Below are 144179 nucleotides of genomic sequence, written 5' to 3'. Positions count from 1 at the left end.
CTGACGATTGCCCTTGAAAAGTGTCAGCTCGAAAAGCTTTGGGTTTTAATATATTTTATTATGAATATATTATTAAAATGTATATAAAAATATATTCATAAACCTCTTCATCCGATTCTAATGAGACGCAGTGGCACATGGAGTCATTATGTACATGTAGAAAACAGGAGCGACAAACGGCGACTTTTTCCGATGGTTATGACAACCTACGGCTAACAGCAACTAAAATAATTTCGAGTATATAATAAGTGGAAGGTAATGCTGAAGTAACCAAGTACTCCGGCAGGGTCATATGTCGTATGCCGTTAAAAGGGGTGTGCATTAAACTGGGAATGAAGTGTAATTGATGTATAGATTTACAGTACTTCGGCAGGTCCTAATATTGTAAGATAAAAATAGCCATAATTGCAAATTATTAGCAACTTCTGGTGAAGGTATACTGCACCACCGCAACGAATCGTAATGGATTGAAGATTTATAGCGGAGCGCATTAATCTTTGGAGTAGGTTTAAAATGTCCGGCCTGTAAATCATTGTACATAATGTAATAAGAGTCACATGAATTGATTGTATCATTGGATTGAATATTCTGACATTGCAACTTCAGTTGGTTTGTTACAAGACATACAATGTACATTGTACAGCATGCATATTAAAAAACTATTTCTCCACTTCTCTGAAGTACTCCATTCATTAATGAATTGTTTGAAGCTGGCCCAGAATGATTATATTATTCCCCACGATAGTTGAACTAAAACCCCAATCACACAGTGGATGCCACGAGTTGATCATTGTGTTTCGCGACGTGAATGGAGCAGTGGACGGTCATAATATACACAGGAGATGTAGCCTATGATCTACCAGGGCCGTAACTGCCGCACCCAAACCCCAAATTGGGGGAGCTCGAAGGGGCTCAAGATTATTTCGTTGGTTGTTTGTTGGAGGATATTTATTCAACCTAAAAATTTTCGTTGCGCTTTGCGGGATTTCATGTTCCGAGAAGTCTAGATTTAATTATCATCAGTAAATTAGGAGTAAAATGCGCATATGTTGGAGAAATAGGCATATCGGCGCCGTCGATTAACACGCATTTAACGGGATTATGACTCTTAAATAAGAGGTGGGCCACAGCACATTTTCTAACTGGAAAATGGGCCACGGCCAAGAAAGGGCTGAGAACCCCTGATTTAGACCGTATGTCATTCAGTTGGTTGATTATTCTGGTGTAGGGTGTTTCTACAGTAGCATGTGTTTCCTGATTTACTTGTATTTCAACATTTTCATTCTTTCTGGCATAGTATATTCCACTTTTAGTTGATAAAAGCCTAGTAAACCGTTCGTATATCAGTGGGTTTTCCTTGGAAGGACAGCGGGGCCTGATATGGGAATATGAAGTACTTTACGGGCCCGGATTTCTGAATGGATACATTTATCGTGTCTTTCTTTACCTATACATTACCTACTCCTTTTTTACTTTACCTATACCTTTACCTATGCGTTAAATGCTAACTACAACTTCAGAAACAGCATTCAATAAATCGAATTCAAGTTGTCAATAAGCCCCTTAACTCTGTCTGCACGCCAAATGCAGTAGGAACCTTTATAGTAGGAACTCGAGAATAACTTATTATTCACTGCAGTTTGACGCAGTGAGCAACTAGTGAGGGAATACGGCAGACTGTGGCCGCGGAATGCATCATCATGCAAGTGCGGAAACTGTGTGCGGTCCCTGTAAAATCCTGTTGCGGGCCGCATTATGCTCGACTCCTAAGCTACAGGAACTACAACTCCCCTCGACATGATCGCAGAAATACGTCAAACCACAAAAACGGCACTGCGCGACGTTACCTTACAAGTTATGAAGCTAGTTACCGAGTATAAAAAGATTGACGTACCGTTGTAGTACTGATTGGGGACCGACGCTAAAAATCCACCCTGTTCGTTACAATAAGACTCCGAATCGCGCCACGTTCTCCTCATGGACGTGTCGGTCCAGCCAACTGCCAAGAAACACTTGCTTCCATACAACATCCAGCCCTGGTATTACGTCAAAAGTCACGTTAACGTGGCAGGGAAATTGATCAATTGGCGCAGAAGATTGGGAAATTGCCGCAATTTTAGCTACGTTGATTCCATATAAATATACATCGATAAAATCGAAAAGCATCCGACAGATCAATTTGAGAGAGATTTTATTGATTCGTCAACGATCATAACAAACAAACCTGAGGACCAGTGTTTAAAATAATAATACCAAAAACAAAAAGACGTGAACAATAATATTGGTGGGCAGGATATCAGTATAACGGTACAGACTGGTGCCTGCCATGCGATCCCAAGATCTTCATGTCAAGCCAGAACACAGGAGATTGTAAGCAAATATGGACACAACTACAACCTCGCATCAACTAGTTACGATAGCATATAAACACATTTGATGACTTGATGCCACCTAGCTCATAACTTCAAAAATGCAACGGCAAATTGAGAATCCATGTATTTTCTTATGAGCGCTTCTCTTACGAGTACTTCAGAGGACATTCTAGCAATCGGAAAATGTCTTACGTTAGGACATCCCCCGGGAACTGGCGGGGTCGGATCTACCGGGCCGGGGGGCGATCCTATCAGTTTCTTGCAGATGTACCCGTGAGTTCGTCCGCAGTTATCATCATTCCACAAACCTGTGGGATGGCAAAAACGCAGCGTGAAACATCTGTACCAACATCGTTTTTGCAGAATCAAGAAAACTGTAGAACTGAGAAAATTTGATTCTGACATTCTGACAAAATATATCTACTAGACAAGTATCTTTGTTGATTACAACCTATCTTTTAATCCACGGACGCGCTTATGATATATATATATATTATATCATATCATAAACGTTGGTATGTATGTACACTGTATAGACTTACTGTATAAAATATGTAATGCTAACGATGAATATTCTCCTATACCCATGCAGTGGTATTCTTATTTTTTCATAAGTATATTCTGTCCAATCTAGTATTATGGCAAATTTCTGGTTAGATTCCGTTACCGCAGACGTGCTACAATTCCTGAAATTACGTCTGATCCATTTTTACTCATATCCTAAACGAAATATTAGATTGTGTTCTTGGAATATTTAGTCAAAATGGTTGCTCTATATGTGTATGTGTATATTCATGGGTTTAATACATATGTGTATGTAATTGGCTACGGTTTGTATCTGTCTGTCTATCTATCTTGGGATAAATCACCATTGGACTACACCTTTCATGCGATACAAATTAGATCTTACCCAAAAGATTATTCATTTGCACGCACGACTCCTGTCCGTTATAATCGTTGGGTTCACCAAGATACCAATTGGTGAATATCAGCACAGTTCCGTCGACCCACTCATAATAGCCGTTGAGTCCATTTTGTACGAGACCAATCCAGAATGACGCTTGGTCAATCTTCGAGGTCTAATAGCAAACGAATTGTGCTTTGCATTTGAAAGTTGCAATCCAACAAGGGCGACTCGACCACACAATCAAAAATAAAATAATGAGGGTAGCCCGGGCTGTGGAATCGGAGTTTCGTTGAATTTACTCTCGCTAAAGTCAGAATCTGGAAAACGCACACTGGTTGGAGTCAAATTTGATAAAATGCTCCGACATGACCGGACAAAATGTTCTATGTTACGAAAAATCGGTGCAGTTACAGAGCTGATGAAGTTTTTCACGTAGGAGGTCTTTCACAAGCTCAATTTAGTTATGGCAGCCCATTTTACATTTTCAAAATAAAATAAAATAGGTCGATATGCTTCATAAGAATGATAACCGCAAACGTAACAAGCGTATAATTGTCACATAGATTTACACTGACATTGAAATTCTATGAAGGCAATATTCGGAGTCTAAATAGGTACCGGTATATTGAAAATGTCTGGAGTGAGCCGGTGGCCAAGTGTATCAACTCCACAGCCGTGAGGAAGGCAACTCCAATAACAAAAAGCAATGATTGATTTTCAACATATATATTCTGAGGTAATATATTTTACTTTTCTGAAATTTCACTGAACTGTCAATTTTTTCTGAACGTAAGTAGAAAATCCATCAACTGAACATACACAGCTCATTCTAACAAATTAACTCACCAATCCGATCAAAAAGGCCTGCTCGTCTTGAGAATGTATCGACAGCAGATCGCCGCCTAATTCTTTACACTTCTGACTGGCGGTGTAATAGCCAACCAATTCCGTAGAGAAAGAGTAGCAGTATTTCTGTTGGCCTCCTGGCGTGTAAGCAAACCATTGCGAGTCAGTTCCACATTCGTAAGCTTTTATCAAAACATCAGGTCATGAAAATTATTGAAAATCATAATTTAAGTGCTTACCTGGTTGGGGAGCTGGTGGCGTCACCGGTGGTAACAGAGTGGTTCCTGTTGGAGGAGAAAATATTTTTTAATCTATTCATCTCTGCCTCTGTCCGAATCAGCAGCTAACGCCTGACAATGTGAGCTCATTCAAGGCAAAGCTTTTAAAAAGCCTATATATTCCTGAAAATATTTGCTTCCTTGCCGGGTTGATACTGTGCGGAGCCTCCATATTTTCAAGTCCAAGAGGACGTGAGCAGAGAATATCTTGATCGACTGCCTTTAATTATCCGAAATACACAGTTGGGCACATTGACTATATTCATCTGGAGATATCCAGTCTCCAAATGCTTGATCATGTCCCCTCTCATTCTGTATTGTGGGTATTCCTTTTCAAGTAATTAATGGATGTTTGAACACATAATAAGCATGACTTTTAGTGCAAGTCTAATTAATGTCAGCCCAACGGATCATGTCAATCGATATATACTCATGAACGAACGTGCCGGGCTGAGAAAACAATTGCGACAGTCAGAATTACTCAAATAGAACTCGCCTCGTAATATTTTACAAATCCAATTCTGGACGGAATCACAGTTCATATCGTTCCAGCCAGCGCTGCCATCCGGGAAATTCGCTTCCGCGCAATTCTCCAAGCCGTTGTGGTTGTTAGGCTCACTCGTTTTCTGCAGAGCATAAAATGGCATGAGACACGATCGCAATAGATCGAGACATACAAACTTCACTCTCCCCTGATGTGGAAAAATCTAATCTCAAGCACGGGATTCCACGTTTACCATGCAGTAGGCTACAGCAATATTGGAATAGTTTTGAAAAATTTGAAATATCATTTCAATCCACTGCTTCTATTAGAAAGAACAATAACACTTGGAGAGCCCAATTTAAAACTCATGAGTTTCAAAATTATAAATGCAAAGAAAAACAGAATAATTATGCCTGGAAAACAGCAAGACTGGGGTTGTTGCCAGATTAAATTAAAATAATTGGCATAGAAAACCTGGTAGGAGCATTTAAAATAAACAAACGCAAACTTCATAACGGTAAATTAGCAATTGTTGAATGAAATTGATTCGCCGAATAACAGAGACCAGTTATACATGAAACAAAAGTCCGAGGTTGTATAGGTCAGGCAATTCGATGTTGTATTCAGCTTTAAGCCGACCGAAATGTCTCACCCAGTTTGTATATGTAAGAGGAGACCCGTCCGACCAGCTATATGTGCTACCGTCCACACCCTTCAAGCCAATCCAGAAGTAGTCGTTTCCGCTTGTGTGCCTGAAAAATCGTCGCAAGAATGAGATGCTACGATATTCCGTTGCGGCATTCGGGTACTCACTTCACTTTTGAAGCAATGATCTCTTCCTCCTGATAGCTGTGCATGCTTGCTAATTCTGCGCCTTGCGATTTGCAGTATATGTCAGCGTCGGCCCAACTGAGCCGAGAGGTAGCAGGCACTTCGTTAATCTATAACGAAAATTACGACGTGGTGTTAGCCATAATTTTATAGTTTTGACTCGAGTCCAGTCGATTCATTTTCAATTCACTACCGATTCAAGTCCGAGTCCAAGTCAGCGAGCAAAGGGTCGAGTCCGAGTCAGTTAATTACTTTACTGCCTTTGAGAAATAGCGTATGTACCTGATAGCAATAGCTTGACTTCGTCTCTCCGTCCCAACCATACGGACAGTCGCCATTCGGCGAGGCTGTTGTAGGTAGCGGGGCATTCGTGTAGCCGACACGGGGCTTTTCGCAAATCCTTTCGAAAAGATTAAGCTCGGTAGATGATTATAGAAAAAGCGTCCGTTCATTCATTACTTGTGAATAACTGCAAAGCAGCTTAAATATTAAGAGAGCAGGCCTTACACTTCAAGTTTTCGATGGTCATGATCGCAACAACATAATCAACCTCCACACCGAACAAATATCATTACCGATTTTGGAAGATGCAGATAATAATGAGACATAAAAAATTCCAACAACCTTTATTACATAGCACCATTGAAAAGACGGATTGGGATCAGACATGGGGTGATTACTTCATGAATGTAATCGATTGCGATTACGATTACTTCAGAATGACGCGATTACGATTACCGCAAAATCAGGAAGTAGTCGATTACGATTACATTGGAAAAGTAATCACGATTACTCACGATTACATTTATTTTGCATTTTAGAAGTTATGTTGGAAGACAATATTTGGATTGCGCTGAAAAGGCCTAATGAGATAACAAACTTCCTTTAAAAAAGATGCGTCATTTGCTTGTTACGTCATCATATACCCATTGCCTCTTTTTATACAGGACGATTTATCGCACCCAACAATTTGCATTCTTGCCAGGTCCATGACTGCCGCACCCCAAATTTCCCAATAGGGTGGGGAGCGAGCTCGAAGGGGACTCAAGAGTATTTCGTAAACCAACATAAATTATAGAGTATTCTCGAGAGATTTAATTAAATTGGAAATCCTCTCTAGATAAGCTTGATTTTGAAATGCATACCTCTCCCCCTCAACAAAAAAAGCATACATAATTTACAGTAGGCTTGTATTTAAAACAAATGGTTGTTTAAAACATATTGTTTAAAACATGTTTTAAACAGTGTTTTAAACAAAGGCTTAAAAACAAAAACTTTTTTAAAGTTGTAAAATTATGCCATAATTGTGTAAATGTTTTCCACAATTACCACCCGATTTAGCCGACGTACATCGATATGGGATGGTTGGAACCCCTCAAAATAGTCGGTTCAACAGTTATAGTACAGATATTTTGTCAAAGGAGCTATATTTACCCTATATTTTCAATTGTCAATGTCAATCCACATTCGTGACGTCATGGCTTAAAAAAAAAAAACATGTTTTAAACAAGGGCCTTGTTGTAAACATGGTCGCTTTAAATTTAGTTTTGTTTTGTTTGTTTGTTTTGGGGTATTCATGGTGTTTGTCGACTACTATGGTCATTTACACCAGGCCGATATTATTCTTATTTTCCGTAACTGCCGACTTAGAGCACGGCCCACTTCTAGGCTTTTTGTAAGACACCGCTGACGCGGATGAGGTAGCGAGGAGGAGCCTAGGTAAACCTCCAACACTTAGGTGTCGGAATTCGGAAGTCAACCTCGGTCGGACTCGAACCCGCACCCATTGGTGTTGCAGCCGCGGATTATACCACTGCGCTATCACGCCACCCTATTTTTGTTTTAAATGCAACCCTAATTTATAGCAATAGGCATATAGGTTCCAGTCAATACCGTGCCTCGACACACCAAAAGACATATGCAATTTCGACCAACACTCGACTTCACGAAGTGTGCTACTAAAGAAAGACCTTGGCCGAAACTTGGGGTATGTGTCCATTGTCAATAGCCGCGCTGGGTGGGCGTGACTAATGGTCCGGTCCTTCCAATCCGAGCCAACAATGCAAATGCCACCCGGACACCCACAGAGCATTAAAGACATGATAATTTGTGTGTGCGTCTCACGAAAGCTTTTCTTTTAGTCTGCTACGTTAGGGATACAACAATATCTTTTGATTATATAACAGACCGGAAGTCACGAATTACCAACATACACTAAGTTATTATAACAAGATAAAATACGTTATAATTATGAATTACGTGCCCCCAGCTCTACAGGTAAATCTGACCATCGGTGGCAGAGAGAGAGACCGAGGATTAAAAATTAATAATAATGTAATGCGATTACCAATATTATTGACGAAATTCAGTCTTCAACTTGAAATTATCACCCTATGGGGCCAAAGACCAACGTTTGGACTGGGGGACGAATAGCTGTTTTGGTCCTGATTCTAGCTACAACTCACGCTAACATGATATATAAGCCCATGGCTATGGCGGCAGGTCCCAATGTTGAGTAAAGAATTATGAAATAGCGATTGGCGCATGTTTCAAGTAGAGTCATATGAGCAGAACATAAAATTCTTCCTTCAACTTAATATAGATAATGTACTGCAAGCTGCCGCTACGAGAAACGGCAAAAACGGTTCGGTTATGATATATATCAGCAGCTGTTGATTTATATTGCGTCGTTGTGGAAACCGTAATGTTTTATTTAACGAGTACAAAATTTCAAATCTCTGTCCGGTGTACGTTCGTACTACATAGGCCTACTGCTCGCCAAGCAGCAACGGTCAAACTGCGTTTGCATAACCAAACATCAATACACAAGTTACTAGGTAGAGTGGTGATTAATTATCCTGCTGCGGGGTACTGGCGTGTGGAACGTGTTGATAACCTGATATACAGCCAGCGGGTGTTCTTACAATCACACGAATGTACGTCACGTACATAGAATATCTATTTACAGTGGATACTTCTTACACAATGACTAGCAAAGCTAATAGGCTACTTCTAACATAATAATGAGCAATGACATTTAAAAATCAGACGTTTGAACCTTGTATAATACATCTTCCTTGCTCACGAATGTTCAGTTTATGTCATATTCCTTGTACAAATAAAAGTAATCGTTCTTTCACAAAGAAATCGATCAGAAATGGGAAGTAGTCGATTACGATTACTTCGGAATTTTTCCGAATGTAATCGATTGCGATTACGATTACTTGAAAATGCTGTAATCGTCGTAATCGATTACGATTACTAATCGCGATTACCCCATGTCTGATTGGGATTATATTATTCTAATCCGGGCAGATTAATCAAACTAGCGAAAAACAGTCGGAAGCCTGAAGAATTTTAATCTTGATTTGCAAATTAAAATGACCCGGGTACGAAAGAATTCACACACATACTTGTAAGCATCAGATCCACAGGCAACTGGCTGCCCTTGCGACCACAGTCCTGTGACACTGTCCATTCTGAAACAACCTACTTGACTGTCGGACCATCCGTTGCACAAGACAAAATGGTTGTTGAAGACGGGTTCGGCGGAGCACCAAGGTCCTGTCACAAGGCAGTTTTGAATGAGAAAAGCTAGATGCGGTCTATTCTATGCGTACGGAAGCGGACTACTCAAATTAGCTCTAATTCGGCGACTTAGACTTTGGCCAGCAATGCATATAATTGCAACAGCCGTAAAAGCCTGTAAACACTCTGACAATATCGATTGGTCCAAAATAATGAGTCATTCCCATTAGCACAGTGTCAAAATAGAGAGTATAATAATAGCGAGGCATCCAGAATAGGTTTCATTAGCATAGACTGCTGAGGATCTAAAAGTGGCTGACTTCACTCCTTGGAGACAACGTTAATTCTAGGGTAAAAAATATTGAGCTTGATAAGGGGTTATGAGACAAAATAGTTTGAAAACCACAAGACTAGAAGTTAGATTGTGATTAGGGTTAGTTAAGGGTATAGTTAAAAGAGTGGTCTGGATAGGTTAGGGATGGATAGTGACAGTTGTATGCTTCGACACCTTCTACCTTGATTGACTCGCTACGACGACAGTCCCTATATGGAATTACTGCAACATACAAAGCATTAGTAAAACCGAAGCTGTCACATAACCTACCAAATCGATCATAAATTCTTCCTTCTTCAATGCAACTGTAATATTCGATTCCGTTGTAAAGGAAAGGGAATGAGCAAGTGTGTTGGATGTCTGTGAAAAGAGATTTTAATACCACCATTATCAGCCACGTTCTTCAGCCAGCTATAGAGAATGTCTCACTCGGCTGATTTTGATCCCATGCCGTAAACGTAACAGGTTCGCCGGTAGACCACTTGTAGTCCAGTGCGTCGCTGTTGGGGTTGATGTAAGCCCCGAGTCCGATCCAGAATTTCTCGTCGTCCGAAGAGTGGGTGGCTTCCGCAATTTGACTCAGTAAAAACATCTGCTCGTAGATCGTGTTGATTGCGGCCAGGTGACCACCGACTCCCCTGTAAAAATGACCAAAGACATCAGAAGCATATATATGGCAAGGGCATACAGAAGAAAGTTTTCCATAAAATTTGTTTCGAAGGGGTTGCCTTGCTCATGTTTGCAAATACTCCATACAATACCAAATCATTAATCGGAAAATTCAATGGTGTGATCGACTGGCATTTCAGCAAGCAACCCAATGCAAAACGATATTCAAACTTCAGCAGGTGACTTTATAAACACAAAACTTCTCCCAAGCGTAATCATAACCACAAAATTAACATTTCTAAAACGGAATAGTTCCTTGTACACCGAGCGGTTCCTTGTTAACCTCGCGGCATCCTCTGTCAGGGGAAAATGGTTGGCAGCACCCTAACACTACAGGCACACTGAATGCAAGATTCAGGAATATGATGACTGAAAATGGTCATCAGCCTGCATTCTACCACAGATTATGATAGTGGTGACTGAATGTCATTACTTTAGACCAAGTATAATAGAGGCGCTTCGCTCTAAATCAGGGGTGGGCAAACTTTTGAGCTCGCGGGCCGCATTCAACATCTAAATCCATTCGCGGGCCGCACTATATAAAATTTGGATTTGGAGACAATATATGTGCTTATTTGAAACAAACCAAACATTTTTTGGTGATATCGTACACGCGTCAGAAACATAACGGCGAGATTTCATAGGCTGGTCGGCCTCAGTAACCCATTTGTCAAAACTATAGTGATGAAAGTTGGTTGTCCCGATTCTTAGACCAGGATTGAAATTTAAATCCGCGAGCAGCGATCTGTTCATAGATTTACTAATTCCACTTTTGGTTCATTCCAGGACACACAATGCTGACAGCATCATGACCATGTTAGCTTCAAACACACTTTTACTATGTGTAGATAAAATATAAATATCTCAATTCTACAGACAATACAGAGAACGGATCTACCTAAGAGGCGCGTCAATCGTGTTTTATATGCACATCATTAAAATAATTAAAACTGGAGTGGCCAATCTGAAATCCCACTCGTGATCCGAATCATGTCAATAGGATTTCTTTGATGTTGAGCAGTTGAAACCTTTGAGACTGCGTGGGCCAGAAATTAAACATAGAAAATAATATACAGGAAGTATTTACCTCAGAACAGTGGTCCCCATACTTTTTTAGATTCGCCCCCTCCCCCCTTATAATTGGGAAATATTTCACGTCCCCCATATTGTCATATCACAAGACGCAATCAGGATGCTAGCAAACCTAACGGATAGTTTGATGGTATGATGGCATGGAAATTTACGACTGTGGATGAGAGATTTTCAAATATGAAATTCATACTAAATACAGAGGAATAACTACGAAGTGTATTTTTTCAGCTGGGCTGAGCAGAGCGCCCCCTTCAGATGCTTTCACGCCTCCAAGGGGGCACGCCTCTCGGTTTGAGCACCACTGTCTTAGAATTATCATAGTGAGATATACTAAGTAGAAAGTTTAATCGATTTTTAGTACGCATTTTATCAATATTTTCAATAAGTTTCTTTAGACTCTCGCGGGCCGCACAGAACGGTGTTGCGGGCCGCATGCGGCCCGCGGGCCGTAGTTTGCCCACCCCTGCTCTAAATACTTGTGGCCTCAAATTCAAGTTGAAGGTGTGAAACGTCATGAAACATTACCTCACATTTGCACGTTTTAGAAGTGATCAAGCAGGAGATTTCAGATACAGATATCAGCTGATATTTTTGAAGGAACTGTGTCTTATGAACAACGGTGGTCTTGTGGTACCGTAATAGTTAAGAAGCAATGACATGTGACCTCAATGATGAAGATTGAGGGAATACAATCGGATCACTTGTGAAAACATTTTAAAATACAGCGATTTTCTGATAAAATGGCTATTGACAAAAAAAATTCCCACTTCAAATTTTTTTTGAGACCATGTCATTTTTAAAGTGCACTGCTCCTTCAATATTGCAGCCTCATTGCCAGTGAGGACCTCTGTTGTAGTCATCAGCTTCCTAAATGCTACACATAAATAGATTTTCCTTATTCTTGTAATATCTTGGCGCCAAACCTCTTCACCTCATTTTCTCATGGCACCCCTCAGCAGTGCAATCGGCACCACGGTTGAGAACCACTGCCCAAACCCAACCCTGAAGCGAACTTTAACCCACATTCGTGAGTGGGTTCAAGCTCATATGTCCACGGAATAGCTAGCTGGCAAGCCATGAAATGAAGGTTTGACTCACAAAAACTAGCTACATCGCGCAATGTCGCTGAAACGTTGAGGTAATACAATTGTTGTGTCAGGTTTGCATACAAATTCACTTCGATAAGACATGAACGACGGATTCCATTGCGTTCAGACGAAAGCCATTGCAAACCAACATGCGAACCTTGATAACAGTTCACCAGTTCTCTATTATTATCTCATACTATTGTGACGTTTTGTCTAAGTAAGCGAAAACGAGAATGTAGGCGATAAAATACCCAAAATACAAGATGACGCACAATTTATCAGACAAACTCCTACTTGCAATAATCTTCAGCGTTGATCCAAACCACTCTCGTCAAATCGATGAAATAGCAAGACCCTTCGAAAGCGATCCAGCCCGTCTCGCATCCTTCGATAACCTCCTGTTCTTGATTTACCGGATATTTATCCATCTTACACACAAGGTTTACGAGAGTCGAGCAAGGTTGGTCATTCCATCGACCGCTGAAACGTGAAATAACACATAATAGATGAGTAGAAGATTGCTTTAGTTAAGCACAATATTGTGCAGTAGCACCGTGAAATGGGTTCCCAATTTAGCTTATAGCCTGGCATGCTTGAGGTAATAAGTTCAAATGGGTCAAGGGAAGTGGTGAGAAAGGCACTAAAACAAGTATATGACGACTCAAACAGATTTAAACAGAATCTGTTTCATTCAAAATCGAGCCGTAAGAAATATATGTGGCATAGATTCTAGGTCATCTGCTACTCCTGGTTATTCAACTCTTAGGATACTTAAACTACCCGATTTGTATAATTACGAAGTAGCAAACCTGATGCATAAATTTACAAACGGCAATATATCCCATACTTTAATACCTTGTTTGAGCAATCTTGTACTGTGCATGGATATTCTACTAGATCATCAGAATCTGGAAATCTGTATGTTCACCGCATGAACTTTGGACTCACCCAACAGTCTATTGAATATGTGGACCCAATTATTTGGAATAGCGTACCCGACAATTTCAAAAAACTGCCTCACCACGAATTCAAGAGCCAATACCTGGATATCCTTTTTGCATATTACAATAAGAACTGAGAGTCTGTACCCGATAATTTATATATGATATATCTATTTATTGTTTTCATACGTTACCATGGCTACCGTCTTTGCTACATATTTGTGTTTATTATTTTCTTCTATGTTGCAGACTGTCCACTGTTATAAAAAACCTATTATATGTTGCTGAACACCAGTCTGTCACTGCACTAATATGCAGAAGCTATGAGTTTAAAGCACCATGTACATTGATAAAAGTCCGTATTACATTAAGGTCACACCATACCCTGATATCCATGTGTTTAGTTGGGTACGATAAAATATTTCAACTTTGACTGAATATTACAGTTGCATACGGCAGACATAACTTACGTTGCCTTATATAATTCTACACATCTTTCGTCTTGCCCATTTGGTTCATATACGTCCCACGCAGTGAAAGTCACTTCGGTGCCATCAGACCATTTGTAGTAATTTTGCTCCTCGAGATCACTCATTCCGATCCAAGCTTCACTGATAGTATCTAAGCAAGTCAGTTGGTGAAGTTTTCAGTTGCAGTTTGTCGCTTGGGGAAAAAAGGAGCCCATGCAGGGCTGAGCAGGAATATTCAAAATCATTTTAATGACAACAAAACATGCCAAGTCCTATCTAACTATTTCAGGGATTAAAGAGGACGAACAGCATAATCCAGGGATGGAATCGGTCACCGAAATCCAGCGCAGTGAACTATCAGCTTCATCTGCATGACTCGGCCATGAGAACAGGAATTCCAGGCATAGGCCAACAATAACTAAAATTAATCTGCCATACTAATACCCAATTCCCACCAATTCATATTCATTAAAAGCCTAACTATGTAACGTAAACGAGTGATGCTGATTAGTTATATACATTTTACGGTTGATATGCGAACGTAACTCACATTGATAGAACAATAAGGTTGACACAAAGTCCTGTTCCGCCTGACTGCCAATACTGGCAAGATCACCTCCCTGGGTTTGACAGAATGCCCTGGAATCCGCCCAGTTCAAATTGTTGGAGTGTCGTGGGGTGTAGTAGCACCAGTCAAGCCAACCGTGCCAGCCATTCGGACATCCAAGGTGGTCCCCTGATGGAAGCAGTGATAAATGGATTAAGGATATCTATGAAGAATAAAAACGAATAAAAGTTACAAATATTGAGATGTTTTGGAGCTGTTAAGAATCAAAAACCTTATAGTGATCAAGATAATTACACCAGCTGGTTTGTCTTGGACAAACTGAAGGAATAAGTTGGTCGGCAAATAAATTTTAAGTACCGTGCGTCATAAGAGAGGACCAATTTCACCTTCGGAGTGTCATAGCAGTATCAAGAATTGGTGAAGACGCGTTGATGGAATGAGTGAACAACAATATTCATTATTTCTTCTCCAAGTGTAGCAGACAAAAAAAGTCCTGTTTTGCATACAGTATGGCAATACAGTGATGGTCCTCTTGATGGTGACATATTTTCTATTGAGATGCCCTATACAACCTTGTCTCTTAGTGAAACACTCATACAAGTTCGCAACTTGTATGCGCTACCAAGGTGCCACATTAGACACATTGCGAGCGAAACATACCATCTTTCCCAGTAAGACACAGGAGAGTATACTGCACATTGCCAACATTTCATATTCGCTTTTTTCAGCATGATTCAATTTAACTGTGTAGTTAGTAGCGGGATCTGCAGTCCAGAGTGCGTCTTGGTCCGGTTCGGCATTTTTAGTTGCGCCGGACTTGTAGTCGGTGACACAGTTCAAGTAGTATAGTCGAAGTCGCACCAGAGTAGCAGTGACGATTTAATAAAAGCAGATTTCCGTGTACGGATGATTATTCAGAGTTTTATTGGACTGGATTCGTGAAGAAAGCTAGCACGGAATAACTATTGTTTTCTAGAATGCAGACCGGGATTCTGACATATTGGGAAATTTACCGATCAGCACTTTGCCTAGCAAGTGACTGCGCACTGCGCAGCTGTGAACAAGGCATCAAAAACATATCACCTGGCTTGCGAGCCACAAACAGAAAAACTGGATGCAAATTCCAAAGGACACCAAGGAAGTTATCGATCAGAGTACCAAATTGTTAATTATAGATCTTGATAACAATGTCAGCGGGATTTGGTTAAATATGCATGGTAGCACTGACTCCATATTGTCATAATCTCAAATAAACAGTCTTCTTGCGCCCCTAGGTCAAGTACTTCTGTAATCGAGCAAACACAACTACCGTACCTTGAAAAATGAACGAATTTTCCGAGCTGTCATAATCTTGCGACGACACGCCATGACCATATGACCCTGTGTAACTTTGTTTGCCAGTGGTCTTTTTCACATCTACGGTGCCGCCGTGGTCCGCTAGAAAACAGCACGCGAAGTCCACACCAGTTGGTTAAAAAAAATCGCAAATAAATACCTAGTATTCTCCCATCGTGAACAGCGGCTGCGCAAATTGACGAGGCTTCTGCGTACACTCCAGTTCCGTAAACAGAGGCAGTTGTGACATCACACCCGGCAGGGCAGTCGACTGTGAAACTGTCCGGTCTGGCAACTGCCGTATCACTGCATGTCACCAGATCTGCAGAAAAATAGAAATGGTCCACTAGCGGCTTGATGATTATCCCCTGGCAAGTGTCAGCCAGAAATATCCAGGTTTTATTCAATATCAATATATTATTCAATTGTACATTGCAATTCTGTAGCTCCAAGAAGATCTTCAAAACTAGAAATATTTCAACACGTTTTACTTCAGCCCTGAATAATATAGTTATTTACCGCTGTCGCTGAGCAACATCAAGTACTCGAATGATCCAAATCAAGTGTTAGGCTTCCAGTACTGTCGTTATAAATGTCATAACAGTATGAATGATTTGGAAAGTTCAATTGTGTACTTTCATGTGATCATGTGGAAAATGTTGCCAATTATATCACAAGATATTTAGGAATTTTCGATACAGCATTTGCACAAAGCGCAATGCAACTCGTAATACAATCACTACTTCACAAAAATTACGTTTCGGATGCTACTATGAGAACGAACGAGGTTTTTAAGCTAGTACAGCAGAAAAAAGTATCAAAACTATAATTTTCATCGATTTATATACTACTTAATGACCTTTCAGTACTCGAATCATTGAGCCCCGCCCTATATTTCGCTAACAACCAAGAATAAGTGATAATACGAAGTACCAACCTTCGTTGTTGCAGCCGATAACGTCAAACCGAAGGGCGATGCTGCTATACCAAGCTTGTGGCGAAATTCGTACAAATCGGGTCGTGATAGGTTCTCGTAAAAATCCTTCGCTGATTGACCTTTGATTCCTATTGGCCGGGAACAACTGCAAAAGAACCAATGGAAGCAGTCACAGCGAGTCGCTTATTCTTCAGGTATTTCCAGATTATTGTCGTAATTTTGTCACCGACAATTTGGATTCCTGTAAATGTCACCACGACTATAGACTTGACCTAGGCAATAGTGTTCACTATTTGAATTGCACAGCACATGAATAAAAATACGGTAGTCATTATTGGCACGCAACGGGTAGCCTATGAACTGAGTGAAAACTGATTCGATTGACAGGTCATTAAAGTGACAACTTACAACGGTGTTCCTTAGAGCGACAAATAGTTCACATTCAGTTTCATTTCGGTGACATTTCATTCAAATGACATTGCTGATGATGGTCAATTGACTGACAAAACATTTGAGTTAAGGTTTGCCGATTTACATGCGAACGACAGTTCATCATCATCATTTCATCATTGGTTTATTAGCAATTTTATCAGTTCAATACACCACAAAAAATGCGATACAATGAAAAGACAGGAAGATGTCGAAGCGACAAGGAGTAGTCTATGGAATCTGACACCCACCTTGGCCTAGGCGATGTAAAGAGGAGGCATGCACACTGAATGAAAGTAAAGAAGATGGTATAGAAAAAGAAAGCGACAAGAAATAGGGCGGCATGTCATGGGAAGCGAGTTCATTTGAGTGTATATCCTAATCACAGCACTGACAACACTACCTTGAATGATTAGAAACACGCCAACCTAAACCGTACCTGAGAATTCCCGTCGGTGTTGAGATATGTCGTGAACGTTGCCCCATTATCGCTGAATTGCATGTAATATTCAGTAACGTATTGTTGGGCACTCGGATTTCCCTGTGTCAAGATCCCCGCGATCTAGACAAAGAATTCGGAAGTCAAATGAACCAGGTCAAATTATAACGGGCGTATCGCACCTTCATCGGCTGGCCGAGATCCAGCTGAATCCATTGGTTTTTATCGTTGGTAGCTGGCTTCCAACATCCTGATGCGCCTGCTGTTATATAAACACAGATGTGATATTGTTGAGCTGTTTGCCCTAGTTCTCCAATGAAAGTTGTCCACAGAATAACCACTAGAAAAAGTAATGCAATAAACCAAAACCTACTCCGTGGTTTTAACCTTTTACCTACCTGGCGAGCCCTTACACTAATCGACAAGCCTGTGGTGAGCCCAAAATTTTTAGAGTTATGAAAAAAACTACCACATCTAATATCATAACTATAAAATAATAGTACATAAAATGAACTGTGCATCAACAACGTCAGCAACAACCATTAAAACGTGATTTTCTCATAAAACAGAAGATGTTATAACGAATATTTACTGCAAATGTGTGTGGATTCTGCTGTGTGAGTCGGGCGTGTGTCTTGACCTCCACCAAACCCGTGGGGTTAGTTAAAAAATCAGGTTAAGAACCGCTGGTCTATGTTGATAGTACCAACCATCAAACCCACAGAGAACACAAAATTACACTTACAGTCTGCAAGTCTAGCGTAACTAATCCTAATTTTGAGTTACTTGATTCAGTATAATCCAATTTGCTCAGCTCAGGCCCCGAACCAGACATAGATGACGACGCAGCGTACGACGTGTCCGGCACCACGGGGTAAGTTCCGTCATTCTGAACCACCAACGAGTCTGCGCATCTGGAAAAAAACATCCAAAAAATATTCGATCAATGACAGTGACATCATTATAAATTTCTGTGACTAGACTCACTGTGGCTTGCATCCCACGACTTCAAATCTGAGCGCACACCCCAATCGACAAGACTCGGTGTAAATGCGAATTCCTGTAGCCATGACCGGACGCTCAAATATGTTGGTGACTTGCGTGTTTTGATCGTGGTTGGCATCGAAAATCTGCAAGATGAAAGTAAAATTCAGGTTCGCGATCATTCGCATACTGATTGGGGCGGGACAAAACCGAGTACCTGAGAGACTCGATTCCGAATCGAGTATTAGGTTTAGAGTCGATTCGAATAACACTTGTTATTAAATCATAACTGCATGACTGACTAGGTAAGTTCAAATATGTAACTTTTATGTGATCAATAGGTTGGTTTTTTTTTTATATGCCAAAATAAGTCTCAATTTTGTCAAAATTGTAGTGTTGGGTCAAAAAATTGACAAAATTGTTTACAAATTCGAAATACTGGAATTCTTCATCCGTCCAGATTTCGGTAAAACAAAGTTTTTTCATGAAAAATTTGTCGGTTTTTAATTCAAAAAAGTTTTTTCAGGTCAAACTACTTCGCAAGGTCAGACAGTTCCAACAAAAAATGAAGATAAGTAGCGCATTTCCAACATTATGTGCGGGAACATATTTTACATGCATGAGGACAAAATTTCGTCAAAATTACATTTTTCAAGGTCGAAAATGTCAAAATTTGATTTTTTGGGTAAAAATCTTCCGTTTTTTAGGTAAAAAAATCGACCTAGTGATCACAAATAAACCAATCCCAGTTATAATACTTGAAGAGAATTTGGTGTTTTCGCTGATTATCAATCACTGCTTCATAGAAATGCCGCTTCCATCCAAGTGTGCTACGTGTTTTTGGATGCCGGTATGGTTTTAAGGCTTCTGTGGTGACAAAAAAGTATTGAAGCTATAATTCTAGTTGATGAAATGTGGCAAAGAGAGTTATATTTCATCACTTGAAAAAGTCACATCGCACTACTCTACTCGATTCTAGATAATCAATACTCGATTTAGATTTGAGTACCATGCTCGAATCATCGTGCTCAGCCCTACTCTCAATTTGTCGTAGTCATCTCACCTTTTTGTTTCCCAACGAGTCACGAACCCATTCCCAGACGTCTTCCTCTTTGTGAGTCTTGTACTGTACCGAGATCGTTTTTGTCCACCTGTTTTGATTCACGGGCTGGCTGAGTCCATTTAGACCCTGACAGAAACTGAGTTTTAAAGTGTACCTACGAACGATTGATCAGCAATCAGTGGTACCTGCGTTATGACACCACGGACTTCGTAAAATTCTTCCAGATCCACTTGGATCCACTGAGGTTCCTGTTTCTGTGCATCATCGTCCACGATCCAGCCACCTTTTCCAGGGCCAAGATTGACAAGCTGGCTGAAGTGTGAATACACCGTAATGACTCGAAGTGAAAGGGCCAAGGCTCGTGAATGTTTACTTCAAGCCTATCGCCAAAATCATTGTGATACATAGTTCATTCTGCAATCGTCACTAATACCAGGCTTGTACCCAGTCAAGAGAAAAGGGGGGGTTGATACGTATACAAGTTTACTAAGGTAGTATCCAGACTGGAAACAGTGGTGGTTTGCAGCAATAAGTTGTGTGTGACAGAAGGGTTTCTTGCATAGAATAATGAAGTACAGGTAATTAAATGGAAATTTGCGTGTGACGTTGCCACCAATTTCGCTCTGGGGTTGCATCAATTCATTCGGATCAAGTAGTTGCGTTACAGCCGATAATCAGATTTCAGCTTCCTCGTGATATACGTCAGAATAGGCTACATTTTTGCATGCTACGATAAAAATAAGAGAAAGAAAGATGTCATTTCTTTTACAAGTAAGATTACTACAGAGCGGGAGGCGGCAATCACTCTATTTCGTGTAGCAATGAATATGCAAACCAAAGCGGGATATCGCGCACCACTGTAGATCAATTCTGGATATTTGGCAGCCTGACAGGAGTCACAAGTGAGAAAATCCACTGCAACATGTCCTAATTTCTTACAACTAATTCATCCAGAAGAACGATGAGTTACATGAGAGAATGTATCACATTTTCAGTCGAAACAGAACAATGTGTTGTGCTACGATTTGCTGAACTACAAATGAGCGAAGAAATCTTGGAGATTGAATCGTCATTACAAAAGGAAATGGTTTCTATTTCGAAATGGAAGTTTCGACAAAAACCCCCTCCAATACATAAACACATTAATACAATCAATATCAACATCAATAGATCCCTAATCCTTCGAATAACCAGGTCCAAGGAATCCACGTACACATCTACCCATGTGCCTGTAAATTCAACAATAAAATACCTTTTTACAATGTAAAGCAATGGAAAGGAATCATTTCCATATGAAAATCCCTCAAATATAATCACCAACAATCTCTCACGTAGATTGATTTAGTTGGTTAAGAGCATTCTCTATTTATTCACAGGCTATGGTCTGAGCACTGTTCCTTGACATCTTAAATTGAATGGCGAAACAAGTTGAGAATGTGTAGTACATCGCGCTACTCACATGTATTGATCGTAGGTGTTCAACCGGCCTCTGTCCGGTCCTGAGGCGCTATCCATCTGTGACGAAGCAGTCAGCTGCCTGTTGCCGATAGCTCCACCTTTTTCTACACCGAGATGACGATAGCAACAATCAACCCCATTACAGTCACTAGTAGGCGCAGGTGTAGAGCTGATGCAAAGCAAAGGAAAAGACAAGGTCATCCCACAGGTAGTTATTTAGCAAATGCCTATAAGCAATATTGATGATGTCAACGGAACTGCGCTGCTATCCTATTAAAGCAAAATGATACAATAAAAACATTTACATTATTTACCTGGATAAATTCGTCAAACTTTGTAGGGTACTGGTTTACACATGTAAAATCAAAGTATCCACATCAAATCAGTTTCAATTGACATTAAAGTTAGATGCTGGTGTAGGCTTGGTGCTATTGATTCGGGAAGTGATATGGCGTTTTATTTCATACATTACGCAGATGAAAGAGTGCTAGCTTACTAGTCCTCGTCTACTTTCTCGCAAATGTATCCCCGGTAGTCGGTACACTTCAAATCGTTCCATCTGCCACCGTAAACTTGCATTTCAACACAGTCCTCGTTGTTCACGTTATTAGGTTCGCCTGGAAATTAGAATAGATTCAGCGCTTCGAAGCACCACATATAATGACGTGCATTATACTAAAGTAACAACCATAACTGAAGTTGCGGGCTGCATGTTGATGAATCAATACTAGCTTGAGTCTGAGACTACCAAATTACGGTATGTCATGTCAAAGTTACCTGCACTTCATGCAGACTAGCATCTGGTCCTTTTCATTGAAAGTTCATTTGTATGCTACGTTTTGGAATTTCTTGCACATCTCATTTGATTAACATCTACTTACTACAGGAGGCCCCTAGGCGGAGATGGGCGTTTGAATGAAGAACTTTGTCAAGTGGTTTGACTTGCACTTTAAAAGCATTGCAGTTCTCTGACACTTTGAATTCTATACTAAGATGGTAATAGACGATCATAAATCTGAATAAGTAACTCAATCTTTGTATTCTAAGACCTGGCTCTACAAATTGCGAGTCTTTATGGACACTAGCAACAATATCACCACACAAAATCAATCCAAAATTATCTCCAAGCCAATTGATACTTTCAAAATACGAAGTATTAAAAGGAAGTAGTTGTGCCTAAAAACGGTCAAGTAGCTAGAAGTACTGTGTTACCATATCATCATTTTGCTTACCAGGATTCCAGTTGATGTAGTTAAATGGCGAACCGTCAGACCACCTCCATCCTCCATCCGTAATATCAACCACAGGCGCGCTGATCAGCCCGCTTTTCGAGTCTTCAGCGCCAATCCATAAAGCGATCTGTTTCGTGGCTAACGCAGCGTTCACTTCGAAAAAATATCAACATATTTCAACCGCCGATGAGAGATTCATGAAGCCATTTTGTTACATTCAAGGAAAGATTGCTCGCTCGGTGAGTTAACGCTGGCCAAGTCACCGCCTTCCTTCATACAGTCCAACCTTGCTTCTTGCCAAGTTCTGTAACAACACATACTGGTATGAATATCGGAAAAAAACGCAAAACTTATCTCGCTCGATTATACCTTGAATAGTCCTGCACGATTTTATAACACTTGTTAGTCCCAGGGTAGTGAAAGTATCCGTCGGTGCCACACTGAATAGTGTTCGCGTCGGCTGTAAAGTTGACAGCATAATTAGACCCAGACAGATATCGGAATCTTGAGCCGTTACCGAAGTAAGAGACTTTTCGCAATAAAGCCGATATTTTCTGCTAATATTAGAATGTGACATTTTACAATAGGGATTTTAAACCTATGGATCATGACGCTGCTTTCAGCAGGCAATAGTCTTTGTATGGTATACAGTGATATCACATCAGATATCATGTTAAGAACACAAGGGTTCGACAGGTTAATAGCGTACAAGCTCTACCTAATCATTTTGCTTACAATTGTAGCAGTTCTGGTTCTGCTATAAACCTTGATATTTGTTGAGAAGGTGAGCAATTGGTGACGTAAAGTTTCAGATGTTTAACAGTTTCGTATGTTTGTCAGATGTGGATGATGAGATTAGAGATTAACTAAAAGTGCATGTAGACACCCTACAGACTAAATTTAATTCCTTTCTCAATTGTGAGGAGATAATTGACCTTGGAAATGATTCAGGCCTTGCGTTATTTCAAGATGTGTCTGACACTGCATTTTGCATCCAAGCGTCTTCATTATACCCGCATATCAGCAAAAATTGTCATATTGTTATATGAAAAATGTATTATTTCACCCCAACATGGTTGTGGAAGTCAGGATTCTCATCCCTGTTTAACATAAATTTCAAACTACACAACATACTTGATATTAGCTGACATAAGCTGCTCAATCTTGTGGACAAAATCCAGCCAACAACCTTCTCATTTGTTCGAATGAATTTTCATTTGATCATTCTGTTGAAACTTGGTGTTTTTCATTGAACGTTAATGGGCCAATATGATATATTTCACTGATTTAGTGGATTGTGAGGATGAGTAGAAGAGTTGAAAATCATTGTAATGAGAACTTATATATTAGCAATGGTAATTTGAAAAACATATACCGGATAAACCTTTTTTTTATTTACAATCAAACCCCAACAGCCGTATATTGTAGTTCAATAAACACAACTATTTATCATTTTCAGCAAGAAGTGAGCTCCATGTCCTTATAAATCAATCCAGCAGTAGCGAAGGATCTGTCACTTTGGAATATTTGCAGGAGTGATGACGTCATTGGAAAGGTTTATAAATATCGACCTGAGTAGTTTGATGCTTGTATTTCTACGGATACGTATATCGGTCTTGTATTTAATTTGATATACGATAAATGACTTACGTGGTAGAGTAGGCACTGGCTGAGGTTCGGCAAGATGTACTGAAAAAGAATTCAGGTTCAGCATACGGTTATGAGCCGCAAGATATTGAAATCAAGATTTGATTACACCATGCAAGTTCCAGATGGTTATGCTGAGTGCAGTGTGTGGGTGTCATGTGGAGTTTGGGGCTACGTTTCATGCTGTAATGGATTCGAAATACAACAAAATTGGACGTCTATTGTGAAAAATATTTCGAGCTGCCCCACTGAGAACGATCATGACCATGACCATACAAAATCTGTTATATGCATCAGTTCATTCACTATAAGGATATTGATTTAGTTATTCCATATTCACAAGTCACAATCAACCAAGCATAATTGTTTTTTACAATTTCTTCATCAAATTCCAATTGTCGGCCGATCAATAAAGGCAAAATTAATTTATCTTGATTTGAAATTTCAAGGAATTCGATTAAAGTATTAATGTCACAGGATCAAGCACGCGGATTCTACACGCTGCGGAATTGTTTCTGTGCAGCCCAGTACCGGCGTTCTTTTGGCAGGCGAATCGAATTGTTTCTGAACAAGGGCGATCGTTCCACTGGCCCCACGCATTATCGGTATCAACTCCAATGATCCGCACACAATCTCCGTCCTGATCTGGCTGGGGCACGTTAGCGACTTTCCAATTAGTAAAGTTCTGGAAAGTATGCGAGTATGCGAGGTACGTGTCGCGGGGATCGGCGTTTGTGATTAACCAGCATTATCCGTTTCCATATTACATATTTACTGTGATGCCTGATATGCATCTATTTGCTCTTCTTGTCCACGGAAGAGACATTAGCTTAACATGTGGTCATTTTCGTGGAACAATGACATATAATTCAATATTGAATTCGTTTCAGTGCCATGAAAGCATTTATTCATGCCATTGCCATTACACCAATCTTTCAGACAGTCTTGTCCTCTCCTAAGACACACTTATCCCAAAAAGAATTTGAAATATGTATGATTTCCTATTTTACATATGAGGTGAATATTTACTAACATTGATAGAAAGCAGTATATATTACATGTCAGAGCCAGTCCGTTACCCACTCACTATTTAAGCTGGCTGGATAATGAGAACATGAAGAGAGAGAGAGTGAGAGAAAGAGACGATATTCTTTTTCATCTGCACCATCGTGATGCTTTGACGACGGAGATATGATACGGCCTTTATAGTAAGGTCATCTGGTCTGCACCCCCATTTTTCTCCTCCATGCTATCCGTGATTGCTGAGCGCCTAGCAGGATAGCCGCGGACACCAGTTTTCGAGTCTTTGGTCTGACCCAGCCGGGGATCGAACCCACGACCTACTGATCAAGAAGCCGGTGGCATCACCATTACACTATCTCCCTAAACTCATATCATCCCTAAAAATATGAAAGACGACTAACCAAGCAATCTGATTAGTAATATCTTCAAAACAGCTTTTCAATTGATTCCTCCCATTTTTGGCTTCCTTATCAAGTCAATTACTGGTACTTAATGGAGAGATATAGTATTATTTCATACAGTGACTTTTGTGAGGTAGTGGGTGATCGCAGAAGGCTTCAAACGATCAATTACAATTCATGACCAATTAAAGCGAGTTAATTTCTACTCTACGTCAGTCAAAGAACGCTACCATGGCATGCAATAATGCAGGATTATGCAGCACACATGATTAGAACAGGTGACTCTACAGATGATGAGGTATGTTAGTAGGCACCGGCATCGGTTTTGCACACGTAAGTTCGGTCGCCACGTGTGCAAGCTTCGTCATTCCATCCCGCATTCTCGTTAGCCCACGAATGGACACAGTTTTCATCAGGACTGGCATTATTAGGCTCTCCTTGTTGCCAGTTAGAGAAATTCTTGCGCAACAAAAGAACTCTGCATTAGTTACCAGCTACCAGTAGCCAAATGATCGTCGTAATTTAGCGGATTATCAAGTAACCATTTGTCTGTTTTTAGTATAATATAGCATATTTTAGGTAAAGAAATTGTACTCTCTGAAGTTCCGATTAGTTCCAGAGTTATGATAGTCGCAACTCGTCCATTCGATAATAACCCTGGAGTCAGTATTCAGATCTAAGTACCCCGAATACATAAACCACTTACAAAGGGTGTGTTGTCTGTCCATTTATAAGTTCCTTCTAGTTGTTTGTCATTCAAACCGATCCAAGTCTGCCCCAATAAATGTGCTGTGAAATAGAAATGTAACTAAGTAAAACCTGTGGTGGTCGCCTCCAGACTATCACACGATGACAAGGAATAGGTTGATGAATATAGCACGTAGGCAATTGTGAAAGTGCGCTCCACTCACCAGCAATGAAGGACTGTTGATCTGAATTATGAATGCTTGCGAGATGACCGCCCAGCCTCACACACTCTGCCTCAGCTTCCTCCCATTGCATGGTCTGACTCCCAAACAGGTAGCAGTATGGGGGATGCAATCTCCAATCGCCAATAACGGCAGTATCAGCATTGTCAGTATCAATATTGCCATCACATTTCCAGTAAATCTCTGTGTACAGTCGGCACAATGCATGAAAATGAAAAATCCACGACATGGATTGACATATGGTGCACAATAGGAGTAACGCACAATACCCTAATTTTTTATCTCATCGGAAATCTTGCCCCGGCTGCCACTAGTAAAATAAAAACCCTTTGCCAGGGATGTCAAACTCAAAGTACGTCGTGGGCCAGATTCAAACTTTCAAATCGCTCACGGCCCGCAGCACCATCAGTCAACTGATTCCATGTTGCACCACGTCCTTGCTTTTTACTTTCTTATTTCACTTTCTTTACTTTCTCATCAAGCATTATATATGTCATAGATATTACATTGTATCACGGATCATAGGGGGTTTATTTGTTGCAAGTAGCGACTCTTTTATTCGCGAACAATGAAGTTGATAAAAATACGATGATCAGCGGTAACACCCATAAAAGTTGGCATATTTTAGGGTTACCATATTTTGGAAATCTGAAGAGGACACTTATTCGAAATTTTTAGACTTGCAATACCGGAGGAAAATCCTGAAAAAATGGTAAATTTTTCCCACCGAGTGGTTGATTGACAAAAAAAAAGTCAGCTTTCCGGTTCAATTCCCGAAATAGCCGCCGGAGCGTTACTTCAGTGCTGATTTACTGTATCTCAGTCGAATTTGGCCCGATATTTAGCCTACCAAAATTCTCAAAAAAGAGGACTTTTGGGCGTCCACCGAGGACACTTTCAAAAAAGTCAAAAAAGAGGACAAATCCACTTAAAAGAGGAAGTGTGGTAACCCTAGCATATTTCCATGCTACCTTGCTTTAGTCGTAATCTGGCGTTCACCTTGTGTAAGCGTTGTGAGGAATAAAAGAGGTTTAACCGTATCCGCAGACGTTGGAATGAGGTTTATAGAATTAATGGCCTTTGATCGATCAGCATTCTGCCATCGGCAAACATCTGTTGGATAATCCGATTTGTGCGAATAATTATCGAGACGACCGATTTCGAATCGTAGGGCGAGGCCGTTCACAATTCCATTTGTGTGCCTTGGAATCAACTTTTATCAAAATACACCAACCAAAACTCTGTCAACAAAAGGAGTTCGTGTACCACCTAAAAATAGTACATTGAACGCTCTCTCATTCGAAATTTCATGCTGGTGACGTCATATTTTGTGATACGATTGTTGATATACGATGTTCTTTCCAATTCTCTACTAGTTGCTGACGATTACCCCTGACGAGTGTCAGCCGAAAATATTCGGGTTCATTTCAATATGAATATACTATTTAATTGTATATTGAAGTTCTGTACCTCCAAGAAGCTCTTTATTATTATAAATCACGATTCAGGTTTCTCTGCATTCCGGGGACCTCTAGAGTCGGAAGAGACACACCAGTGTGACCACAGATATTTGAAATATATTTTTGTGTAACTAAACTGCATGTAGCGGTTTTGCAGTTTGCACTTCTGTGAATAATTACGTTTTGGACAGTTTTCCCTAAAACCATCAACTCGGTGTTCGTGCACTTTTTTGCATTCTCGAAATTGGGTGTCAATGTCGCCGGCTTGTTCCTAGTGGTAACTAGAGTGAAACTACAATGCCGCAGTCGAGTGGTTACAATGCGGCCTTTGAACATACTAGACATTTGCTGTCTTGAGGGACTATTTAACGGAAGTATTTACTTCGAAACATCTCAACATTTTTTACAAACGTGCGGGAAGAAATCGTGTGGCGTGCCGAATGCGGCTCGCATACTGTATGTTTGACACCCCTGTAATATGCCACCAAAACTGTCTAAATATCCAAAAATATTCACATTAATCTTTTGCATGGACCTAAATTGCTAAGAAACACTACCTAGTTTCGTGACAAGGCCTAAGTTACTCGAGCGTTCAAGTATATTGGCCCTATTTCATACCACTACATGGATTTAATGAATATCATTGGGAAGCTATGGTTTCCATAGCAGAGTGACAAATAGTGCGATTTGTAGGGTACACTTTCACGTAGAAGAACTATATACAAACCATCCGGCACTTCAATATCAGAGATCGGCGTTCCTTCGGTAACCTCGCAAACGAAAGCCTGTGGCGAGTAGCAGGTGAGAAGTTCCCAATTCGATAAAGCTAAATAAAACAGCTCTCTTTAAATGACTATAACAGTCATTATTGTAGAAATGAAAATATATTGGTAAGACGACATGGTAGATATGTATATTGTACATATATAAAGAGGTGTTAAAGTAGTCAGCATTGCTACTCAAGTACAAATTAGTAACGACGTAGATTCCACTCAATTACAAGTGACAGCACTATTTAAGAAACGTTAGAAATGCTGCAAGTAGACGTAGAAAATGAGGAATAGTAATCAAGTACGTAATTTCGAAAGAATGTTTGGTCGATGGGTCGCATACATTTAGCAGATAATCGGGGGAAGGGGTGACGACTTTAGAAATTACAGGATGCGTCTATCCTCTAATGATGTAGATCTGGTGGAGGATATCATGATCAAAACATCTCATCGACAACAAGATTTTGCGTAAATCACGAAAAAATGTTCTGCTTCTCAAGGTGCTAAATAAATTCTTCTTGAAATTACTACTCACCGTAGGAACCGAAATATAAACTTATTAATAGCAGAAGAGCCCGCAAAATTGTAGCCTACTTTATAACATTCACTCCAATGACTTTATGGCCAATCTGGACAATAGTGAGTCGGTATATGAATCATTCTTAAAAATAATAGTCACATCTGACCAGGATGCATCAGTTTATTATATTTTTATCATTTCAAAACACAACAAAACTGTGATATCATGAAAACTCCACACCACAAGCTTTTGTCAGTGGTTCTAGAACAAAAACTCCATAATGACCGGTGGCACACTACCATGAAACTAGAGGACAAAACTAGAATTTGAGCATAGTCTCGTTGACATGTCAATGTAAACATGACTTTCTTACACTTTCCGAGGTAAAACTGAGCGCAATCATCTTGGTCTTCTCGAGGGATGTGTGCTCCATCCCATTGTGTATAAGTAATGGCGCTTTGATCTGTCCACGTCAGCTGTTGGTCATGGCCGATATCTGAACACAGGAGATATCTGACAGAGATCGGATGATCATGTTTTCCGGTCTATAGATGTTAGTTATAAATATAATGGACTGAATTCATCATCAAAACACAGTTAGCAACTGAAAAGTACAAGTAGTGTGATACTTGAATCAAATTTTATGTAATCATGTATGCAGTATGTAGGCTTCTTTATTGTACCTTGTGGCTAACCGATCGCATCCTTATGATGTGAAGAGAATATTATCAGCTAATGTAGCATGTATCATTGTAGCAAGCAAGTAAAAAACATTTAACTACCGGTATCATCTTTCTAAAGCTACAATCTCCAGTACTGAAAAAATAATATGGTCAAGGAATACCATGAATTTTGAAGCGACTATTGCTGAATTGCAAATCTATTTACTTCTTTGGCCAGAACAAAAAACACATTTTGGGGGTAGGCTGACTGTTTTTGTTACATATATTTGAATAGATTATGCATTTTAAGATACAGTATTGTTGCTTTCAGCTGTTGAAAAGGGGGGCTTGCTGTTTTACAATAAAGAATTTACATACACCGCCTAAAATTTGCTGTTTTTGGTTTGTTTTGTCAATTTTCAATTTATTTTTCATCATGTACAGACACTAAAAAGACTTTGCTTTTTTATCAATTACCTGTAATTGTTGTACAGACTTACATTACATTCAAAGCTGTAGATACCAGTAAGTAAAAACCATTTTCCACCGACTTGCATTGTCCAAAATAACTTACCAGAAATACCAAGCCACAATTGCAAAACTCCTTCTTTATATAACTCTGTTCCGAATGAGGAGATAAAATGCTGTTCGTCGTCACTGAATACATGAGTCATATTATAAATAAGGTTTAATATGAAGCACTACAAAATAAATGCTTTCAACTTCAAAAATGATTAAAAGACCCAAAAAATAAATAAAATATGCTATCAACATTCTAGTCTCATGGACAAAGACTATAGTTTGTCATACACACCAGTAGTTATCGGAAAATTCATCTTACTTCTGTATTTTCAGCATTCGCGAATTTTGGGCCGTACAATACTTGTATGCTTGCGTCCATGAGAGGAAGAAGTTTTCATTCAAAATAAATTCATAGCACTTCCCGTGGCCATAGATCCAACCGGCAGGACACACAGCTGAACAAAATCAGTCAATACTTGATTGCGTTCACATACTTGTAATAAAAATAATCACATAACACTTTGTCGGACTAGGGGTGCTATCACAGTGCTTGAAAAAAAAGCCATTGAAAACACCATATACTCCTATGTTAATTTTTGTCAGTGCCTTCAGGTGCTTGGGCGACAGTCATGCCAAGGAACTGGAAAGGTATCGAGTCAGGATCACCATTTCTCCTCTCCATGCTATCCCGGAATGCCAGCTGCCTAGTGGGTTAGCCGGATATACCGGTTTTACAGTCTTATTTAGCCTGACTTCGTCACGGCTCGTAACCACAATCCACCAATGAAGAAGTCGAATACTCTACCACAAGGCTTTCTCATCCATCGTCGAACAGCATGGAAACTTTATTCAAAATATTATTCGTTGTCTCCTAATGATTGCCAATAGCACATCACAATATATACCGTATATTGTATGGGCAAAGACACCTTGGAACTACCGAGCAAACACAAGCAATACCATGCTGTGATTTATCTGCAGCCTTCAATCATTAAAGCAGCCAGTGTGGATTCAAACAATAACAACATAGGAATACTTGTGAACACATGACAGAACTGTACGACTCACCTCTCAAGCCTTTGCGGCAAATAAATGGCTTTTGGTCAGTACACTCTGCATTATTCCACTGTCCATCGGTAGCAACAGTTGACTGGACACAGCTTTTACCAGGAGCTCTGTAAATATGACAATGGTTTCGATGATCGGGAATGATTCTCTTATAGGATTGTTTTTAATATTAGGTGCATGCAACGAGGTTCCATATATAGGCCTTCCAATTATTCAATATATATCATACAGGAGCAGCATTTCTACAGTGCTAACAATTCATTTTTCAATTTTAATCGTAAAACATTCATTCGATTTTTTCAAAAGACGCCAACCAAATTGAATAGCCTATAATGGCATTTCATACTTATTATGAAATGATATTCAGACTTACACAGCTGTAGGCTCGTTTGACGCCCAATTAGTATAGGTAAGCACGTCGTGTCCATTGCTCCAGCGTAAAGTTCCTGGCGTATCCTATTGATGATATGAACCGTAATGACGGGCTATTGACTCATGACGAGTTGGATTTAGAGGATTAATAGTTTAATATGTTCCGCATCGTATCATGAAATATCTTCACATTTCAAGACGATATGGGAAAAGTTCAGAATATATTACAGCAACGCTACCTTCACCTCTAAATATGCTGTCTGGATAGAGGTACCAGAAAGACACAATAAGTGGTCAACTTTTTCAAATATATTTTTCAAAAATTTTCAAAGAAATATGGCGGCTAACAGGCGTTTACAGACACTGCATAGTCCAGTAAAATATACAGAATTAGATCAAGTTTTGACAAAGGTTATAAACTGTTTAGACAAGAGTCATCATGTGTAGGGATTTTACTGACAACTTGATAGATCTGAATTCGATCAAACGATTGGCCTTTGAGTTGAATATCAGAGTAACCACAAAAATAAACTCCTTTTTTACATTTCATTCAATTCGTAATAAGCAGAAGTTGTGGCAAAGACAAAAGAAATATCATAATATACAAGGCATGTTACCATCTTTTAATTTTATTTTTTTTCCCTTTTACCTAACATTTGTTGCAGTCATACTGTATATAGAGATAAGTATACCTGTTTGATGCGGGTGTAATCAGACTAATTGACCTCCAAGGTCATATCGATCATTCCTATCAGATACCGAATACTGTGCATGCGTATTTTCTGTACCATTATTGCTGTCTGTTTGTTATGTATTTCAGTTGGATGAAAATAAATACTCTCTCTCTCTCTCTATTACTAAACATGATCAGAAGGTGGGGCATTATAATTATAGTCGCACAGCTACTTACAACATCAGATAGACCAATCCATATATCTTTGTTCACTTTCAATCTCATGTCATTGATAACGGTTTGCTCTTCGACAGACGTAATCGCTGTAAGTTCGGAATTCCATAGATCTTCACAAGTTTTTTCAGCCTAAAAGGTGAAATAGTGTATGGTTAATAACCCAATATGAATTTCAATTATTGATATTTTGGGTTAACATAAATTACACTGGTGAACACATATTTTTAGGCAGACAAAGTAAGAGTGGTTTTGGGGGTTCTGAAGGGCACTGATTCGGAGTATGACCTTAGTTTTTTCAAATTGGCTCTATTTTTAGAGATATTCCATGGGACTCTTTTGACTAAAATCTCATATTTTCGCGGTACGGGCTCAATAAAAATCGGCTCAGTTGTACTATAAAGTTCAGAAATTCAATCTACTTGTTATTTTGACACGCTGAAGACTGTTTTAAATCAAAATACATCAACAGAATTATGTTTCAGAGCATTAGATTTATCATAATTGGAGACTTTCACGGATACCATGTACATAACGAAATACTCAAATAACATTGCATTAATTGAATCAGTTTTATGTCAAACCCTATTTCAAATTCAAAATAATCAGTTGGAATTTAATAATAAAAACTTATATTGTTTCTTGTACTATTTTCGGTTGTAAGCAATTTAGTGCAGTTTTTTAAAAGGTTCCAGCAATAATATGCCATAATATGTTCGACGCATGTGCACTGATATCTTTCTTTTGTTGTTTTGATGTATTGGTGGAACCGTTCCTCTTTCTATTCCCTCTAATCAACAATATTATCAGAAAATATATCAGGATGATTGAACAGGAAGTGAGATTTAATGCTCATGTTTGCTCAAAGTTTTCCATATGCAGATACAAACTCTTGGATCAACTGTTTGTAGTTGCGTGCTTTGTGATCTTTCGAAAAGTTTTATTCCCTACATCCTAGAAAGGATTCCATGCAGTGAGCACCTTTCTTAATAAGAAATTGTAATCCTTAGTCTGTATTCGAATCTGAGATCCATCAAAGACTCCAGATTTAAGCTTCTTATTTGATATGGATACTAGCTATACCCAATTTGTTGGCTTTACGGAAAATTATCCATTTACAAGTGAAAAGAGATGAGTTGCATATGAGTATTTTAGTTAGGCGTTCCAAGGACAAACTTGTTAGCTTTATACTACTCTTTGATCTTGGTAGAATGACCAATTGGTGCAGTAGAAAATATATTTCCATTGTGCAGAAGTACAATTTTTAGGCTTGACAAACTGGTTTTTTAACAAACAAAGTTCTCGCATCAGGTCACGTTTTATTGATGGAATAACTGAGAAAGACATGAGTGTTCATAATAATCAATCATCTATTTATGCGCAGTATAAAAGTAGAAAAATATAGGATTTACTTCTTACCAAGTGAAATATTCAAGGATAAATACAGTGACTTTAAGCTTTTTTTGGGGTTTAAATATCTTCTTTTCAATAGCCAATCTGGCAGAACTCATGCGATATTCGTAATCAGCAGCCTTGAAAACACCAGAAACGGCTCCTAGATGTTCTGCCAAAAAATTTTTTCTTCATTTTGTTGACCAGTGTTATTAGTTGTAAGTCCATTGTCAATACCGTGATGACTAGGGCAAGTTTTAGTTGCAGTTAAATCCGTGGAAAGTTGCAACAGACCACATTTTGCTCGGTTGACTAAAAAAAAAGGGGGGGGGCAATTTTCCGGCTCAGCTCTCGAAATACCCGTAAAAGCGTTACTTCGATGCCAATTTACGGTGTTTCGGTCGAATTTGGCCGTGTATTTCACCAAAATCGAAAATACTTTCATTGAAAATCGAAAAAGTTGCAAAATGTTGCAAAAAGTTGCATGAAAAAAAAATGGACAAAACTTGCAAAAAGTTGCACCATAAGATTCCTTCAAACAGCTTAAAACAGCATTCTACATATCTTACGAGTATTTAGGAAGCTGCCGGAAGCTGTAAAAAAAGTTGCAAAAACTTGCCCTAGTGATGACTTTTATCTGGTCATGTCGGGGTCAAAGTTTATATAGCAGCGGTCGGGAACATTTTTTGTCTGAAGAGTCATATTGGCCCTAATTTTTCAATTTCAACTCCCAAAGAGCCATACATGCTAATCAATTGTTCCGTCAAAACGAAAAATTTGTGACGTCATCATAGCACTAATTCGAATTCACTACATGGGATTCGTCATGTGCGCCACATTTTCTCTGTAAAACTCGTACTTATCACCAATGTTCCCTCTAATTTTTGACGAGTCTGCGCACACTCACCAACTCAGTGCGCAGACCCATGGACAACAGTGCGTAACGACTAAAAAAAGGTCATCACTTAGGATTTTTTGTGTGCAACTTAGATTTTCTGTGCGCAGAGACCGTCTCAGCACTGCGAGTGCGCATATATGCAAGATATAGGTTCGCGACCACTGTTATATAGGAACCACAGGTGGCCCATGACATCCCAAAAGGTCATGACATGGCGAGGATCAAAATTAAGGGGGCTAAATTTGTTCAATAATGAAGTGATGCCATGAATACCTATTGCAACCTAGTGAAAACAAATGACGTCACAACATCTAATTGAAAAATTTGCAGCCTCTGTATCCGGTCAACATTATTTGCCACAGTAATGTATTTCTGCCTCATGTATAAACAGGATAACAAAGCTTTCAAACGAGGGAGTAGGTTTGTCAAGTCAAAAATCATCAAAACATCTTCCGATGATGTCCCGAAATTCTTCCTCAAGCCTTCAATAAAGTCAGACACCAAATGACGTGGAGCAGTGGCCGCCAACCTGTGCTCTGCGAGGAGTTGATTCATTTTGTTAATAGTCCGCGCAAGTCTGTATACTTTTACAAGACAAGCAAAGGTTCAAAAGTATTGTGTTCAAGATCACTGATAATTTATTCATATCAGTTAATCTCTTTAACCAAAACGGGTATGTTACTGCTTGGCTGGATACCCTTTAGTGACCTGATATTGTAGAGAAGCCCATGGTGAAGATGTACGAGCAGTCCAGCGCACCACTATCATAAATGCTTTACTTACCGTTTGCCAGTTGTACTCGGATTCCACCAGTTTGTAACAATAAGATCCATGCTTCTCAAAACCAGCCGATTCATCGCAGTCAGCAATATCCCCATCCGATTTTTCACATATGTAAGCCCTGTATATGGCAAGTTGCTAATTTCTAAACGCTCCCAAAACGAATTAGCAGGACAAAGAGACACCTTGATTTGCCGCATTGGTTGTCATCCCACGAGCCTCGTGAATTTGGATTTGTAGACTCGTCATTGATTGCTATGCAGTCTTCCTGAACAGATGCATCCCCCGTGTCAGCTCCATTGTCCGGTTGTCCTAATTTCCATAGCCTGGCAACGATGAAGAGGCAGTGAGTCATGCGGAATCTCAATATGATAGACAATACACTCATTTTTAGTACACCTGAAGCTTTTAGGATGATACTTTCCATGGGGCGGCTCATGGGTAAATTTAACATTACGAATTTTGACATAATCATCAATAAGCTTTTACAATAAAAAATAACTTTTGCTATTATCTGTCAGCCTGTTGTGTCTGTATGGTGTTTTACATTTTTACTCCGAAGTGCTTGAAAAGTTTGGGTTATTATAGGATCTATATATTTATTATTTGTTCATGAAATGTGTAACTATTATTAAAACACTATGTTTGTAGTAAATCTTTTCAACAAAATTTTCATGATGATTGTCATTGATTGAATTTCCATTGATGATTGAGGATTTAGGAAAAATATTTCGTTGTAATGGGATAATTTGTTGAATGAATATTTGACTTATAACTTCCCATAATTAATTTATTTAATAATCAACCAAGGTAATTTTATGCCAGCTGGCCGAGAACTCTTCAAGATGTACACTAGTAGAGGGAGAAATTTAAGCCAGCAGACCGATATTATGTCACAATCGTCACACATTGAATCCCGTATAAAATCAAAGAAATACAGATAGTCAAAAAATTCAAGATCAACTTACGGTACTGTCGTGTCGAATAGGGTCCCATCTGTCCATTCAAATGATTGTTCATACCGAACATCAGTTCCACCCACCCAAAATTTATCTCCTGTACCTTCGATGAATGTGCTGTAAATGTAGTCCTGAAATGTACGATTGTCCAAAGTTGATTTGAAAACTACATAAAAAAGACAGTCAATTTACTCTCTCGGCTGCATCCTCAAGGCTCACAAGATCACCGCCCAGTTGAAGGCAGTATGACCGTGCCATAGTAAATGAAACCCGCGTATTGAAGACAGAGTAGCAACGGGCATTTCTTTCCGTCCAGCCGGCTGGACATGATGCGAGGCAATAGGCTGAATGCATCGCAGATGTTATTCAGGTCAGTTTTAAAACACAGAGTTACATGATTGATGTGTTGGCGTAGGGATCATGCGGGTGAGGTCCATTGTGATGCAAATGGAGAACGAGTCAACTGAACTATCGAATGGTTACACTCGATACTTGAACAGTATGTAATAGCAGTACTTAAGAGTCACGGATTTTTTTGAAGACATGACTCCGGTCGCAATTTTTCATTTTTTTTCAATGGAAAAGGACTCGACTAGAGTGAAGTAGTCATCGTCAGTACTCAAGTAGAAGTACTGTTGTAAATTTCTACCCAAGTAGAAATAGGAATTCAAAAGTAGGTCCTAATGAAGTAAGTATTCTAGGCCTGGGAAGTAGTGCAAGTAGGCAAAATCTACTTGAAGTACTTCAAAAAGTAGAAGTACTTTGTTACAGACCACCTCTGTACTACGACTCAAGGAATTCTCAGACTCCGACTTGTCTTGTATCAGGACCCATACTTGAAAAGTAGGCCCAGAACATGTCATTTCTATGTTTGAATAAGCATGTCAAGAGTAGGCCTACATCATGGTAGCAATGAGTAGGGCTACATTAGGGTTGCAACCAAGTCACAAGGTTCCGAGTCAGAAGTCTTTCTCACTTTTATAGTTTTGACTCGAGTCAAGTCGAGATATTTTCAATTCACCACCGAGTCAAGTCGGTGAGCAGAGGGTCGAGTACGAGTCATAGTGTTATGACTCGAGTTCGAGTCCAAATCATTGCGTTGACAGTTCAGTTTCGAGTTAAAGTCTTGTTAAACCCACTTTTCACAACTCTGCTTGGCGATATCAAATGGTTCGCATTCATATTAGCCTATACAAATTTTCATCACTTTTAGCAGTTTCTGGTCGCATTTTTAAATTCAAGTACTAATAGACAAAATACTTTACTATTTTTCGAAATTACAATGATGTATCGGTCATGACCGTCTGAGTCTCGAGTCATATGACTTGGTCCGATTCATGTGTAATGACACAGATTAACTCAAATCGAGTCGAGTTATTTTCCATATTTTGAGAAAATGACTAGAGTCAAGTCGGGTTACCAAAAAACCGCGACTCGAGTTGAATCATATAAATGAAGCGTCATGATCTTCTGATTCATTACTATCACCGTTGCCACGTTAATAATTTCTTGCATCACTAGTCACTGCTTTCATAGTGGTATGACAATATATGTACATTGTACACATTGTACAATGTACGTACAGTGATGAGACACTGGACGATCGAATGAATCTCTAATCATGGCTGGTGAGGTGCCTTACATAACATCCGACCAATGTTTCGTCAACGGAATTAAAGAATATAACAGTTATGATCACAGTGTCCTACAATGGTGTGGACACAAGCAAATCTCACGGCACACTGCGATTGGTCTATGTCACACTTTGCATTTGGATAAAGGCAAATTGACGGTAAATTTTGACTGGCTTGCCGAGCGCAAGATTTGATAAAATTTGCATCAATCGTAAGCTACCAAGGTACTGATTACGAAAATATAAATATTATTGTTGTGTTGTTCCTGGAACCCCAAAAATCATCCTTTCATTTTGCATTGTAACTGAGTTTTTCATGGTGACGCAGCAATACAGTCTGGAATAAGCAGCCACAGCTCGGAGCAAGCGTGCGCGCCGCGCAGCGCAGTGATAGTGTGAATGCTAAATCGCTTGCGCCACAATCGCCTATACGCTTGCCGTTTGCGTATAGATAACTAAGGTAACCGGTTACCTTAGTTATCCATAGTTTGCGCTGCTTCTCACTTGCTTACAGATGACATTGCTGCGTCACAATACCAAACTTAGTTACGATCGAAATTCGAGGCTGATTTTTAGTATTTCTAGGACCACTAGCACAATAAAATTTATATTATCGTAATCAGTACCTTGGTAGCTTTCGATTGATACCAATTTTATCAAATTTCAAGCCGTGCGAGTCTGGCAAGGAAGTGGTTACGATAAGCGCCCAGCACGCAGGCGAACCGTGTTCGATTCCCGTCGGAGGTTCATCTGGGCTGCTCTTCCCATGCCGTTGCCGTTGCGACAAAAAAAGCCCAGAGAAAGACCCGACGAAAGAAAGCACTCACAATGAATGGAAAAGAACTAGTAGAAAGGGTCGCGGCTTCAAACAGATCAACATCGAAAAAGAACTGTGACATCGGGCACTCTAGGCCGGGGTGGATGTTAGAGCTTAGAGCAGTGCTTTTCAACCTGTGTGACGGTTCGCACTGGTGCGAACGCAAAAAATTGCGGTGCGAATGACGGAGGTGGTGCGAACGGTGCGAACGAAAAATCCGGATGAGTGCGAACGAAAATCGTGACTGATAATTCGTTCATTTTTCTGACGTGGAATATTTCAAATAAATCTAATGGGAAATTCAAGAGCAGTGCAACTTTTGTAGTTGCGACGCATTTGTAACTTGTTTAACTTACGACACACCACTAATCGTAGGTCTCACAAACCGTAGTGAATTAATATTTTGGACTATAATTATTACGTAACCAAAAGCCTAGTTTGGAAGCTAGTTTAGCGGCAGACATACAGTATATCAGCCCGTCTGAGCCTGTGACAGGCTGGAAAAATGACGTTAAACTAACTTTCTGCTTTCTTTCGCTAGCTGTAATAGCTGTTCGATTAGCGCGAGGCACGTGGATAGAATACCATCATTATAGATTCACATTTGCAAGTTCACATTTGCAAGTGTAACGCAAATTTCAACCCCTTCATGGGGTTATTGAAGTATGGACCGCAAAGGGTACAAGTTTAGGTCAACATGGTGCCAAAGCTATCTTTAATATGTATATGTAATATTTGTTGAAATCATTGCAAAAAATCCTGCGATAGTTTATACATATCCACGGTCACTGTGTTGGGTGATGTAGCCAATAAGCGAGACACGCAGAAAGATGACTTGATCATGAGAATCTTCCGACCTTTGCTTTAAATTCATGATAAGATCTGTCCGAATGGTTTTCCTAGAAAACACGGACGAAGACCGTTGGGATGAACTATAGAGTAGGGGTGTGCAATGAGAGGTTTCCAGCATATGAGACTTTATTCAATACCAGGACAACCCCTTCTGCGTCGGGGCGCCTGAAGACGCAAAGTTTTGGTCATCAAACCGCTGATAAAATGCGGTGCCAAAACATGAGCGGTAACAAAACCTTCTACAAAATGACCGACGCTGGATAACCAAACCTTTCGATATGGTTATGCTCCGTTGTCGGCACGGAATAGTCCCGTTCTTGCAAGCATAGACAGTAGTAGGCTACAAATGCGACACGCAGAGGAATTTATTGATCCTAATTTGAAATCACGTGCGTCAGACATGTTTTGAGAGCTGTAATGGGTATCATTTTGGCGTGTGCGTTCTGTATGTCATACTTTACATGCCCGCAATATCGTAGCATACAACTGTAATATTAAAAATGAATTCCTTTTCATGGGTGAGGCTCGGGTTGCGAGATGCCACTAAAAATCAGATTTTGGTGGCAGTCTAAAAAGCTGCTTGGAGGTTATGAAACTGTTATGAATTCTCAAGTAAGATTGATCTAAAGAGCCGAACACACAGTTTCGTGAGTCTATTCGCTCATATTTACTCGCACAGAAGAGATTTTAAGACCTCGCCATCCAAGCACTAGTGGACGTTCTTGTACAAAACTCAACAACTTGTTTGGTTTAAGTGTGAAGTAGTTGAAATCAAATCGAGCGAAAAAAGTAGCCATTTCAATGAGACAATTGATAGCTTAAGCTACATAGTAGCCAATTTGTTGGACATCTGAACAAAATGCTGTTAAGTATCTTCATCTTTTTGTATAACAATTTTCGGTTAGTGCGAATGAAATTTATTTTACAGAAAAAGTGCGAATGGAGCTCAAAAAGGTTGAAAAGCACTGGCTTAGAGTAAAGGATCGCTACTGATGCGTGTCGTTCTACATCCTCCTATCTGTTCATGACATCGCATTGTGTCTTATCGCACTGTACATTGTGTGTGACTTGTTCAGATAAAAATATAACCCAACCATGTTATGTTATGTTATGTTATGTTATAGCAAGTATTGACCACAGACCAAGACCATTGAAGGAGAGTTCATCTCTGTCTGCACATGCACGGAATGATGGTGATCCCAAGCTATCGTTGGGTTATCGAGCCAGCTCCGCAATTTCCTCTACGCTCAATCTCAGTTTGTTGAGCGCATAATAGCGGGGAAGTCATGGATACTATAAGATTTACAGGCTTTACAGACGCAGAAACTGTGGCCGGAATTCCAGCCACGCGACCGTTTTAGCCATCATTGGCTGCAGGCGGCCCTGTCAGTAGTCGAAATGTGACTGTTGTGGTGGTACGTCGTAGCCTAAGTAACGTGTCAAAATTTTCAAAATCTATAATGATAAATATTACTCGCTGTTACAGTTTTACCTGTTTGACACACGGTCGCTGTCTAGTCATATAACGGCTTATAGTCTTGAGGTAAATCGTAAGTATCATCAGTGAAGTGAGCAATGTCTTATAAAGTTCTTCTGGAAGTAAGTTTAATACCTTGACATGTATTTCATTGCGAAATTTTCAGAATACACGTGTATATTATGAAAATGGATTCACAGTGCTAACGTATGTCGTTTTAGAACCCAGTCGATGCATCCTACGCGCACCCGTGCCACCGTATGAGTGCATTCTTAGGCTTGCGCAAAATGCGCAATTGTCAGCTTCTAAACGACCGACAGTTATTTTTCCGAAGTGGTCCTTACCGTTTAGCAGTGTGAGTACAATAAATACATTAAAGCAGCAATTCCGTAACTCCATGTTAATCCATATAATATTATATTCGCCTAAATCTGAAATGAGGAAAATGTAAGTACTACCGTTCAAATAAAAATCCTACTCCGTAGAATCTTGCATTTCTGACCCCAACTATCGAAAACAGGGTTGAATGTTCATCAAATGTCATTTGGAAAGCGAAGAGAAGTCCATATAGCTAATGTTTTGTCTAATAATAGTAGGTAAATATCGATAAGTCATATTTTTATAAATGATGTGACACTCAAAATTCAACATCTTTTTACTGTACACTTTATCTGTACGAGTGAAATAGAAAAGTCATGGATGTCCACCACGTTTTTTTTCACAGGTCCGATCTGACCGAATAGTAATTCTATCTCAAGTCTGTGTCTTCGAAAATATACGCTTGTGTCTTAGTGGATGTTCTATAGCTATACTACGACAGTATCATATCCATTGCCAGAAGAAGAGAAATTTTCAAATGCCTGGTTGTGGTGACATCTCACAACGTACAATCCTTCCATCGAGCCCATTTTTCGTCCAATGAAACATACCTTATATCCGTCAATTGAGGGTTTCGGGGTCAAGGTACAGCAGAGCATAAGCTTACATAATGATGCTTGAAGAATAACTATTATGCGATGTCGCGGAAAGTTATCTAATTGAGCAAGCAAACATATTCAGCCAGCGGATCCTTCGACGCGCAGAAAAACAAATATTAATTGCTCGTTACTCATTAGGAGGTAATGATAATGTGATTATGTAATTACGCGTAGATCATCCCCATGCAGTGAGTGCATCAATGTGCTCGTTACGCTGTGAGTAAACACCAAATACCGAGCATAAAGTGTGTTTGATCATTATTTATTCGTAACTAAGCGGTAGGCTAATCGGCCATCAGAAATGCCTGAATTATGTCCGTACATTGGTCAAACCACTACGACACAATCAATGAACCGAACATTCGTACGAATTAATCGTACTTAGTAGCTTAATTTCAATAGGCAAGAGAGCAATCACACAATAACTTTTGGTCTTTCGCAGCAAGAACTATGGTTAACGGAGTCAAGTCTTCTGCCTCCTCTTCTTCGACGTGGCAGAGAAATAGTTAGACCACTTCCGGAGCTCTGACATGCTCGCAGTACCGTACTGGGCCTTCCAGTTGAGGTATTGGGAAAGTATATGCAACTTTCGCAAATGTTCAGCTTCGTCATGGGAAGCACTTTCGCGACAACCACGGCTGATGACGTTCGGAGCTGAACAAAGTTTGGTTGGATTGATTATGTGAATCCTGAAAAGGTTATAATAGATTTAGACATTTTCCATGAGTGCTAGCAAACATTCTCATTACTAACTACTCACCACACTTATTTAGAATTATACGATCAAATCACCGCGAAGCGCCTATGTATTATCCGATACAATTTATTCCTATCAGTCATCGTCTTATCAACAACGGGCCTTGTGATACGAGAGTGCCAAATCGTCACATTTTCAGGAGGGGCACTGGGGTGAAAATGTCTAGGACCACTATCCAATAGCAAAGCTATAAATTTCATCAGATGATGTCGTCGAATACTTATGCCCTTGAAAATACATATCTCCTGCATGCGAATGTAGCAACACAAACTCAGCTCTCTGCATCGTCCGCATATGTCAGATTCCCGTTTTTTGCGGTCCATGAGAGCGTCCATTTGTAACGCAAACCGCAGGCCGTGGGGTCGGACTCAAGCTTCATGTTGTGTGTTTTACGTAGGGGATTGGGATATGCGTCGTCTCTAGGACTAGTAACTTGAATATCCGAGGTTCATGAATGTCCTATTCCGGTCTCACCGATGCCTACCGCTGGGGCGCTACTACACGGCGTGTGTCCGAATCTTGTAGGCTTTGTCAAAGTTTGAAATTTCTTCGGAGTTTCATCAGGCCACGTATAGGAATTTCGTTGTATAGAATCTTTTCCGTAACGGATATTGGGCTGTCTCGTTCTCCCTGAATAGAAAAAATCAACAAATTCGAAAGACAGCAGTATAAGTCCGTATTTTTATTGATCTTTTCAGCTTCGTTCGAATGATTCAGGTTGTTGAAATCGATCAAAATATGCAATTACGCAAGTGATAAAACCAATTAGATAAATAGGACACATGACTCAGCAACCTTTCTAATTATAAACTATCACTTAGTTAGGGTAGGTGCTATGTAGCGGAAGCGTACGATGAATAATAGCTAGTCGATCACATGTCGATACGCATACGCTTACCTGCTCGACAAGACGGAATCAGACTGGTTTGGATGCTTTCAGAGTTATGATTGCAAACAAAATTAGTTCGACCTAAAGAATAGAATTATGAGTAAACGACGTACGTACAAACATTCTCTTTTATTAACATGATTTTAATAGTGCAACCAAACAAGGACATGTCAAGTATATGCATGTGGGCTTTATATTATGGGGAAGGGAGCCACACCATGGCATTTTGCTAAAAAAAGATGCTAGGGTAAAAAAGGTCCTGTTCCATTGCAAGACTATCATTTGCATCACATGATACGGTCGAATTATATTGATGTTGAACATTTATATACCCAGTGGAATGTAGCAGCATGAATCCATGAATCTCTGAATCTATGCCCCTTCCGCCCCGCAGAGCTGGTCGGTTTTTAACTTTTCACAGTCCATGAGAGCCTGTTAGTGACTGCTTTTAGATACTACTGAGGCCAAGCTTCTACTTCGCGTAGATCATTATGAAGAAAAAAAAACAAAAATTTACTTACATATGTGTGGAATTGTTTTTTCACACCGAATTGCTGGTATCATTGGATTTACGTCCCATATTCCAAATACCTGTAAGTTTGATGATGACACATCGGCGAAATAAGCAATTAATTATTCATACATAAATTTCATAAACTGAATGAATGGAAATCATGCCGATCCAGCAGTCACACTCACGTTACTAAATCTATTATAAGGACTTTGATAGACCAAACCGGCTGGCTGGGGATTTTGACGCCGCGTTGGTGAATGGAGAAATCTGTTTTGGTTTTCTTCCGCTGTAATTCGATGTTGGTCCTTGAAGTGCCTCGCGGCGCCGCTTCTCATTCCATAGTCACCGAGAGTTGTGGTCCTTGGTATCTTACTACGTTTAGTGAAAACGTTCGCCATTGACCGCGATCTATAACTGTGCGTCCCAGCGATGCTGCTAGCGTTATCTCCCCTATGAGGGCATAAAATGTATTCACTATTTTTGAACGTTGCGCGTTATTGAGAATTTTCAGCGTTAATTCAATCTGTGACATCATAATGAAAAACCAAGCGGTGGAGAAATGCATTCCCGGCAATCAGACTTCATATTTCACGTTCTCTTGATCGGTTGAAGCGTAGATCCGTTATTGTAGGAATACTCCATATTTTCGATTTGCAATCACATTCCAATACATATAAGAGCAATTTTCCCTTGTTCTTGGATAGCGCTATTTAACAAGTACAACGTTAACCAAAATGAGGGATGAACATGTGACAATAATATTACAATGGTAATAAAATGGTATGATGTATAATGAGTTACCATATTTTGGACATGTGAATAGAGGACACTTTTTCAAAATATTCAGACTTATAATACTGGAGTAAAATCCGGAAAAATGGTAAAAAAAGGTAATTTTTCCGACTCGACTTCAATAATATATAGAGGAGATGTGGTACCGATGGATCAAAAATTGCAAAATGATCTCTGGCCCTCAAATCTTCAGCCGAGAATAACAGATCTTTTGCTGTCTCAACACTTTGATACAAGTTCTACCGATCACGGACATTTACATGGATATCCTCCTTTTCAAAAATAGTGATAAAAGTTTCAAATTTGTTGCTCGAACGTATCATCGGTCCCCACCCGGTGGGTCCAATGGCACACGACCATGGTATCTATGAGACTTACGCTCAAAACTCAAATTTTTCTACTTGTTTTGTTGTGTAGGCCTACTGTAATCTAAGCTACAGCAAACCAATGAAGAATGTTTCGTCGCCACCTTAAAGAATAAAATAGATTATATCAGCTCAATTGTTGGGATAAAATCACGTTTTGATTTCAGTCGAAACTTACAACATTAATGCCTCATTGCCTCATACATATTACCGGCAAATCGACATTTTTTACTTTCAAATACCACGTAATAGCGATAAAACACCACAGGTGTGACTATGATTTACATCCTCCATGTAGGCGTGTTTCTGCTGTCAAGTGATTAGTTGGTCCAACTATTTTGCTTGCTTTGGCTATATGGTACCATAGGCTCCCCACCCTATAAATATTGTAATTGAATTGAAAATTGTCCACTTGAGGATGGTATTGATTAAAAAAATATGTGCCATTATATACCCTGATACAAGCCCTATACTCCACCTCAAAAATTATTGCGGGTTTGTTAGTCTGGAAGGTGATATGGAAAAATGTATATATCGATCGAAATTTATTTCACACCCCCTAAAACGTAAATCATTTGTCACAGACACAGACCCCATAACTCACGCAGGTCGATTTTTTTTTGCATGTGAGAAAAGATTCTCTCAGCATGCCATTGTAGACAAAGTCGCGTATACTCTAATCGTGGGATTATCACAGAGAAATTTACAAGTATTTTCGGTCCCAGTGTCTCATCGGTACAGCATCTCCACTACTTATGTTGAAGTCTGCGTTGGTTGACTAAAATACGGGTCAACTTCCCGGCTCGACTCCCGAAATACCCGCCGGAACGGTACTTGAGTACTGATTTCCTATATATCAGTCGAATTTTAACCTATATTTACCGAAAATTTTCAAAAAAGAGGACATTTGGGCGTCCTCCGAGGACGAGGACATTATCAAAAAAGAGGACAAACCCTCTTAAAAGAGGACGTAAGGTAACCCTATCAAAACATCTTTGGTTGAGATTTATTGCATTTCAACTGCGCATGGCGCTGGCAGCATAAAAATCAATACTAAACGAGCATGCACTTGGACAATCTCAATAATTTTACCTGCTTTGTTACCAAAGTTTGCTCGAAGTATCCAACTTTCTGTTTGAGAATATTTATTGACTCCCTGCTGTGAGCTTGACCCGCAATCACACAGCATCAAGAGCGAAATACGTTACATGTAGGTAGTCAGCGTATGATGCTTATTCAAGCAATCAATGAAATTGATATGGTTGTCTGATGTAAAAAAAAATCTAGTAAGCGTACGGGGTCCATCTCGCTTTCATATGTTTATTGTCTAAAAAAAATCCGTGCGATCGGGTTGTTGGCTACTGCTGTATAGATCGCTATTGGGGTAAAACCCGTATTACACTCTGCTCAACATCAACGTAGCAACACTCAGACGCCGAATACATTGCCCGGTCTGGCCTGGACCGTTAAGGCGTAAGCTTATATTCCCTCGCAAGTCCTCGTCGAAATTGTTGGCAAAGCGACGGAAGATATTGATTTTATGGGATTATTATATCATTTGATTGCTCCAGTTGATACATTTGGCGACGTTTAAAAAGTCAGTATGTACCTCAGCATTGTGGCATTATGTGACCCGAGTCGTCGCTAGGTATCGTGCACATTAATATATATCACTTCACTGAAATGTAGGGTTGGAATTAGCAATATGACGTCATGAGGTTCACGTTCGCGTTAACCTTCACACAGAACCTTTCAAAAAGGTTCGCGTTCACACGAACCTGAACCTTCGAGGAGGTTCACACTTCACACTAGTGCGGAGCGGATCGACAAATTCTCTGGTCCGGCTCCGATCCGGTTTGCCAATTCTCTGGTCCGTCCGTAACAGGAAAAAGTACTGATCCGGCCAAAAATGAAAATGTCCTGCCGGAAATCCGGCCCAACACGGTATGGTGGACCCGTGAATTTAAAAATATGGCTTGTTTCTTTTTGCACTGGCTTGGCGGTTACTTGCGTGTTGTTGGTTGGTAGTTATTTTGTTCACGTGCTGCGAACGGCCTTCCCGGATACTACGCACTTCTTCGAATGGCGGCCACGGCAAGGAACGCGCACGCGTACGACTCGCGAGGCAATCCACGTAGGTATTCTTGCCTACGCAGACGACCTAGCCCTGCTTGCCCCGAACACCGCATCGGCACAGCGTCTCGTTAACCAGCTAGAGGCCGCCGCCGCTCTTGTTGACCTCCAGATCAACGCTTAAGAAGACTGAGGTTCTGGCCATACCAGCTCTACCGGCGAACGCGACACCAATTCAACTGGGAGATATCGATCTCAAGTAGGCTATGTAACGAGTTTTGTATACCTCGGTATTGACGTCGCTGACTCTGGAAAAGCGCTCAAGGCGAGGCGAGCAAAGGCCTGGGGCGCAGCAAGACGGCTACATAGCCTCTTCCACTCAAGTGCCTCAACCCAGCTCAAGACCGGCATCTTCCGTGCCACTGTCGAGCAGGTTCTTCTCTACGGAATAGAAGCACTCACGCTGACAGAAAAGCTGACTAAGACACTCAACGCCAACTACGATGCACTCCTCCGCTACGCACTCGGCATCCACCACCCGGAGCACATATCCACCAATGCTCTGCGCAAACTCACAAAAACAGTCCCATGCCGTTTGCTGGCTGCTGAACGACGCTTACGCTTAATTGGTCATCTAGTGCGGCATCAAGACGATCAACCAGCCGCCGCCATCATCAACCACATTCCGACGGAGCCATGGCGCAGAGGTGGCTGGAATAGAACCACATGGCGCTCAACAATAGAGACCGAGCTAGCGCAACGCGGGCTATCGCTCGAAGACGCCCACGATGGAGGCGCTTAATAAGGGCCGAAAACTCATTATCTTGATGTTCGTTTGTTTCCTGTTTTCTTTTGCCCTTTTATTTAATTGAAAGACGATATATATATATATTTTGTTCATACGTCATGCTTGTCCATAAAGATTCTGGCATTATCAAAAAAGTACTGATCCGGCTCCGGCCGTATCAGAAAAAGTACTGATGCGGCTCCGACCAAAATCGAAAAAATCCGGCTCCGGTCCATGCTCCGCACTAGTCCACACCATCCCTACCGTCCATTATCCTAGCTGTAATCGAGGACAATTTCAATTTCCTTAACAAGGAGGATGTATGGTAACCCGAGGTAATCTAATTCTAATCTATGAAATGTTCTATGCTCTAATTTTAACCATTACCTAATTTTTTTTGTTTTCCTGAGAATGTTAAAGAACTGTACAGTGCGAATCGAGCCAAGCTCAGTGTACAGATATTTTCAATTCTCAGGAGGATGAACTTTGACTCGAGATGAACTGAACTCGATCTTATTGTATTTCCTTTCAATGAGGATTTTCAATTTGATTGATGCCAGGATTTTGCAAATTCAGTGAATAAATTCTGTCCCCATAATTCTAATCCTATTCTAGTTAGTAAAAGTTCAAAATTTTCTAGCTGTCAAGTCCAACTGCTGGTCCCGCAATCTACCGAGCACACTATTTCCAGAAAAAACTTTCATTCCAAGATTATCATCAGCTACAACGACAACAACAGAAAAGCATAGAAACTTCATTCAAAGATAAAATATAAACAGGTCCTCTTTGTCCCCGTCGGCGCGACCGCGCGGCTCAAAGTCGAGGACGGCACGCGTGCCAAGTTGCGGTTTGCAGTCGGGTTCGAGACACGCGACCGAGTTCAAGGCACGAGCGGCGGACGGAGCCGGCGCGAGTTGATCTCCTCCAGGTCCTCGATAACCTGCGTCAGTTTCTGTTCGCCTTTGCGCGACATCGCGTGCTGCAATGTGAAAACGCCACGACTGAACGGGCGGCTCGATATCGACCAGACTTGGACAACGAGAGAATTTTCACCTGATTAGAATAGAATTATAGCTACGCATGTTTTTTTCTAAATTAGCCTAGAATTAGAATTGTAGCTACACAACTTTTGCTAAATCAGATAAGAATTAGAGTTATAGCCACATACTTTTTCTAAATTAGACTACATTAGAATTATAGCTGCATACTTTTTCCAAATTAGATTAGAATTAGAGTTATGCTTACACACCTTTTTTCTAAATTATACGAGAATTAGAATTATAGCTACACAGTTTTTTTTCCAAATTAGATTAGAATGGAAAGTACTGAACGCGCCAAAACTTGGCTATTGATTGAAGTTCAGTTCATATTCATGATCAGTCTGCACAGCTAGCTTGGCGCGTTTCGCCTTAGACAATTCTCCTGTAGCATTTTCAATAAAACCAGAAATTGGATTAGAATTAAAATTAGAGCATAGAAACATTTCATAAATTAGATTATTATTAGAATTAGACCAAAGAAACAATTCACGAATTAGTTCAGAATTAGATTACAGACATTTCCCTCCCATTAGACAACTGGGATTATCTATAGTGGTCCAAGCCTATATAGAACTAGTGGAGCACTTTTAATAACGGGCAAGCCAGCAACTGTCATCCGTAATTGTGACACAGGCGGTCAATGTATTCAGTATTGTAACTCAAGTAGAAGCTGTAGAAGTAACGCCGTAAATTTACACTCAATTACAAGTAGCATTTTCCAAGACCTGTCACAACCACCGCAAACGGAAATAGAATATGCAAATTATGAGGGTGCCCGAGAAAGTAGTTTTTAAAGCGGATTTTGTCAAAACCGTCACACGTAAGTTCAATAGTAAATCAAAGGGGAATGCTTTTGAAATACGAAGATGCATCTTTGCGACTAACATGAAATCATCAACGACACTTCGAGCAGGTGCAGTGTCAGAAACTTTATATTCAGCACTGTGACGCAGTGGAGAGTTCACCTCGTCGTGATGAGAATTTCACTGGTCAACGTGATGCAAACCTATCCAGAACTGCTATCTACCGTACGAACCTCAACGTGTGAAAGGTTAAGTAGGTTTGCTACAAAAACTGTAAAATAGAATTGGGAAAAGAACTACGTTACTGACCACTACTGCCAACACCACAAACGTAACTCACCGTTAGATTCATGAACGATAAAAACTTTTTCAGCATAGTAATCATGGGAGCGAAGTCGCCGTCGCCCGGCAAACACGATTTGATCGTGATGACATTGCGCGGATTTCCGTGGATCAGACATCCCAGCACCAGAGATGTGTACGACGCGATTATCGACGCTTCCATGTGATCGTTCGCCTTTTCCAGAGCTGAATAGTATATATTGATATTGAAACAACCAGAATATTTTCGGTTGACACTCGTCAGGCGCAATCGCCAGCAGATAGTGGAGAATCGGGAAGAACGTTGCATATCAACTATCGGATCACCGAACACGGCATGACATTTCAAATAACGCCGTAGTGGAGGTATGCGACAAAAAATATTCAAGCTCGTAAAATTCCGCGAAGGAGAATGTTCATAAACTGAAATCAAGTGTTTTGGCACAAAAGACAAGCACGATGAGGTATTTGCCACCTGCCAGAGTGAGATATAGGCTGCCTAGGCGGACTCGAACAGAGGTCGGGCCCAATCACAAAATTTTGAAAGAAGCTACAGGCAGGATATGACATGTCTGGGACTATTTGAAACTATCAATCTCACACGAAATCAAAATGGTCTCCCTGGGGGTACTACAATTCAATATCGGAATAAACATTCCAAACGTAGTGATTCTTGTAAAGTAAAGTCATCTTACCTTCGTTCATTTCCTTTCTCTGCTCCGGCGTGAGTTTGGCCTCGATATTCTTGGGGTCGGTCAGCGAGTGATGTGACGACTGGCTGCTTGGGAGGTCTTCGTCGTCTCCGTTCTTCGACTGAACAGAGACCCATTCCATTCCCTCCTCACTTTCGACCCAGTACCCCTCGTCATCGTTGGCCATGCTGCCCGGTAGGGAGCTAAAAGACAGTGGTAATGTGTTAAATGACATATTGCAACATGAAATTGAATAGTATATTCATATTGAAATGTTTCCATAAGATTCCCCCTGACGAGTGTCACTCGAAAATATTTGGGTTCATTTCAATATGAATGACATATTCCAACTATAGCTTAACAGGGATATGCAGTATCTCTCAATTCCGAGAAAAATGACAAGTAGCCTACTCCTGTTGGGATAAAAGCGATAGTTTTTTACTCACCTAGAGTATAGTGTAAATGAAGAGCTTTATATGGGATATATTTTCACGCTATTACCTACTTTTTATTAACTAGAAATTCTATGTTGAATATGTTGGTATAATCAACGATACCAATCAAAATTAAAAAGCTCAATATTCTGATATCGGTCAAGCTGCAATTCCAACTTGATAACCACACAATGCGAATCAGGTGTCCCTAACTCAAAATAGGTAGCGGGCCACTTTCTGAACTTGACAGACGCCGCGGGCTACAAGATTTGACACCTAATATTCTGTACCTGATTAGCATCTTAGCGAAGGTGAAAAGGCACTAAATCAATATATGTTTCTGTTGTTGCTGCGTGGTAGACATTGTTCAAATCCAACCAATAAGTGTTGTGGTTATACCATGATATTTGTTCTGTAGTAGGCATAGGCGCCGAACCTGGGTATGCAAGGCATGCCACGCATACCTAGACATTTTTATAGGTATGCGGCATACCTAGAATTCGGTTTGGCATGTATCGGCATAAACCCCGATAGTGTTATTTTGAACAAATCGCAATTCATTTATGTTTACGACATTACCTGCTGCCGCTAATGTGAGCGAGGTAACCCGTTGCGCGCGGCCAATTAGCGAGATTCGTCTGAGCACAACGTAACGCGACGCAATCTCCCGCTGATATGATCGCGAAATTATGTCATTGATTGACGTGCGCTCGGCAATCGTCGCTTGGGACGCTTGCCCGATTTATCGCGTCTCCAACAAGCCTGCACTATTGCATCTGCATTGGCGCGCACGATATCATCGCTTGTTTACACAATAGCATCTGTAACAGGCCTGGTACGAAAGATATCATCGCTGGCCAACTATCGCGTCTCGAGCCTAGCATGCGTTGGCTCCGATCTCTTGATGGCTTGGAGACAATGCCGTTAGGTGTATGCTGATTAGCGATAGTAATTAACGAGTGACATCACCAAACTGAATGACATTGAATGTCCGCGGACATGTGCGATTGTGCGATGTGCGTGCGCCGTACATGCGTAATTTAATTCTGCCAATACTTGAACATAACCATCAGAAGATGTGTGTTAAGCCTCGAGTTGTAAAAGACGAGAAAGATTGGAACAACCTGAAATCAGTGCCATTATAGAACAGATTCCATAACAACTCGGACATTTTGCCTTGCGCAAATCGTCGCCGAGGTTACGTAATACGCGTTGACAAGCGGCGAATTTAATTGCTCGCAAGCGATCAGGGACTCGCTAATTGACAGCACTTCCGGACTCGTTGACAAGCTTATCATATGCGCAAGTTCGTTACCACGAAGAGATTGTGTACCGGCATTTACGCATGCACTTTACCATAATGAATTGATGCTATATTAACCCTAATTATCATACCATCACATTATGACGTCATTCCTTTGCGACGTCATCAAACCCGCATACCTAAGGAAAATTAGCGTTCGGCGCCTATGGTAGTAGGACCAGCCACTTTATACCAAAGAATCGTGGTGTTGATGACAGGGGAAGAAATCAGTGTGATCTCGATTAAGATTTGAAAACTGAAATTATCTCAAGCAATCCCGTTTCTACCTTTCATGATAGCATCACAAAAATAACTTCAATTCATATTTTGATTTGACTTGGAGTTAGGAGCAATATTTGATTCTGATATGATGACATGATCATAAGCATGATACCGCAGTTGCAGTATGCCCATGATAGAAATTGATGGGAAAATCCCCAGCTATCGTGGTTAAGAATATACGATACAATCGATATGAAGTGAAACATACCAGTCATAGACCAATGCCACACATAGACATAAATTTCCACAAGACCGTGAAGGCAGTGACAAAATATTTTAGCGCTGAAGAAAACACTTACTTGTAACCGTCCAATGAGCCTTTGGTTTGCTGCTTCTTCAAGGCGGCCTTTTTGACGCCCTCTTCGCCGAGAATCTCGTTCTCGCGGGCTGCGATCTCACAGTCGACAAAGAGCTGTTACAAAAAATGCGCTTTCATCGGCGACAAAAACGGCACACGGCGTTAGCACGGCTGATGTGTTACACACAGTTCTTCTGAACTCCAGACTCTTCAATTTCAAATATAATTGTAAAGAAAGCTCAATGACACTTCCATACTCAATAGCATCGCAATTCGCTGTGCATCAGCAAGTGCCATTAGATTGACATTTAGTGCGAAGAAATAAGATATTTCTTTTTTAGTTTGAAATCTATATACTGATCATTCTGAAACCCATTTTGATCATGACCGTTACAGAGAAGTCACGACGTATCTCTTAGCGTGATGAAAGTGTCTACCAAGATCCAATACTGGTACCCATTAATGAGCGTTGAATCCTTGTATAGGATTTTCAAAAATAGCCCCATCAGAAATAAGCTCGGACTAAACAGTGAGGTCTTGGTAGTCTGACAAGTCTACCGCACAGGATCTGAATAATCAGGAGGGTCAAGTGCACAACAAACTGTGGAGCGGAAACGAATAAATGAAAGCAAAATTGCAACGATTAACTACAACCGCGGTAGATGAGATAAAAGTAGGAAACTGCCTGTTACCTTGACAAGGCCCTCGATGACAGGGGTGGCCGGATCTGCACTGTCTTCATTAAAAGTATGGAGCGGAGATATTTTCATCTGCATTATCGCTATGCGGTTTTTGGCACTGCTTTCCACCAAGTTGATGAGTAAACCCAGACTCTGGAAAAGGGTTTCGGTAAATAACCATCGCCGAGCCCACCATAAGTCACCTCCATACCAGCAGCAATATTTCGTATCTGTGGTTCTCGTCCATATTTTTCGGAATATGTATGACGTAGAATAGCGTGTTTTGCACTATTCCCTCTTGATCGCCAATACGAGTGCTGGCCCATTCTGTATTTTGAGAAATGAATAAGTTGCAAGAAATGGAAAACAACAATCGCATGGGAATTGCTTTCCCTGCAAAACACCGACTTCTGCTAGCAAGCATTTTTCACTTGCGGGAAATACGCTGTATTTTGAATAGGAGTGCTGGAAAGTTCTTATAGAGACCTGCCCACCCAAACACTAGAAGTTCTTGCACAAAACCCAACTACTTATATTGGGCACAAAAAGGCTTTGTGCGCCATAGTTGAAATCGGGGAACGGGGGTAGAGAGTCGTCTTTTTATTGGGACACTTGATGGCCTAAACCGGTAGCCTACTTGTTGCACATCTGAGCAAAAATTGTTCTTTTTGTATAGCAATTTTCGGTTGGTTGGTGCTCAAAAAGGTTGAAGCGCACTCGTATGTATCAACGAAATCGCAGCCAAAACAACAGTCTCACCGTTATCGTTACTGATATTGATGAGTAGCTTGAGGATTTGAACCACGACGTTCTTGACGATGAGGAACTTTTGCTTTCGCTTTGACGATTCTTCGTTCTCTTCTTTTGGAAATTTAGCTGCGACCATCTGCAAGATCCACGTCCCGCATTTCGTCATTAATCTGTAAAGCCAATCACACATTAGACGAAAAAGGAATTACTTTTGAACTTCGGCTAATTCTAATGAACTCGGATCCAGTTGTTTGAGAAAGAAGTATCTTTTCAGCTATAGTAATCACCGGGATATACAACAATGTTACCTCACTGCAGTCGTACGGCCATTCTACTGATTAAAGAGCACATAGGGCCATAACTTTAGTTGGTGTTCCGACTGAATATTATCTGTACCCACCGAGGTCACGAAGTACCATAGCAGGGGGTACGACACGCAGTGTGAAATTTCAAGTGTATTTGTGAAGAACGCGATACAAGTAACTTCCTTATGGCTGCGCACAATGACTCGAGTACTTGTATCCGAATTGAGTAACAATTTTAATGATTTGAGTTTAGTAGTTGGAGTCCATTTTTTTCAAAAACTAAAATTAGAGGCTCCTTTCCACTGACAGTTATAACTATCGACTATACTTTCCCCTGTCCGGATGCCTTGAAACTTCGATTGACCGTAAAAGCATCCAATACAACGAGTATGTATAAATCGAGTCAGTTTAGTCATTTTAAATTCACCACCGAGTCAAGCCCGAGTCCAAGTCAGCTAGTAGAGGGTCGAGTCCGAGTCATAGCGTTTTGACTCGAATCCAAGTGCAAGTCATTATGGTCACTGTTTGGTTTTCGGTTCGACCCACTTTTACAACTCTGCTCGAGTGATATAGAATGGCTCGCATTCATAATATCGTAATTTTCCTCAGCCTTAACGGTTTCTGCTCAGGACTGATAGATGAGATACCAATCATGTCATAACTTTACTATTCTTCGAAGTTACAATGATAGGTCTGTCATGGCCGTCCTAGTCTCGAGTCAAATGACTTGTGAGTCTCGAGTCATCACAACCCTGGGGTGTGTGATTTTGTGAAATCTCCAGCGGTACAAGCGTTAAGATCAAGAAACACTGTACCGTAGAGGCTGGTAGAGCCTCTCATTTTCGATTTCAATTCGGCTCAAATAACAATATTACAGCGCATTCGAGTTTACCGTCATCGCTCGGTTAGCCTAGGCATCGTATCAATTAGGAAATTATCACAGGAAGGAGGCAAGCGTTACAAAACAGAGCACAACATACATAGAAATCTTTTTCAGCAGCAACGCCCGTTGATGCGTCACCAGATACATCGCGTTCCTCGCCGAATTCACGATCCCGTTCTCCAACACCCGCAGCAGCCTCTCCACGGTGCACAGCGGCTTTTTAACGTCTTCCAAGCTGCACGTTGTGAAGTCCAACGGAATGTCTTCGATGACGTCGACTTGATATTTAACTAGAATAAAAACAAGGCTACTTTTCCTGCAAGGGCACTTGCGGACCGTACAAGTTATGCACACCTAGATTGATAACGTGATCGAGACCACCTTTCAAGCGGATCTCCTCCCTGTACCAATCTGAAGTGCGTCTCGCGGTGTAGCGAAGGAGCGCCTCGCTCGATAGCACTTTAGTCTGAAACGATACCGTCAAGGGGTCAACAGATCGAGATAGAATGCAAGTGCACGCGTACGACTGTTGCTCAAAAGTAACTTTTTTCTTCAAATTTTACCAGCTATTCGATAAAAAAAAATTAAGCTCAATTCCAATCCGTGGAAGTGAAGCTTTTGCAGTTGATTCATTAATTCTAACTTTTCAAATTTCACTTGCAACCCCTTGAATTTGTCGATGACCGACAAATTTTGCTCAATTCCAACCAGTCAAAACAAAATCATTGATGGTCAAAATTCTGGATTTGAAATCATAGTATTTATGGTGAGCGGATATATAATAAATAATTAAAGAATTTGCCACCGTAAATACTATTTTATTAAAATCAGAAATTTTGTACTCCAATAACTCGGAACTGAGTCAAATTTGGCGTGAAGCGTATTTTTAGCCAACCCAACATTTCTATCCGATAGCCGGTGAAATGTAAAGAAAAAGTTTAATTTTAAACAACCTAATGTACATTGCCGCTAGGACTGAACAAGACGGAGTGCTCGAGTAGTTCGAGTATGAACACAGTGTCAGGTTGAGTATGTGTTCAAAGTTAAAATATGTACCTTTTTGATAACCAAAAAGAAAGCAATGCCACTCATACAGCGCGGCTACGATAATTTTGGTATTTTTTCGATCACAGCTATGTCATTGTACTTTGTGACAGCACCGATGTCGGTCGATCTTCACACAAACGTCATTTCCACTCAAGTACCTAGATTTTTCCTGCCGTTATTTGGCACGGATGCTGCAATACAACCAATCAAGGATTCAAGCTAGGGAAAAAGCACCAAAACTATAATTATCGTTGATAAGAGAGGCTTATAATCTCAGTACCGGTACTTGTAAAAATAATATCTCACTGCTCGGTTCGAGTCATTGCAATTAATACTGGGTTTGTACACTAGAATCATTGCATCCGGCCCTAATCGTTACGCAGAACATACCGACAGTCCAGTCGACGTGACCAAGGGGTCGCCACACCGGTCGATGAGATCTTTAATTTTCCAACGGACCGATTGCATTTCTTCCTCGCCTTTGTCCGCGGTTTTGGACCGGCCGGCAAGCAGACGCGAGTATTTTTTTGGTTTCTTTGAAGGCGACTCGGTTTCTAAACGATAAAAAACCATGTTTCCGACGGCAAACCGATGACGTAGTGTTTGCAAGGCAACGTCAGATATAGGCACTTGGACTGAAAGTGTATCAAAGAGCGACAAACCTATTCCCCTTACAGGTAATTGTCATTGTTTGAAAAGCATCAAACGAACAGATCTACGATTAACGCGTGTAGTAATGTAGTTATAATACAATTAGGGAGGTACAGGATAAGAATTCTTAATCTGGTTAACTCCAAATCCAAAGAGCTCAGGTTGACTGGGAAATGCCACAACCGCACGTAAAGTCTTGACTGGACAACAAATTAGTGACGTCAAAAACATTTCCTTCTAGGGCAACATTTAAGATTTGCTCCAGTTTCAGCGATAAATAAGAGGTCCTACTAAGGCGAGATGGGCAACAACAACATGCATGTATGTATTAGACGTAGCACGGCATAAAGTCAGAAGTAGTCCAAATCAGCGGTTCCCAACACATTTTCAAGGCGACCCATTTCAAAAATGATTTCATATCGGTAATATCTTGAGATCTTTACGAATAGTCGTCATATTTTTACTGATCAAATTCTTTGGTTCCTTCACTGTCTAGAGATGACTAAAAAAGGATCATGTCTGTCAAATCAACATTGCCTACTTGGTACTTTGTGTACAATATGCCTGGAAACAAGCGACCTCGAAAAATAATCAAGCGACCAATGTGTTGGTAACCGCTTGGTCTGAATCATGACTAAACCCACACCAAAACTGAGTGACCACTACAAAACAATTTTTGTATCATCTTAACGTCTCTATGAAATACTTCGTTGAGTTCTTCAGATTAAAAAAAAAAGGGATTATAAGAGGTCGCACGTTTCCAGTCTTAAATTTACAGCGCTCATATTTCTACTTCCACCATTTCCAGGGCTGTGAATGGATTTGTATAATTTTTATGGGAGCGGCTGTTACAAACTGTGGACGATATCAACATGCTATCTATTCAAATTGGCATTTACTCGACGAGGTAGTGCGATCTTTTAGGTTTGAACAAGGAGTTCGTTCATTGAATTTTGAATACTGTTACATAGGTCACAGCAAAAATTTAGGTATCTGATTTCACTTGAAAGCTAGCGCGCTACCGCACTACGCAGTTTCGAATTGTCATGAATATCTTCACGTCTGCTTGTGTCACTCTGGTAAATTTTTAGCATATTACATCTTCATCTATTTGACTTAGATGAGTAAAGCATCCAGCAAATGCTTCTGTCATCGCACAGATACATATACACACCTTTTTCCTCGACAGCGGGGGCAGAATTCGTTTTTCGCTCCAACGGGTCCGCTAACTTCAGCAAGACCTTCAGCATCACTTTACTGATGTCGATCCGACGATCGCGACTCAGCATATAAAAAAGACATGACGTCGCGAATGCCACTGCCTGGTAACAGAATAATTCAAATTAAAATAACTAGCGCCAGCAGAACTATCAAGACAGCAAGTGTACGAGAAACAAGACTAAATAACAGGTTTTAATACGCAGCGCCCATCTGCAAACCAGCATTTCCACTGAAAATAGGTAGGCAGTACTCCAATCATGGGATTTCTAGAAAGGAAACTTTATGTCATGAGATGACACATAGCACATAAACCTGACTTAGCAAGGCTGTTTGAATTTGCAGGCTTTTAGATGATTCACACTCCTATTGAATAGTAGTGGGAAGCAGTGCGGTGCCTTCACAACTGCATTGGTCCGTGTCTCGTAAACTTTTCACAGATGTTGATATATCTTCCTAATACCCCCACACCCGCGTGGATCAATGAACCGCTACATAATAACGTAGTTAGCGAGATACGGTAAAATGATTTCACTCATAACAAGGTAGCCGGAAACATACTAAATGTAAATTCAATGAAATAGGCCAGGGGTATACTGTGCACTGTGCGTGTACATTAGGTCTGTTCAAAAAAAAACTTTTTTACCTGAATCTTGCTGACTAGGTGATTAAATCGTTGGGTTGCCAAAAAAAAACTATGCACACGAAATTTGAATTCATTCTCAACGGTAATTGCGGAGTTCTCACAACTTTTGAAAATTTTTAATTTACTACAAAATGCCAAAAAATTTTTTTTCGAATTTTTTCTGTAAACCCCATAAAATCGTTGAGCCGTCTTCAAAGATGATGCAAAACAAATTTGAGTCAATTACAACCCGTAGAAGCAGACTTATTCGAGTTTTTCTTTTATTAATTCTGGGATTATCCTTGATCGGCGGATCATCCAAGAATTAATCAAGAAAAACTCAAATAACTTCTACACGTTGGAATTGACTCAAATTTGCTTAGCATCGTCTTTGAAGACAGCTCAACAATTTCATGGGATTGACAAAAAAATTCAAACATTTTTTTTCCTGGCATTTTATAGTAAATTCAAAATTTTAAAACTGTAAGAACTCCACAATTACCTGTTGGAATGAATTCAAATTTTGTGTGCATCGTTTTTTAAGGGAACCTACCGATTTAATCACCTAGTCAGCGAGATTCAGGAAAAAAGTTTTTTTTTAACAGCCCTAATGTACACAGTACAATTTGTGGGCCAGCAGAGAAAAATTGTGCTGCCCACAAAGTAAAAGCCAATTTTGAATGGCATGTGGCCGACGAATTTTAGCCTGTAGTCTGATAAGTTTGGCTAGAATAAAAGAATACAGTCACTGAGTCACCTAAATTATACATATTCTGCCTTCGTGCATAAATATTTTTGAAAAAATTCATTCAATGGCCCAAAGAGATTGTTCGAGTTATTAATAATAGTTGCGTAGACCAATATTGGAAATCGAAAGTCTCGTCATCACTGCTACAAATTTTTTACGAGATGACGGGCCTCGTAAAGAAAGCCTGTATACGAGGCCAAGCTTACAGATAAAACTGGGCACCACTGGACTTGGCTTATTACACTAAAAATTAGCAGTACCTCATTTTCATCTGCGTCCTCCAACGTTTTGAAAATCTCATCGAGGACGTTATGCGCCCGTAAATAAAGCCGGAAATTTTGCTGCTCGCACTTCGCGGCTAGGCTTGTAACGGAAAGGCACCTAAAACAGGGAAAACGCTCAGCGATACCGCCGCCGACTTGAACCCGATATTCGAATACCGAGTGTGGACGGGTTGCGCGGAATCGAGCCCTTCCTGCAAGTACTGCATTTCGTCCCGAAATTCCTGGATCTCGCCGTCTTCCAGGCAATTTTGGTAGTTTTTCACGTGACGGACGACCGTGAAGAGCTGGAAAAAACAGAAGTTACGGATGCATAGAACTAGCCGACTGCATACAAATCCACACGGATCTAACTGGATATATGACCCGGATAATTTGTGTGCACTTGGCGTTGTTAATGTTATTGTGAAAGACTGTCACTGCCCTGATGAAAACTATCAACAATCAACTCAACATTCCTTTCAACATGTTATATCCAAATTCATGACGGTAAAAATTGTGCTAAGTGAAAGGAACAATACTCAAGTTGGATAAATCCTGGCAGTAGCACAATCGATGCAAATTGGACTTCAAACACAAGCTCATTGTTCACAGTCATTGTGATAGTATATTTGAGTGTGTAACATTTCTCTGTGCCATAGTTGATAAAGAAAATAGATTAACTATAGTAATCAGGCCAGCTACGCCAGGGATCGGCCGCCTTTTTTGCTCCGCGGACCGGTTTCAAAAGAACTTTCTTTTTGCGGACCAGCCCCGTTTCGTGGACCACCGGTTGCCGACCACCGAGCTAGACGACCAACATAGACCAACCTGTCTCTGGTCTCTTTGACATTTCACGCTGCCGGCTACCGTTTTCTCGTTGGCGCCAGGCCACGTTGTAGATTTTGGCAAACTCGGCACATCCGCACCAAACAAGTATTCATCAGTTGTGGACTTATTCGATTGTTGGGATGAAGTAAGCGCGACACCAGTTGGCTGTAAAGCATAGGAAGTTCTTTGCTAGCACCGGTGTGGCCCAATGTATCATAGTATGCTGAGCACATTCGAGATTTTCAAAATGCAAAAAGAACGTTAAATTACTCCAGTTAAAGAATAAATTTGTCGATTTTTGCATTACAAAACAGTAATGTTCTAAAAATAGCCTGAAGCTTGTCTAATAGTATAGTAACCAGGACTGGATAATTCAATGTATTGTGAAGCATATATCTAGGGCCGATGGTGAGTTGAATATAGTGATTCAGACTCCTCTACAATAGCAACAACTAACAATGCCAAGTAAATTTCAAGGCATTTCAATCAAATGGAGAATTTTACTCGGCCATGATTGCTGAATCCATCAATAACGCCAGGACCATCGTTGGACCAACAATTACGCCCCGGCCTTCAAAATAGCCCACAAAATTCGACTGACTGCCAATGATACATATTTCAAATCTCAACTAGCTGCCAGTAACAAAGAGTGAATAGCAGAATCAACAGCATTCAGAAATATCACTGATATAACAATTTATTCAAAAGTCAAAACAACAATCAAGTGGGCTAAATTTCAAAACCAAGGTGGTGATTTTAAAGTTCCTCACTGATAGGAAAATTTACCTCCACATATGTATGATCTTCCGTCTTTGTAGGAGCTGCCCATGGCCTTGAATTATATGACACGTTGGATTTGATTGTCTGCAGAAACGATTCGGATGTCAGAAACAGTGCAACGATGCAGTAAAGTATAGAGAATATCCAAGCTAAAGTGGAATAATCATTATCATGGTTTGCAGAAATTTGCGGTTTGCTTCCTTGCTGTTTAAATGTCCAAGTGCATTAAATCAGTTAAATGCACAATCTCAGTGGTATTAAGAGCTTCCAATGCTTCAAAGAAACATTTATTTGCTATGGATCTCAGTGCGAGATGCATAATGACACCAGACATGACGTGATAATGAATGACCAAATATACGAGTTGCAATTCAACATGAAGGGATTGAGATAAATGCACCAGGCTTAACCGAATGACTGATTTATGCAATAAAATGTGTAACAGGTTGGTTGTCGAGATTCTTAGCAGGTAAAAAGCATCTACAGAAAAGCTCAGAAAATTAGAAAAAAATGATAAAGCCATAACATTTGTCATCAGTCATCACCAAAATTTAAAATCTCTTCTCCGATTAAACTTCAGCAATTCTGATTATTGAAAGAACAGAAATTTTCAATTGATACCAAACAAATGCATTGATTTCTAAAGGGAATATCTGCAGTGACTATGACTAGGATTGGCATGTCCGAACACTGGTGTCATACTGTCATGTACAATGTACCTTGCGTACAATTAATTTATTCATAGCAGCATAAACTGGGGATTTGATAAACGACAGGAATTGATTGTTCCTAGGGACAAGAAACTACATCCTACAAAGTATACTTGACATTACATATACAAAGCATGATTTACAATATATATACCATATAATTTACAATTTTTCGAAGATATAGGTAGCAGGTATGCAGGTAGGTGAAGTTTTATCCAAAATTTGCTCTTCGCCTACTTCAAAGGTTGCAATAATAACCCAAAAAAGTCAGAAAAAAAAAATTTAGATCAACTTGTATTAATTGCAGTTTTGTAAAGGCAAACATAAAGATAGATCATACCCGATTCTTTGATGACGAAAGAAGTTTTCTTGCGGATGGCTGTTGTTTCTCTCCGTACGATTTATCCTCTCTATTGAAATTCTTTTTCTCCGTCTTGCTACTGTTCTCAATCTCAATAAATTGTGAAGTTATAGATTTTTTCTTTACCGGGCTCAAAAGTACCGTCCCACCCTCTTTAATTAATGAATTGTTTTCACCTCCCCGCTGTATATTTAAAACCAGTCTCCCACCTAATTTTACCATGCTCGCGTGAGTTATGTCAGGTAATTTGGCAGGGCTAGAAGGACTCGTGGCGTTGGGGGATTTAGTTTCCGGCTCATCTTGCCAGCTATTGAACGAAGACAGATCATCCAGTACTTTCGACTGGTCCGTGACCTTTGATTTAGATCTCACGGAAGGCTGCTGCTTTTTGGGTTTCGATATGTGCTCGCTCTCGGTGAACATTGCATCAAACTTATCGGAAGCCAGTTTCTCACTCTTTTCAAACATCAAGTCGTACTTCGATCGCTCGGCAGCTGTTTTAGAGTTATTTGCAATATCTTTAGAATCAGTCTCAGAGTCGGTACGTTTTCCGCCATTGTCGGTCACGGAAATAGAGTCAAGCCTGACCGATCCTGCTTCAGACGGAACTTTTCTCTGTAGCGTAAGAGGATGAAGTTTTTCGGAGGTTACTTTTCGGCGCTTTGAATCCTTTGCGGACTTCTCGTCGTCTGCATTCTTTGCAGGCTTTGGGCCGAACAATAGATCGAATTTCTCTTCTGCCGTCTCTTTTTTACGCTTCACATATGTCCTTAACATTCTGATATCACGAATACAGATCTGTTGTGTGGAAAAAATATAAATCTAGACATGAACACAAGAAGTGTGCAAAATGCATGGTCGATGATTCATGGGTGGCAAATAAGATTGATGTTTAAGTAATTATTTCACATACCAATACTACACTGTTACATCACATTCAACAACACAAGACACAATACTTGAACCTCACTAATGTTGCTAAAATAGGAACTAGCATTCCTAATGCTTGTGAGAAATCAATAATAGAAAAAAAAATTCGAACTTGACAAGCTGTTAGATATTGATTAGTTGAATACGATGATACATATAGAATCAAACATTCAAGCACACATGGGATCGGCGTCCTGTGCTCACACAATTCTATATGTTATTTCTATTTTTTATCAAATTACTTCAACTTGAAGAATTCTCGCTGCTCTCTGCTCACCTGTTATATTAGCCAAAACGTACCTAGATTCCAGTAGGGCACATGGGCATGACACAAGATATTGACTCTATCTTTTTGCGCACAACGCTCACTACAAAATAAAAATGCACTGTCACTAACTTTTTTTTTGGATTCTCATCACTCATATGTCATATCCAATTTTCCAATATAAAATGACCGTTCGTGATTTTGTTGCATGCTTAGTTTTAACATGACTTTGTGAATTTATTGGAGATACCAGGAAAAATGAAATATATATATATAGCATTATGAAGGACGTAAGGACGTAGTTTATTTTTGTCCTTGATGTTTTTTGCGGCATATACACCGACTCATGATATACATACACACGATCAGCGCATATGCATACCATGAGTGCATGATGTGCATATGCCGCTGGACAAGGAAGTGCAGATATAGCCTTTACGACTTTCTAAGTCATGCACCACCCCTCCATGCTATCCCAGTAATGCATGAGCGCCAAGCAGGGAAGCCATGGATACCAGTGTTACTAATCAGGTCTTTGGTCTGACCCGGCCGGGAATCGAACCCACGACCTACCGATCAAGAAGCCGGACACTTAACCATTACGCTATCTTGATCGGCAAATATTAAAATTTGGCGTTTTTGGTTTGAGATATTGGGTTTAATCAATGATGAATGGATCTATCAATCGAGTAAAAATAAAGCCGTGCAATTACATTGCAAAACTACCAGTAAGTAATGAATCATGGTCGTTACCATCCTGGATCCATATTTTACCCGCTCATGATTTTGCGCAGCCCTTGGCAAATTTTCAGGTCGAACACACGTTACATGGCCAGTCACTCATGTCAGCCCGTTGAACAAAAGTTATATCTCGCATTTACTCTTGATTTTCGAGCTACTGCTGCATAACAGTAGTTCAACGTAATTATCTGAAGAAATGTGACACGCATCGAAAAACCCAAAGCCCACTAAATCCATTCACCACTATACTACTATACTGGAACTGACAGCACACATCTCGCATCAACTAGCCTGTAGACCAATGTGATTCTATTAGAATTTTTGGCGAAAATCGGTGATTGGGTGAATCATGGAAATATACTCGGGTGTCATAACGTTTTGTGCTTTGGAAATTACATCGGCATATTCAGGAAGCTCTTGCCATACTATTTCTTGGTGATGCATTCAATGACAAATGCACGTAAACGACTGTTTTCGGGTGTAATTCCAGGTATTATGACGAAAAAACAATTTTAAGAAGACGAATAGATACCTACTACACAGCCGTTTGACTGAATATTTTGCAGAGAAATCGTCAGAAATGTGTCGATGATAACGCTCAACAGACCATGTCTATCGACAATCCTTAGGCATAAATATATTTCGAAGAGTGCGGGAATGATTTCACACCGGCGGTTGCTACGAAGAATCATCATTTACCCGAATATATGATCACGACGAATAGTAGAACACATTTAAAAAAAATTTAGGCTCCGGACTCTACATATATCTCATTAGAATCGAATTGAAATAGGACATTTTCGGAATTCCAGTACCCCGGACATATTTATGGCCCACGTTAGATCCTTGGGACGTCGACTTGAATAATAATTTTGGTCTTGATAGAATCGGCCAAACGATTAGAATTCATTTCAAAAAGAATTAGGCTTCGGACTCTACATATATCTCGTTAGAATCGAATTAAAATCGGACATTTTCGAAATTTTGATAATCCGGACACAATTATGGCCCCAGTTCGACCCTTGGGACGTCGACTTGAATAATAATTTTGGTATTGATGGAATCGGCTAGACTAGTAAAATCTATTTCCAAACGAATTAGGCTTCGGACTTTACATATATCTCATTAGAATCGAATAGAAATCGGACATTTTCGAAATTTCGATATTCCGGACACAATTATGGCCCCAGTTCGACCCTTGGGACGTCGACTTGAATAATAATTTTGGTATTGATGGAATCGCCTAGACTAGTAGAATCCATTTCAAAACGAATTAGGCTTCGGACTCTACATATATCTCATTAGAATCGAATTGAAATCGGACCTTTTCGAAATTTTGATAATCCGGACACAATTATGGCCCCAGTTCGACCCTTGGGACGTCGACTTGAATAATAATTTTGGTATTGATGAAATCGGCTAGACTAGTAGAACCCATTTCAAAAAGAATTAGGCTTCGGACTCTACTTATATCTCATTAGAATCGAATTGAAATCGGACATTTTCGAAATTTCGATAATCCGGACACAATTATGACCCCAGTTCGACCCATGGGACGTCGACTTGAATAATAATTTTGGTCTCGTTAGAAGCGGCCAGACTAGTAGAATCCATTTCAAAACCAATCAGGCTTCGGACTCTACATATATCTCATTAGAATCGAATTGAAATTGGACAATTTCGAAATTTCGGTAATCCGGACAAAATTATGGCCCCAGTTCGACCCTTGGGACGTCGACTTGAATAATAATTTTGGTCTCGTTAGAAGCGGCCAGACTAGTAGAATCCATTTCAAAACGAATTAGACTTCGGACTCTACATATATCTCATTAGAATCGAATTGAAATTGGACAATTTCGAAATTTCGGTAATCCGGACAAAATTATGGCCCCAGTTCGACCCTTGGGACGTCGACTTGAATAATAATTTTGGTATTGATGGAATTGGCTAGACTAGTAGAATCCATTTCAAAACGAATTAGGCTTCGGACTCTACATATATCTCATTAGAATCGAATTGAAATCGGACATTTTCGAAATTTTGATAATCCGGACACAATTATGACCCCAGTTCGACCCATGGGACGTCGACTTGAGTAATGATTTTGGTATTGATGGAATCGGCTAGACTAGTAGAACCCATTTCAAAACGAATTAGGCTTCGGACTCTACATATATCTCATTAGAATCAAATTGAAATTGGACATTTTCGAAGTTTCGGTAATCCGGACACAATTATGGCCCCAGTTTGACCATTGGGACGTCGACTTTAATAATGCTTTTGGTCTCGTTAGAAGCGGCCAAACTAGTAGAATCCATTTCAAAACGAATTAGACTTCGGACTCTACATATATCTCATTAGAATCGAATTGAAATCGGACATTTTCGAAATTTTGATAATCCGGACACAATTATGGCCCCAGTTCGACCCTTGGGACGTCGACTTGAATAATAATTTTGGTATTGATGGAATTGGCTAGACTAGTAGAATCCATTTCAAAACGAATTAGGCTTCGGACTCTACATATATCTCATTAAAATCGAATTGAAATCGGACATTTTCGAAATTTTGATAATCCGGACACAATTATGACCCCAGTTCGACCCTTGGGACGTCGACTTGAATAATAATTTTGGTATTGATGGAATTGGCTAGACTAGTAGAATCCATTTCAAAACGAATTAGGCTTCGGACTCTACATATATCTCATTAGAATCGAATTGAAATCGGACATTTTCGAAATTTTGATAATCCGGACACAATTATGACCCCAGTTCGACCCATGGGACGTCGACTTGAATAATAATTTTGGTCTCGTTAGAAGCGGCCAGACTAGTAGAATCTATTTCAAAACGAATTAGACTTCGGACTCTACATATATCTCATTAGAATCGAATTGAAATTGGACATTTTCGAAATTTCGGTAATCCGGACAAAATTATGGCCCCAGTTCGACCCTTGGGACGTCGACTTGAATAATAATTTTGGTATTGATGAAATCGGCTAGACTAGTAGAATCCATTTCAAAATGAATCAGGCTTCGGACTCTACATATATCTCATTAGAATCGAATTGAAATTGGACAATTTCGAAATTTCGGTAATCCGGACAAAATTATGGCCCCAGTTCGACCCTTGGGACGTCGACTTGAATAATAATTTTGGTATTGATGGAATTGGCTAGACTAGTAGAATCCATTTCAAAACGAATTAGGCTTCGGACTCTACATATATCTCATTAGAATCGAATTGAAATCGGACATTTTCGAAATTTTGATAATCCGGACACAATTATGACCCCAGTTCGACCCATGGGACGTCGACTTGAGTAATGATTTTGGTATTGATGGAATCGGCTAGACTAGTAGAACCCATTTCAAAACGACGTAGGCTTCGGACTCTACATATATCTCATTAGAATCAAATTGAAATTGGACATTTTCGAAGTTTCGGTAATCCGGACACAATTATGGCCCCAGTTTGACCATTGGGACGTCGACTTTAATAATGCTTTTGGTCTCGTTAGAAGCGGCCAAACTAGTAGAATCCATTTCAAAACGAATTAGACTTCGGACTCTACATATATCTCATTAGAATCGAATTGAAATCGGACATTTTCGAAATTTTGATAATCCGGACACAATTATGGCCCCAGTTCGACCCTTGGGACGTCGACTTGAATAATAATTTTGGTATTGATGGAATTGGCTAGACTAGTAGAATCCATTTCAAAACGAATTAGGCTTCGGACTCTACATATATCTCATTAGAATCGAATTGAAATCGGACATTTTCGAAATTTTGATAATCCGGACACAATTATGACCCCAGTTCGACCCTTGGGACGTCGACTTGAATAATAATTTTGGTATTGATGGAATTGGCTAGACTAGTAGAATCCATTTCAAAACGAATTAGGCTTCGGACTCTACATATATCTTATTAGAATCGAATTGAAATCGGACATTTTCGAAATTTTGATAATCCGGACACAATTATGACCCCAGTTCGACCCATGGGACGTCGACTTGAATAATAATTTTGGTCTCGTTAGAAGCGGCCAGACTAGTAGAATCTATTTCAAAACGAATTAGACTTCGGACTCTACATATATCTCATTAGAATCGAATTGAAATTGGACATTTTCGAAATTTCGGTAATCCGGACAAAATTATGGCCCCAGTTCGACCCTTGGGACGTCGACTTGAATAATAATTTTGGTATTGATGAAATCGGCTAGACTAGTAGAATCCATTTCAAAACGAATCAGGCTTCGGACTCTACATATATCTCATTAGAATCGAATTGAAATTGGACAATTTCGAAATTTTGGTAATCCGGACAAAATTATGGCCCCAGTTCGACCCTTGGGACGTCGACTTGAATAATAATTTTGGTATTGATGGAATTGGCTAGACTAGTAGAATCCATTTCAAAACGAATTAGGCTTCGGACTCTACATATATCTCATTAGAATCAAATTGAAATTGGACATTTTCGAAATTTCGGTACCCGAAACACACACAGGGACCCCATTTCACCCCTGGGTTCGGAGTGTGTAAGTTTTGGCCCTGCTCTGTCCTCTTATCCTATATATATATATATAGATATATGTAGGTGCACAGCTGCTGAGACTGAAAGAATTAAAAATGCTTTCACCAATGATACGGACGGACCAATAAAACAAGACTATAGCAAATCCGATTTTATCATTTTTTCGAAATGTAAGAATGTACAATGTACAATGTACAAAATGATGATAACAAGTACGGGAAGCCACATTCAAAATTCTGGCTTTTCTATTCATCAATCCATCATCATCGTTGATTAACATCCTAGCGAGTTCTTCAGCGTCTTTGTATAGTTGTGTTTATTTTTACCATGGTTTGTTTGATTATTATTTCAATCAAAATTACTATTCAAAAATATGAATGGACTTTGAAATCTGGTTTCAAAAATTTCATCACATCACAGTTTTCTGCAATAACGCCAGGGTTGATTACCTCGAATGTTAAGTCCCGTGGTCACGGATATATTCTGGCGGTTGCATTTGATTTATTCGCAAACGTCCTCAGAAAGCAAAGTCTCGACTTGAGGTAGGCTACTTACCAGAGGTGGTCAGTAACGAAGTACTTCTACTTTTTCGAAGCACTCAAGTAGTTTTCCTCTACTTCTGTTACTTACTCAAGTAAATCTGATTTTTGCTACTTCTACTTCTACTTCGTAATATTTTGTGATCTACTTACTTTCCTTTCGCTATTTTCAGTTTGTCAAGTAGAAGTTGTTCAATCTTCCAATCAGGAAGATAGCCTGAGGAATTTAGGGGCTGTTTCACGGAATATCTACATTTAATTTTCATAAGAGTTAGTTGAGTAAAGCCCAGAATTATCGTCGCGCTTCGCGCGCAGTGGATACGGAGTCACCAGTATGATTTCACGAAAGTATCGATGAACATAATTTAGCTAGCGGGTTGCCGTTGTTCCGTTCACACATGGATATCTCGAACTAGATATATAGATATCCCTGCGTTCACCCCACATTGTCGCCCTTCGCCCATATGAAATAATTCATCACAGTATTATATGGCTCATCATAACGTTTGAAACCGCTATTTCGCAATCTAGAATTTACTTGTCGTGTCGTAATCTAGCATGTTTATGGCGCGTCCTAACCTGGAAAAGTGGACTCTGACTTTTTTTGTTAAGAGCTGTTTTGGCATACCACATTTGAAACTTTCTGGTCTAAAGGCATGAAAAACGTGTTCCGCTTTCAGAAGTAGTATTTTTTTTCACTTTCAATTCCCAGTATCATATACTTTGAGTTATAACCCTATACAACTTCTCCGTATTGCTCTTCGACTAAACTACGGCCCTTCTAAGATGGGGGATGGCGCCATACCATGCCATTTTCTAGAACGTGCTGTTCGAGAAAACAGAGGATTCGCATCGCATTTCCATATCAATACTATCATTTTCGTCCGATGATGTGGACGAATGCTTGGGCTATCGAAAATTGGATACCTCCTGGTATGCCTCAATATTAATCAAGCTCGTAACCTTTCGCATAGCTCAATTTGCACCATTTTACAATCCATGTGAACGAATTAGGATCGTTTTCACAACTACTTATACTTACTTGAGTACTTTTAAAGTCATTCAATTCTACTTCTACTTCAAGTAGTTTTGGGTGTCTTATGAAAGAAGTACTTCTACTCGTACTTTAGTAGATTTTTTCGTCGCTACTTCTACTTGGGTAGCTTTCTTGACTACTTTGACCACCTCTGCTACTTACACACCGATAATACGTCATTGGACTCCCATATCTGATTTGTATAGCAATGCATTTTCAACCTGTCATGATTTTTGATAGTCCGTGGCGACGAACGTGTCGCTCCTCCTGATTTGAGTTGGTTAGCGAGCTTACGCAAATGCTATCGTGCTCAAAAATTTCCTTGCTTTGTTCCTCCGATAAAATTTCGGTGATCGGTGCTTCAAATGTCGTGAAAATCGGAACTCTCTCGTAGGTAACCGTTGACGAAATGAAATTTACTGCATTTTGCAGCGCTTTCCCATGGATTTTTTGCCTTCTTCCGTGGTTATATCATAATCCTCCGAGCTATATGCGATTGGCAGACGCGGTCTTTTAAGATCGTTTCTGAAATAATTGAAACATCCATTGATTTGATATATAAAAAATGTATAGATTTCTATCTCTGTCGTCTAATTATAACGTAACTTATAAGATAGTGAGAACGGAACTCGATCAACATTGCGCTATCTCGCTTGGAACATTAAGCTTTTTACAGATTTGAGAGTCAGCATTCTCCTTACCCATTTCGACTTTCGAGTACAACTCTCTCATCTATACGTAAAATAAGTAATATGTACATCTGATAAGAGCAGTGGTTCTCAACCTGGGGGCGCGAAGAAGCGGCCAACTGAAAAGGTTTTTCGCGCTCTGCGCGATTTATCTTCAATTCACGCGTGTTTCTCTATATTTAGACAGAATTTAATATTTTTTAATTCTCTCATCAACAGTCATAACCTTCCATGCCATCAAACAATCTGTTGGGGTTGCTAGCGTCCCGGTTGGATTTTGAGATATGATGATATGGGAGCGCGATACTTTTCACTATCATAGAGGTGGGCGTGTCTAAAAAAGATTGAGAACCACTGGACAAGAGGAAGAGAGAGACCAAGGTGTAGAAATTGAGGACCAGTTTTCGCTGAGAGACATAAATTTTAGTCATGGTTCGCGCGAAATATGTATGGAAAGATCACTATACAATAGATCTACGAAAGTCTCGGCATATTAATCTATATAGCACTTGCGCGGTTCAGATATTGCGGTCGAATCGCTATCCTGTTGAAAATATATATCTTCTGCATGAGACGTATAGCAGCGCACGCCGCACACTCAGCTCCGCCTCGTCTGTATATGTCAATTTCCAAGTTTTTCTGAAGACTTACTTATTTGAATAGTTTTTACAGAGAGCAAATTAAACTTCTACTTTGGCCTCCTCTGCCCGTACGTGTTCTATTAATCTCGATTATTTTAAATTTATAAGCGTAATACCGGAGAACTTCACTGGTTTATCCACGTCCCCTAGCTCCTGCTGTCTCTGCACAGAGAGTAGTTTCGACATCGTTGACGTCCGACGTTATGGCAGCAAGGGAAACCATATTACCGCCACACTTTTGTAACAAGCACTATATTTTTCTTACACCACGTAGTTTTGAATATCTTCCATTTTAGCATGCCTATGGTCAAATATCTGAGCATAAGAGACCTGATGTGGCACCGATCCGACACATGTAACATGCAACATTTTGACGGCGAAATCCGAAGAATATTATTCATTTTTGTGTAGGCTGGATTTGATCCTTCCTCAAAAATTTCAGAAGTTTTCAAGTTGTCCATTATGATTTTGCTTCGGAAAAAAAAGTGATTTTGCCCCCTGGTTTTTATTTTTCTTCGCAATGTTCGTAAAAAAATCGTCCTCTAAGATTACGTCATTTCATCAATAACCGAACAATCCAAACGTTATAGAACCGAAGTTGCAGAAGCGTTTTTCAGAATTCCGAAACTTTTCGCAACTTTGGGTGAGTTCCTTTCAAACAGAAGAAGCACCAATATGTGGTAAAATTATCCTTCTAGCCGACGTCCCATTTCGAAAATGTCCAATTTCAATTCGATTCTAATGAGATACATGTAGAGTCCGAAGCCTAACTCGTTTTGAAATGGATTCTACTAGTCTGGCCAATTCCATCAATACCAAAATTATTATTCAAGTCGACGTCCCAAGGGTCGAACTGGGGTCATAATTGTGTCCGGATTATCAAAATTTCTAAAATGTCCGATTTCAATTCGATTCTAATGAGATATAAGTAGAGTCCGAAGCCTATTTCGTTTTGAAATGGGTTCTACTAGTCTAGCTGATTCCATCAATACCAAAATCATTATTAAAGTCGACGTCCCAATGGTCAAACTGGGGCCATAATTGTGTCCGGATTACCGAAACTTCGAAAATGTCCAATTTCAATTCGATTCTAATGAGATATATGTAGAGTCCGAAGTCTGATTCGTTTTGAAATGGATTCTACTAGTCTAACCGATTTCATCAATACCAAAATTATTATTCAAGTCGACGTCCCAAGGGTCGAACTGGGGCCATAATTTTGTCCGGATTACCAAAATTTCGAAATTGTCCAATTTCAATTCGATTCTAATGAGATATATGTAGAGTCCGAAGCCTGATTCATTTTGAAATGGATTCTACTAGTCTAGCCGATTTCATCAATACCAAAATTATTATTCAAGTCGACGTCCCAAGGGTCGAACTGGGGCCATAATTTTGTCCGGATTACCGAAATTTCGAAAATGTCAAATTTCAATTCGATTCTAATGAGATATATGTAGAGTCCGAAGTCTAATTCGTTTTGAAATAGATTCTACTAGTCTGGCCGCTTCTAACGAGACCAAAATTATTATTCAAGTCGACGTCCCATGGGTCGAACTGGGGTCATAATTGTGTCCGGATTATCAAAATTTTGAAAATGTCCGATTTCAATTCGATTCTAATGAGATATATGTAGAGTCCGAAGCCTAATTCGTTTTGAAATGGATTCTACTAGTCTAGCCAATTCCATCAATACCAAAATTATTATTCAAGTCGACGTCCCAAGGGTCGAACTGGGGTCATAATTGTGTCCGGATTATCAAAATTTCGAAAATGTCCGATTTCAATTCGATTCTAATGAGATATAAGTAGAGTCCGAAGCCTAATTCGTTTTGAAATGGGTTCTACTAGTCTAGCCGATTCCATCAATACCAAAATCATTATTAAAGTCGACGTCCCAATGGTCAAACTGGGGCCATAATTGTGTCCGGATTACTGAAACTTCGAAAATGTCCAATTTCAATTCGATTCTAATGAGATATATGTAGAGTCCGAAGTCTGATTCGTTTTGAAATGGATTCTACTAGTCTAACCGATTTCATCAATACCAAAATTATTATTCAAGTCGACGTCCCAAGGGTCGAACTGGGGCCATAATTTTGTCCTGATTACCAAAACTTCGGAAATGTCCAATTTCAATTCGATTCTAATGAGATATATGTAGAGTCCGAAGTCTGATTCGTTTTGAAATGGATTCTACTAGTCTAACCGATTTCATCAATACCAAAATTATTATTCAAGTCGACGTCCCAAGGGTCGAACTGGGGCCATAATTTTGTCCGGATTACCGAAATTTCGAAATTGTCCAATTTCAATTCGATTCTAATGAGATATATGTAGAGTCCGAAGCCTGATTCGTTTTGAAATGGATTCTACTAGTCTAACCGATTTCATCAATATCAAAATTATTATTCAAGTCGTCGTCCCAAGGGTCGAACTGGGGCCCACATATAATTGTGTCCGGATTACCGAAATTTCGAAATTGTCCAATTTCAATTCGATTCTAATGAGATATATGTAGAGTCCGAAGCCTAATTCGTTTTGAAATGGATTCTACTAGTCTAGCCAATTCCATCAATACCAAAATTATTATTCAAGTCGACGTCCCAAGGGTCGAACTGGGGCCATAATTTTGTCCGGATTACCAAAATTTCGAAATTGTCCAATTTCAATTCGATTCTAATGAGATATATGTAGAGTCCGAAGCCTGATTCGTTTTGAAATGGATTCTACTAGTCTAGCCGATTCCATCAATACCAGAATTATTATTCAAGTCGACGTCCCAAGGGTCGAACTGGGGCCACATATAATTGTGTCCGGATTACCGAAACTTCGAAAATGTCCAATTTCAATTCGATTCTAATGAGATATATGTAGAGTCCGAAGCCTGATTCATTTTGAAATGGATTCTACTAGTCTAGCCGATTTCATCAATACCAAAATTATTATTCAAGTCGACGTCCCAAGGGTCGAACTGGGGCCATAATTTTGTCCGGATTACCAAAATTTCGAAAATGTCCAATTTCAATTCGATTCTAATGAGATATATGTAGAGTCCGAAGTCTAATTCGTTTTGAAATAGATTCTACTAGTCTGGCCGCTTCTAACGAGACCAAAATTATTATTCAAGTCGACGTCCCATGGGTCGAACTGGGGTCATAATTGTGTCCGGATTATCAAAATTTCGAAATTGTCCAATTTCAATTCGATTCTAATGAGATATATGTAGAGTCCGAAGCCTGATTCGTTTTGAAATGGATTCTACTAGTCTAACCGATTTCATCAATATCAAAATTATTATTCAAGTCGTCGTCCCAAGGGTCGAACTGGGGCCCACATATAATTGTGTCCGGATTACCGAAATTTCGAAATTGTCCAATTTCAATTCGATTCTAATGAGATATATGTAGAGTCCGAAGCCTAATTCGTTTTGAAATGGATTCTACTAGTCTAGCCAATTCCATCAATACCAAAATTATTATTCAAGTCGACGTCCCAAGGGTCGAACTGGGGCCATAATTTTGTCCGGATTACCAAAATTTCGAAATTGTCCAATTTCAATTCGATTCTAATGAGATATATGTAGAGTCCGAAGCCTGATTCGTTTTGAAATGGATTCTACTAGTCTAGCCGATTCCATCAATACCAGAATTATTATTCAAGTCGACGTCCCAAGGGTCGAACTGGGGCCACATATAATTGTGTCCGGATTACCGAAACTTCGAAAATGTCCAATTTCAATTCGATTCTAATGAGATATATGTAGAGTCCGAAGCCTGATTCATTTTGAAATGGATTCTACTAGTCTAGCCGATTTCATCAATACCAAAATTATTATTCAAGTCGACGTCCCAAGGGTCGAACTGGGGCCATAATTTTGTCCGGATTACCAAAATTTCGAAAATGTCCAATTTCAATTCGATTCTAATGAGATATATGTAGAGTCCGAAGTCTAATTCGTTTTGAAATAGATTCTACTAGTCTGGCCGCTTCTAACGAGACCAAAATTATTATTCAAGTCGACGTCCCATGGGTCGAACTGGGGTCATAATTGTGTCCGGATTATCAAAATTTCGAAAATGTCCGATTTCAATTCGATTCTAATGAGATATATGTAGAGTCCGAAGCCTAATTCGTTTTGAAATGGATTCTACTAGTCTAGCCAATTCCATCAATACCAAAATTATTATTCAAGTCGACGTCCCAAGGGTCGAACTGGGGCCATAATTGTGTCCGGATTATCAAAATTTCGAAAATGTCCGATTTCAATTCGATTCTAATGAGATATATGTAGAGTCCGAAGCCTAATTCGTTTTGAAATGGGTTCTACCAGTCTAGCCGATTCCATCAATACCAAAATCATTATTAAAGTCGACGTGCCAATGGTCAAACTGGGGCCATAATTGTGTCCGGATTACCGAAACTTAGAAAATGTCCAATTTCAATTCGATTCTAATGAGATATATGTAGAGTCCGAAGTCTGATTCATTTTGAAATGGATTCTACTAGTCTAACCGATTTCATCAATACCAAAATTATTATTCAAGTCGACGTCCCAAGGGTCGAACTGGGGCCATAATTGTGTCCGGATTATCAAAATTTCGAAAATGTCCGATTTCAATTCGATTCTAATGAGATATATGTAGAGTCCGAAGCCTAATTCGTTTTGAAATGGGTTCTACCAGTCTAGCCGATTCCATCAATACCAAAATCATTATTAAAGTCGACGTGCCAATGGTCAAACTGGGGCCATAATTGTGTCCGGATTACCGAAACTTCGAAAATGTCCAATTTCAATTCGATTCTAATGAGATATATGTAGAGTCCGAAGTCTAATTCGTTTCGAAATGGATTCTACTAGTCTGGCCGCTTCTAACGAGACCAAAATTATTATTCAAGTCGACGTCCCATGGGTCGAACTGGGGTCATAATTGTGTCCGGATTATCGAAATTTCGAAAATGTCCGATTTCAATTCGATTCTAATGAGATATAAGTAGAGTCCGAAGCCTAATTCTTTTTGAAATGGGTTCTACTAGTCTAGCCGATTCCATCAATACCAAAATTATTATTCAAGTCGACGTCCCAAGGGTCGAACTGGGGCCATAATTGTGTCCGGATTATCAAAATTTCGAAAATGTCCGATTTCAATTCGATTCTAATGAGATATATGTAGAGTCCGAAGCCTAATTCGTTTTGAAATGGATTCTACTAGTCTAGGCAATTCCATCAATACCAAAATTATTATTCAAGTCGACGTCCCAAGGGTCGAACTGGGGCCATAATTGTGTCCGGAATATCGAAATTTCGAAAATGTCCGATTTCTATTCGATTCTAATGAGATATATGTAAAGTCCGAAGCCTAATTCGTTTGGAAATGGATTTTACTAGTCTAGCCAATTCCATCAATACCAAAATTATTATTCAAGTCGACGTCCCAAGGGTCGAACTGGGGCCATAATTGTGTCCGGATTATCAAAATTTCGAAAATGTCCGATTTTAATTCGATTCTAACGAGATATATGTAGAGTCCGAAGCCTAATTCTTTTTGAAATGAATTCTAATCGTTTGGCCGATTCTATCAAGACCAAAATTATTATTCAAGTCGACGTCCCAAGGATCTAACGTGGGCCATAAATATGTCCGGGGTACTGGAATTCCGAAAATGTCCTATTTCAATTCGATTCTAATGAGATATATGTAGAGTCCGGAGCCTAAATTTTTTTTTAAAGTGTTTTACTATTCGTCGTGATCATATATTCGGGTAAATGATGATTCTTCGTAGCAACCGCCGGTGTGAAATCATTCCCGCACTCTTCGAAATATATTTATGCCTAAGGATTGTCGATAGACATGGTCTGTTGAGCGTTATCATCGACACATTTCTGACGATTTCTCTGCAAAATATTCAGTCAAACGGCTGTGTAGTAGGTATCTATTCGTCTTCTTAAAATTGTTTTTTCGTCATAATACCTGGAATTACACCCGAAAACAGTCGTTTACGTGCATTTGTCATGGAATGCATCACCAAGAAATAGTATGGCAAGAGCTTCCTGAATATGCCGATGTAATTTCCAAAGCACAAAACGTTGTGACACCCGAGTATATTTCCATGATTCACCCAATCACCGATTTTCGCCAAAAATTCTAATAGAATCACAGTGGTGCCTGTAGCCTCCATTGTGTTCTGCTTGAACAACACCGAACGATCTTGGCAAAAATTTCTTACCAAAAAAATATCTACAACATACGAGATAATACAAATAGCTGTACTCTACTAGTTGCTGACGATTACCCCTGACGAGTGTCAGCCGAAAATATTCGGGTTCATTTCAATATGAATATACTATTTAATTGTATATTGAAGTTCTGTACCTCCAAGAAGCTCTTCAAATAGCTGTATAAATAATCTGCTATTTTGGTTCACAATAATTATTCACAATATTAAACCAACATAATATCAGCAATTGGATTCTATGGTAGCATATAGCTTATGATGGTCGTGAAATGAAGTTGGGCTGAGCTAGTAAAATTGGTAGGGTACGTTGATCGGCTCAGGATCATCGGTAGAATATCGAATTATTCATATTATTGCATGAATGTTGTAACGAAAGCGATATGTAATTTGATGGAACAAAATATCTGTTAACGATTATACACGAAAACTAGAATCCCAGGGTATGAACCCCAAGCAGGCCCTGCTTAGCTATGCTGCGCTTTGCTGTTGTCAGCTCAGTGGTTGGGAGTCATTTGGAACCGTGCGATCACCACTGCACAGTATTCTGTACGAGCATTGTCTCAAATAAATATTTGTACTTGTACGGTTATTTATATTTTTTCATTGTTGAATGAAAGTCAATTTTTCCGCTTGGAAATTATGGAATTTGAGCACATCCGATTCGGATATATATATTATAATTTTTACAGAGTTGGCCAAAGTAGTCAAGAAAGCTACTCAATTAGAAGTCGAAGTAGCGTCGCAAAAATCTACTAAATTAAGAGTAAAAGTAGTCCTTTTAAAAGCAGCATAAAACTAGACCTCTCAGGACATGAAATCGCGCGAAGCGCAACGACAATTTTCAAGTTGAATAAATACCCTCCAACGAAATAATCTTGGGCCCATCATCATCATCATCATTGGTTTATTAGCAATTTTATCAGTTCAATACACCACAAAAATGCGATACAATGAAAAGACAGGAAGATGTCGAAGCGACAAGCAGTAGTCTATGGAATCTGACACCCACCTTGGCCTGGGCGATGTAAAGAGGAGGCATGCACAGTTGCATTGCACACTGAATGAAAGTAAAGAATATAGTATAGAAAAAGAATGCGACAAGAAATAGGGCGACATGTCATGGGAAGCGAGATCGATAGGTCAGTCGTGGTTCGGTAATCTTGAGGATGGACTGTATTTATTTAGTAGTAATTGCTTGTATTTCGACTTGAATGTGGACAATGACCGATTCTTCGTTTATTTATTATAATTGTGCTCACCGTAAATACTATTTTATTCAAATCCAAAATTTTCGACGGCAATAACTCCGCTTCCGCTGGTTGGAATTGAACCAAATTTGGTGAGGATCGTTTCTATAGACAGCCTAACACTTTCATGGGGTGAAAAGAAAATTTTCAAATTTTTTAATATTTATTTTTACATAATAAATAGAAACTTTCTTCTCCTGTAGCAAAGCGGTTACTGGCTGGAATTGAACCAAACTTTGTGTGTAGGCCTAAATTAGGTGACCTAACAATTTTATCTAGTAGCCAGTACGATTTCAGAAAAAAGGTCATTTTTGAAGAGCCCTATTGTTCAATTATCGAATCACTGCATTTGTTAGAAAAGTCCCGTATTCCGATAACCACCAAGTCTCTGCATGCGGTAGAGATAGCCTACTTAGTTCTGATGTAGTCTATCCTAGCTTGTAACCATGCAATAATAGATATGACCTAATCCAGCGCCTGGCTCAAACCTTGACATGGTGTGCTGGCTCATTACTAATGTCAGCCGATAGCTTTCCAGATTAGTGTGGGTCTATTCAGCCTGCAACAGTTGTATCGCTATTCTATTATTTCACGCTACGGCATACATTTTCAACATGAAGGTATGAGCTATAGCTAACGGGTTCACTTTCTTTTATAATTTGACAATGTATGAAAAAAGAAGGCTCAAGAGGTACAGCAATTCAACATTCCGGCCTGCTTGAAAGCCTTGTTATACTGTCATTTACACATCACGTAATCCCGTCCCATATGGCACACTAATATCTAGCTTGTAACAATAGATGTGAAAGGAGGATCTGGGGGCGGAGCCTCCTCCCCCCCCGAAGCTGCGGTTACATACTTTTATTGCAGACTCCTTTCAACATCGTACGGCATATCACCCTGCCCGAATACTTGGCAACTTCAGCATTACCTTCCAGTTATTATATAATCGAAATTATTTTAGTTGCTGTTAGCCGTAGGTTGTCATAGCCGGTGCGAAAAAATTCGCCGTTTCTGCTTCCCGTTTTCGACTTGTATATCGGATGGAAAGCTTTATGTAGACTACTTATAATGCGATAATATGAATATATTTTTGAGCGATTAACATAACAAATATCACTAAACTTACATTTCTACGATTTTACAAATAGCTGTAGGGCCCACCTAAAATGCTCCTGTGGCCCAGCCTTTGAGAACCCCTGGTCTATGCTATCAATTATAGCGAGTCCGCGATCTCTCGTGAATGTATATATACTCAGCACTCATATACATGTGAAATCTTATTATAACGAATCAGGTGATTTCAATCACACCATTTCGCATACGACTGAATATAACAACCTATAAGCGGGACATAAGCAGTCGATTCTCGCTAAATGGAGTCACTGATAATACGAATTGCTGAATTGGAAATAAGTTAATATAGGCCTAAATAATAGAGATAGGATCGGTATTTCATACAGACGTTTACTGAACGAGATTAATAAAGCAAAGACTTTTTTACAAGTGGTCCGATAATCTTGAGAATGTAGGCTAGTATTTTGGTATCGAGGGCGACTTTTTTTCTTGCTCACGCACTCGATCTCAATCTTCATTCACTCTCGCGTCCTTGCGTGCGCTTGCAGGTCTCTGCTGCCGACTTTGAAGCTCGGCTCACTCTTCCTCTATATTTTTCAAGACGCTGTGTTAACAGCAGCATAGGCGATGATGAGCCCAGATAAGCCTCCGACATAAATAGAACATGGCAGAGTGGAGACTCGCGAACCACCAACCATTCGTGTCGTGACTATGTCGCTTAGCACACTGCGCCACTCGCTTCCCTGTAGGGTTGCATTTAAAATAAAAAATCAATTCGAAACAATTTAAAACATGTTTTTTATTGTTTTTTTGTTTTTTTCAAGCCATGCCGTCACGAATATTCAATTGTGACGTCGTAGCGTATTGACAGTGACAATTGAAAATATAGGGTGAATATGGCTCCTTTAACGAAATATCTGTACTTGTAAGTTGTAATGTTGATTCGACTATTTTGAGGGTTTTGACCATCCATATAGATATACGTCAGCTAAATCGGGTGGTAATAATTGCCCGTATAGGCTCATACAACATGTTTTAGAAAGTATTTACACAGTTATGGCATGATTTTACCACTTAAAAAAACAATTATGTTATTTTTAAAAGGCCTCTATTTAAAACACTGTTTAAAACATGTTTTGAACAAAGTGTTTTAAAACACCGTTTGTTTTAAATGCAACCCTACTTCCCTGCAATGAACAGATATGTCGAAACGACCGAGTAGGCATAGGCCCTACGGAATATCAATCTAACATGACTCCATAGCTTTTGTCTAATGCACGTTGTGATCCGTTCAATAATATAGTCAGCGCTCCAGATTTCAGACCATTAATTTATGAATCGACCTCGCCTTCCGACACATGCTACCTCATTTTATCGTCGCTGTCCAAGTACTAGCCTACAAGATGTGCGCGAATATAGTAGGAAAACAATGATCGACCAACATCACCTGGACACCGCTTGTGGGGCCGTGCCATGTGGATTATATTCCTCAAATTATGCAATTATTTCTTGATTCCTCCTTCATGTGCAAATGTTCCTTTTCCGTGAATATTTATATAATTACATTATTATTTTGTTACGACAAGATAGCGTAATGGTGAAGAGTCCGGCTTCTTGATCGATAGGTCGAGGGTTCGATCCCCGACCGGGTCAGACCATAAAGACCTAATTAGTAACACTGGTTTCCGTGACTTCCGTGCTTGGCGCTCATGCATTACTGGGATAGCGTGGAGAGGTGGTGCATGACTTAGAAAGCCACACAAGGCTATATCTGCACCTTCCTTGGCCAGCTGCATATGCACATCATGCACTCTGGTATGCATATGCACAAATCGTGTGTATGTCTATCATGAGTCGGTGTATATGCCGCAAAAACATCAAGGACAAAAATAAACTACGTCCTTCCTCCCTTTCCTTACTCTCTTTAATTCTTTAGAAATTTTATGGTGTTTGGAACTGATGAACGTGCGTAAATATTATTGCGGAGCATGGATAGTAGGATACGCATGGTCGGATTGTATTGGCCGGATATTAAAGATATTGTCGGGGCATGGATTAGAGCCAGAGGCGTAGTTTCGATAGCGTGACTTTAGATGAGCAATACAGCATGAATGTGACCAGGAAAATGTTACTAAATGAAATTCATGCACGATGAAACTCTTCAATTCAGTTTATCAATAATTTTATCAAAGCAATACCCTACACGGCAAGTTGCTATAGAATGAAAAAAATAGGAAGGTGTCGAAACGACTTGGAATAGTCTTTGAAATCAGACACTCACTTGGGCCTAAGCCAGTGATACCCAACCTCGGCTCCCGGCTAGCCTTCTTGCCCCGCTCCCATTGAAGTTTGAAAACCCCACAAAAATATTTAAAAATCAACTTATAACAAAAAAATTAACTTCATATTCAAAAATTACCCTTGTTTGGCTTAGAGTCGGGAATTTATATTCTATGGTGGAGCCCAATTCCTCTGCTGTCGAGTAGCGATTCTCAGCTCAGCGACGATTTCGGTAACCAACTCACGCCAAAAAGTATACTCGCACTCAAATGCGTTTGGATCGGCACTCAAATTTAAGTCAGCTCACCACCAGACTCGAGTGCAGATGGTATTACAAGACATTTTCCAACGATATCTGACCATCAAACCAATGGATTGATACAATTGATACATTGCATACAATAGGCTTATTTATCAGCAACTTTATCGATGAGTTCAATCGCCGCATTGACGGAATGAATGCTTGCTTGTTCATGATGAAAATACTTTCAAATCCTATTGCATATAATGTGGCCACTGCCTCCTAGTAATTTTCAACTTGAGTTGCAGTCAGATATTGAGCTCAAGCAATTATTTAAAACTGAAGCCTTACTTGAATTTTGGAGTCAAGTTCCGGAGGCAAAGTATCCCATCTTGATAACCAATACCCAGAAAAACGATTCTCTATTGTGATCAACTTATGCATGTGCAGCACTTTTTAGCAAAATGGTCAGAATAGAAAATTAATATCACAATCGATTGACCGATGACCACCTCAAGCAGCTACTGCGAACTGCATTCTCTGCAGTTACGCATCGCTTTGACACACTTCTTGAAGCTCAAAGCCAATGCCAAGTTGGTCATTAAATAGATTTGTGTATTTGTTTTCTTGTTAGTGTTGCTATTTTGTGGTACGAGCTTTTATGCTTTATAATTTTTGTTATACCCAAGGAGTGAATTCGTGCGGCTCCAAACGTACTCTAAAATTTGAAATGCGGCTCCGACACCAAAGAAGGTTGGGTATCACTGGCCTAAGCGATGTAAAGAGGAGGCATGCGCATTGCACATTAAATGAAAGTATGTAAGAAAACATAAAAGAACGAACGAAACAAGAAATGGGATGTGACGGAAGGCGATGTCGATATATCATATCGTGGTTCAGTAATCAAAAGCTCAGACTATAGTTATGATTGCATGGGAGTGAATAATCTGGAGCTGAATGATCTTGCTATATAGTGGGGTGGGGTTACCATATTTTGGAATCGGGAAAGGAGGACATCTTTTACCAAATCAGAAAAGTTAGTTGATCGAGACTGAAAACAGGCGATTTCGAAATTTTTGCTGTAAAATTTGATCAGTTGACTAAAAAAAGGTCATCAATTTCATCCGACTCCCAGTTTACTCACTTTTTACTTAAATTTTGTGGGGTTGACTAAAAAAAAGGTCGTCACTTCCGATCGAACACGGAATTTCCCGTTAGAACGTCCGCTATTTAGCGTCATTTATGCCCATTTTCACTCGAATCTGTCCATTATCCTAGCTGTAAAAGCTGTAAAGGAGAACGAATTGCCAAAAAGGAGGCCATACAGTCGTTCTCGGAGGACATTTTCAAAAACCTGAAAAAGGAGGACAAATCCTCCTAAAGTAGGACGTATGGTAACCCTACTATATAGATATATTATATATAGTTGCATTTAAAACAAGATGCTTTTAAAACACTTTGTTTCAGTATCAGTATCAGTTTTATCATTCAAAACACCAAAAGACTGCGATACAATACAAATATAGTAAGGAGTCGAAAAGACTTGGAGTAGTCTTTGAAATCAGACACCCAACTGGGCCTAGGCGATGTAGGCAGAACATAACAAGCAGAGGTGGTCAAAGTAGTCAAGAAAGCTCCTCAAGTAGAAGTAGAAGTAGCGACGAAAAAATCTACTCAAGTACGAGTAGAAGTACTTCTTCCATAAGCAACCTAAAACTACTTGAAGTAGAAGTAGAATTGACTGACTTTAAATCTACCCAAGCAAGTAAGTAGTTGTGAAAACGATCGTAATTCGTTCGCATGGGTTGTCAAAAGGTGTAAATTGAGCTATGCGGAAAGTGTCGAGCTTGATTCATATTGATGCATACTAGGAGGTATCCGATTTTCGACAGCGTAAGCATTCGTCGGCATCATGGGATGAAAATGATAGTATTGATATTGAAATGCGATACTAATCCTCTGTTTGCTCGAAAAGCACGTTTTCGAAAATATCATGGTATGGCGCACTCCCCCATATTATAAGGCCCGTAGTTTAGTCGAAGAGCAATATTGAGAAGTTGTATAGGATACGGTATAAACACTTTGCGCGATTATTAAAGTTAATAAAAATATGGTGGATCGTAAAAAATGCCATACTGTGTAGCTTTATTTCAGGAAAATTAAAGCCATTATGACACTTACTTTTATACTTCAACATGTATGTTTTCCAGACAAAAGAACTGATATTAATTAGTACTCAAAGTATATGATATAACTGGGAATTGAAAGTGACATATAAATACTACTTCTAAAAGCGGAAAATGTATGTCATCTCTTTATTCCAGAAAGTTTCAAAGGTGGTATGCTAAAACAGATCTAAAACTACGATATGATAAGTAAATGCGAGATTGCGAAACATCAGTTTCAAACGTCATGATGAGCCATATAAACTGTGATGAAATATTTCATATGGGCGAAGGGTGACAATGCGGTGTGAATGGAACCACGCCAACCGCTACCTAAATTATATTCACCGATGCTTCCGTGAAATCATACTGGTTACTCCGTATCCACTGAGCAAGAAGCGCGACGAAAATTCTGGGCTTTGCTCAACTTTTATGAAAATGAAATTCTGACGCTCCATGAAAACAGCCCTGAAATTCCTCGGGCTATCTTCCTGAATGGAGGATTACACTACTTCTAGTTGACAAACTGAAAATAGCGAAAAGTAATTAAGAGTATCACAAAATATTACGAAGTAGAAATAGCGAAAATCAGGTCTACTTGAGTAAGTACCGGAAGTAGAGGAAAACTACTTGAGTACTTCTAAAAAGTAGAAGTACTTCGTCGCTGACCACCTCTGATAACCAGTGTTGGGATGACTAGAGTCATGACTTGACTCGAGTCACTTTGCTAAAATGACTTGACTTGACTTGACTCGGCGTATAAGAAATGTGGATTGACTCGTGACTCGAAGCAAAATTTACGAGTCAATTTCAAGTCATCAAGTAATCGGTGAGAAGAAAATTACTGTATCTTGCATGATGCATATGTTCGGATTGTTGGCGAAACGTTGGTGCAACCCGTCAGAGCGACCAATCACTCATTGATAGTGCATTTTACTGAGCCTCCATTGCTCTATAGCATGGAGCATGGGCAATGTGCGGCCCGCGGGCCAAATGCAGCCCGTGAAGCTATTCTGTGCGGCCCGCGAAAGGTTGCTTGGAATTCAAAACATAAGACTTGCTTTATGAATGACTAAAACCATAGGCTGTATCAAATGAACAGGAAATTCGTATACTTTGAAGCCTGATGTTCATTAATATGCCACTTACGTGGCGTACCCCAAAAAAGGCAATGTGGCAAAGTATGAGTAGGAATTGAAGTCACAAGAAATCACTCTTTCCATATAGTTTAGTTTGAACCTTCCTTGTTGTCATTGTCACATTACGCAATATAAGGTATGTTCCAATTTGTTAAACGTGATATGTTTCCAAATCCCAATCCCAATTCGTAAAACAAGTCAATCGGTGCTCGCGATTACTATATGACTCATCATATCTATCTCCCCTAAAGGATTAACGGGCATGCCAAAAAAGAAAGCCGAAAACTGAAATTCAAAGAAGATTTAGGTTTAGAATTTAGAGCACTAAATATTCGCATACTGGAGTCAGGGCTAAACCGGTATTTTAAGTTTTTGCCGAGCATGTCGCCGAGATTAAGGATTTTAATTAAAGTCGGTCTTATGACAAAAACACGCAACACTCGGTCAAGGAAGGCCGAAGTTCAGAAAAGCTGCAAGCATCGCTCAACATAAAGGCTATTTAGGCTGCTGCACACTGCTCGGAAGGCAGTGACGAATAAAACAAGCTTTGTACTATTGCATGTACATTTCAGTGCAGTGGCTCTCGAACTGGGAGACGTGAAATCATCAGAAGGGTCGCACGAAGCAGAGTTTATTGAAACAAATTTTCGCGCTCCGCGTGATATACCCCCACCTTATAGTTTTTGCTCTGTGTATTGTCCGACTTGATACTTCACAATTCTCTCATAAACAGCCATAATAGTCCATGCCATCAAACTATCCGTTGGGATTACTAGCATTCTGGTTGCACTTTTAATATTTTGTGATATCATGATAAGGGGGCGCGAAACTGTTCACTATCATAAAGGGAGGCGTGCCTAAAAAAGTTTGGGAACCACTGTTTTTGAGTCTTAATAGAAGAACGTGGATAGGGGTTTAAAGAGAGCTAAAATGTATCATGTTTAACATTGTTTCGAATAATGACAGCAAATATATATTTTTTTAATCAAGCGCCACTGTCTCATTACCTGATATCAACACATTCACTGAACAGCATTTATTAACAATGTAATTTAAAAATAAAATTAAAATACTCTAGAGAATATAGCTAAAAAATCTTACTCGGCCCGCCAACGTATTTATTTTTCTCATTTGGCCCGCGGAGGAAAATAATTGCCCACCCCTGCTCTATAACAAATAAATTAACCACAAACGAAGTGATCGAACTCGGTGTCGTAAACTAGTAGTAAAGTAATTTAACAACAAAATATATCTTTCTGCTCTCTGTTCTTGCCTTAACCAAACCAATAATAGGGGAATTCAATGTATTTCCAAGTAGGCCATATTTGAGTGGACCTTGCAGACTGACATTCCACACGTCTCGTATACATGTGAATTACTATTGTTAATTCACGCCTGGCACGAAAAGATGACATTTATATTTATTTGAATAAAATTGTTGCTGTACTTGGCATAGTTTGTCAAAATAATTAGTTGTAGACGCCATGCGAGAGAACAAATATCGGGACATCGTAAAAGCTGTCGCGTTATAATTTTGCAGCTAGCGGGCATTTGACGTGCCGCAATTGCAGGTAGAATTTTAGAATTTTACAAAGATTCATCTGATATCCGAGCATTGGAGCAGTACAGCCAAATCCGGGTTTCGGGTATACTCCTGATAACTAGGCTATTGGTCATGTCATTACCAAAGTCAAATTAAATCAGTGTTATATTTACCTTCGAATATTTGAACAGATCAATAACAACTTGAATCTAATGATTACTGTGCCATAGCAATAGAAATGTCCAATCGCCGAAGAATCCATTTGTGTTACAGCTGTGAATCGTAGGTTACGACTACTTCATACTCGTCACTGTTAATTGGCGATAATAACATGGATAAAGATACCCAAGATGACACAGGATGTAGCCAACTATATACATCAAGCGGGCAACATAACGCCAATTGTTGCCATATCGACCTCCTTAGATAACTAAATAAGCAACGAAACGTAAGCTACGACCTTTTGATATTTTACTATTTTCCATACCAGTTTGATAGTTTGTTGCGTCCGTGGTTGTACCAAGTCATGGCCTTCCGGTCACAAAAGTCCCCTGATTGTATCTTTTGACGCGGCTTAGCTATAGAGTCATTTTTATTGTATCATCCATCGAGTCCGAGTAATACTACAAAAGGTCGCGCCCAAGTCCAAATCACAATTTTTAGCACAAATCATCAACGAGCCATGTTCAACCATCATACACAATTGATGTCACGTAATAGGTAACCTTCTGCTGCGTCGTAACTTTTGAAAGTGATGAAATAGTGAAGTTTGACGAGTAGTTTCAGGCTTCTGGAGTAGTTTTAGAGCGAATTTTAGGTTCTCTTATTTAAAAAAAATTGGTAGTTAAATATTGTCGAATACTTCGAAATCCAAAATGCCGTCGCGGGCCGCGTGTTTGAGACCTCTGCTATAGCACTTGGCATGCGTATGCTAAATTTTCAGCATCGGGTTTACGGGTATCAGTATCAGGTACGAGACAGGTAGCCGATTTGCAATAAGCGCATCGGATGTGTTCGAAGGAATCAATCTATGAAAGTTTATGGATAGGAGGTAGTGTCATTGAAGTGTACTAAGGTTCATACAATGTCAATTTCTGGGAAGGACGAGCTTTAAGTGATTGTCCTTGGCAACTGCGATAGATTGTCGATTGCTAATATATACTTACCCTTGACTAAGGCATTGTTAACGACCGATGATACTTAGTTGTAATTCGATACGCTGTTGATTGTTTGTGGTTAATGAGTGGTAATTATGCAAGACTGCTTCGTAACAACATGTAAAATTACTGTCGTATTACTAGAATAATGAATATATACACATACAGGCTCAAGTTCAGTGTGCGATGATAGTAGCTCAATTGCAGTAAAACAGCTATATACGGGAACAGATGTTGTTATTGCTCCGTATGTATCATCTTCTATTGAATATGTGCGTTTTGATATATTAAGGCTGTAGCGGTTGAAAAGTGGCACCACTATTTTATAAGTTAATCAGTGACAGGGCCATGTTTACTGTTGTTAAATAAACAAGTGGAACTCTGGTACTCTCTAACGTCGACAGTGCCTTTACGCATACAACATTCGGTACAACCATATCAGTATAGACCTTGTTAGCTATGAAGATATCTGAATAAATATAAATAGGTCAGCTGGGGCCTGCGGTAGCTTATAGTTAGAGTTTAAGCCCCTGGTCACATCAAAATATTAGAAAAAGTTGACTTCGAATTCGCTACAACGCAAATTTGCCAATGATTTGCTCTCGTTATTGACGCTTCTCGACGACGTAAAATAATTCCGATCTATGATGAACGGACAGTGATCAGAATGTTTTGGGAGTAGCTCTGCGATTGTTCTCTATTGAGACTGGAAGTCTGACAACGTCGGGCCGGGTATTAATTGTATTTTCTTACAGAGCAAGTTGCGACAAGTATTTCATCAATGTGAATGTGTATGTTTATAGATTTAATCGGTATTACTTCGCGATCTATTATACACCAGGTTGAATGCTAGAGTAGGACATAGTTTGGGGATGGTACATATCTGGTTATTACTTTAAAGGCGCGTGGAAAGGAATCTGAAAGTCATCGCATAATTAGACTTGTGAGAGGAATGGTTTAATATGAATAATGCTAATTATATACGTACCTGAATATGTTCTGCAGTGAAATTATTCCTTGTGACCTTATCGATAAACGTTGACTTTGAATGTCAGTCAGTTATCTTCTATAGAGGACGGACGTGGATAGTATTCAGGAATCATATACATTGAAGAAAATTGCGTTGACGGAAAGAACTCATTATGGACATCATTGACTGCTTGTTTTACTTATAGATAAGAAACAATGAGTTTAAACTCTTTCGTCGTGTTATTTTTGCCAGCGCTTTTCCACGCGACGTCAACTGTCACCCAGGCCCATGAAATTGCAGTATGTCCTCAAAAATGCATTTGTATCTCGGGCAACGCCACAGCAAGCCATGTCAGCAACGTACTTCAAGAAGGCTATATTTTTGAAGCTTGGAATCGTTTCCAACACAACGCCGCTCTTCAATACATGATGATTTATCTATGCCAGAATAGTAACCTGGCTCGCATACCGGAAGATATTGCGCACAGTGCCTATGCTGTGTTTCTAGATGAAAATCTTATTGAAACGGTATCGCTTGAAAACTCTGATAGATTCGAGACCCCCAAAATTGGTGCACAAGTATTAAGCTTGTCGAACAACAAGGTAACGAATATATCATCAGGATTCCTACGACATCTACCTCGTCTCCGACTTCTTATTCTAAGGAATAATTTGTTGATCGACCTTCTTTGGTCTAAGGATCAAGCATCGCTATTTCCAATGCTGATTGAACTGGACTTGTCTGGGAATGCGCTCAACACATTGGAGGCTGACGATGTAGGGGAATTCCCGTTATTAACGAGGTAAAATTTAGACTCAGCTAAATTATCGCTTCAAGTGGTGATCTGATGATTTATCATTTTATGTATCTGCAATTTTTGACATTTTCAAGTGATTGCTGAATTTTCTTAATATTATCCTACGAATTCACATCGCATGTCTAAATTGCATGGTTTCATTGCGATTCTATCATCGGCCGTAATTAAAGCCTCTTAACCGGAGGGTGTTCTTCATTAAAAACTGTTAGAATCACATCATTAGGATGCATTTAGACTACTGAATTACTATAATTATCATTTATCACCATCCAATACATTAGCCCTCTCTTATGCATCAAAGTCGTGTATCCTGAAATCAACCTGCACAAGTCAACATATACTGATGAATAAGCCTGCCCTACTTCGAGAGTGTTCCCAAAAATTATACTTTCGACACGTACGCACCTTTAATTTACTGCGAACTCCCGAGATATGTCTGCTCTATCATATAACTTTTTTCAATTACGATCCATTAGCCATTTATTTGAGATGGAATTGACAGTAGTAATTCAGCGAAATTTGTCGTACTAATATAAACACACTTATGTAAAATACATAATGTATCGGTTACTCATTGATATCATTAATGTTGACGGCACGTATCTCCTGTCTCGATGTGCGACACACTACTGTAAATCAGGACATGATGATTGTGAAAAGTAACTCTGTTTCAAATTTAAACTTGAGGCATGGTAGTCGTAACACTTGAGCTGATACTTACAACATGACATGTATCTCTATTTTTGAACTGTTTTTAATTGCTGTTTTGTTGGAATGTATGAAATAGGCTGCTAATTGTAACTTGTTCAACAAAGTTCATCTTGCGCTTGATCAAAAAGACTACACTATCCATCTGATGTTGTCTCATATCTTGAGAAAACCATATTCCTGCATCAATTAGTATTGTCAGAGTTGCCAGTTAGTCACACTGCTCCTGCTGTACGGATACTAATGCATGCGCGAGGCTGGAAACGAGGGTGTGAAAATCACGTTGTCCTCTAATTCCACAAAGAACTAGGTGACATCATAGTACCTATGAAGTGACGAATCATCTGGACTTTTAATTCTGTTTCACCCGCAGTACTTTTCGCCTCTACTTTTCCTCTTCTTTGAAGGACCTGTTGTGTCAACAAATATAAGATATATATGACCACCAAAATCCTCCTGTGATAGTCATTCAGAAATTAATTACGTGGTAGGGTATATGCATGTTATAAATATATTGAATTTACTTGATATATGTCATAGTTTTGTCCATATCGACAACGCAACTTTTCGAGAACCTCACAGTGATGGCCACAACAAATACACAATCTAGGTAAATGGAAGGGAAATCGTACTAAATAACGTAAACTCTTACATCTAATCATTTGGTTAATTATACGGGACTTTAATTATAAAAATTGCGCTCAATTTCGCTACATACTTTGCTAATTTACCTGAATGGCATAATTGCGGTCTTCGTCACTTTTACAAGATGATTGATAGCAAGAGCTTAAATCAGTCTTGTGCTAGTAACAAAATATCTTTCGTCTTGCTTTGAAAGAATCGCAATTGTCGAGCACTCTCATTTACTTTGTCGCGTTCCTAAGACTACATTTGATTCCATTTTCAGACTGGATTTGAGCGGCAATCGGATCGATTACGTGGAAGGCACCGCGTTGACGAAATTTCCAAAGCTTGAACATCTTGACTTATCGTCTAACAGAATCGGACTAAAAAGCTTCAACATTGACGACTTCCAATTTCCAATGATTAGATTTTTGTCTCTTTCAAACAACTCCATTACCAAACTCAAAACGGACGAATTAGCTCAACTATTCGGCATGTTGCCATCGCTCGCCTCGCTGGACATGAGCCGTAACAAGATAGCATCGAACACGATTCCGTATCATGCATTTGCGGCCCTGCGGAATTTACGTGCATTGAATCTGAGCTCGTGCGATATCCAGCATATTTCCGAAGGATGGATCAACGGTGGCCCCGAAGTCACACTTCAAACACTAGACTTGTCGCGCAATGGCCTGCGATCGGCTTCCTCGTTTTTTTTATCCGCTTTGGTTGAAGATGATTTCAGCCGAGATGATATTCAATACAACGCTGACCAGATGACGTACCGACTACGGTCTCTTGTAGCGATGGAAACTCTTTATCTCAACGACAACAGAATGCTGTCCGCGCTGGAGGACAACGCGTTCCAATTCGTACCGAATCTGCGAATGCTTTTTCTACAGGCGAGTAAAGTATTTGTATGTTTGAATTTCATATTCACGGAATTCCCAATCCAAGAATCTCCTGATATAGGAATTTAGGAATATGCCGGAGCCTAGAAACGCGGGTTGTGTGATATATCAATGAATTGTAGCAGTGGCTCTCAACCGGAGTGTCATTTGGAATGCTCAGACGAAGTGCCGCGAGAATATGAAGCATTGTTAGACGGTCTATTACTCCATAATGTTGATACCTTTGATAGGGTACAATAAGGCCAAAAAGGTCGAGAACCCCAAATGGTAGAATTGTGACATCCATATCACTGATTTTCTACTACTCGCAAAGACATCGGGAGTCCCTTATTGTTTGGTATTAGATACTATCTAGCTATGTTCTGGATCATTTAACTGACAAAATAGCTGATAGCGGGTACACGCATCCTTAGGGTCGTGTTTATAACAAAAATCAATTTAAAACAAACATGTTTAAAAGAAGGCCCTCGTTAAAACATGTTTTTTTATTGTTTTTTTGTTGTTTTACTAGGTCATGACGTCACGCGATTCAATTGTGACGTCATAGTAGATTGATATTCATAATTGCAAACATAGGGTGAATATAGCTCCTTTGACGAAATAGGCTTCCAACCCCTGTCATATACGGACCAAAAATAACTTTGACCAGGCTAGGACTATATCGTCTTGCAGCATTTTTACAGTTGGCGTTCATCATCATCAGAACATTCATTCCGTACCAATGATCTGTATCTACGTTCTATATCTGTTGAACCGACTATTTCGAGGATTCCGACCATCCCGTATCTTATACGTCGGCTATATCCGTTGGTAATCGTCCTCCGTAGGCTCACACAACATGTTTTAGAAAGTATTTACAAAATTATGGCATAATTATTCAACTTGAAAAACACAAAAGTATTTTAAACAACCATTTGTTTTAAAGGCAACCCTACATATCCTACAGCCTAAGCGGAATGAGAAATTAAGATTTATACGATATAAGTATAAAGCATCATGTCTCACTCAATTTGCCGAACTATATGAGTCATATGGTAATAATTATTTAAAATTCTCATTCGTAACTGTATAGGGTATATAAAACCTCGCATATATAAAACACTGATGATTGGGTAATTTTTTGTTTATGTTTTTTTTGTTTTGTTTTTGTTTATCAAGACATAGATGACTACCATCATTAAATCTTATGAATTATGTACTGTAAAGTTGGTTATCTAACCGAATGGGCTTCCCCACTAGTTTGTTTTCAATCCAATTCGTGTAGCGATCTATTTTCATTCACAATGGCGTGAGTCTTACTTGTCGCGTTTGCATTCAGAACTGTGACATACCGCGTTTCAAGGTCGCAAATTCGGAGCACAGACATTCGGCAACAGCGATAGCCTCGTCTCTGCCCAGGTTGACTCATATCTGGATCTTCAAAAATCCTATCGTCTGCGACTGCCACATGAGGGCACTAATAACTTGGAGTGACGTAACCATTGAAACAAGTCACAACAATCAATCTGGTATTACACGAATGATAGATTCGCCTGCCTACACACTTGAATCCAAAGAAATGGAGATCCAAGTGGGATCTTCTGTCTGTGTGGCTCCGATAGCATTGTCGGGGTTGGTAGTAACCATGGCGCCTTCTGATAGGATGACGTGCGGCGCCGAGGACACTGTAACAATTGTGATAGCTATGCTGATAGGACCCGTATCCTTCGCTGGATCTATTTTGCTGACAATATTATGCGGGTATGTATATTTTTCTTTTCGGCTGAGATCAGTGTTGGGATGAATTGATTCTGACTGAGTCACGTTTACTGAATTACTCGGCTTGACAAAAGTCCCTGTCCTAAAGTGACTTGATTTGACTTGAATGGGACTCGGCGCATGAGAAACGATGAATGACTTGTGATTCGGAGACAAATTTTCATGTCATCAAATATTCTACTTCGCAAAGCATTCCTCTGCTTTCGAAACACCAATCCTTTTTATTGAATTGTAATTCCATTTCTGTTTTCAATATAGTTAATTCCGTTGGCAGCGACATCGCAGACAAAACATCGTCAGCATACCCTGAACTGCCGTTATCAAGGCTTTTATTAACATTACTATGTCATTTCAATCACCGTGCATTAATTTGCTCAACATCTGTCGTTTGTATAAAAGTAGATGTGAATATCTATGTGTCCCACATAATCAGGCCTGCTTGTTTTTGGATTTCTCCAAAAATAACAAAAATAGCTTAATTTTGGATGTTTCTAATTTTAATTTCGCAGGATATCCAAAAATAAGAAATGAAGTAGTTTTGAAGCACTAATACTACTAGAAAACTTCACCGAAAGTATGGTATTATATTATTATATATTATATATTGTATTCGACACATCGGCACTATCAGTGATCTTGGATCTATTTTTCCGATACATTCGTCACAAAGTCTTTGGCCTGTAGAAGGCCCTCCAAAGAAAAATCAGTGAGAGATGCCCGGTAGAGACCCTTCTTCCAATTGATTCTTAATAAATCAGCCTCGACCGTCACAGTTGTGGGAACATCGAGCCTATTAGGGATCCAAAGAACTGTCGGATGGCTTCAAACTCTCTAAACTCCTCAATCTTCCAAGCCTTTGCTATACTGACAAGCGCTCGTCAATAATGCTCTTGAAAGTGACGTTCATTTTGTATCGGAGAGGCATGGATTGGAATTGGTCGTCGATATTCTTTATATTATCGGGTGTTCACTTGTTCGACAGCCGACCCCGGTCAGCAGAAACGCAGGGTAGAACTACTTTTAGCGTTTCGGCGACCCTCTCCCTCACACACAGGCCGTTGTTTTTGTATGTTTTCATAAGTTTCCTGGTTGTTTCAGAAGTATTTACACTGCCGGCCTAGAAGACTTCGGTCATATCGGGTCTCCCAGTCTATACCGTGCAAATTATAGTGAGGAAAAAATTTAAAAATGTATACTATTGGACGTGAATGTTTGTGGACATTGCCTTTACTATATTTCATGGTTGACGAATAAAAGAACTCTCTCTCTCTCTCTCTCTCTCCCCGACTCGTTAAATTCACTGAAAAACTTGAAAAAACATCATAAAAAAAACATAATTTTGGAAGTTTTCAAATCTTATTTTTGGAGAATCTTCAAAAAGTAAACTCAATATCCAAAAATAATTGGGCCTGTGAATACATCTTCGGCTATATACAGGTTTGCAAATCAATAAGATTTACAAACACGAATATATTTTTGGAATAACTATCTACTGCAGTGCTCTTCAACCGGGGTTGTCGTACACCCTAGGGTGTACCAGAATTTGCAAAGGGTGTACCACTCGGATGGGGTGTACAGGGGTGTACCAGATCCGAATTACAATGAGCCGATGGCTAGCTATCACAAAGACAGGTTTATGGGTCAGTACAGGTTGATGCACAGGTTAATGAGCAATATGGTACAATGTTATCTCAACTGTAATACTGTACACCGCTTGATTGTGATGTCATAAGCAAATATTTCTCCTATTCATTTAGCCGTCGGCAATAGACCAATGGTTCCGTTTGGTGTTGGAAAGTATGCAGTTATCAACAAACATGTGTTCAGCTAGTCATTTGTCTTTTAGTGATTTTTGAGGAAACCGCCGCGATAGCGCAGACTTCTTGAATCAGTACTTCCTACCCGACGTTAATAAATGTACCGCAATGCACATAAATGAAGTGACGTAGCCAGCCAGGGTCGAAACAGCTTCCATGTTGAAATCGAAACCCTTTTGTTTTAAAATGCCGATTTTATGTCCAATATTTCGCCATATATTTGCAATTTAGTATTTTGTTATTAGTGATGCAAATTAGCGACAATAGACTGTGTATAGCGGCATACGATCTGAGGTTACTGACATCTCTTGCAGCCCATGTGCTACTATCGACTGTGTGAGGTGTGGGGCAGGCATGATACGCAGTAGGCTGGTGCGCCTGCTATCATCGCTGATCTGAATTACCGCTTCTGCAGCAGTAGCTTTACCTACTCTCTCCCCAATACTGTTACGTTTAGGTTGATTATCGTTCGTAATGTCATGCTGTTTTGGGCTGACACGAAATAAATTCCGATTTGCGTGGCGGGCGGCCTAACTGGCTGCGAATAGACTCTGTGATCAAATACTATTTTATATAAATCCAAATTTTTTGACGGCAATAACTCCGCTTCTACTGGTTGGAATTGAACCAAATTTGAAGAACATCATTTTTATAGACAACCTAATACTTTCATGGGGTGAACAGAAAAATTTTAAATTTTTCGTTATTTATTTTTATATAATAAATAGAAACTTTCTTCTTCCGTAGCCATGCGGCTACTGGTTGGAATTGAACCAAATTTGGTGTGTAGGCTTAAGTTAGGTAACCTAACAATTTAATCAAGTAGCTAGTACGATTTGAGGAACAAGTCATTTTTGAAGACCCCTAATGAACAGGGGTGTACGAGTTTTGAGCAAACGTTAAAAGGGTGTACCACGTCGAAAAAGGTTGAAGAGCACTGATCTACTGCATGTGTGCTGTTTTGGATATCTGTCGTTGAATTCGAATTCACACACCGGAGGCCTACATGGATTTTGGATAGGGGAGCATACAACCTCAAACGAAAAAACATTAAAAATTCAGTTGAATGGTTGGCGATTGAAAAGTCGGTCCTTTCTCGACCATTTGACGACAGTTGCGGGTACCAAATTTCTCGAATTATTCTCCGGTAGTATTTAGCATGGAGTATACCACGTCAGCACTGAGCAGTGCTCTCAGCGACTTACACTCATATCCTCTTACTGTAATTTGGAAATGGCACGGAACCAAGTTGAAAAGTTCGACATGGTCTAGTCCAGTGGTTCCCAACCGCCGGTCCGTAACAAGTTTCCTACCGGTCCGCCAGATACATTAGAATTTTATACCTCATTTCCAAAAAGCAACAGTTTGGGCACTTGTCTATTAATTAGAAAAATATGACATTCAATTTAAAATTTATTTCGAAGTGTGGAATGCATTTTTGTATGGTTTATATCGTGTGTGTATATGAAAGCTACTTCTATCTAAACCAACTTCGTTAAATTCAGACATTGCAATTAAGCGACAATTGACAGTATATAGTAGTGGCTATATAGCATACAGCAAAGTCGCATTCGTTTCAAAGGATACAGAACAGTTGCAATCAAGTTAGTGGTCTTTAACAGGACTTCGCGAAACTTTGCAGAAACGTCATTAGAACTACGTATAAATATTTTGTATCAAAATGGCAGCATTAAATGAAGTTTCCATTTTACATTTAAGTTGCATGCATTTGTAATAATTAAATTGAGGGTGAATTTTAGTTTTTGAACGTTTACCAGTCCGCGATGTCAAAAAGGTTGAGAACCACTGGTCTAGTCAACATGCATACATCTTCGCCCGCACATTATGTCAAACGACTCAAACTGCCTATAGCAGGGGTCACCAACGAGGTGCCCGCGTGCCCCAGGTAGCCCGCGAGGATAAGATGAGTAGCCGCGAACCTGTTCAAAAAATAGATCGAAAAGCAGCACTTACCAGTGAGCTTTTGTACGTAGGTAGGCCTATGTATAGATTGATTGATTTAGCCATTCTTGTTTAAATCATGCTGCACACTAACATGTAACTTACAAACGACAATGCATATATAAACACTTGAAATGATGACATCAAATATCCTCAATTACAATGGGTAATATACCAACATGTAATCGAATGAAAAGATATCGAAAACTGAGGATACAGTGCACTGCCTACAGGCGATATGACGGAATGCCATCCTCGGTCTTCTTGAAATGGCGGGGGGTTCCGTTATGGTAGCTCGACGTCTAGGACAATGCCGAAGGAGTAAACAACATTACTATTCGGTAGCAGACAGCCGTGAAGCACTGGCATATTTTCAATATCTGTATGCCCATTACGTATTGTGTCTTTTCACACAGTTTGATTCTTTTGTTTTCAACACAGTTTAGTACCCTATTTCTAACTTTCTTCAATCATTGCTGCTGTCCGGCATAATGGAATGTATTGAGCCCGGATGCTGACCAGTTGCTGATTGAAATTGTAACACTGCAAAATGACCTCCACCTCAAAGCCTACCAGGCTACACCGTACTGTTGGTGCCTTACTGTTGACACGGAAAAGTACAGTGGTGTATGTGCAGCAGCTATGAAGGTTGCAAGTAGGGATGGTGTGAACCTCTGAAAGGTTCAGGTTCGTGTGAACGCGAACCTTTTTGAAAGGTTCTGTGTGAACGCGAACGTGAACCTCATGACGTCACGTGACGTCATATTGCTGATTTCAGCCCTACATTTTAGTGAAGTGATAGCTTATATTATTGGCCGCATAATGCCACAATGCTGAAGTACATATTGACGTTTTAAACGACGCCAAATGTATCAACGCGGGCGATCAAATAATATCATAGTGCCATAAAACCAATATCTTTCGTCGCTTTACCAACAATTTCGACGAAGACTTGCAAGGACATATATACGCCTCAACGGTCTAGGCCAGACCGTACAATGTATTCGCCGTCTGAGTATTGCTATTGCTTGATATTGAGCGAAGTGTAAAATGGGTTTCTGTACTTGCTACCAATATTACCCCATTCAAAATTTATACAGCAGTATATATATATATATCGACTTTTAAATTAGATAAACTAAAAAGGGCAAAAGAAAACAGAGTACAAAAGAACATCAGTTTTGGGCTCGTGTTAAGCGACTCCAACGTAGGCGGTCGTGGGCGTCTTCATGCGACAGCCCGCGTTGCGATAGATCAGTCTCCATTGTCGAGCGCCATGTTTTCCGATTCCAGCCACCTCTGCACCATGGCTCCGTCGGAATGTGATTGATGATGGCGGCGACTGGTTGCTCGTCTTGATGCCGCACTAGATGGCCGATTAGGCGGAAGCGTCGTTCAGCTGCCAGTAGACGGCACGGGACCGTTCCTGTGAGTTCTTAGTCAGTCGCCGAGTGCGGACGTGTATTTCTCGCTCCGCTAGCTGATTGCTTGTAATGATTACGTGCAGCTTGGACGTGCTGCGCAGTATAGGCAGTAACCACAGTAGACCAAGTCGCAAAGTGCGACGAAGACTTTACTACCTTAAGTTACTGCGTACTCGCCGAGTGGGACAATATCAACAGAAAGACTGGGATCTGCCGGGCGGCGCCGGGGATCCGAAGCCTCAACCAAGATCCCTGAGGATTAGCCTAAATGCGAAAGTTAAACTATACAGCAGTAGCCAACACCCCAGTCACACGGATTTTTTATGATGCAATAAACATATGAAATCCACATTGACCCGATACGCCTGTTAGATTTTTACATTAGACAACGACATGAAATTTCATTGATTGGTTGAATAAGCATCATTGGCCAACTACATATACATATGCTACATGTAGTGTATTTCGCTCTTGATGTTGTGTGATTGCATGTCAAACTCACAGCAGAGAGTCACTCAATATTCATAAATGAAAAGCTGGATATTTGGACCAAACTTTTGTAACAAAGCAAATAAAATATTTGAGATTGGAGGTTGCATGCCCGTTTGGTGATGTTTATTTTTATGCTGCCAGCGCCATGCATAGAATGATGCGAAGTTGAAATGCAAAGAATTTCAAAGAAAGATGTTATGATGACGTGGAAAATAGCAATCTATAAAAAAGGTTCACAGTCCAGAACCTACCAAGGTTCGTTTGTGAACGTGAACCTCTAAATGTCCGTGGTTCACACACAGAACGCGAACGTGAACCTCACGTTCACACCATCCCTAGTTGCAAGCAAAGTTGGTTCAAGTTATCGTTGTGAATCGGCGCGAACTTCATCAAAAACAAACACAGAACACGCCTCACTGATGCACAGTGCATATTTGGAACACTCACTCAGAGTTGCAGTGTCAAGTTGCATTCCAGACTATATAGATCAAGTTGATAGCAAGTGTGACCTGATTTATTTAAAAAATTGAGTTGATTGTTGTTGCATAATCTATACAAACATGGTGCGAAGTAATTCACGATTTTCTAAAAAAAATGCTGGTGGCTAGCTAGTTGAAATGAAATCTTTTGATTTTACAAGACTGTGTTAGAAGTCTTAGCGCAATGTGATTCCTGCCCAGTGCTATGATTATCGTGTTAAAATGGAAATTCAGTATTGTACGGGTAAACGACGGGAGTGAATGGTAGCCCCGTCGCCTTCAATTGGTACCCAAGAAGTAGCTCTTGGTTGCAAAAAGGTTGGTGACCACCGGCCTATAGTATTCGGTGACTCCAAATTACCTCGAGATGAAAACTTGGAAATGACTGGACTGGACTCGGGTCACTATGAAAATTTGCGAAAATTGACTCAGACTGAAAAAATTGTAATGACTATAGACTTGACTCAGGTCACTTATTCCTGCTGTTCTTTACAGTTCAATACACGCTCTCAGCATCAGGATACGGAAGAGGAATAAAGCGGCGGCCTACTACCCGAAACCCGAGTTGATGCTTGCCCACAACAGACAACAGAAATGGCATAATCCTCCCGCTCAAGTCCCACCAGGACACTCGCTCAGTCCAGTTTCGCCAATGTCGACAAACATCGGGTATGAAACTATCACAGTGTGTATCCACAGTCCTCACACTCAAATGGCCGAAAAGGATGGTACAACTAAAGCAGAACCTAACTCAGAATTATATCGCGGTCATAGATTCTACGTGCCTACGTGCCTACGTGCCTATGTGCATTGTGCACTCGTGCATACTTTCCTACGTGCATGCATAATCTGCATTAAAATTTTGTACTCGATTTATACACCGGTTTAATTATGAGGTAGGTTCTGGTTTCGTAAGTCATGGGTGTATATTCACACCCAAATGTGATGGGTGGTACACGGGTGGAAATACACACTCTTTATAGTAACCATTTCGAAGCACTAGTGGGCGCTACCAGTCCACGGGAGTTTACATTACCGGCTGTGCAGTACTAACCAGACAGTGCAGAGCAGTGGTAATAATGCTGCTCCGCAGCTGGAGCTGGAGCTAATGTATGATAGAAGAAAGCTCCAGAGCTGGAGCAATTCAACATTTACGGCTGCTCCAAAGCCCTGATAGTTACGAACATGCTAACGGCGCCCAGTGGCAATTTCTTAACTCATATAATCAATCTTATCTGCTATGATACCGGATGAGATTAATACGGCGAAAGCATTGATTCGCAAACGAAATCGGTAGTATATTCAGAGTGAGGAATAAGCACAGTGGTCACGCTGACACTGGGACTAACCACTAGATAAAGCGTTAATAAACTTATCGATCGTGCTGTCCGTTGGCATTGGGATTGCTCATTCCAACGCTTTGGAGCACCCAACGCACCTACATGCAGGTCCGTAACAGCACTTCGTCAGGCCCCCCCAAAACTTTGGCTTTCTCCCCCCATAGGGTTATAGACCGAACTTCTGGGGGGCTTCGCCCCCCAGACCCCCTCCGGCGATACACTTTTACCGCTATTCATCATATTCATTGGGACTTTGTTTAATGAATCAGCTTCTGTCGCCTAAGCGCGCCAAGCGCGGAAAATTTCTAGAATTCATGATTTCATCGGTCAGTATGATCGGGAATTGCATATATTGTCATCAATTTTTATCTTCTCCCTGCTCACGTAATCAGATTTGCCGGTAGAGCTGAGTGAGGTGTGTTTGAAAAGGTAGGACCACTCAATAATAATTAAACATCTTCGGGGGTATACCCGTTGGCAGGAACGAAACAGCACCTCGTCAGGCCCCAAAAAACGTGGGTCTTGGGCTCCCATAGGGTGATAAAACGACCCTCCCCATCACGTTGTTCGCGTTTGTCACGAAATTATCTGTACCGCATTGTGAGCCAGCGCTAAGCGCGAAAATTTTCGATGATTTATGATAAAATCGGTCAATCAGATCGGCGATTGCATATATATTATGCTATCAATTTATTGTCCTCTCTACTCACGTAATTAGATGTACCGGTGGAGCTGGCTGAAGTGTCTTGAAAACGGGAGGGCCCGTAAATAATGATTAAACATCTTGGAGCGGCGGACCCGTTGATATGACCTCGTTACATGATATTATTTCGTGACTTCCAGTCTGGTATATCAAAAAGTATAGAATCGTCCAAACGTAGGCTTCTAAACTAAGAGACGCACGCGATTTCAAATTGGTATTTCTTCACTGGCATAAAACTTTTCCCAGCGGGATGGTATGTGTCTTGTGAGGTTCAGATTGCAAAGACAGGAACATTCGGCGCCAGTCATTTAGGCGCCTATGGATAATTAAACCTATATGTATTTTGTATATATAACGAAGTCTTCGGTCTGCATAAGGGCGTAGACCTTTTCGGCCAAGCTTTTCTCGCTGCCGATCGTTCTGGCACACTTCTTGGAGTCTCATGTCTTGATTGTATGTCTTGGTGGGTGGTGGCGCGGTAATGGCCAATACCCAATATTATAGATAAAAGGCTACTTGAATTCGCGCGCAGCGCGAAAAAAATTTGAAAAAATTGCATAAATTTTCAAAAAATACTCTATGATTTATGCTAATTCACGAAATAATTTTGGGCCCCCTTCGAGCTCGGGCCCCCCCCAATTGGGGGGTTTGGGGTGCGGCAGTGCCATGATCTGATATGATCTGCCATGATCCGATATCTTCTGACCTGCATGTTTCAGTGCTCATGGGGGAATACAGACGAATCTTGTTCTGGGACAAATATCTGCACGCTCTCACCACGCGGACACCACCGACGGACTGTCACTTTCAGGACACCCCAGTACTCGAACCCCGAGATTGCGTGGATCTTGCAGGGACACGTCTTCGCTGAGACTTGAAGCTAAAGCATGGAGGCAATCTGACAGTCAATTAAAGGCTGCGGCGAGAGCAGAGAGGGAAAAACCGAACGAGTCGCAAAAAAAATCCGTAACAGAGGGAAAGAGGCGATCATTCCCAGGCACGGATGCCCATGTGGATTCTCGAACAGATTTCACGAAGCTGTAGTTGCGACTTGCGATGTATGTTTTCAGCCGAATAATACGGTTCGGGTGGTTGACACGACCATGCGACCATTTACGCGTCAATAACGACCGGGTATAGAGTGAAGAAAGATAAGTGATAATGTTTTGCTTCGGTGTGTGTCAATTGATGTACCGACTTACTCTACTTCAGTGGAATTGGAATTGGAGTTATAGGCCTACTCTTTTTATAATGCAGAATTTTATTTCACCGTATGCCCATAGAGAGCCGTAACAGAGTGAAATCCCGTTTCGCAACGACTAGGATTGAGCAGTCAGCCCACAGCTAATCTGAATCGAATATTCCAATGATTAAGTCTAGTATAGTGAGAGATGATTATTTTGAGTACTGAAATTATACACCCCTGGCCACAAATAGTATTTTCCGCCGTGGAATCTTTGAAACCCCGATTTGTCGTGTCGCAGCATTAAAAAAAATGATAGAAAGCTACACAGCTTGTTGAACATGACATATTTGTGGTGTTGTGACGAAGTGCAATGAAATAGTTATGGTCGGCATAGTACCAAATTATCTTCATTGGGACGTAGATCTTGCAGAATATATTCATTGTGGTCGCAGAAAAGGTACGTATAGGTTGCGCTATGGCTGGGCTCGTGTTTGCGCAAAGTGCAATGTGAATCCTGCAATGAGCAATTCAATCTTATTGATTAACCCGATTCGACTTCCGCTGAATATTTCTCGCCTCCTGCTATTCTTGCTATATATATAGCTTCGTAATTGCGATAATATTTACTGTATTATGCTCGTATTTTGCAATTGCTTGAATGGGATCGAGTATACGGAAGTTTATAGTACATGTATATGGTATTATGTTTCAGTTGCGCTGTGGTCACTGTAATGATCAGCTCATTCAGATATATATTTGCACTATATTTGAACCTTCCCATTTGCAGGCTCAGAAATGAAAGAGGTATCTAGGATTCGGCAGTTTGTACATGAAATCAGTCATTTTGAGGGGAACTATTTGCGATTCAAATAAAACAGACTGACAGCTAAATTGTACAACATTTTGTATCCGGGAAAGATTAAGGTTGTACCGTAATTAAAGAGTGGAAAGCATTTGCTCGTGAGTAACGTCACGCTGATTAGCGCAAGTCGTTCCTTGGCATCATACATTGAAAACTCAATACCAACCGTAAAAAATTCTGAGGATTGAGTGTATTTACGACGCAAAAGCACTCGTCTGCTGCTCAGTTCGATCGATATGGGGTCTTCAAGCTATACCAGCGGTGGCTATCCAACTTGTTCGGATCTCACGTAAGTAAGCCTGTATCTGTGAACTTTCTGGTTAATGCGCGACATGCGCGTGTGGTATTATGTGACTATAGTCACAGTATGTACAATTGTACACTGTGCTGTCGGAATGTTCAATGTTTTGCGCATATTTTGATGTTCTATACAGGGCTACTGGAGCCTTGATGCATCTTATGCGATCCAATCTAGGGGTGACAGTGTTGTCAATGGCTTGGGCTGTATCACAAACGGGAATCCTCGTAGGTCCGGTGCTCACCATTATGCTTGTGCTGATCTCCTCAAGTTCTATGTATGGTTTGGTTGAGTGTGCACGTTGGCATGCTAGGTAAGACTGTGTGTACTCGTTGACATTATAGAAATTCCGCTGCCATTAGAAAATAAGACAATGAACTTTTCCATCAATAGGAAGGTTGGTCTCGATCATCTGGATTACGGGGACCTAGCATTCTACAGCGTTGACTCGAGTTCATGCCAGATCATTCGACCATTTGCAAAAGCTTGTCGTCTTGTCGTGAATTTATCAGTGATTGTGCTGCAATTGAGCATTTGTTGCATGTACTATGTGGTGATTGCGCAGAACTTGAGACAGGTAATGTAGATCAATTTTGCACTGTCTCTCCAGAGCCTAGAAACATGAGATTGAATTCAATCTATTGCGGTGTTTTCTGATTAACCTTTCGTTTGCATTGGGTTTGTTAACGAAGTGACCGTGACTGAAACCATCCTCTGCTTTTCCCCGATGTAGGCTATGGATGTTGCACAGAGCACATTGTACAGTGCACATGTTGGTCAAATTTTAAAATGACTGCTTTGAATTCGCCTTCCGTAGATTGTCATTGGGTATTGGCCAGAAATACCGGAAGACAGAGCAATTATCGCGGTACTGTGGGTCCCCCTGACCATCACCACGTTCAGTCACAAGCTTTCCGGATTTTATTGGATATCGGCAATCGGAAACTTGTTATATATTCTCTCGGTAGCATTGATCCTCAAGTACGCCTGGACGGTGCGTTTGGTCGATTACGCGTGCTTTCGCAAAAGCCTATGATCATAATAATGTTTCAGCACCTTCACTCGATTACGGAATACCCTATTGCCGCATCACTTGAAAAGCTACCAGCATTCCTAACAACTACTGTTACATGCGTGGAAGGTGTCTCAACGGTAAGACTTCTTGTGTTTTTGCCAAGTAAACCTTAGTTTTAGAACATGGAATGGACTCGCGCGAACACTCGAAAATGTCGAAATATACTTGTGCTATGAGAAACATTAATTGAATAGCAAATGGCCTAAATCTTACCATGTTCTTTTTATTGTGAATCATCACTAACAGGAGGAAACTAATATAGATCGTCGATAAACATTTCATCCTCGCCTCCTAGTTCTATTACGCCGGGTGCATTCACCAGAATCTTACGAACAAATGCATATTTCCTTTTGCACAAATGTACCAAGTTGCCCCGTGCCCACTCTAACATTGGCATTAAAAGCAAAATTACTTTCCGTGATAGATTGCTGCGGATTTACGTGCGTAGAAGCCTTACGTAAGTAGTCCATACCCTAGAAACATGCTTGATGGAATCAACGAAAAGCTGCTTTTAGCTACCGCACGTCGCAAGAATCACATATTCACGATAAATTGCAACTCACATATCGACATATGTACTCGTCCTTGAGCGCACTTAGATGTTTGAACGAGTGTAAATTTCAATGACATAGCCTGCATAGTTTTCAAAGCGTATTTTCGCGATGCAGCGTTGAAATTGGGTTGTCCTGCATTTGAGCAGCATGCGACCTACACTGACGAACAACAGTTGAGCATGAGCTTGCGGCAGGCGACTTTGATGACGTCAAAACTTCCCTAACCCCAAATTAACTCCTACCACAACCCCACCTTAATCTTAAATATAACTCCATCCCTACCCTAAATTCATCCCGCATGCTCACTGCTCAGTTGCTCATGTGTATGTCCAATTGCCCATCGGGTCATAAAATTGAGTTGTGGATGCGCCCCTGAGTCTGAAACTGGCAATCTTGAGATACTATGATATAATTGCATTTCATTGCTGTTGATTTCTCAATGAATCACTAGATCAGTGCTCTTCAACCGGGGTTGTCGTACACCCTAGGGCAGTGGTTCCCAACCTGTGGTACGCGTACCACTAGTGGTCTTCCAGGTGGTACGCGAGTGGATTCTGTTTTTTTTTTAAACTGAAGGGAGTTATTAGTTCAGGTGAAGTTGATTTTGAGTTTATTGTAGCATGGCCTCCTCGTACTCGACGCTAGCGTCTCACGCTATTCCCCAGCTGTTAATTTTCCCTTCTACGTGGAGTGCGAGCAATGATTATCATCCATGATGACTATCAAGTTGAAGAAACGAAACCGACTTGTTGCGCCCCATACATGACTTTGCTTTTCACTCGAATACTACATTATTTTCCAAAGATAATAGGATATTACATTGTGTCACGGATAATAGGGGTTTATACTCTAGCATGCAAGTAGCAAGACCTATAATCACGAACATTGAAATTTTCCAAAATTCGACGATTGGCCGGTTGAATACAGTTATGAACGGCCTAAATAGTGGCGCTAATTACGATATAAGTTGGCATATTCCTCTGCTCCCTTACCCTCAGTCGTAATCTGGCGTTAGCCCGGCGCATGCGTTGTGCGGAATACGAGAGATTTAACCGCAAACGTGGACGTTGGAATTGAGTTCAATTTTACTAAATCTCGATTCTGGTTTATTGAGTCCGGGAACATTTTGATTCCGATGTGGCACAGCAGTGAGGCCACAGATATTTCAGTGCAAGTAATATATTGTCCATGTAGACTACATAAAACGACTCCGCATTGTCGATTTCGCTTCTGCGAATAACTACTTTTTAGTCCATTTTTCCAGTGTGCACGTTTTTGCCTCTCCAAATACGGTGTCAATGTCATCGACTTGATCCTAGTGGTAAATATATAAAGTGAAACCACAACACAGCGGTCGGGTGGTTAATGTACCCATGAACATGGTCGACATTTGCTGTCTTGAGGGATTATTTAATGAAAGTATTTCTTACAATAAGATCTCTCAACATTAGTGCTGGAAAACATACGCATTTCGCAATCTACTCAGAATTGCTTCGTGGGCCAGATGAAATCGTCTGGCGGGCCGGATGCGGCCCGCGGGCAGTATGTTCGACACCGACACCCCTGATCTAGTGGAAAATATTCGAATGCAGCCATGCATTAAATAAATTGACTTTTGTTGTTTGTTGTTATTTCACTATGTTGTTCTTCTTGAGACTGATGGTGAAAAAACAATTCCATATGCATCCCATCAAACCTGGCTGATAATGCCTAGTTTAATAGAAAAACACCTCGCTTAGGTCAAATACGTTATTATGACGTCATCAATGGTTGCAACTTTTTTGACCGCCTTCGGCGAGCGTAACTTATGTAGGTGGTACGCGAGCACTGCATAAAACCTAGAAATGGTACGTGGGTGGAAAAAGGTTGGGAACCACTGCCCTAGGGTGTACCAGAATTTGCAAAGGGTGTACCACTCGGATGGGGTGTACAGGGGTGTACCAGATCCGAATTACAATGAGCCGATGGCTAGCTATCACAAAGGCAGGTTTATGGCCAGTACAGGTTGACGCACAGGTTAATGAACACTTGAACAATATGGTACGATGTTATCTCAAGTGTAATACTGTACACCGCTTGATTGTGATGTCATAAGCAAATATTTCTCCTATTCATTTAGCCGTCGGCAATAGACCAATGGTTCCGTTTGGTGTTGGAAAGTATGCAGTTAACAAACATGTGTTCAGCTAGTCATTTGTCTTTTAGTGATTTTTGAGGGAACCGCCGCGATAGCTCAGACTTCTTGAATCGGTACTTCCTACCCGACGTTAATAAAAACCGCAATGCACATAAATGACGTGACGTAGCCAGCCAGGGTCGAAACAGCTTCCATGTTGAAATCGAAACCCTTTTGTTTTGAAATGCCGATTTTATGTCCAATATTTCGCCATACATTTGCAATTTAGTATTTTGTTATTAGTGATGCAAATTAGCGACAATAGACTGTGTATAGCGGCATACGATCTGAGGTTACTGACATCTCTTGCAGCCCAAGTGCTACTATCGACTGTGTGCGGTGTGGGGCAGGCTTGATACGCAATAGGCTGGTGCGCCTGCTATCATCGCTGATCTGAATTACCGCTTCTGCAGTAGTAACTTTACCTATACTCTCTCCCCAATACTGTTACATTTAGCTTGATTATCGTTCGTAATGCCATGCTGTTTTTGGGCTGACACGAAATAAATTCCAATTTGCGTGGCGGGCAGCTTAACTGGCTGCGAATAGACTCTGTGACCAAATACTATTTCATTCAAATCCAAATTTTTTGTCGGCAATAACTCCGCTTCTACTGGTTTGAATTGAATCAAATTTGAAGAACATCGTTTTTATAGACAACCTAATACTTTCATGGGTGAACAAAAAAATTTCAAATTTTTCGATATTTATTTTATATAATAAATAGAAAGTTTCTTCTCCCGTAGCAATGCGGCTACTGGTTGGAATTGAACCAAATTTGGTGTGTAGGCTTAAGTTAGGTAACCCAACAATTTCATCAAGTAGCCAGTACGAATTGAGAAAAAGAGGCATTTTTGAAGACCCCTAATGAACAGGGGTGTACGAGTTTTGAGCAAACGTTAAAAGGGTGTACCACGTCGAAAAAGGTTGAAGATCACTGCACTAGATAATTATAATTGTAACATTTCGTTAACACACCACAGTTAACCATCAATAGGCGGACATGTGTTCTTACAAACTGCGAGCTCAGTATTCGGACAATGCAGCGTATAGGGCTGGGCACAATGATTCGAGTACTTGAATCTGAATCGAGTAATAATTTTAATGATTCGAGTCGAGTAGTAAAAGTTGATTTTTCGAATACTGAAATTATACGCTCCTTGCCACTGAAAGTTAATTTATCAATGAGAATGATATTTTAAATACTTTTTTCAACTGTGGAAGCCTTTGAAGCCTTGATTGGCCGTATCACATTATACGAAACATAGTACAAAGCTACTAACGCTACTGGAAATAACACATTTCCGAAGTCATGATCATCCCACAACATTGTCACAAAGTGCAATGAAATCGGTACGGTCGAAAAAATTGCGAAGTATCTTTAATGTGACGGATAACTAAGCATCATGTTCTTTGTGGTAGTATAAAAGGTACTCATTCGATCTTTGACATATTACATTCTATTATGACGTCATCATAAGTGATACTCGAATACTCGACTCGAAGCATTTTACGTGATTCAGAATCGAATCACTCGGGTACTCGATTTTGCCCAGCCCTACTGGCAATGTTCGCACAGACGTAAGGTGAGACCAGAAGGTATATTATATGTAATGTATGTACGTACAATTTGTACATGCATAGCATGCGCCTTAATTCAACAGCAAAACTGGTTCGCTCCACTTCAACGAATAATTAATTAATTCGATTCCCCTCGGCTAGTGTTGAGATAAAGCTGTATATTGTCGAACGATCGTGCGATCTCCTCGGATGTACGCAAAATAGGTTGATTTGAGATCAGGGCAGGAAGGCCAGCATGTCTTTGTCGTGCACCTAGATTAAGTCTAATTCATTAGGGCCATTATTATATGACCTTAAAAAATTAATAATATGACTTTATTTTTTTTGGAAAATATGACTTTATATGTCTTTATGTGAAAATGGTGTATTTTTACATGCGAACAACGTCACTCACGGAACTAAAGAGTAAAACATACGCAGCGTAACAGTAATACACATCCATTTTTATTTTAAGCCATAGTGTGGAGTGTTAGAGTCTTCGAAGTTACGATTTGGACGTAAAATGACTTTAGTAAGGAAAATGAGCCCTCCACAGACGCTGGTGTGGATTGACACTTCTGCAGTTTTGCGTAAAGCGCTGGTGAAATGTCTTATCTTTGTAGCTCCATAATTTGTTTCACATCGTTTTGTCCAATCACTTCTTAATGTAATTTCTGAGCTCAAACGGATCTTTTTCGAAATCAAGGGCATTTAGATCAGCATGGGCTTCTTTGATGGTGTACGTAGGGCGTACAACTTTTCATTTTGAGTATTAAGTTTGAAATCTTGGTACAGTGGAGGCATACTTTTGTTAACTGTCTAGTCAACTTTGGATCGTTGTTTGAATTTTTGACGCTTTTTACAACTCCTTCACCTTCCTATGCACTGAGTATTTCTTTAACTTGTGGAGGTCTCTTGGCATCACATTGAGCAGCATTCAACTACCTACCCCAACGAGTAACTGCGTTACTTTGTTAGTGCTTAATTGCTTCACCGCTTAAATTGGTATTTTTTAAATCAAATTATACAACGATATGACTTTATAACTCAAAAATATGACTATGTAACTTAAATAGCTGATTTATGACCAAACCAGGAAAATATGACTTTATATAATAATAATAATCGTTGAGATATATATTTCATCTGAGCAAGTCACACACAATGTACAATGCGATAAGACACAATGCGATGTCATGAACAGATAGGAGGATGTCAAACGACACGCATCAGTAGCGATCCTTTTAATCTAACATCAACCTCGGCCTAGAGTGCTTGATGTCACAGTTCTTTTCGATGTTGATCTTTTTTGAAACCGCGACCCTTTCTACTAGTTATTTCCATTCCTTGTGAGTGCTTTCTTTCGTCGGGTATTTTTCTGGGCTTTTTGTCGCCGTAAGAACGGCAACGGCGGGGAAAGAGGAGCTCAGATAAACCTCAGAAGGGAATCGAACTGTGTCCGCCAGATTTGTAGGCGCTTATCGTCACCACTACGCTATGTCCCCCGCTTACAACTTTCTTAATATACCTCATAGGGACGCGGTTTTTGCGGTAAAATTGATTTCACGACTTACTAATGCATAGAAAAAATATGACTTTAATGACTTTAAATGGCCCTACTAATCACTATCTGATGAATAAACTTAAAAGAGACATAACGTATTGCTGCGTAACAGTTCGAGACTAATGTCAAACGAAGGTAGTAATCTTTCAATATAAATAATAATCGTCCGATCATATTTTCATCTGAACAAGACATGCACACACAACCAATGTTCCCTCAAAGCTGCGCACTGCGCAATTGCACAGTGCTGACACGGTCTCTGCGCACAGAAAATCTAAGCTGCGCACAAAAAGTCCGAAGTGATGACCTTTTTTTTGGTCGTCACGCACTGTTGTCCAAGAGACCGTACAGTGAGCTGGTGAGTGCGCGCAGACTCGTGAAAAAATAGAGGGAGCATTGCACACAATCTACAATGCAATAAGACACAATGCTGGCGGCTGAGCGCAAAATTTAAGAATTCAAAGGTACTTCCGCGCGTTGATATGGGATATATTATAAATCATACCGTCGAGAGGATACTAGATAACTAGGACCGCCCTGGAATATGGAATGGGATTTTTTATGGATAATTATTGGGCATAGTGAGCAGAGAAACAATGAGCTGTCCGCACAGATAGCGTTGTAACGGCGCGTCTACGCGGCTATACGCGTGCTTCTTTCTCCTCCTTTAGACGAAGTTGTCTGCATGATCCCATGCAGTGCTTGTTGTGACATCTCAAAGAATTCCATTTGTATAGTCGGCACTCCGCTATTTTGTTGACTGGATATGCGCCTGACCATTATCAATACGTTTTGGCGGCATTTTACGATACATTATTAGTTTGTCATTGACCAATTAAGTAATCGCCAATACACCCCATCAGGCCATCACATTGTTTAAAATGATGAAATTTTTGCAGGTGTTACCGCTTGAGAACTCGATGAAGTCGAAGGAGCTGTTCATCAGAGTATTATGCATCGCATTTACTGTCGTTGCAGTTTTCATGATTGTTATCGGGATTTTGGGATATCTAGCGTTTGGGTCATCAATCTGTGCCAATATAACTTTAAATTTGCCGCTGTATGATGGGTATGGGTATACCATAGGTTCCTAAGGAATACATGTATTGTAAAAGCATGGTTTTAAATCATTTTTGCAGATATTCGGATGTTGCTAAAGTCTCGTTGGTGCTGGTCTTGTTCTGCACTTTTCCAATACAGTTTTTCATTCCGGTGGAAATATTGTGGCCAATGATAGAAGAGAAAATTCAGCCAAGCAACATCTATTGGGAGCTCGGTTTTAAAGCGGCAATATCGGCTATACTTTGTAAATATATAACATCGTGCTATAAATTTACATAGGTCCATGCTGCTGTGAAACATTTCACCGCGATATTGTAGTCAACAAAGGTGCTGTCCTCGAATCGAAACATTGGAATCACAACTTTCTGTAGAAACATGTTATATTGTGTAAAACGTAAATGGATGTGAAAATAAAATTTGTAACTCAGATCCGCTTGATGCGCTGGATCAATTAATTCAGGTGTCATCCCTCCAAGATGAGTAACATAATTCTAAACTGAAATATATATGTCATGGGTGGCGTTTGCGGTGTATACGAGATGTTACCAGTGTCGCCTACCCCACGTTGACATTTTATTTCTTGGTGTTCCAGGTCTCTTGTCAATCTCATTACCATTCGTCGATAACATCATCGAGTTGGCGGGAAGCTTGTTGTCTGCTCCACTTCAGTTCATATACCCGTCCTTTATCATGCTGTTGACTTGGTCGCAGCAAAACCAAAGTGACGCGCGGTCCGCTGCATCTTCAGTTATTACAGGTGAAGGAGCTGACTGCGACTCAGCACAGCAACCATACTCTTTGTCAAGGTATATTCGACCCTTGCCTAATTTTCAGTTATTCTGTGTGACTCACTATTCAGAGTGCGCGGATTCAAGAGATTTCTGCGCGCCGGAAGTACCATCATCGCTTTATTTTTGGGCGTTGCAACGGTAATATTCGGAATGATCTCTACGATCTCAAGCATACAGCGGAATTATGATCAGAGTACAGCTTCGAGCACGTGCAGAGGCGGGGCGAATTTCAGCGAATACCATCGTCCATACGTTCGAAACTCTACCATTATATCGCGTCATAACCTATCTGTATAATATTGCCTCAAACACTTCGTCAATCTGAATTCACAATCATATTTGCTGTGAGCAAGTTTACTAGGATGCATCATTATCAGTTTATTGATATTTTCATAATTTCAAAACACCACAAAAACTGCGATAAAATGAAAAGATATAGGAAGGCGCCGAAACGACTTGGAGTAGTATTTGAGATCAGACACCCACCTTGGCATAGGCGAAGTAGAGAAGAGGCGTGCACAGTTTGCACACTGAATGAAAAGTAAAGCAGAGAATATAAAAGGCAAGCGACAAAATGAGGTGGTATGTGGCGGAAGGCGAGATCGATATGTTAAGTCGTGGTCCGGTGATCCTGAAGGCTAACTAGTATTCGTTTAGAAGAGATTGCTTGTATTTCGACTTGAATGCTGACATGCTCGCCGACTGCCTGATAGCTGGCGACATGCTGTTCCACAATTGGGGTCCGGGATACTTGACAGAGCAATGCGTCTTCTTGTATTCCGTCCTCATCATATGGTAGTTGTTCTTCGTTGACGCGCGTGTGCCGTACTTGAGCGCTTCTAGCTTCCTCATATCTTCTATGATTATAACACCAAATCTTTTTGAGTAGCGATTTATCAGTTCAACATCCAGGTCCCCGTGAGGCATTGATACGAATGATCCGATGTTGTAGTTATTGCAGTGGGTCAACGATATTCTTGCAGGCAGCACCCCAGCAAGAATTCCGTATTGTGACTTTGATAGGAATAAAGTGTATCAACATAACCCTAACTGACAGAGTGTAACTAAGGCGGCGGAACAGACCACATCCCGTCGATAGTCGTTGTTTGAGTGATGGTATGTGACTCTTCCTAGGCATGTCCGAATCCAGTAAAACACCAAGGTATTTGGCATTTTGGTTGGCAAATTGGTTGGCCAGCGATGTCAACGTTCATCCACTTGGTTGGCGACCATATCAATTACAAAAAACGATATTGGCTGCGTGGTGAACTGGTGTTGTTCTTGTCATAGGAGATAGTTGCGATAATGCGAGTGAATGTGGATGGAGATGAAGCTATATATGCTCTCCCCAGTGGTCTCGATCCTGACACCTAGTTTACTGTGAATGCGAATTTGTAGCTGCGTCATCTGATGAACTGGTTCTCACTGACTGCAGGAAGTAAAGTGTCTCAATTTTTCAACGGTATATTAGTAACAAGAATTATATTCCACTGGTTGTCTTGATTACTGTCTGCCATGCAGTTGAGAAAGGATAGCTAGAGTACCAACCAACTGGAATCACTGTGCTGACACTTCCTGTCTGAAGTTTACAAAATGAGAGAGAGGGAGTTTTTAGTTTCATCCAATTGAAATACATGATAATCAGACAACAATGATCAATGATCATACAAAAGAAAAACGCATATACACCGTCTTAGGAGCGGGTAGGGTTGCATTTCAAACAAACCTGTTTATGGTCATGACGTCATGAATCTTTAATTATGACATCAAAGTGGATTGACAATTGAAAATATTGGGTAAATATGTCTCCTTGACGAAAAAGACTTCCGACCCCTGCCCTAAACCATAGTGTCCTATATGGTGTTGTGGACACAAGCAAATCTTACGACTCACTGCGATTGGTCTACGTCACACTACCCATTTGGCTGCTAAAGGCAATTTGACGGTAATTCTTTACCGGCTTGCCGAGCCTTTAATTTGTTAAAACGGGTATCAATCGAAAGCTGCCGCTGTACTGATTTTATTCCGCTCATGGCCCTAGAATCCTCACAATTCGCCTCGAATTTTTCATCGTTATGGAGATTGGCATTGTGACGAAACAAAGTTGTCTGGCTAAACGAGACCGCAGTTCAGGAGCAAATGAGCGGCTGCGCGGCGAGAGTGAGATTGCTTAGCTGTCGTAGCGGCAATGGGCAACGAGCTTATGTTTCGAAGTGCAATCGCGTCGCGGAGAAACGTTGCGCTGTTGATGGCAGGTGTCGGTACTTTCAATAGTCGCTTTGGTTAAGTGTGAGCCCACATTACCAGCCTTTCCTTGACCGTGACCCAGATGTGTCGTAATAGGTTTTCGCTAAGGTTCGAGACCAATAAGCATTGGAGACAGTGTTATAGCCAGGGTGTTCCAAATCCTGACAGACATGGCGCACTGTTTTTGGTTGTGACACGTTTCAGCCTCGGTCATGGTTGTTAATTTCGCATAACATGAATTACCGGGGCATTATAGTGCATGTCGTGATCCGAACTCAAATGATCAGATGACATCATATGCTCAATATTGCCATCAGTGACTGAAGGCGTCTTCGGCGCAAATCGTAGTGGTCCGCTTAGTTCGAATATGATTTCGTCAGGACGTGTTAGCGGTGGATATCCAGCTCATGGATCGGATCTCTCGTAAGTAATCCTATGTACGTCTTTTGCAGTACAAGCGTTTTGTTCGTAGGCTGTGCGGTATATCATAATACTGAAAGTGAATGCAGGGCCGTAACTACCGCGTACCAGAACCCCAATTCGGGAGGTTGGAGCATGCTCAAAGAGTTCCCTAAATTATTTTGCAAATCAGGATAAAGTATGCAGTATTATGGGGGACATTTATTCAATTTGAAAATGTTATTCTAATTTCGCGCGATTTTGTATCGCTAGGTTACTCGAATTAAATCTTATCTATAGGTGTCCCTGCCGCCCACAAAAAATACGCGTAATTTACAGACAATATAGTCTGACTGTATTCGCAATTGTGATAGCATTGTTTCTGCCATGCGACCGCGCGAAAGTATGCTGCCCAAAAGATCGGCAGCGAGAAATCTTAACCGAATATGACCGCCACATGCTGGTCGAAACCGTCGATGTATATTATATGTAGGCTATTACTGTGATGTGTATTCTGTGTATTCTAATGTTATATACAGGACTGCTGGAGCCTTGATGCACCTCGTGCGAGCAAATCTAGGAATAGCAGTGTTGTCAATGCCTTGGGCAATATCTCACGCGGGAATCGTCGTAGGCCCGATTCTAACCAGTATTCTGGTACTGATATCTGTGATTTCGATATCCGGTTTGGTTGAATGTGCACGTTGGCATTCAAGGTAAGACAGAACCATGTTATGCTGTCATAGGAAGATATTTTCATATGTCATATGACATACAGCTAGCCTATGGGGGAGATAGCGTAGTGGTCACGATAAGCGCCCACAAACCTGGCGGACCCAATTGGATTCCCGTCGGAAGTTTATCTGGGCTCCTCTTCCCCCGCCGTTGCTGTTCTTACGGCGACGCAAAAGCCCAGAAAAAAATACCCGACGAAAGAAAGCACTCACAAGGAATGGAAAGAACCAGTAGAAAGGGCCGCGGTTTCCACAAGATCCACATCGAAAAAGAACTGCGACATCGGGCACTCTGGGGATCTGCTACCAAAACCCTATTGAACCAGCTTCAGGTCGTTCAGAACAAAGCATTACTAGCTATTGCTATTGCTAAGCTATTGCTCGAATACCACTCTATAGCCGACTTGACCCGTACTACAAAAAGTTGCGTATTCTTAAAATTAGTGATATCTATATCTTTGAACTAGCCAAAGTAATGTATAAAATTAACCAGCTTCAAGTCCCTGTATCTCTACAAAACTATTTTCAATACTGTAGAGATGTCCATAGTCATGGCACGCGTTCTGCCGCAAGTGCCAACTTATTTATGTCCCACTCTGATAAAGGTTTCTCTCCATTTAAACGAGCAGGGATTGATGTATGGAACAACCAGATTCCGCCACACCTGAAAAGCTCCAACTATAATTCATTTAAGTCAGGGATGTTGGACTCTCTTCTGAGCAAATACTAGTCAATGCTTGTACACTGCCCATTATCAGTTATAAATCCTCAACCTAACTTGTTCTTTTTTTGCACATTGATTGTGACTGTCTGTAACTGTTATGTGTTTTCATATATTCTTTGTTATTGCGCTTGTTGCTTTTTGTAAGATACATTCCGTATTAGCTTACCCTGGTTCGTTATCACGTTATGAGGTTATCTCATTTAAACAACCATTTACCCTGGTTCAGGCTGACACGAAGATCGCCAAGATCATATCGCCGGTACCAGTCAATACCGATAAACCACTGTTTTGTGTTTGTTAAATATTGCATATATATATAATTTCTATTTATTTTGGCGTCATCGGTTGACAGATAGATCTCTCTCTCTCTAGGCCGAGGTGTATATTAGATCAAAAGGATCGCAACTGCATGCATGTCGTTCGACATCCTCCTATCCGTTCATTAAATCGCATTGTGTCTTATCGCATTGTACATTGTGTGTGACTTGTTCAGATGAAAAAATATAACCCAACGATTATTATATACCTTCTTCATTAACAGAAATCTTGGTCTTGATCATCTGGATTATGGGGACGTGACCTACCATAGTATTCACTCGAGTTCGTACGAAATCATTCGACCATTGGCTACTGTGGGTCGTCGAGTCGTAAATATATCAATAATTGCGCTGCAATTTGGTGCTTGTTGCGTGTACTATGTTGCGATTGCACAGGACATAAGACGGGTAATGATGACAAATTTACAATGGCTATTTATAATCTTGTCTCATGTGATCGAGCACCTCCTGGGGTCTTTCCATCGTATAGGCTTCGGTGTCCCATATCTTGGTTCGGTTCCTATGTTTTATAGAATTTATCATTTGTGTAGATTGCCATTGAGTATTGGCCGGGAATGCCGGAAGATAGAGTGATTATCGCTGTACTTTGGGTACCATTGACCGTTACCACGTGCAGTCGCAAGCTATCCGGTTTTCATTGGATATCGGGGATCGGAAACCTACTTTTTCTTCTCTGCGTGGCATTGGTCTTAAAATATGCCTGGACGGTGCGTTTGGTCGATTACTCGCACATTCACAAATGTCTATATTCGTTATAATATTTCAGCACCTTCCTCATATTACCTCATTCCCCATCGCTAAACCAGTTGAAGAGTTACCAATATTCTTAACTATTGTTCCCACTGTGGAAGGTGTCTGTGCGGTAAGTCTTCGCATTTTTGCAAGTAATATGTATAGCGTGTGATTCTGGATGACACGTGACCTCGATACCACATTGATAAATAACTGTAGCTATAGTCCATTGATATACATTTCGCGAAAATCTTTTAGCTGCAGTCCGAGCAAGGTGGCTTTCAGAAGAAAATGACTTCTGCCAAATTTTTTCACACCTTTGTCTTTAGTTTGATACCACATCATTATTAGAGCGCGGGGTCCCGTTAAAAAAAGCCCGCTGGATCTTACGATTGCATTGAACAGATTTTATACGAGTGTCTGAAGAAATAGGCCACTGTTACACTAAAGGTCTGTAGATGTCTGTAAAGTGAGAATCTGGCAATAGATAAACGTTTCTGGAGCACCCACTTACTTGTCGACATAATTCGTGAGCAGTAAGAAACTTATACACCACGAATGCCTCTTTTTAGCGGCAAATATTGACCATGACATTGTATGGACTCACGTCTTTGTTGCAGATTTTGCCTCTTGAAAACTCAATGAAATCGAAGGAGCAATTCTTCAGAGTGATATGCATTACATTTGCCTCCATTGCAATTCTAATCATTGTGATTGGAATTTCTGGATATTTGGCTTTCGGATCTTCGCTATGTGCCAATATAACATTGAATCTGCCGCTACACGATGGGTGGGTGGTGGATATCAATAGGGTGCACTCATCGGCCTTATAGCGTGACTCTGGACCGTTTTTGCAGATATTCGAAAGCCGCAAAAGTCTCGTTAATTCTGGTCTTGCTCTGCACTTATCCAATACACTTTCACATTATGATGGGAATACTGTGGCCGATGATAGAGGAAAAATTTCAAACCAACAATATCTTTGCCGAACTCGGTTTCAAAGCAGCATTATCGGCTTTACCCTGTAAATACTCATTTTCATGTAACGAAATCCTGTGACAATTTTCATCGATCGCCGTATCAAAATCCACAAAAATTTTATCAGTAGTCGCTATAGTCTACTATTTAAAAGTATCTGTATACCGATATTAAATCCTAATTTCAGTTTCGTGCCGTGTGTTGTGTAATAATGTAAGTCTATTTTCTAAGTTTTTACTATCTGTAGTAATCGAGCAAGTTGAATAACATAATTTTGACAAATGTTAGATGTATATTATTCTATGTGGCGTTTGTGGAGTATTGCTACCATGAGATCAACCCTTCTGGTATATATTTGTGAACATACAATTGTTCGTATTTGCTATTTCATTGAGAGTGGCATTTTATTCTCGGTTATCAGGTATCTTGTCTATCTCATTACCATTCGTCGATAGCATGATGGCGTTGGCGGGGACGTTCTTGTCTGCACCACTTCAATTCATTTTCCCGTCCGTGGTCATACTGCTGACTTGGTCGCAGCAAAGTGAACGTGACGCGCGATGCGGTAGATACTCAGTGATTCAAGGCGAAAGAGTGGACTTCGACTCGGCACAATTTTACTTACTGTCCGGGTATGTTCGACCGTTGTGTAATTTTCCATGCATATACGCTTGAAATCGTGATACGTAATATTCAGAAAACGCGGATTCAATCGATTTTTGCGAGCCGGTAGTGTTGTAATCGCTGTGGTACTTGGCGCGGCAACGGTGATATTCGGATTGATCTCTACAATCGGAAACATAAAACGGAATTACGAACTGAGTTCAGCATCTAGCACGTGCAGAGGCGGAGCCAATTTCAGCGGATACCATCTGCCAGAAGTTCACAACTCTACTCTACATTCTTAGCGAAAGGAGTGTGTATTTCCACCCGTGTATACGCTGTACTGCACATCCCCTGATGTACGGGTGTGCACTGTGCATACACCCAAGGCACACGAAACCACAGCTTATACCTCAGACTTATACCGCGGTATAAATCGAGTACAATGTCAGCATGCACGTAGGGACTATATAATATGAATAAATTCGATTAAATTCTCTAGTAACAATAAGTATAGATATTTAGGCGGGGAATTTCTAGGAGGGGCGACCCAACGCAACACCAAGCCTAACTGCAATCAGGGCTATCTATGGTGTCGGAGTTCTGTTAAATTTCTGTTGATGAAGTCGGAGTCACAGAAGTATTTTACACCCTTTGGAGTTGGAGTCGGGGAAGCACATACTAACCAGAGTCAGAGTTTGTTAAAATGCTCTGACTCCAAATACTTTAAAATCGAACCAAAAGGTTTTCATATGCTATTAAAAAGTGCCTGTGCAGTAACCGAAGTTTTTGGCGTATAATCGGACCGTCACAGAATTAATTCATTTCTGTAAGTAGATTTTTTAATAGGTTAATTCTCGGTAATACAACCAACTAAAATATATGAAACAAATAATTTTCCAGCAGATTTACAGGGAAGCTGTCGTCGGATTCGGTGTGTTTACAGTTTCAGGATTACGAGTCGGAGTAGATATGTTGGAAACGTCTGGAGTCGGAGTCGTTGAACGGACTATAACCCACATGCTCCAGCGTCCCATTAATCAAATTCTCGCGTTGGCCTACAAATCGCAGAAAAAACATGTTCAAATGCGGCATGATGACTGTGAGTGATAAAATAAAGATAATTGCAAACGAAATGGACAAGCAATTAAAGGTTAGGGTGATGCGCTGTCCGCTGGGTATAGAGCAGTGGTTCTCAAACGCCCCCCCCCCCATTGGGAGGCGTGAAAGCATCTGAAGGGGGTGCGAAGCTACAATTACTTTGTCTATTGTCCAAATTTCCTATTTTAGAATCTCTCATCAGCAACCATAACCTCCATTGCCATTAAACTATCCGGTGGCATTGCTAGCAATCTGATTTCTCTCTTTTTTAATATCACGATAAGGGGGGCGAAATACATGTCAGAAAATGTGTTCCAGTGATCTTTACCGCATGATCGCATTTATTTATTAGCACCCGTTTGGATGTTGTCTTAACAGAGAGCTGAGAAGTGGGCAAGAGCATGAGCAGTGAGCACGTACGGTTTCCGCGGTAAATCGCTCCAGAATTGTAGAATTAATGCGGACTTGGTTACACGCGTCGTTCTCCGCTACTTGCGCTGTTCAGGACATAAGTTTGGTAAGAAGTCAACAACACGAAAAATTTATAGAAGGCCATTCGGAAATTAGGCGATTTCGACATCTGCTTTGAAATCATTTACAGGTGTGGTATATGTAAATGCCGGACAGTGATCTCTTACCTCCTGTAGACTCTTGAAATAACCACGACATAACGCCATTCCAAATTAGGCCGGTAACTCGCTCCGCGTCCTCCCTAAACTCCTAGAACTCCTACAAAGGTTTGCGCAGAGCAGCATTGGTGACAGCCATCTGAACGGAATTGAATCGTGACATCATCATATACCCTGAAAACAATTTAAATGCTGCGACCAGCGTGTCTGAATTTCGATCACCCTGAAATAGATTATAGAAAGATTTATTCGTTTCATAGTGCCGCGTGTCGAATACAGGACTGTATATCTCTCTTACTGAGTTATGCGGTGCAATTGAAATCTGAGTTGACTCTACTGGATTTCATTCATGCGATTTTGCTAAATGCTAGGGTTACCCTATTTTGAGATCCGAAAAGAGGACACTTTTCAAAAATTCTGAAAGCTATAGTACCGGAAATGAAAACTGGTGATTTTGTAAATTTTTCGACTAATAGTGCTGTGTTGACTAAAAAAACGTTCGCAGCGTCGGAGTCCAGTTTTTGATCGCATTTCAATAATACTCTTTCTTGAAAAGAAGTGCAGATTCTCAAAAAAGAGGACATTTAGGCGTCCTCCGTGCACACTTTCAACTTATTGAAAAAAGAGGACAAATCACCTTAAAAGAGGGCGTATGGTAACCCTACAAATGCCCTACCTGAGTATAGAATTGTATTCGGCGTTGGCTTCACTGTATAATGTAGCCCCATGCAGTGTTACGGTGCAGGCCTTGATTTCATAAAGGTATTGCTACGTGCGAGTTTACGCAGTCTCCAATGAATGATATAACGTTATTGATCAATTCGACTGTATGCAGCGACTTCCGTCGAGTACTCCGCAGCTCATGCTATTCATTCGATATTTGATATACTCCTTGCTCAATGCTCACAGTGCAATCTGTGGTTATGCATGAAGTAGAGTGTGTCGACTTCTCCCGAGCATAATTTGATAAACATATTTGGAAGTATGTACCAATGTACCTGTATCAGTTTTGCTTGTGCTGTGCTGTAGTTTTAGGGTTGAACCTTCGGCTCTGCTTCAGCTGAGAATTGAACTAGTGTAACGGTGTCTATATAGTCGGATTATAGTTTAAGTGAACGTTATTTATAGTCGAAATAGCCACGGCCAAAACAGGTTGTACAATATTTTATATCATTGAAAGGTTACGGTTCTACCTAGACCAAAATCGGTCGAGGTTTCTTTAACTTCGTCCGTACGATTGCAATGTCGAAACGTCAATCTGTAAAGCCAGGTTACCAATTACCTACGGTTCAAGGATGCTGTATTTACGCCAGGCGTGGCCAACCTTTTTGCTATTCACGGCCGCATTTGGATTCCTCATGTAGCTTACGGCCGCATTCCAGGGCATATTCGTAATGAACTAACCGGAGGCCAAATGTATATGGTAAACTGTCCATCTCCATTTCCATGAGCTTTGAACTGAGTAATTTATTCAGATCGGCTTACTATACGCACATAAATCGCGAGGGATGTTATGAATTGTTTCTGGGTTTCTTTACGGTCGCGCCAAACGCGAAGATTTTTCAGATTCACGGATGAATTTCGTCATAAATATTAGCAGTTCCACATATTGCTATTTTTTCTTGGCCCATGTGATCAGCTCACCGGCAGAGCTGGTGGAGGGGGTGTTTTCGAGAATTTAGGGCAAGTTATAAATGATGATGGATTTTCGGGAAGGCCAATTTTTGCTACTCACTTTGTTGGATGCTGTTATTTCTTGATCTCCTGTCAAGATTGTCAGTATATACTGGAAAGATATTGGAATCGCCCAAAAGTACCAGAAACAAATTTCTTTCGTGAGTAACACACGATTCCAAGTTGGTATTTCTATATAGGGCACATCATTTTCCTCTGTTCTTCACATTTGTACTGGGGATGGGGGGTGCTGAGATTGCAAAGGGCGCTACTACATTAAAATCGAAAAATGAAGTCACGTTGAATTGCGCGCAGCGTGGAGAAAATTTCAAGATCATTGTAAATCTCTCAAAAGTTCGTGGGTCAATTCGTAAATTCAATTTGCATGTCGACGGCCGCCATCACATACTTCTTGAATTACGTGTTCATGGCTGCACAAATTCCCTTCTACGGCCGCAGGATGGCCACCCCTGATTCACGCCGTTTTGATCTCAAACAAGGGCGATTTATATGGTCACCAAAGAAGAATCGAAATTGTTTCAAGTAAATATAGCATAAAATGAGTAGTGAACATGAGCACTAATGAAGCGAATTATGATGAAAAGATCGATATTGGACTAAGAGCGTTGTTAATTTGTTAGGCTCAACTCTGAAGAACACTCGAAAACGTTCGTCCGTCACTCGCGACCGTATGTCAGATTTTTCAGTTTTCACTTTTTATGCTTCGTTTGATTTTGTTTTCAGACTGGATAAAGAGTTGGGTTGCCCATAACTGTTGGAGCTGTTGCTCACCACAAACCTCGGCTATTGTGCGTCAGCAGAGGTGGTCAGTAACGAAGTACTTCTACTTTTTCGAAGTACTCAAGTAGTTGTCCTCTACTTCTGGTACTTACTCAAGTAGATCTGATTTTCGCTACTTCTACTTCGTAATATTTTGTGGTCTACTTACTTACTTTTCGCTGTTTTCAGTTTGTCAAGTAGAAGTAGTTCAATCTTCTAATTAGGAAGATAGCCTGAGGAATTTCGGGCTGTTTTCACGGAGTATCAACATTAAATTTTAGTAAAGCCCAGAATTTTCGTCGCGCTTCGCGCGCAGTGGATACGGAGTGACCGGTATGATTTCACGAAAGTATCGGTGACTATAATTTAGGTAGAGGGTTGGCGTGGTTCCGTTCACACCACATTGTCGCCCTTCACCCATATTACATAATTCATCACAGTATATATGGCTCATCATAACGTTTGAAACTGATGTTTCGCAATCTAGCATTTACTTGTCATATCGCAATCTAGCATGTCCATGGCGTGTACAAATCTGGAAAAGTGTACTCTGACTTTTTTTAGTTTTAGAGCTGTTTTAGGATACCACCTTTGAAACTTTCTGGACTAAAAACATGAAATACATGTTCGGCTTTTAGAAGTAGTATTTATATTTCACTTTCAATTCCCAGTATCATATACTTTGAGTTATTATTAATATCAATTATTTTGTTTGGATAACATACATGTTGAAGAATAAAAGCAAGTGTAGTAATGCCTTTAATTTCTGGAAATGAAGCTACATAATATGGCATTTTTATGGTCCACCATAATTTTTATTACCGTTTACTAATCGCCCAAAGTGTTTACACCGTATCCAATACAACTTCTCCGTATCGCTCTTCGACTTAACTACTGGCCCTATAATATGGGGAATGGCGCCATACGATGCTATTTTCTAAAACGTGCTGTTCGAGAAAACAGAGGATTAGCATCGCATTTCCATATCAGTACTATCATTTTCATCCCATCATGCGGACGAATGCTTATGCTATCGAAAATCGGATACCTGCTGGTATGCATCAATATGAATCATACTCGTCACCTATCGCATAGCTCAATTTTCATCTTTTTACAATCCATGTGAACGAATTAGGATCGTTTTTACAACTACTTACTTACTTGAGTACTTTTAAAGTCGGTCAATTCTACTTCCACTTCAAGTAGTTTTAGATTGCTTAAAAAAGAAGTACTTCTACTCGTACTTGAGTAGATTTTTTTCGTCGCTACTTCTACTTCTTCTTGAGTATATTTCTTGACTACTTTGACCACCTCTGTGCGTCAGACCGTTAGCGGTCATAAGCACCGCCTAATGTTTTACCTCCGATACCGTGGTCGTTGTCACATCATAAGCCAATGAGACCTTCATATTTATCTCCATTGGGAGCCCGCTACATTCTGTGGTTTATTGGCGTCAAGATTATTTAGACAATAATGGTCGACGTCGACGTGCTGTTAAGCGCGAGAAAAGAATATATCGTGAACTTGTTCAACATATTTAAAGTAAAATTATTTGCAGCATTCAAAGATACATTATCACTTGATTTTCAAAAATCTCGAAGCCGATTGCATGCAACTTAGAATGACTTTGCGTGCCGCGAGTTGGAGACGCCGCTGCCCTAACCTAGACTGTCGAGTGGCAAGCATATACAAATGCATTCTTATTAGTTTAGCAATTCAAGGCATATGAAATATATGGGCTGTATTTTATGCCATGATCCTGATTATAGATATGTTTGCATCATAAGCCTAGACCGAGATCATCTGCTGGATTGGGCGCTTTTTCAGCGGAAATCACAGCTTGTGGTCTGATTAGTGCCTGTTCCAATATGGTTTCTCCAAGACATGCTAATAGCGCAAGCGATGGCTATCCAGCTCATGGTTCGGATCTCACGTAAGTAAGCCTGCGCATTATAATAGTGCAAATTTTCTGGCAATAGCGTAGGGTTACCATGCATACGTCCTCTTTTAAGATGATCCGTCCTCTTTTTTGACTTTTTTGAAAGTGTCTACGGAGGACGCCCAAATGTCCTCTTTTTTGAGATTCTGTCCTCTTTTTTGAGAATTTTGTTTAGATATAGGGGAAAATTCGATTGAGATACAGTAAATCAGCATTGCAGTAACGTTCCGGCGACTATCGGAGGCTGAGCAAGAATCATGTTGACCTTTTTTTAGTCAACCAATTACAAAGTCGGGGGAAATTTACCATTTTTTCGGATTTCACTCCAGAATCGTAAGTCGGAAAATTTTGAAAAAGTGTCTTCTTTTCACATTTCCAAAATATGGTAACCCTACAATAGCGTGTTTGGTAGAAATAGCGTACAGTATGTATGTGCTGTATGTGAATATTCTGGTATTGTATACAGAACGGCTGGAGCCTTGATGCATATCGTGTGATCCAATCTCGGAGTAGCAGTGTTGTCAATGCCGTGGGCTGTATCTCACTCGGGAGTCGTCATAGGGCCAATTCTCATCTGCATGCTTGTGCTGATCTCTTTAATGACTATGTCCGGTTTGGTTGAATGTGCGCGTTGGCATTCCAGGTGAGATAAAATGAATACATTGGTAAAATGAGATCAGTAAATGGCAGCGAATTTCTTCACAGGAAAATTGGTCTTCATCATATGGATTATGGGGACGTAGCCTACCACAGTGTTCACTCAAGTTCATACGAGGTCATCCGACCATTGGCCACTGCTGGTCGTCGTGTCGTAAATGCATCAATAATTTCAATGCAAATGGGCGCTTGCTGCATATACTATGTCGTGATTGCGCAGAACATAAGACAGGTAAATGTAGTTCAACCTCATCGCTAGTTGGTGTGTCGCAGCACGGCCAATGTGTTTGTGGTTATTTTAAATGATAAAAATATTAATAAACTGATACTGAGTGAACAGGATAGGGAAAGGAAAATCACAAGTTCACGATACAAGTTCTAATTTGAATATTATCACTCAATAATGGCGGTTACAACAAAACGAGTAATGCTGATGAAAAATGCAGATACTTTTCTATTCTAATGTTGTATCACGATATTAAAATCAATCTATTTAAATGTGCATATTTCAGTTACTCCCATTCTATGGGTGCGGAACCACCCGGCTTGTACCGGTGCGCACCTCCTGCGGACACGCAGCCATCGTTCCAATTTAGGGCGTGGACGATTCCAATCGGGTTCCGGTTCCAATATTTTCTTAGAAATAGAAAGTGGGGGAGATAGATTTTATTGCTTCTTCAACCGGAACAAATCAACTGCTCAAAAAAATTGGTGTCCTAAACATAAAAGATATGCGAAAACTAGAAATTGCAAAGTTTATGTATCAGTTCCACTGCGGTCACTGCCCCGAACACTTCGATGACTTCGTCGAGCATGTCCACATTCAAGTCGAAATACAAGCAATTTCTGCTGAATGAATACTAGTCAGCCCTCACCATTTACCGGGCCACGACCTGACATATCGATCTCGCCTTCCGTCACTTGCCACCAGATTCTATCGCTTGCCACTTGATATTATCTTTTTTTACTTCCATTCGGTGGGCAGTGTGCATGCCTCCTCTTTATACACATAGACAATAATATTTGTGTGTAAATGACTGCATAATGGTACAGACGGGTGCCGGCGATATGATCCTTGAGATCCTCAAACCCCAGAGATTATACATAGTACACTCATGCTTACTGGTTATGGTGCCATACAAAAACAAAAAAGAAGAACACAGTGGATGATTTGATGCAAGAGTAAATTGAATTAGGCATTTTTAGGTTGCCATTGAGTATTGGCCGGGAATCCCGGAAGATAGAGTGATAATCGCGGTACTTTGGGTCCCCTTGACCATTGCTACGTTCAATCGCAAACTATCCGGTTTTCATTGGATATCGGCGATCGGAAACCTGCTTTTTCTTCTATCCGTGGCATTGATCTTTAAATATCTCTGGACGGTGCGTTTGGTTGATTGCGCGTATACCTTCACAAAAGCCTAATCATCATATCATAATATTTCAGCATCTTCATCTTAGTACTCCAATCCACTTTGCTAAACCAATTGATGAGTTGCCAGTGTTCTTAACAACTACAGCTAGCTGCGTGGAAGGAGTGTGTACGGTAAGACTTCGCTTTTTTTACAAGTCACCTTTAGCCTTCATGTCACGGGATAAGGGACTGACCAAAATCCATTATACCGTCTCGTTTATCCGGTCAACATAAATTTTATAAACAACAAAAGACTTCGTAATGCCATATATATAATCACGTATTTATAGCCAGGGTTGTAATGACTCGAGTCGCAATTTTTCGGTGACTCGGCTTGACTCGACTCAAGTCAATTTGTGTATTGACTCGACTTGTACTCGAGTCATTGCGCATGACTCGGCCAAGTCGTATGACTCGACACATTATATATGACTTTTACTAGTCTCTCGTATATCTGGATCGATAATCGAAAAGTAGGCTCAGAATCTGTATTTTATCCGATTGAATAAATATATTTAGAGTGAGAAAAATTAGTATATTTGAATCCGAGGCCTTCGATATCACCCAAGAGTTTTTCAGAAGTGACTTGAACCTGAATCATATTCGATACAGAAAAGTAAACACGATGACTTCGACTCGACCCTATGGTCCCTCACTTGGACTCGGACTTGACTCGGTGGTGGATTGAAAATGACTCGACTTGACTCCAGTCAAAACTATAGAAGTCAAATTGATTTGCGATTCGGAAACTTGTGACTTGGTTATAACCATGTTTATAGCCTACACCGCTAGACGATCACTTCTCTCGTTAAGTTAGCATCAAGAATATCTTGAAGCAGTGGACAGAAGTGACAGACATGGCCTAAAAACTCAATTAGGAAATAATTGTCGTCAAAAGACATATATTGGCTTGGCACTACTATTTCCAATTGTAATTTCCAAAGAGTCATACAAGGATATCCACTAATTGTTACATCACAATTAAATATGCATAACGTCATGGGGTAAGATGTCGAAGTTAACTACATAGGATTAGTGATTAGGGATGGTGTGAACGTGACGTTCACGTTCGCGTTCTGTGTGTGAACCTCTGAAATTTAGAGGTTCACGTTCACAAATGAACCTTGGTAGGTTCTGCGCTGTGAAGCTTTTTCATGTTTTACAATTTTTCACGTCATTATAAAATCTTTGGTTGAAATTATTTGCCTTTCAACTTCCGACTACTCTAATGCATGGCGCTGCACTGGCAGCATAAAAATCAATACTAAACGAGCATGCACCTTGCCAATCTCAAAATTTTTTCTTGCTCTGTTACAAAAGTTTGCTCGAAATAATCAGCTTTCCGTTCGGGGATAATTTGTGACTCACTGCAGTTAGCTTGACCCGCGATCACACAACAATATAAACGAAATTAACTACATGTAGGTATAGTCAGCGAATGATGCTTACTCAACCAATCAATGAAATTTACATAAAAAACACATCGTTGGCCAATGTAAAAAATCGCACGGGATCCATCTTGATTTGATATGTTTTAAACCAAATCCGTGCGATTGTGGTGTTGGCTGTGCGTCCAGCAATCGCGAGGATAGCCACCTCAATCTTCTTCTGTCGGTGTCAGTCACACACGTTTCGATCAGTTCCTCCAAAACGGGATAATAATTACTTCAGCGACGGATTATATTGTTAAATGATATCAATTGGTTGACTTTACTATTCAATTCTTCTATTTTTGGGTCGTAACATAACTTTCAGCTTCAAGCCTATATGGCGATGTTTGTGATTTGAATTTGTAACTAAGACTGTCGCTTCCAAGGAAGTTCCTTTCTCGTTATGACCAGTAAGACAATGGGGATTTACAAACTGCATTGCCTCTCTAATCAATCAACGCATCGTTCACTCGTTCAAGGCATGCGATATCGAGTACGGTGAATTCGCGAGTGATATTGCTTGCCACCGTCAGCAACCTATTTTTGCAAGCATGCAAACTTCGTATCGAAATCGACTTATTAGGTTTGCCCGATGTAGGGTTGTAGACTTCTAAACAACTTGAAGGTAAAGTATTTGTCCTATTATAGGAAAAAAATCTCATGTTGAACTGATAAATGAGCAATTATCAGCAGGCAATATTTGGCATAAATTTTAGGCATGTTAAAAGGGACGGTTGCGAGCCCCTAAAACTCCTATGGAGGCTATCAATACACCATCGTTTTCACCTGACATATAGACTTGTCTCAGTTGCCACAAGAATAATGACTCGTTAATTAAGTATGTGCAGTAGTGCACTGTGCAGACTGCAGAGTTGCTCGTCATAGTTGATTAGAATGACCGCCGTTGTTGGCCGATGACGAATGACCATGCCTGTTATTGTATCAAATCAAGATCTTTTTGCAGATTTTACCTCTTGAAAACTCGATGAAATCGAAAGAGCTATTCATCAGAGTGTTATGCGTTGCCTTTGCTCTCGTAGGGGTTTTCATGATCGTGGTTGGAATTTCTGGATATTTAGTTTTCGGATCTTCGATATGTGCTAATTTAACTCTGAATCTACCGCTGCGCGACGGGTAGGTTTGGGTGCCAAAAAAGGTGCTCAACTAATGACCGTACTGTACGCTGTTAGAGGCGCAATCGCATGACATTCCTTATATTCCTTGCAGATACTCGGAAGCTGCTAAAGTCGTTTTAGTTCTGGTCTTATTCTGCACTTATCCGATACAGTTTTACGTGCCGATGGGAATATTATGGCCGATGATAGAAGAGAAATTTCGAACAAGCAATATCTATTGCGAGCTCGGATTTAAAGCAGCGATTTCGGCCTTACTATGTAAATATACTGTATACACTATCAAATGGAAGTTGTGCAAATATTTTCACCACGTTGGATCCACAACTTTTTGAATATAGACGTAAATTACAAATCTTGGTCTCGTGTCGACCGTAATGACGCTAATTCGATTGCGTCAAGTTTTAGTCACTTTCTAGGTCAAGTTGCGGCGGTAATATAACTCAACTGAAACGCAACAAGATATTTTAACTGAAATGTATCATCCTGACGTACGTGTATGTCTTCATTATGATATTGAATATTTGATCCTTGTCATTGAATGCATATTTCAAGTAGACAGTGTGTTTCGTGACTATTTACAGGTATCTTGGCAATCTCTTTACCATTCGTCGATAGCATAATCGCCTTAGCGGGAACGTTTTTGTCTGCTCCTCTTCAGTTCATATTCCCGCCCGCGATAATACTGTTGACATGGTCGCAACAAAATCGAGGCGATGCACGGTGGGATGCCTATTCAGTGATTCAAGGTGACTGCGACTCAGCACAATCTGGCTCATTGTCGAGGTATATTCGACAGTCGTATAATTTTCTGTGACTTTGATTAACATCGTGCGACGTGTTCAGAAAATGCAGATTTTTTCGATTTCTACACGCCTGGAGTATCGTTATTGCTTTGCTACTGGGAGTTGTAACGGTAATACTCGGACTGACCTCTACAATCTCAGGCATAAAACGGAATTATGAACTGAGTTCAGCATCGAGCTCATGCCGCGGTGGAGCTAATTTCAGTGCATACCATCTTGCATAAATGCTTTCTCAACTTCACCATCACCAAGTCGCCCCGTCATCGACATTAGGCTATGTTAGCTTATTACGCACCATCTGTGAATATATGATTACCATCAGTGCGCATGTTGTGTATATGCCGCACTGGACAAGGAAGGTACGGATACAGACTTGTAAGTCCCTCCATGCTATCCCGGAAATTCTGAGCGCCAAGCGAGGAAGCCACAAATACAAGATTTACCGATCAGGTCTTTGGTCTGACCCGGCCGGACAGCGACCTACCGAACAAGATGCCGGACGTTCCACTATTACGCTATTTTGTGGGCCTAATCGTAGCTTTTTCAATAACTTTAACTCTCACCAGCCACAGTGAACTATTATTTGCGCACTATTATTAGCGTAAGCATACGTAGTGAAAAGTCTGGTTAGAAAGCATACACTTAATCAGGACGTCTGAACCTACGACACGCGGGGTAATGACGTAAAATTGACTCACTGCTTTCTCTCTTTCAACTGTCATCGTAATGACGGTCGATGGCAAGAGGCATGAAGATAGTAGTAAATATCAACATTACTGACTTACATTTGTAATAAGTTACTGTAATGCAAATGTTTCTCCATTTAAGGCAGGTTTCTTAAAGCATGAGTGGCGACCCAAACATGGGTCGCGAAGAGTATAATTTAGGGTCGTGTCGGCACCAGAGCGATCTTTTAATATATATATAATATTAGTAACCGACCTTCGTATGTTCGTATTACACAAATTGTTTTGAATCCATGATAAGATTTGTCTGAACGTCTAAATGGACTGGTTAACATCGAAAAACTGTGACATCGGATCGGGCACTAGGCCGAGGTAGGCTGGTCATTTCGGCATCCTCCTGTCTGTTAATTACATCGAATTTTACATTGTGTGTGTGTCTTGATCTGGTGAAAATAAAATCTCACGATTATTATTGATTTAATCGTTAAGTTTCCTTAAAAAACGACGCACACCAAATTTTAATTCATACCAACCAATATTCGCGGATTACGTACAGTTCGAAAATTTTTAATTTACCCAAAGATGCAAAAAAAAAAATTTTCCAAAATTTTTCTGTCAACCCCATGAAATTTTTGCGCTGTCTTCAAAGACGATGCAAAACAAATTTGACTCAATTCCAACCCGTAGTAGCGGAGTCATTTAAGTTTTTCGATGATAATTCTCGGATTATTCACCGATCAAGGATAATCCCCGAATTATCGAAGAAAAACTCGAATAGCTCCGCTTCTACGGGTTGGAATCGAGTCAAATTTGTTTTGCATCGTCTTTGAGGACAGCGCAACAATTTCATGGGGTTGACAGAAAACTTTGGAAAAAAAATTTTTTTGCGTTTTTGGGTAAATTAAAAATTTTCAAACTGTACGTAATCCGCGAATATTGGTTGGAATGAATTAAAATTTGGTGTGCGTCGTTTTTTAAGGCAATCTAACGGTTTAATCACGTAGCCAGCAAGATTCAGGAAAAAAGTTTTTTTTTTGAACAGCCCTGCTGCACATTGTGCAAGTGTATGCTACTTGACTGTTCAGTATTCACTGTTCAGCATGCCCCATTGCCCCTTTTTGAGAGTTCGATTAATTTATATCACCAAGACGTTTCAATTCCTTTCTCTCTTGTAGTTGTAGCGTAGCAATTTACAAAAAATGATCATCCGACTTTGTAAAGGCTCCTGTTGATGTGTTTAGTGATGCTCATTGCTCAGTAGGGCTGTTCAAAAATAACCTTTTTCCCTGAATCTTGCTGGTTACTTGATTAAATCGTTAGGTTGCCTTAAAAAACGACGCACACCAAATTTGAATTCATTCCAACCAATATTCGCGGATTTCGTAGAGTTTGAAAATTTTGAATTTGCCTAAAAATGCAAAAAATAAATTTTTTCAAATTTTCCTTCCAACCTTATGAAATTGCTGCGCTGTCTTCAAAAACGATGGAAAACAAATTTGACTCAATTCCAAGCTGCAGAAGCGGAGTTATTCAAGTTTCTTGATGATAATTCTGGGATGATCCACCAATCAAGGATAATCCCAGAATTATCAAAGAAAAACTGAAATAACTCCACTTCTACGGCTTCGAATTGAGTCAAATTTGTTTTGCATCGTTTTTGAAGACAGCGCAGCAATTTCATAAGGTTGGAAGGAAAATTTGAAAAAATTTATTTTTTGCATTTTTAGGCAAATTCAAAATTTTCAAACTCTACGAAATCCGCGAATATTGGTTGGAATGAATTCAAATTTGGTGTGCGTCGTTTTTTAAGGCAACCTAACGATTTAATCAAGTAACCAGCAAGATTCAGGGAAAAAGGTTATTTTTGAACAGCCCTATTGCTCAGTGATGATAACTCCTACTCTAGGGCGACGTTGTGTGTACGTACTCAAGCGCGACTACATTTGTTTTCGTCGGCGATTACGTTTCATATTTAATATACAATACGTACAATGCAACAATACAATGTAAACTTACGAGGTAGTCCATACTCGTAGTCGTAGCGGTACATTCTTTTACTAGCTCTCCGTCATCACTGCTGCTGATGTATGATAAGCAGATGCCTGTCAGTATGTTGACTATGTTGTAATATGCCAGTCAAAAGTCAGCCAGTTGTAGCCTACTTAATTATATCGATATTGCAGCAACATGTTAGTAAATTTTCTTAATGATCAGAATAATTATTAGCGAGGCAGCATAAAAATGTATTTGAGAGGTCAAGGCAGTGGCGTATCCAGGGTTTAGAGCTCGGACCCCTTCAAATTGAAGTTGCTGTAAGCCTGATTGGAATCGCGGGCCTTTTTGCCTGATATAACCTTTCAGGTGAGCAGCGATGATTTCCCAAGTTAAAGTAATTTAATAAAAAATGATTAAAAAATGAAACATAGTGTGAGCACCGGACACCGATTCCATACAGGGCTGTAAGGCCAGCGTCCAATATCCCTCGCGAATTTGATGCACCCGGAATGGCGCGATGCGTAATCTTGGATTGCACCATGCGTTGGTTGATCAAGAAAATAGCAGACATGAGGACCCCTCTATGACAATCTAGTTTTCAAATACACGTTTTCTTCCTGATCTGCGCCGAGAAATGAACTGCCTTGGAAGTGACATTCCAATTTCAAGTCCAATTTACAAACAACGCTTCGCTATTATTCACTTCCGAATTACGAGTAGCGTGGTGAGATAGCGTAGTGGTATAATCCACAGCTGAAACACCAGGGTTGGGTGTTCGAGTCCGACCGAGGTCGACCCCAGAATTCCTACCTAAGTGTTGGAGGTTTATCTAGGCTCCTCCTCGCCATGTCAGCTGTGTAAGAGGGTTTTATAAAAGCCCGGAAGTGGGCTGTGCTACAAGTCGGCACCTACGGAATAAAAATGAAGAAAATTGGCCTGGTGTAAATTACCACAGTAGCCGACAAACACAATGAATACCACAAACAAAGTCAACAACAAATCAAAACAATCAAGTAGCTTTCTAGTACTGCCGTAAAAATATAGGCATGTATTGCAACGTTTATGTTACCGCCTGTTGGAGAAGTCGATCAATATTAAGATTTTCGGAATCAGTGCTATAGTTGTATTAGATTAAATCAGTTATTATAAATTCCGAGCTATTTACGATGAATTGCGCTAACACCGGATGATTAGTAACCTAGTTAGTCGCCTAGAGTTTTTACAGAGAAAATATGTTGCCTACGACAAATCTCATGTAGGGCCTAGTGAGTTCGAAATGGTACTACCATGAAGTCACGAATTTTCAATTGTGACATAACAATTGATTGACATATATGGCTCTTTGAGAGGTAAAATGGAAAATGTGGGGCTAACATGGCTCTTCAGGCGAAAAAGGTCCCCGAACACTGTGCATGCATATATTTTCTGTACCACCATTTTTGCTGTCTGTTTGTTATGTATTTCAGTTGGATGAAAAATAAAGACTCCCTCTCACAGTATTTGTTCTCTGTACTAAAGTAGCGATTTTTGTATGTTGTATGACTATAATGCACGAACATGAATTCCCTGTATTGTATAACTGTTTTGATGTCCACAAATTCTGTGATTGATGTCCCAATATCTGTCATCTTCATCATAGGTGAACTCAAGTATCTTGTTCCCGAATACGAGCTGGACATACTTCTCGATAGCGTGTAGTTGATGACTCTATGACAGGGGTCGGGAACCTTTTTCGTCCGAAGAGCCATGATGGCCCTATATTTTCCATCTTAACTCCCAAAGAGCCATACATGTCAATCAACTGTTATGTCACAATTGAAAATTTGTGACATCATGGTAGCATGAATTCAAACTCACTACGTGAGATTTCTTGTGTGCACCATATTATCTCTGCAAAAACTCGTACTAATCATGCCGGTTGCCTTATTTGAGCATGTGAACCTTGAGTTAGAGATCTTTTGCAAGCTACATCTTTTGCAACTTAAATTTAAGGATTTTGAAAAGGGGGTCCGAGCCCCCAGCCCGAAATACGCCAATGTCTTGACCTCTCAAAGACATGTTTATACTTCTATCAGAATTATTATTTTAGCCGCAATGAAAATTTACTAACAAGTTGCTGCAATATTAATGAATTACGGTAAGCACGAAAATCAAAATTTAGCAAAGAGCCATATCTTATACCCAAAAGAGCCATATATGGGTCTCGTGCCATAGATTCCCGACCCCGGCTCTATGATAACCTTATGGCTCCTCTGCATTTTCATTGTCCAAATAGGCTATCTTGGTAGACTAGAATAACATGTCTTCCTTCTGATTTCCAGTGATGCAATCGTTAATAAATTGTTACTGTTTGAAAGCATTACCAGTGTCAATAACTTCAAAGTGCAAATCAAAATATCAAATAAGCCTGGCTGATTACATAAATCTCTTCATTGTTTTGACCCTTGCGATAACTGCAAAGATGCCTGCATGATATTTGACTCGCGAGGAAAGAGCATCGAAAATTGGAATTTCGTCCGATTTATCTGTCATGGATAACCAGTCGATGTCTTCAATAATTTCTGCAAAAAAAGAAAGCTTCAAAGGACCCAACAAGTTTTGGAATGGGTATGCTGGAATATATAAACTAATTTTGCTTCAACAATAAAGATTGTTCAATGTTGTGTTCTGGCTCAAGCATAAATTATATATTTGCATTTTCAAGCTGAACTCATTGCTTTCATTCTCAGCTCAGAACGGTCATCCTGGACTATCATGCTTTTGATTGGGACAACAATTCTCTTTTCATCGCGAGTTGCCATGCCTGTATGCGCTACTACCATGGCAAAAGAATTCGGATGGAATAAGAAACATCTGGGAACTGTTATGGGATGCTTTTTCTGGGGCTACGCGACAACACAAATCCTTGGTGGATACTTAGCAGATAGGTATGTACTGTGCATTGCACATGATTGGTATTAGCACAATTATTCTAACCCAATTATCTTTGGTCTTTTTGGGTTGATATATATTCAATCATTGCTGAACAGTTGAAGCTATAGCGGCCAGCGGGTTTGTTTCATAAGCCATTAACTTACTGCATAATTTGATGCCAGTTAATGGTAAGTATTAGATAACAGATGGGGGAGTAGGCTGAAATGGGGTAGAATGGTGAAGTTGCCGAAAATCATCACTATTGACACCATGCATTCAATCTACTTACTTGACATAATGGGTGGCAGCTGCTTTTCCACTGATGCCCGTCTGTCAGTGGAGTACCATATCAATCATACAATAGCCTTGATTATAATTTTTGGCACATGTTTCAGATATCAATATTGTTTCAGATTTGGAGGCGACCGTGTGCTGACAACCGCTTCTCTCATTTGGGGCCTAGTGACTGCCGTCACTCCAAGAATAGCGTATCTTTCGTCTGATTCTTGGACGAACTTGCTGCTGTTAGGAGCATTCAGAGTGATTCTGGGCTTGTCACAAGGTGTTGCATGTCAGCTGTGCTTGATGATTGACATAAGTTCAACCCTTGTCTGTTTTTTCTTTGTGTTATAGGATTGCACTATCCATCCATGACGAGCCTTATCGGTAAAAATGTACGAGAAAGCAGCAGGTCGTTTTCTATGGGGGTAATTTCTTCTGGGTCGAATCTCGGGTTTGTTAATGTCTACGTGACAACGTTTGAGCCGTTATTATTAAGATTCTTTTCAGATCTTTGATATGCGGTGGCGTGGGAGCGCTGATATTGGAATCTCACGGATGGCATGAAGTGTTTTATGTTGTTGGGATATGCGCCTTGATTTGGAGTTTCTGCATGTCTAGACTGTCGTTGGTTCAACAGGGTGAGATGTGATTAGTACCTACCTAGTATAGTTTCATAGTTTTTCATAATTTACGTTCTTGCGAATCAAGCTCTATGATGTTTGCATGTAGTAACTCTTCATAGTACTTTGTACCGTTTTAATTTGATCATGCTCAGATCAGCAGACTATATATGATTTGACAATTGTGATAATCATATCTGGACATATGCACTATGTGATGAGTGGAGTATAACCTCGGAACAAAGATTTGATTCTTCAGTTGCCAACTTACTAAGACAGGGGTTCTTAAACTTTTTTGATCGCAGTTCTATGGGGGCTGTGGATACCGATCCCTTGGCGGTCATCACATCAAGCTGAGGTCTATGTTTAGGCTATTCCATGGCCAAAATAAGATAACTAAGGACTAGATAAGATAGTCACAGTCACGGAGACATCCTCAAAGTTTACTTTGTTTTCTAGTTGCCTGATGACATATTGCCCTTTCACGAACCTCCTAAACTAGTTTCCGGGGCCCTGTTTAAGACCCCCTGGTTGAAGATGTTGTTGTCAGACATTGCTACTGTTTCACATGCATCCTTTTTCTTGTGTGAGAATCTTGAATTTAGTGTTTTTTCAAAATGCGTTTTCCTTTTCTAGCCAATAAAAGGAGTCACTCCGATTTATCACAACTCAACCAATCACCCGTGCCTTGGTTAACGATATTTTCAAAGCCTGCTTTGTGGTAGAATCATTTCTATTTTCATCGAAATCTGATAGCCACATCTTGATTTTGCGTTTAGGTGTGTTATTTCTGCTCATTTCTGCATGAACGCGTCATATTTCATCATGTTAATGTGGTTCCCGACCTTTTTCCAAGAAACGTTCCCACATGAAAAGGTTACCATGATTTATGTTTATTGCATGTCGCCGTGGCATATTCATTCATATCGTCTTTCTTTCAAGGCCTTTGTGTCAAATGTGGTTCCATGGCTGATGTCGATTCCGGCTAGTATTTTTGGTGGCTGGCTCAGCGAACGGATAGTCAAGTCAAAGTACAGCGTGACATTTGCCAGAAAATTTTGTCAAGTAAATTTTTTGTCCTGATGGTTACGGATGTCTCTAAAATCGTCAGGGTATTTTCAGCTCATTGCCATGATGGGATCTGGAATTTTTGCGATGCTCTTGCCATATTGCTCAAATTATAACAATGCGCTTCTCGTTGCCGGTCTTGCAGTGTCATGTCAGACTTTTCACAGCAGGTAAGATATTCATGAGTGAATTCCGTTGTTAGCCTATTGTTCAAAGTATAAAAGTAATTAAACGAGGATTAATAGGATTTTGACCAGTATGGCTTGGGTGTCGTCACTCAGATATCATAGTTTTGTGTTGTATCATTGGTATGTATATCAGAGAGGATCAGTTACACAGTACTTAGTTACTTTGTTTGGAGTACTCAAGTGGGATTTGCTTACTTGCACTACGGTACTTATTCCAGTGGACATGCTTTTAGAATAGGCCCACTTCCACTTCTACCAAATGATTTTCTATGTGAAGCAGTTTTGGCATATTTTGATGTGACACCATATTATGATATATAGGCCTACATATGGTCGACTCCGCCTAATTCGGACAGTTTGGTTCCGCTCACTGTTGGACGAATCAAGTGGAGTAACGGCTTCATCCGAGTTGAGTGGAAAATCAATTGTTCACTTGATGGTCGTGCGTAAAGGCACAAAACGCATTGAAAATACGGTACTGTTGCGTAATCAATGAATTGCAGCTCGCTATACTGCAGTAATCGGCACAGATCGCATAAAACGCACGTTAGTTAAAGGGGCACTGCGCTCTAAAAATGATGTGGTCTCAAATTGAAGATAAAAACGAACAGAAATTTTTGGCCGCAGCCATTTCCTTCAGAACGCCACCGTAATGGAGCTGCAATTTATTGAAATTTCTACAAGACCAGCTGCCGCGGCTGCTTAACCCGTTACATGGCACGATGTCTTCATCGTCGCACTTGCTCGACGCGATAAGGCAGTCACGCAGAGAACGAAACTTAGACACATTTCCTTCATAACATCGGCTGACAACTATCTAAAATTTGTTCTCTGCGTGACTGCCTAATCGCGTCGAGCAAGTGCGACGGTGACATTATCGTGCCATGTAACGGGTTAAGCAGCCGCGACAGCTGGTCTTGTAGAAATTTCAATAAATTGTAGCTCCATTACGGTGGCGTTTTGAAGGAAATGGCCGCGGCCAAAAATTTTGGTTCGTTTTTACCTTCAATTTGAGACCACATCATTTTTAGAGCGCAGTGCCCCTTTAAGCCTTGAAGTCATTGTATTGTACAGTATTTTCGATACAAAACCATTGAACAAATAGTATGTATCCTGTATTACTGTTTGTCACACGCATATTGGGTTCAAATTCTACTTTTAATATCCCCACCTACGCAACTAACTGCCGAACTGTCGAGGGAACGTCTGTACTTTTTTCTTCGTTTACGTTAGTGAGCAATTTTACTTTTTCTGTATCAATCTTTTCTACAAGATGCACACAATGTTACCAGATTAATAGCGACTGTGACGCTGGTATGGCCTTGTATGACTACATCGTCGATTGTTACTGTATGGTTCGCCGTTGTTAAACAACATAATCAGTATCTTGTGGTGAAACGAGCGATATACTGTATATTTTGCGATAACGTAATGATAGGAATTGCGAGTCTGTGCTCGAATTAAATGTAGTACTTCAAGTGCAATTTGTACTTTTGTTCCGTTCGTGAGCATTTTGACCAAGTAGAGCGGTTATCCGCTGTCCGAATTAACCGGAACGACTGCATGTATATGTTCTGACGTCAAAATTCTTGTTCTCAGTGCAGTCCTCGTTAATCCACAAGACATTGCTCCTACGTTCTCCGGATCTGTTTTTGGTAGGCCGTCGACGAACTTTTTTTCGTTCTCCCCGTAACGATTGCAATGTCTCTCCAGGTATTATGAATACGGCCGGAGCGATCCCCGGCTTCCTCGGTGTCTATTTCGCCGGTTTTATACTCGAAGCTTCTGGAAGCTGGAAGACTGTTTTCACGTCTGTCTTTGCTACTAATTTGGTGGGGCTGGGCATATTTATAATTGGCGGAACCGGGGAGAGGATAATTTGAGCATGGGAAGCCTCGACTTGATCGCTGACTTGCATTTTACACCAGAAAGACACAAGATCAGATAGGACTGTTTCCCCAGACACCTATTGTATTTATATATATATCAAGCTAATTGAGCTAATTGTTGGCATGGAAAACCAAAGAGTATTTTTTTATTCCATTTTTATTGCTCCAAATCTATGTTATGTGGCCTTATTTTAGGAAAATCGTGCCTTGCTATTTGGATTGACTCGCTGGTGTTACGTCGACTTTTTATCTATGCAGTAGTTTGATGTCAACTCCAATGGAGTATGATCGTTATTGAAACTCTTGATGTCAACATTACAAAATCAAAATGGAATCATGACGAATGGCGTGGTGGCTTTTAATAAGTTGCAAGTTGCGACTTCCTGGAAGTCAGTTACGTGCGGTGAGGTTAGGTTCGTGATTGGTGAGGTACTGACCCCTCTGGAATGGGGAGACAGATTTCCTTGAAATCAGATGAATAGCCGGTAGTGCATTGCTTGACGGCGCTGCCACTGTGCGATTATGGAAAATTACATAGGTTTGTTATCTATAGTCTAATTGTTAGGACGACAATAGGTGCAGCAGTATAATTCGTGCTCACCTTGCATTGTTTCACTACGCTATCATTGCACGTAAGTAAAGAAGCCAGATTTTACATCCATTGGCAATTTTGACAACCTAGTGGTGTCCTAACATTTTCATTATTTGGGTTTTCGGAATCAGAGCCACAACAAATTTCGATCAATATCAGTAATTACAAATTATGATCTGATCTGTTTATGACGGGCGTTCTGAAACTGGGGTCCGTGGACCCCTCCGGGATTCGTGAACTAGTTTTACGGGGTCCGCGAAAGGGAAATGTTGACCTACATCATCAAGAAACGATATAACCAGATTATTATCCTACGGAAATGATGTCGTCAGCAGACATGGGGTGATTAGGCTACTTCGTGAATGTAATCGCTGCGATTACGATTACTTCTTAATCGCGCGATTAGCATTACAGCAAAATCTCGAAGTAGACGATTACGTTTACTGGTTAAAAGTAATCGCGATTA

At 40.2% G+C, this 144179-nt stretch overlaps 7 protein-coding genes and 1 long non-coding RNA gene across 17 annotated transcripts in view; 4 read left to right on the top strand and 4 right to left on the bottom strand.

The window, feature by feature from the left end:
• Window positions 1–41840, bottom strand: part of LOC145459097 (secretory phospholipase A2 receptor-like) — a 58966-nt gene extending 17126 nt beyond the window's left edge. Inside the window, exons 1-45 of one of the 5 annotated variants that reach the window (XM_080337697.1) lie at window positions 41719–41840; window positions 36788–36939; window positions 36605–36726; window positions 35822–35962; window positions 35640–35757; window positions 32570–32698; window positions 31661–31743; window positions 31288–31394; window positions 30539–30674; window positions 30272–30354; window positions 29409–29531; window positions 28473–28571; window positions 26268–26468; window positions 26063–26145; window positions 25671–25815; window positions 23936–23974; window positions 22655–22745; window positions 22501–22589; window positions 22286–22438; window positions 21550–21670; window positions 21055–21222; window positions 19781–19907; window positions 19596–19721; window positions 18536–18678; window positions 18335–18462; window positions 17731–17810; window positions 17549–17671; window positions 16681–16825; window positions 15904–16065; window positions 15723–15845; window positions 14391–14576; window positions 13841–13991; window positions 12724–12909; window positions 10010–10218; window positions 9851–9940; window positions 9132–9282; window positions 6001–6118; window positions 5701–5828; window positions 5540–5639; window positions 4900–5029; window positions 4365–4409; window positions 4126–4307; window positions 3283–3451; window positions 2565–2680; window positions 1895–2036 (exon numbers count right to left, since the gene is read on the bottom strand). In XM_080337697.1, coding sequence (XP_080193823.1) covers window positions 1895–2036; window positions 2565–2680; window positions 3283–3451; window positions 4126–4307; window positions 4365–4409; window positions 4900–5029; window positions 5540–5639; window positions 5701–5828; window positions 6001–6118; window positions 9132–9282; window positions 9851–9940; window positions 10010–10218; window positions 12724–12909; window positions 13841–13991; window positions 14391–14576; window positions 15723–15845; window positions 15904–16065; window positions 16681–16825; window positions 17549–17671; window positions 17731–17810; window positions 18335–18462; window positions 18536–18678; window positions 19596–19721; window positions 19781–19907; window positions 21055–21222; window positions 21550–21670; window positions 22286–22438; window positions 22501–22589; window positions 22655–22745; window positions 23936–23974; window positions 25671–25815; window positions 26063–26145; window positions 26268–26468; window positions 28473–28571; window positions 29409–29531; window positions 30272–30354; window positions 30539–30674; window positions 31288–31394; window positions 31661–31743; window positions 32570–32698; window positions 35640–35757; window positions 35822–35962; window positions 36605–36726; window positions 36788–36939; window positions 41719–41773 — 5698 coding nt within the window. In that variant the 5' untranslated portion in view covers window positions 41774–41840. Of the gene's footprint in view, window positions 1–1894; window positions 2037–2564; window positions 2681–3282; window positions 3452–4125; window positions 4308–4364; window positions 4410–4892; window positions 5030–5539; window positions 5640–5700; window positions 5829–6000; window positions 6119–9131; window positions 9283–9850; window positions 9941–10009; window positions 10219–12723; window positions 12910–13840; window positions 13992–14390; window positions 14577–15722; window positions 15846–15903; window positions 16066–16680; window positions 16826–17548; window positions 17672–17730; window positions 17811–18334; window positions 18463–18535; window positions 18679–19595; window positions 19722–19780; window positions 19908–21054; window positions 21223–21549; window positions 21671–22285; window positions 22439–22500; window positions 22590–22654; window positions 22746–23935; window positions 23975–24463; window positions 24618–25670; window positions 25816–26062; window positions 26146–26267; window positions 26469–28472; window positions 28572–29408; window positions 29532–30271; window positions 30355–30538; window positions 30675–31287; window positions 31395–31660; window positions 31744–32569; window positions 32699–35639; window positions 35758–35821; window positions 35963–36604; window positions 36727–36787; window positions 36940–41718 lie in introns of those variants that run through there. The other 4 variants (XM_080337694.1, XM_080337693.1, XM_080337695.1 and 1 more) reach the window with 4 other exon arrangements.
• A 757-nt stretch (window positions 41841–42597) lies between these two features.
• On the bottom strand, window positions 42598–45007 carry LOC145459099 (uncharacterized). Of its 3 annotated transcripts, none has more exons than XM_080337700.1 (5): window positions 44697–45005; window positions 44519–44588; window positions 44007–44078; window positions 43593–43738; window positions 42598–43005 (listed from the first exon to the last, which is right to left on the bottom strand). In XM_080337700.1, the coding sequence occupies exons 1-5, from the start codon at window positions 44907–44909 to the stop codon at window positions 42766–42768; spliced, it is 741 nt and encodes a 246-aa protein (XP_080193826.1). In that variant the 5' UTR covers window positions 44910–45005; the 3' UTR covers window positions 42598–42765. The 3 variants fall into 3 exon arrangements, with proteins under 3 accessions (XP_080193826.1, XP_080193827.1, XP_080193828.1); XM_080337701.1 differs by having other exon boundaries at window positions 43583–43738; window positions 44697–45003; XM_080337702.1 differs by having other exon boundaries at window positions 42723–43040; window positions 44697–45007.
• Window positions 45008–49212: 4205 nt separating this feature from the next.
• LOC145459098 (wings apart-like protein homolog) lies at window positions 49213–64948 on the bottom strand. The gene is made up of 17 exons (XM_080337699.1): window positions 64758–64948; window positions 63530–64348; window positions 62486–62563; window positions 61700–61864; window positions 61049–61176; window positions 60869–60989; window positions 59192–59339; window positions 57757–57920; window positions 56674–56785; window positions 56417–56609; window positions 55141–55301; window positions 54593–54708; window positions 54394–54534; window positions 53703–53815; window positions 51388–51587; window positions 50712–50899; window positions 49213–49507 (listed from the first exon to the last, which is right to left on the bottom strand). Exons 2-17 carry the CDS (start codon window positions 64325–64327, stop codon window positions 49409–49411), a joined length of 2925 nt encoding a protein of 974 aa, XP_080193825.1. The 5' UTR covers window positions 64328–64348; window positions 64758–64948; the 3' UTR covers window positions 49213–49408.
• A 5236-nt stretch (window positions 64949–70184) lies between these two features.
• LOC145459026 (uncharacterized) lies at window positions 70185–79102 on the bottom strand. Its single transcript, XR_013921258.1, has 2 exons — window positions 78916–79102; window positions 70185–72139 (listed from the first exon to the last, which is right to left on the bottom strand). It is a non-coding gene; the product is annotated as an uncharacterized LOC145459026 (long non-coding RNA).
• An 11665-nt stretch (window positions 79103–90767) lies between these two features.
• On the top strand, window positions 90768–105910 carry LOC145458583 (uncharacterized). The gene is made up of 5 exons (XM_080336995.1): window positions 90768–91801; window positions 93432–94050; window positions 95378–95799; window positions 102487–102660; window positions 104754–105910. The coding sequence occupies exons 1-5, from the start codon at window positions 91215–91217 to the stop codon at window positions 105076–105078; spliced, it is 2127 nt and encodes a 708-aa protein (XP_080193121.1). The 5' UTR covers window positions 90768–91214; the 3' UTR covers window positions 105079–105910.
• A 322-nt stretch (window positions 105911–106232) lies between these two features.
• Window positions 106233–116655, top strand: LOC145458588 (proton-coupled amino acid transporter 2-like). The gene is made up of 9 exons (XM_080337000.1): window positions 106233–106371; window positions 106517–106693; window positions 106774–106957; window positions 107198–107374; window positions 107434–107532; window positions 114209–114378; window positions 114449–114615; window positions 114964–115177; window positions 115231–116655. Exons 1-9 carry the CDS (start codon window positions 106319–106321, stop codon window positions 115457–115459), a joined length of 1470 nt encoding a protein of 489 aa, XP_080193126.1. The 5' UTR covers window positions 106233–106318; the 3' UTR covers window positions 115460–116655.
• A 122-nt stretch (window positions 116656–116777) lies between these two features.
• Window positions 116778–134643, top strand: LOC145458589 (proton-coupled amino acid transporter 1-like). Of its 3 annotated transcripts, XM_080337001.1 has the most exons (12): window positions 116778–117832; window positions 118348–118524; window positions 119808–119991; window positions 120135–120311; window positions 120371–120466; window positions 120957–121126; window positions 121194–121360; window positions 121736–121946; window positions 122012–128034; window positions 128507–128683; window positions 128746–128929; window positions 129894–130022. In XM_080337001.1, exons 1-9 carry the CDS (start codon window positions 117777–117779, stop codon window positions 122220–122222), a joined length of 1449 nt encoding a protein of 482 aa, XP_080193127.1. In that variant the 5' UTR covers window positions 116778–117776; the 3' UTR covers window positions 122223–128034; window positions 128507–128683; window positions 128746–128929; window positions 129894–130022. The 3 variants fall into 3 exon arrangements, with proteins under 3 accessions (XP_080193127.1, XP_080193129.1, XP_080193130.1); XM_080337003.1 differs by lacking the exons at window positions 116778–117832; window positions 118348–118524; window positions 119808–119991; ... (3 more) ...; window positions 121194–121360; window positions 121736–121946 and adding exons at window positions 130145–130243; window positions 132506–132675; window positions 132769–132935; window positions 133259–133460; window positions 133521–134643 and having other exon boundaries at window positions 124326–128034; window positions 129904–130080; XM_080337004.1 differs by lacking the exons at window positions 116778–117832; window positions 118348–118524; window positions 119808–119991; ... (4 more) ...; window positions 121736–121946; window positions 122012–128034 and adding exons at window positions 128081–128373; window positions 130145–130243; window positions 132506–132675; ... (1 more) ...; window positions 133259–133460; window positions 133521–134643 and having other exon boundaries at window positions 129904–130080.
• A 1804-nt stretch (window positions 134644–136447) lies between these two features.
• On the top strand, window positions 136448–143461 carry LOC145458590 (voltage-gated purine nucleotide uniporter SLC17A9-like). 2 transcript variants are annotated; one of them, XM_080337005.1, is made up of 11 exons: window positions 136448–138768; window positions 138891–139088; window positions 139488–139636; window positions 139708–139807; window positions 139864–139994; window positions 140613–140697; window positions 140756–140852; window positions 140919–141041; window positions 141099–141214; window positions 142832–142887; window positions 142946–143461. In XM_080337005.1, exons 1-11 carry the CDS (start codon window positions 138692–138694, stop codon window positions 143113–143115), a joined length of 1302 nt encoding a protein of 433 aa, XP_080193131.1. In that variant the 5' UTR covers window positions 136448–138691; the 3' UTR covers window positions 143116–143461. The 2 variants fall into 2 exon arrangements, with proteins under 2 accessions (XP_080193131.1, XP_080193132.1); XM_080337006.1 differs by lacking the exons at window positions 140613–140697; window positions 140756–140852; window positions 140919–141041 and having other exon boundaries at window positions 141088–141214.
• The last annotated feature ends 718 nt before the right edge of the window (window positions 143462–144179 follow it).

Source organism: Botryllus schlosseri, chromosome 16, assembly GCF_051294905.1.
Source record: "Botryllus schlosseri isolate E-star chromosome 16, Bs_hap1, whole genome shotgun sequence".
In the NCBI taxonomy this organism is placed as follows: Eukaryota; Metazoa; Chordata; class Ascidiacea; order Stolidobranchia; family Styelidae; genus Botryllus; species Botryllus schlosseri.
The sequence above is the reverse complement of the archived record's forward strand: the minus strand, read 5'-3'. Positions and strand labels throughout refer to the sequence as shown.

Bases quoted from the DNA above. Each gene is read 5' to 3' on its own strand.
- LOC145459099 (XM_080337700.1), bottom strand. From the start codon at position 44,909: ATGGCGAACGTTTTCACTAAACGTAGTAAGATACCAAGGACCACAACT. The intron at 44,589-44,696 runs GTGAGTGTGACT...TCAAACTTACAG, and splicing joins CTTATAATAGATTTAGTAAC to GTATTTGGAATATGGGACGT. The intron at 43,739-44,006 runs GTAAGCGTATGC...TTTTCTATTCAG, and splicing joins GATTCCGTCTTGTCGAGCAG to GGAGAACGAGACAGCCCAAT.
- LOC145459098 (XM_080337699.1), bottom strand. From the start codon at position 64,327: ATGTTAAGGACATATGTGAAGCGTAAAAAAGAGACGGCAGAAGAGAAA. The intron at 57,921-59,191 runs GTGTGTATATGT...TTTATCGTTTAG, and splicing joins CCCCGCTGTCGAGGAAAAAG to AAACCGAGTCGCCTTCAAAG. The intron at 54,709-55,140 runs GTGAGACTGTTG...CTCAAAATACAG, and splicing joins CAATATCAGTAACGATAACG to AATGGGCCAGCACTCGTATT.
- LOC145458583 (XM_080336995.1), top strand. From the start codon at position 91,215: ATGAGTTTAAACTCTTTCGTCGTGTTATTTTTGCCAGCGCTTTTCCAC. The intron at 94,051-95,377 runs GCGAGTAAAGTA...GTTTGCATTCAG, and splicing joins TGCGAATGCTTTTTCTACAG to AACTGTGACATACCGCGTTT. The intron at 102,661-104,753 runs GTATGAAACTAT...TGCATGTTTCAG, and splicing joins CCAATGTCGACAAACATCGG to TGCTCATGGGGGAATACAGA.
- LOC145458588 (XM_080337000.1), top strand. From the start codon at position 106,319: ATGGGGTCTTCAAGCTATACCAGCGGTGGCTATCCAACTTGTTCGGAT. The intron at 106,372-106,516 runs GTAAGTAAGCCT...TGTTCTATACAG, and splicing joins CCAACTTGTTCGGATCTCAC to GGCTACTGGAGCCTTGATGC. The intron at 107,533-114,208 runs GTAAGACTTCTT...AAATTTTTGCAG, and splicing joins GCGTGGAAGGTGTCTCAACG to GTGTTACCGCTTGAGAACTC.
- LOC145458589 (XM_080337001.1), top strand. From the start codon at position 117,777: ATGATTTCGTCAGGACGTGTTAGCGGTGGATATCCAGCTCATGGATCG. The intron at 119,992-120,134 runs GTAATGATGACA...TCATTTGTGTAG, and splicing joins TTGCACAGGACATAAGACGG to ATTGCCATTGAGTATTGGCC. The intron at 120,467-120,956 runs GTAAGTCTTCGC...TCTTTGTTGCAG, and splicing joins CTGTGGAAGGTGTCTGTGCG to ATTTTGCCTCTTGAAAACTC.
- LOC145458590 (XM_080337005.1), top strand. From the start codon at position 138,692: ATGGATAACCAGTCGATGTCTTCAATAATTTCTGCAAAAAAAGAAAGC. The intron at 140,698-140,755 runs GTAGAATCATTT...TTTTGCGTTTAG, and splicing joins TTTTCAAAGCCTGCTTTGTG to GTGTGTTATTTCTGCTCATT. The intron at 142,888-142,945 runs GTAGGCCGTCGA...ATGTCTCTCCAG, and splicing joins GTTCTCCGGATCTGTTTTTG to GTATTATGAATACGGCCGGA.